This window comes from Eublepharis macularius, chromosome 9 (assembly GCF_028583425.1).
Source record: "Eublepharis macularius isolate TG4126 chromosome 9, MPM_Emac_v1.0, whole genome shotgun sequence".
Taxonomy (NCBI): Eukaryota; Metazoa; Chordata; class Lepidosauria; order Squamata; family Eublepharidae; genus Eublepharis; species Eublepharis macularius.
The window spans coordinates 31,350,015-31,463,299 of record NC_072798.1 but is presented as its reverse complement, the minus strand read 5'-3'; the positions used below and the strand labels follow the sequence as shown (position 1 = coordinate 31,463,299).

Sequence of the window (113,285 nt, the reverse complement as noted above, 5' to 3'; positions counted from 1 at the left end):
AGGTTGGTTATGCCTCTAGCTAGGGGTTAGCCCATAGTACAGGAGAGCAGGCAGTAACTTGATGTGGGAGAGGCAGGCGGAAGTTGTACAAATGCTGGAGGGAAGGACAGCTATCTCCTTGCAGTGGTGTTTTTTTTTTTGCTCAGAACTGTAATTCTCTACCTGTAAACTTAAGTAATCAAGTTGATTTTACCTAATTCTGCCACCTCATTCTTCTGTACATGTACGCCTGCGGTTTCTGCCTGCCTCTCCCACATCATGTTACTGCCTGCTCTCCTGTACTATGGGCTAGCCCCTAGCTAGAGGCATAATCAACCTGAGGCACCAGTTAGGTTATACATGCACTGTAGCTTGCTGTGCCAGTGGTATAGTCTTATACACTGGAGTTGGTCTTGGGGGCTCATTTGCTGAAAAAAGGTGGCCACCACTTCCCTACTTTGTGACTTTCCAGTTTTTTTCCCTTCCACAGACATTCTGTAATCTTACATAGAGTAAGGCTGTGTCTGCATGGGTTTGAGTACTGCTCTGTAATTGCACTATAACAATTATTCACTGAAATTTCCTGTGTAGGTGAGACAATCCTGTTGCTATAGCAAAATGATAGTGCAGTATGAATGATGGGTGGATGCAGCCAAATACCCTTTAGAAGGGCTCAGTCTGTGATTGTTACAGCGCAGCCATTGACAAAGATGTGAGCTATGGTAGCTGATGTTGGTTTTGGGGCAGCTGCCTATAAAAATTCAGCAGGCTCTGTGTAGAATGATTCTCCTAGATACAGCACGATTTGAGTCCAGTGGCACCTTAGAGGCCAACAAGATTTTTCAAGTATGAGATTTTGAGGGTCAGAGCTTCCTGAAGAAGGGAGCTGTGACTCTGGAAAGTTTACACCCAGAAAATCTTGTTGGTCTCTAAGGTGCTCTTGGACTCAAATTCTGATGTTCTCCTGCAGACCAACCCAGCACTCACATAAAACTATCTCCTAGATACAACTTTTACCCAAAATAAACAAGAGTGTGTGACACCTTAAGGATTTTTTTTTAAAAAAAAAGCAATACCGGGACAACCTTTTCCAGACTTGAGTCCTTTTCATGTGACTGAAGACGCCTTTAGTCCAAGAAAGCTTATGCTAAACTGATAATTAAAAAAAAATGCCACAAGACTCCCGTTTATTTTTGGTGATGCAATCTAACCCGACGAGTCCTCTGGACTTTGACCCAGATTCCAAACCAAAAGCACTTGTCTTTTGGACCCATCCCTAGCGCACAAAGAAAAAAGTTCGGTACTTTCAATTGGGAACACACGGCTTTAGGCACACAATCCCTCTTATTGTTCACCGCTTTTGTGAAGGGAGGCCTGGCTGCTCTGAGGGCCACTAATTGTCTGTGGAGCCGCAGCGCCGTGGAATAAAGACGAATACCTTCGGAATAAAGGCCATTTGGCAACCCTAACCCTGACGCCCCCCTCCTTTGTCTCTGCCTTCTAGAGGCGGTGGCTGCCCAGAGAAAGCCCGCCCAATTCTGAAGCGAGGGCGAAAGGGGCGGCTCATGGCAGTAGATCCGCTAGCTTCACACAGCGACTCACCCCCTCCAAACCGAGTCAAGCTGAGCCAAGCCGGGCCTTTTCCCGGTCCAGACACAGAGATGCCCCCACCCCGCACCGAGAAGGGCGGGCTGAGGCGGGGCCTGCTAGCGAGGGTTTCCCTCGTCGCCAAGTACAACGCGGCCTGGCTGACAGAAATATGGAGAGTCGCCTCTACCTCGCGTTGACACCACCACCAGCCGCCACCAAATATAGCCCTGAGAGGAAGGACACATAATGGGCGGCTGAGGTGAAGAACAGCGCCGCCATACACGCTCGCACAGCCTCCTTGTTCGAGGTGGGGGGGGACGCCGCCGCTATTTTCCAGCCCCGACTTGAGGCGCCTCTGCAGGGCTCGGGTTCCCCCTCCCTCACCTGGCTTCTCCCCATTTTTGGTCCTCTGGCGCGTCGCCCGCCTCCCCCCTGCTCCAAATTCCCGCCTCCAATCATCGCCAAATGTGCCTCAGCAGCCGCAGCAGGGGGTAAAGGGAGGAGAAAGTGTGTGCGGGGGGCGCCGCAGTTCCCTCCCTCCTGCCCTGAAAATGGGGCCGGGGCTGGCCGTGCACGCCTGAAGGGAGGGCCCCGGAGGCTCCTCCCGCCCTGCCAGAAGTGCCTCCCCGGCGCACACAGTGTGCGAGCCGGAGATGGATGGGACCGAGCTGGATGGCAGCAGCGCGGAAGCCCCTCAGCAATGCTGCCGGGCGGCGACTGCTGCGGGTGGCGGCGGCAGCGACGGCCCCGAGCTTGGTGAAGCAACAGGCGAGGAAGGTGCATCCGCAGCCATGGAAGAGCCTGCGGGGGAAGCCGCGGGAGGGACAGCCGCCTCTGCCATCACCGCAGCAGCAGCCCAGGAGCTGAAGAAGAAACAGCAGGGCGTCAAGAGGCACCACCACAAGCACAACCTGAAGCATCGCTACGAGTTGCAAGAGACTCTGGGCAAGGGGACCTATGGCAAAGTCAAGAGGGCCATCGAGAGGTTTTCAGGCAGAGTGGTAAGGAAGGACGGACCGGGAGGTGCTGAGCTGACCCTGGTGCTCCTGGGGATGCTCCACACCAGGGAGGTCGCTAGGGACTCTTGTAATTGTTACCGGTATCCTGCTGTAGTGGGTTCGGTCATGGCATGTCCAAACCTCATAGCTTGAATCTGACCCCCTCCCCTCTGGATTCTCTCAAGGCCAAAAGAATATCAGGTTGGCTTGGCTTTCTAATCTGGCTCTAGCTGTCAGATTGTCCATTGCATTTTGATGCTTTTTATCACCCCCCCCCCCATTATCTCTGTCTCTAGGGTTCATTTGGAAAGCTCTGAACTGTATCTGAATTTTCTCAAAGTATCTGACCCCAGAGGTTTGTTTGCAGTCCTTCTGTAAGTCTTAAGTGCTGTGCTGTTAGGGGAATTTTGGTATGGTTTTTAAAATTGGCAGCTCCCCACCACCACCACCTATCAGACCATTTGCTGTTTGTTTAATGTGTGGATATACAAAGTTCACTGGAAGATACCATATTCTCTAGAGAGTTAAACAGAAATGCCCTTCAGGTTAAAGGCTCTTTTAAAGCAGAACAGTTTGTTGCTGATTTTTATGATAGGCACTTTGCTGATGGCTATAAACAAACACGCTGATGCATCTACTCTGCCTCAGTGAGCTTTAGAGTCCACTTGGCTGTGTTTTCTGGCTCACAACCTAAATAGACCAGACCTGACGTTCCAATGTGCTCTAACTCCTATCTGACTTTGTAGCTCTTTTGTCTCAGAACTCTCATGCAGCACAGGCGAGCCCAGGTATTTGTAGGATGAGCGTATATAATCAACGACAGGTATTATTACTTTCTCCACTACACTGAATATCCATTAGCAGGGTTGTGTGCCAGCGTATGTGGACTTGGCATTTGAGTCTACAGATGCTTTTCTGTCAGGCTGTAAGTGTAATTTTTGTTGCTTTATTAACAGCTTGATTCACAGTAGATTTGATTAACAGTAGCTTGATTAACAGTAGATTTGGTTCAGCCATTTGGGGGGGGGGTTCAGTTATTGTATTGTATTGCTCAACAAATATCCTGAGGGAGATATTGAAGTAAAACAAACAAAAGTGCCCTGCCTCTGTATAACGTGCTTATATATTTTGCAGCCTTATTCCACTTAAGCATGTTTATGAGCTGTAGCTTTCCAGCAATGTGATTTGTCACCATAAAAAAAGTCACAAAGCAGTATGGAAAGTGTACTTAAAGGTCCTTTGTGTGCTGACAAGTATTAAGGTTATAGTATTTCATTAAGATGACAGCTATATAGAAAACAGAGATGAATGCACATGCTCACTAAGAGCATGATTTTTTAAAGAACATTGGCTACTGTGTCATGTTACATGCATTTCAACTAGCAAAAGTTCTAGGTTACATTATAGATTAACATTTACAATTCCTTGTGTATGAATGCACATGCTCACTAAGAGCATGATTTTTTAAAGAGCACAGTCTACTGTGTCATGTTACATGCATTTCAACTAGTAAAAGTTCTAGGTTACATTATAGATTAACATTTTACAATTCCGTGTGTATCATTTCCAGATTGTATTGTTGTTTTCCCTTTCAATTGCACTACATCTCTTTTTTTTTTTTAAAAAGAGACTCTTAATCCTCTGTTAGACTTGATTTGAAATAAAGGCCTGAGATATAACTTTTGTAGCTTTATCTTTGCAGCTATAGAGGCAAAACAGAAGGCAGTAGAGTGAAAAATCCATAAATACAGTAGCAGTGGTGCTTGCTATCTGTCTGTTGATTTTCTAGAATTAAAATGCTCAGTTTTCATATATTCCATGGCTCAGGGTGGCCTTTACTGATATTAAATATGGAACATGCTTTTATCTGAAATCACCCTTCTGAAAACACATAATATCTATATATGGTCTGCTGCACTGGATTAGAACTGGTTGCTATGACTCCATTCCAGATGTACTTCTTGGACAGTTTTCTATTTATTTCTTAGCCCTTAAAATGTAGAACTTTAATTTTTCAATTGTCTACTTCATACACAAGAGAAGAAAATTGTGAAAAGGGGCTGGACCAGCAGAGGCACAGGGATCATTTAGCTTTCCCCCTATCCTTTCTTTGCACAGTTTCTGTTTTCCTTAGTCATCAGCATTTATGGCATCATTAAAGTGTTTGAATAGATTGTATTGTGGCCAGCAGAGGGGGTTTTCAGAGCAATGTGACAGGCATCATTCCTATCATGACTTCATAGCAAATTTCAAAGAAAGACTCGCTAAGTATTAGAAATCCCAAGCTTTCACTCTCACCTATGTCATTTGGTTGCTGTCATATTGCTGGGTTAGGTAACCTTTTCCTACACAGCAGCATGTAAATATTTGCAACCATATGGCAACAGCATGCAAACTGTAAACCTTGGAAACATGTCTAGTAACCAGCCCTCTCAAAGTTATCTGCCCTAACCTATATTGCCTTTAACATTCATGTTGACTAGTTGCCAGTTAGTTATGCGGCAGCAGACTGCTGAGCATTGTCTGATTAATCAGAAACAGTTGTGTTAAATGTGAACCTCTGATTTTTTTCTGGTTTATGTGGCTATAATCAAATATACTGTGAAAGTGGTAATCTACAAGACAGAGAGGTTAATAGTGATCTAAAATGGATGTAAATTAGAAGGATTTCCACTAGAGTCAATGGAACCATGGTAATATAAAAGCAATATAAATGAGGGAGAAATGTGGTCCATTTCTCTCTGGGTAACGTTGATATTAATAGCTTCAATCTTTTTAATTGAAGCCAGCTGGAAAATTTGCACTGTCTTATGGGGAAAGAAGATTTTGAGCATAGAGTCATAAATTATGTGCACTGTGCTTCTTTGCTTTCCTTTTCTACTTATATTTACATCTGGGCTGGTTACTAGACAGAGTCACATAAGGTCTTAAAAATTGGTATCTAGGAATTTCATACATTTATCTCTACTCTGTAAAAGCTTAATACTGGTTTCTAGAAATCTGACATTTTCAACCATAGTTTATGTGGTATATGGGGAAACTGTGAGGTGGATTATGAATATACTATACTTAATTTGTTGTTGGCAACAACTTATAATTTAAACTTGTTTACTTAATGATATAGCAACCGTAGACTGAGTTGTATACTGTTTTAAATACAGCAGCACACTCACTGTATATTTGGACAGCCAGCTTTCCATTCACTTGTTCATTAGGACAGTTAGAGGATGACATCTGAAAAACAAGTGTTTACAAGTTTAAGGATAAAGAGTGAACTCAAGAAATCTGACAAGTAGCATACACATTGAACATTCTGTGGAAGTTTTACCCATGATCTTAGATAAAACCAGAAAACCCCCACATATATTCTGTAGTCTGCCTTTAAACTCTGTTTCTCTCAGTATCCATAGCTATTATGCTTTTGATCAGCAGTAGCTAGGTATTTTCATGTGAAGCATATGAGATGTATAAAGAAAGGAAGCTCTGGGTGTATGCATTCTTGGAAACCACAGTATGTTACAGTGTCATAAGATTGTCTGTGGGAATAGGATGAGTTGTGTGTGTTATAACACAAGCAAGAAAGGGTGTGGCTGTATCTGTGTGGTGTCACAATGAATAAAGCAGATCCAATATCAATTTTGAAAAAAAATGTGTAGTACTTCTATTGGAAATGTCTTTTACATGGCCTTTGTTTTTCTTTCTTGTTCTTTGGTGAAGCAATATTAATTATACTAGCATTTATGTATGTTGCCAAGTTCTATCACTCATCTATTCCAAGTGTGTCAAGTGAATTAATCCTCTTTTTCTTTCTTTTTTTGGTTGGGACACGGGAGCTTGTCTTGCTTCTCCTAACAGAGAAGGCTTTTGCCTTTATCTGTTCTGAGAGCCAGTGTCTCTGTACAGTATTTATATCTTCTTCATTTTGGAGCTATATGTGGGCCCAGCTGGATAGCTTCAAGGTCACAAAGGAATACATTTGTTCCTAATTCAAATGTTGTAATCGTGGCCAGTGGTGTCTTCTGTCTGCTACATTTGATTTACCAGTTTGCTCCTTTCTTAGACTGATTATGATGATCCATGCTTTGTAACTCATGGATTGATTACTCTGTGTTGGGCTGCCCCCAAAGACAACTGCAGATTGTCACAGCCCAATTATTGTCAGGGGCTAGCTGATGGGCATGTGTCTTGCCTACTGTAAAACAGCTAAACTAGCTGACCTTTAAAGCCCTTTACAGCATAGGATTTTCATCTCCTATATGTCCCTGTGTGCCGTCTATGGTCCTCAAGCTTCTGTCTTTTGGCTGATCCTCTACTGAAGGTAGCCTGCCAGGCATCAACTAGAGCCCATGCTGGTTCCCCTGTAGCTCCCACTTTGAGGAACAAACTCCACGAGGAGGTTTGTGGACCCTGCAAGGCCATTGTATTTGCCAGGGCTTTTAATGGAGTATAAACTGCAGGTATCTTTTGGGAAGAGTTTTTGTTGTATGTGTTTTAAATTGTGATTTGTAAGCTGCCTTAAGCCCCAAGGAAAAACAGCATGTAAATGTTTCAATAAATATGATTGAAAAAACCATTTAGATAGAAAAAGGCCCAAAAGAAGTAACTTTTTCTAAAACAAATTTCCAGTTGTATAGGAAACACAAACTCTACAACTTTAGTCATATGAAGCAGAACGTGACAGTTGGAAATTGAACAAGCCAACAAATCTTTAGAAAATTTTATATTGGTTTTAAATTGGGATTGATTTAGTTAGTTATAACTTGATTTTCCATTCGGACTGAACCCTTAGACTGTCAGTGTGAAAAAGAGCCACTTTGAAAGTCATCTCCAGACAGCGCTTTATTTTTGATTCTACAGACCTCATAAACAATGTTATATACTGTGGAATACATTCCATACTAGCGAATACATTTCTAAGTTTGCAGTGCTAGTTTTACTTTAGAATAAGAATGTAGTAAATGTAGAATGTATCTGAATACTGAATGGATTAATTTGTCCATAAATATGCAGATGATAAAGTTGTAAAATGAAATGTGGAAATGTTTTTTACTGCCTTGTAAATATGAGGATGAGAACCAAGTCACGGCTATGAATAGCTTCTTCCAGTCAAGTGTCTGAAACACAGGTTACATCACTACTCAGACAGATGATGGACATAAAGAAGTGAGAATATTTTGCAATAATATGGTCTCAGTCCTAATGCAAAGGGTCCCTCTGGATGGTTTGGGAAGACAGGGAGATTGAGCTAGGGTCGCTGGGCCTGAAGGAAGAAGCTGTTGAAGGGACATGCACTAGGAGACTAGAGTTAAAGCCTTGTATGCCTGTTGACTTTGTTGGACTTAGAAGGGTATAACTTTGTTTAGAATTGCACTGTATGTGCTGCAAGTGGTGGGTTGGTAGAGGTAGGGAAGAAGGTGCACCAGCATAAAAAAATAAAAGGCAGCTTTAGAGTGAAGGGCAGCAATAACAGGTTTCAACAGAGCTGAAACCGAAGGGTCTGGGAGGCATAATTACAGGTCAGAGTGATTTTTAGGTCTGTATGTGGGTGGAGGGTGTGAACTACAGCTAAGGCTAAGCAATTCTCAGTATATGTGTTGAGCAGTGGTATGCTGAACATTTTACTTGACACATAGGGCTGGCCGCTTACCCAGGCTACTAAGGTGAGCCCTTGAGGTGCTGGCAGTGCCATTGGGGTTAGTGGCATGGGAGAAGACAATGGGCTTCACTTATGATTGTCATATGTGCACGGCCATATGGGCACAGCCACCAGCCTGACCTGTGGTGCTGGCAGTGGCACTGAGACTTGATTTCCATTCAGTGTGTCTGGCTGAGTACAGCCATCATCTCCCTCACCTCTTTTTTTGGCAGAACACGAACATCTTCACAGGTAGTCAATGTAGTTTCTTTTGCTCATGAGCCAACAAAGTTGCCCAGTTTGCTATGGATCTTTGCACTGAACATTTGCTGAGTATGGTGTGTTTGCATAGGGGCGGGGATTGAGTGTTCTGAATTTGTGTGTAGAAGGTACAGGACTGAGTCTGGCATCTGGCTTTTTGGACTTCAGTTTGTGGCTTATAGTGTTAGGAATTTTGGCCGAAATGTAGCAACCTGAAAAATTCACAGATCTAGACCATTGTTTGCCAAGTTACTCTCAACCAAAATATTATTGCCTTGTAATGTGTTTTTACTAATAACTTCAAAACATCATTTGAGAAAAATCGTAACAGAAGGGATATATAACGTTAAAGTACTTTTGTATTGAGCCATATGTGGGTTTTTTATATCATTAAATTCATGATTAGGATATTATGTATGACATATGGAGGAAATGGTAACTGAAAGTATATATAAGATATGTTTGGGTATCATACATGCTGGATAATGGTATTTGGAACATGTAATTCATATTAAAGATTGTTTATTCTTCACAGGATTCCAGTCACAGATTCTTTATAATGATACATTATATATACCAAATGCCACTCTTAAACATTCTTTTTAACAGATGTTTACTTTGTGTGTCCATTTGGTGTGACAATTAAAATGAATGTTTGGCCTATTGCTCAATATTTGTGGAAAGAACTTCAAAAGTGAGATAAGTGTATCTGTATAACATGACCAATTCATTTAAGCCACAAGTGTATCCAAGTTTTCATTTGTGTTCTGCTATTGTTTCCTGAACTAAGTCTGTGCAGTCAGGCATAGGATTCTCATTTGTCTTGCCCACATGAAAGACTTTGAGCATCTGTAAGTTATGACTTGTGAAGTATCTGGTTTTAAACAGCACATATTTATCACCATGCCTGCACAGACAACACTGTACTTTTATAAATTCGAAGATCCCAGACACTGAACACTAGGGGGCTGGGTGAGATATTCCAAAGAACTATAGTGGTTGCCCGTGCTGATCAAATATCTTGGACTCATGCCAGAAATTCCAGATGTTTAATACATATAGAGACCCTCCAATAACCTTTAGCTGCAGTCTAAAATGGGGGGAAATGCCTCTATGTAGCCAGTTAACTCTGAAGTTATTTGATGTTCAAATTGCAATCAAGAATATATTTTTAAAGTATCCAGCATGTATACAAGGGAAGTAATCCTTAAACAAGTTAATTAAATAAATTAATGCATATTATTAATAATATATGATATCTCATATATGTCCAAAGGATGAACACTTGCTACTTGCTGTGAAGTCTGGAATGATAGTAGGTTTTAAAATGTTCACTGGTTGGCTTGAATGCAGGCCCTAAATCTGGAACAAGTTTGATTATTCAGATCTTGTTTCTATACAAGTGGAGGATACAAATAAAATATGTTTGTGATTGTTACTTTTTCTTTTGCTTGAATAAATAGTAGCTATGGGAAAAGTGTTTGATAGGATTGGAATGTTGTGGGATCAGGGTATACTGCCAACAGAAGATAGCTTTCAAAATACAAGCAGTTTATTCCATAGATTTGTGGCTGTGAATGCAAGTATGGCCACATAACTGATACATCAGATAAAATAATATTATTAGAAAGACCAGATTTTCAGCTTATTCTTTTACCATTTCATCCATTAGAACCAGGGATCACTCTTCCAGTTTAGGCTACTCATACTCATGATTATGAAGCAGGAACTTGTCTTTGGAGAGGAAGTTTTAATAGCTGGAAATTTAGCACTGACTAGAATCAGATGGTATAGTGTTAAGATTTGGAAAATGAGCATTGATGGCAAGCTTTGCTTTCTGCTTTTGGAGTCTTAATGTCTATAACTTGGCAACTGTATGTGGCTCATATTTGAATTGTCCCAAATGTAGGGCTTTTCAGATTTCAGATTAAAATTGTGCAGAGTTGCTTTGGCACAATGCCTTCCATGATCTGAACGCTGATCAAGTTGGATGGGGTGCCTCTGAATCCCACTTGAGAACTGGGGATATGGACAAGGACTTTTATTTTTTTATTTAGTGATGGAGGATAGGATCTGTGAATAGCAGCCGCTGACAACAGGTTTGGTAAATGAGACTTCTTCACTCCCCTAAAGGTAATAATATCCATTTGGGATCTTTTAGGAACTATTGTTGTGCCAATAATATATGACATTAGGCCCATCTTAAAAAGAAGTGTATGCATACATTTGTCTGATTTGGGGATGTGTTGTACCAGATTTTTTTAAAAAATAAGGAATATTGTCTTCCTCAGAATGTGGTACTGAACAAACTGGAGGTATTCTGTGTTGTGAAAGCAAAGTGTAGGATCCAAGCATGGCTTTGGAGGCCTTTATTGTACTCATACAGCAGCCGCTGGGGACCAGCCCCTCTGTGGTTAGCTGGACAGCCTGTACTTGAGTGATGTTTGTGTGCAGAGTTAGGTGCTTGGGTTTACCTATGCATTCAGTCAGGCTGTGGTACATGCAGAAAGCTCCTTAATGGCTTGCACTACAGAAGCTGCAGTGGCAGGCCAGTATTGGACTTCCATCGCTGACAACTTAATGTGAAGTTAGTAGATAGTAACTCAGGTGTGATGCTGCACAGAGGGAAAGTGTTTCGTCTAGTTCTGGTGTACAGATGCTAGATAAATGGGAAAATTTATACATTTTTCAAAATGAGGAATATTAGGATGACACACAATGTTGGTGTAAAAAGAACCTTCTAAAGGCCTTTTCATTAGTTGTACATCAATGGAAGAAGAAGGAACCAGTGACTTTCCTTCCTTCTTTCCATGCTTTCTTTGTAACATGATGAAATTTGGAAGTCTCACTTTCCAATAGCAGCTTGGGAAAGGAAAGGTGTGAGTTTTCTTTATTTTCCTTTCTACTATATAAGTATGAGCCCACTTGTGATGTGCTAGAGAGTTGAGCTAGTGGTGTTTGTATGTCTTGAGGTGAGGGGAAAAATCAGTATGAGTGCCTGGCCAAGCAATGGAAGAACAAAGACAGTTTTTTTATTTCAAATGTACTCCCTTTTGAATACAAGTTTACTGCCTTTTGCACGAAAGGTACCAAATTGAAAAGAAAAAATTGTGTGTGGCTGTGGTGAGAAAGGCAAACTCCATGCTTGGGATTATCAGGAAAAGAGTTGAAAATAGAAAGGCCAATATTGTAATTCCCTGTGTAGATCTATGATGTGGCCTCGTTTGGAGTATTACGTACATAGAGTTTTATAAATTATGTGGGTAGAAAAAATGGATAGAGATATATTTTTCTGTATCTCTCAAAATATTGGCATTTGGAAGCACTCAGATTGATGGGCATAGATTCAGGACAGACCAAAGGAAATATTTGTTTACTCAGTGAGTAAATTTAGTTACTGTATACTGCGATGCTAACTCTGGGTTCTCCTCCATCTAGTATAGTATGCAGTTGTTGGTGCATTGAATCCTGGGGAGGCTGCTACCTTAGCAGTGGTACTGGTGTCAAGAACCTTGTTCCCCGTTGGGCAGCACCTTGCCAGTAAGTTATAATTGAGGTAAAAATACTGGAGGGGGGGGAGTTACATTCATTGTGAAGATAATTCTTTTAAGAACTCATTATTAGTGAGATACCCCGCCTCCCCACATGGCTCCTTTTAATTTCACAATGGGTTTTAATCATATTTTGCAAAAGAATAGAATGCCTAAATTAGCAAATAATTTAGTGTTAGAATTGATTCCACTTTTACTGTCTTTTGAACTGAAAATGTATCTGTATTGGCTTAGCAATTCTGTCTTGTGGTTTGCTGTTCTGAGTGGAAATTTGGCGAAAGTGGGAGAATACTGAAGAATAAACCCTGTGTGATAGCTGTCTTCTGCCTCCTGGGACATTCAGTTCTTGCATATCTGGGTGAAATATTACAGCCAATAAAAATGTCATTTAAAACACTGTATTACTACCTTAACACAGACGTATTTAAGATACTCACAAGGGGGTACAGTTTACTGCAACATGGTAAAATTATTTGGTGGTTCTAGTAGGGAAAAGTTATATAGCACAGCTTTGGGTTTGGCTTTTCACTGATGCCCAGGGAAAATAAGGTATTTGAGCAGGGATAGGCAACATACTTACAAAGTATATGTGTCTCCTCATGCTCTGGAATTTTTTGTGCATTTCACATGCTGTTGTCAGAGTTCTAGCATTTATTTTTTTAAAGTATTTTTAATCTATATGGGTGCAGAGAAAGAGATTTAAAAATGTGTTAAAACGTCTGTATAAATTGTTTTTCATCTCATGATCTTGTGACCTTACATAGCAAAGCAGAAAAAATTCAGTTTTTACAACAGGCATAGGGTACTCCTTGGGCAGCTGTTTTCCTAAAGATCTACAGGGTCACATACCCTCTCAAGGGAAGTAGTTCTTGTAGTGAGGCCAGTGGGAGAGTTAGAAGCCAGCACAAAAAGATTTGGGTGCTTTCAGCAGGTACCCCATCTCTCTCTCTCTCTCTCTCTCTCTCTCTCTCTCTCTCTCTCTCTCTCTCTCTCGACTTTTCAACTTAAATTTCACATATTGAGGATAGGAATTTCTATGCAGTGTTATGATAAGAGTGAATTCCATTAGTTCCTGCCATAGTGGGGTATTTACAATGTATGTACAAATTATATGTGCATTTTGGTAATTGTACATCATTAGAATATGATAATTCTGCTTCAATTCCTATGCCGTTTGTATGGCAATTAGAACTGAACTAGTGTTCTTTAATATGATTTTCAGAATTACTTTTAAGTTTGCTCACATAAAGTGTATGGCATGATCAATATATCTGTGAAGCAAAGAATTTCAGAGGAGGGTTTACACCTGAGTGCCATGATGTTATTCCAGTTCTTTTTCTTAAATAACCTTATATCATATAACTGCCCTTTAATTCTTCAAAAATGTTTTAATTCAACATATAGTGTAAGTTCATGTAAAATTATATTGTCTTGCATTCATTCCTTGCTGCCTCATCTCTCTTGGTCCTTTCTTCACCTTCTTTTATCACCTTCTTCACTGTCAACATTTAAATGATAAGTTCCTTGGGGGCAAGAACTGTGTTTTGTTGCTGACAAAACTCTCCAAAGCATCATGCACAGTATTCCTAATAATAATAATAATAATAATAATAATAATAATAATAATAATAATAATAATAAATAGGACCTCAGAGACATAAATTAATGCTGCTTTATAACTTGAAGTATTGCTGACAAGGAAATAAAATATTGAGGAATTAAATGAGATAGCTAGAGTAACTCTAGAAGCAGAAACCAGATCTACCATGACCTAACTTCTTTCACAAGGCTAGCCTACCATTTTGCTTTCATGTTTAGAACTTCATGCATTCAAGATTAACTTTTCCCAAAATTGCCAATAGTGAATTGGTCATTGACTCTTTATATTATAATAGAGTAAATATACTTTATTTCTGGATCCTAAGCAGAGTCTTTATGATACAGGAATATTATGTAGCTGAGTCAGCCATGGATATTCCTATCTGTGTGTTCAACTAACATCTTGGTGCAAGAGACTACCAGCTCCTTATCTGATTAAACCACTGATCCCTGTAGATTGTTGCTATCAGAGGTTGTTGTTTACCCTGCCAGCATTGCTGGATCAGTCCAGCCCAACGCTCTGTTGATTGACGTTCTTGTGCCTACTGTTGGATATAGTGCTTTCTAGTCTTCCTTCTCAGCTTGTAATTAGTTCTTCATTAGTTCTTCATTGTTCTTTGATCTCTAGCTGCTGCTTGTTCTTTTGGATCAGCCACCTGACTACTGTAGACCTTGTTTTTGGTTCCCTGTGAGGCTGATATGCATTCCTTTTCCTTGTTTTTGTTTAGTGTATCTTAGCCTTTGCTGCTAGCTTTCTTTCTGTGGCTAACCATTTCACTGAACCCTCTGGTTTGTGAACTGCTCAGTGGGATTTTGATCTGGCCAAGATTTCAGGTAACCTCATTTGATTGAGCTGGGAGCTATAAAACATGACATTTCTCTGCCTTGAGAACAGCCCCATTCACTAGTGTGAGGCTCCTACCTCACCAGTGCCCCCAATCCATCCATTTACTATCCTGCCAGCTTCCCAAGAAAGGTGTTCTCAGATGAGCAGGGTTGCATCACCTTGTCCTTCTCCTGCCCAGGAAGTGACAGCTCACTGCAGCTGCCTCTCCCTTTGATTCCTCCTTGGCCTTCACAGGAAACTGCTTTTAAAGGATTCTCCCTTCCCCATCTCCTTGGGTTTTCCTCCCAATCCTTACCCAGCCTCCCTCTGTGGTCCTTCTCAATCTCTGCAGTCTCCAGCCCCTCCCACTCCATCTCAGCCCAGGGTGGGCATTTGCTCAGCTCTCTGCACAGCCCGCCCCTGCTGCTTCTAAAGCTTCTCCAGTAGCTCCCTTGGCAGCCTGGGGCCTGTGCTTGCCCTGCTGAGGCTGCCAACAACCTCCTGTGGGCCTGGCTGAGGTTGAGCTGCCTGGGCGACTGCAGGAGAAAGATGAGTCAGATGGGTGGCTGAGGGCTGTTGCCCAGGGTTGTGCATGGGTGTCGGCAGCTGATGTCTGGATGGGGAAGGTGACCTGGGGCTCTTTGGAGGTGCCTGCAACTGTAGTGCTGACAGAAGAGGCGCTGCAGGGCCTGGGGACGGTGCCTGCTGCTGCTGCAGGGCTGGTGAGGGGGCAGAAAAGAGGATGGCATTGCCGGACAGCAATGAGGAGGGTACAGCTTGCATATGTGGAAGCTACATTTATGTATACCTGAGCAAACATAGGATTTAGGAATTGTTTAGAATCCAGATGCTAAATTAATACTAATTTTATTCTTCTTGTGTTCTTTCATGGGGCCTAGAAATGAAACCTGCTTAGGTGAACTATGTTTTGTTTAAAAGAAAGCTCATAGTCCTGTGATTTCAGCATTTCAGATGAGCATGCCCACACATTCCTGAAGAGTAGCACGTTGGCTAGAAAAATGAGCAGCTTACCATTTCAGTGACGGTTGTTTTATCCTTTAATTGTTACATGTCATTTTCATTTTCATCCAGTTCTTCTTCTGCATAGTATTTAGTACATTATCAGACAAGTCATAACACGTTGACCTTATTTGTAGCCCTATTTTGAATATAATCTCAGAAATTTTTATTTCTCTCAGTATTAACAAACAGTGTATACTTTCAAATCATCTTAAGAAAAATGAAAGTTGCGAGGGGGAACCAGTCTTCTATATACAGAGAAATATAGCAATTCATAGAGTGAACAAGCAGGGGGCCCATGAGACTTGCAGTGAATGGAGAATTCCATCCCCCTCCCCACTTGCCTGCTGGGGCAGCCACTTGCTGGCCAGCATGCCTGCTTGCAGCAGCTCAGCTGCTCCGCCCTCTGCCTACCTGTCTGGCTCATTTGTGTGTGTCTGGAGGCGGGGTGAGTAGCAATGGCTCCTGCTGCTCCTCCCCTTCCTGCCCATCTAGAGAGGAGAGGTGATGGTGGTGGAGCTGGTGTCGGTAGCCTCAGCAACAAGCAGTAGCCGTTCCTGATTCTCGTCTGCCTTCAGTAGAGGAGAGGTGGCAGTGGCAAGACTGGTGTTGGAAGGGGGGCAGTGGCAGCATCTACTCCTTTCTCCCCACCTACTTGCAGAGGAGAGATGGCAGTGTGCTCTGCAGTAGCTCTCCCCTTGCTCACCATAGGTTTACACTGTCTTTACAAGTACTGACAATGTTCCTCTGTTTTGGGGAGAAGGATTCCTCCCCTTCATTTAAAAAACTTTTTAAGTGTTTTTCTGTACACCTGGGAGGTTGGTTCCCCAAATTTGTAGAAAAATATCTTCTCTACTTACATCGCCCTGATCTGCAGATTTAAGGATCCATAGCTGGGACCATGTTGTAAATGATACGAATCTGGGAGATTTGAGTTAAAATATATTTATAAGTTCGTTAGGACAGGTAAATCTTACGTTTCATTTCCCCAGCTGTAATTTATTTTATAGAGTTTTGGGGAGGAGAAATAAGATTAACGTAACTCATTCTAGCTTTTTTTTTTTGCCACCATAGACGTTATGGTTTTATCTGTCTTGAGCATCCTTGGGAGAAGAAGACAGGAAATTATCTTCTTGCTAGTGCCTTTTGAGTCAAATTCTGTTTTTAGTTGTACTGAGCCCATTGCTTCAGAATCGGGCCCTTTGTTTCAATGGAAAGTATTTTTAAAACAGAAAAAAGGCTTAATGACACACTTGAAAGCAGTCTGTGTTATTGTCTGTCGAGCAAAGCTGGTGCTTTATGAACTGGCTGATCATAAAGGCAGCATAAATCATGCAAAGCATTCTCATTTGCTCTCTTTTTGCAGATGGGGTTCATAGAGTAGAAACACAGTCAGATGTCTGCTCCAGCCTCCAGGATATTTTAGCTGAAGTGTATGAGTCCATTAAACAAATGTAATGGCTTTTTGGAAAGACTTGCTATGCATTTGAAACCAAATGTTTTACACAGAGAACATCTGGGAAGTATGGGTGTTTGTCTGTGTATACAGTACATTGGAAAATAGCTTTATTGAGCCCAGCTGGGTGGCTGCTTGGGATGTGGTTGTAGGATATGACAGTTCAGTTGTTATAAGGGATAATTCATTTGAAGTATTGCCATCAAATGAATGTTTGGCACAGGAGTCGGCATCTTTGTTTCATTGTGCTCAAAAATTCTTCTCATTATCATTCCAATAAAACTTGCTATGACATTTTATATCCTGTTATATAAGCTAATTCAAACACTGGCGTGCTCTTAAACTAGTATGCACGTTAAAGAACATGCTTTAGAGAGCAGTCTGTAGTTAAAAAATAAAGGAGTGCTAAGATTAATCTATCACAGTCAAAAGATATATAAAGTGTTTTTACAAGTGAGTCTTGTATTCAAAGTTATCGGTCCTGTGAATTCTAGTTAGAGGAATGTAGATGGTAATACATGAAAATAGATGCTTTACTATGGTTTACAGAAGTTATACTATGCTGTAGCTCCATTAAATGTAATGGAATTGTTGTCATTTTAACTGACTTAAAGAAACATCCTGAGCAGAATTAGACTATAGAAGTCAGTGGTCTTAAATGGGTGTAATTGTGTTTAGGATGATAGTGTTAGGGACTTACCGTTGCTATGAAACTGAACTGGTAATTTATATGGAGGGAAAGTCTTTTGCTAGAATGCTGATTTGAGCATTGTATCGTTTTTGTCATTTAACCCAAATTTCTGATTAAAATGTGCACGGGAATGGGTGGGGGAGGGAAGAAGGAGGGGATTAATCCAAAGAAAGAGCATAACCACATCTTTCAGGATAATTTAAATAAAAACAAAGATTTTAAAGAGAGTGGTTTAGGCAGTCTATGGCTCATTCCCATGCAGAGAACAGTTCAAATTGCACAATTCTACTTTTAAATAGTTCTACACAGTATGACATGATTTGTGGTATTTGCTGAAATGAAATTCTGGCTGGAGTAGCCAGAGCAAGGAGTTGTTCTTCAGTCAGGAGAAGGTGGTACATCCAAGTCTGTGTTAAGGTCATTGGCAGGGTAAAGTGGGAAGCCTGAGTTGTTCTGCCTAACTTTGGAAAGAACTGGCAAAGAGACCTTAAGCATTTGAATATTGAATCCTCTGGGTTCAGTTGATCTTAGCCATGATGATATATTCAGCAGTAGGCAGGTGAGTGTTGTCTCTGCATCTCCCTGTCTTACACTTATAAGGTGGTTCTTATACTGTACTTTTGGTAAACAGAAAGCATTGGCAGTAATGCATATGTTTTCTAGACGATGCGTAAAGGTGGGTAACCTTTGTCCAGGAAAAGCTATAGCCCAGTTGCTGGGCCGGGACCAGCTGCACAGTGGGGAACCTGCAAGCATTTGTGAGGGGCATCTCATTTCCCCTATATCACCTTCTCCACACTATTTCCTCTTTCTCTTCTCCTGGCAGCCACCATATGCTCACTTTCCCCTGCTTGCTTCTCTCCTTCCTGCCCATCAACCAACCTAACTTTTATCTGCCACTCCATCTTCAACTTTATTTATTATTTATTTAGTTCCTTTATTCCCCACATTTCTCTATTGTGGGGACCCAAAACAGCTTATGGCAGTGTTATGTCTTCTCCATTTTATCCTCACAACAACCCAGTGAATAGATGCAGATGGGAAGTGGAAAACCTTGGAAAAGGGCCCCTACTCCAGCTCACCTTGGCCCTACCACTACAAAGGAGAGAGGGAGAAAGGAAAAAGCAATCTGCCTGCTCCTGCCCTGTCCTCCCAAAGTGGGGAGGAAGGGAGGGAGGAAGTAAGAGATAGGCAGCCTGCTTAACCAGTTAGTTAGATGCTGCTTTCCTTTCCTCACACACTGCTCAGGTGGGCTGGGTGCTGCCTCCCTCACCTCACATGGGACAGTCTTCCCTAAAAGGCCAAAACAGGCTAGAAAAAGGTCTTGCCACCTCCTGCCCACCTTTTACTGACAGAAACAGTTCCTGGAAGGCTGGCAAAACTGTTGTTTGCCCAGCAATGGCCACTGAGGGCATCCGTTTCATAAAGCTACAGGCACTCCTTTTATCATTTGGGCTTTCCTTTTAACCGGTTTGGTGTAGTGGTTAAGAGCGTGGGACTCTAATCTGGAGACCCGGGTTTGATTCCCCACTCCTCTACTTGAAGCCAGCTGGGTGACCTTGGGCTAGTCACGGCTCTCTGGAGCTCTCTCAGCCCCACCCACTTCAGAGGGTGTTTTGTTGTGGGGATAATAATGACATACTTTGTAAACCGCTCTGAGTGGGCATTAAGTTATCCTGAAGGGCGGTATATAAATCGAATGTTGTTATTATTATTATTAACACCCCAGTGTACTTTTTTAAAGATTTCAGGTCTTGTCTGTTCACGGCTCCAGTCTCCAGATTTAAGTATCAGATTTTGCTGGGTTGAGAATTAGATATTTTGATGTCAGCCATTGTTTTATGTTTTAAAAAACTTACTTGGATGGAAAGAAAGTACACTTTGTAGACTCATAGTTTGATGTTGTATTTGGCTGTAGTGGATGTGGAAGCCAAAAATAAAATCTGCTTGGCAATTTCACTAGAAGTTATATTTAACTGGAGCATTTGTCCCTTCGGTGAATCTGGCTTTCAGTATTGGGCACTGATTTCTAAAAAGTCAGAATTATTGCTTCATAGTTTAAGTGAAACAGTTTTCATTTTTATTTCAGTTGTGAACTTTTTGAGAAGTACTCCACCGCCCTTTTGAATGGAATGCCTTTATCCAGATGTGAATTTGCTTTGAAATATGCAGTTTGTTAGACAGGATATCATTTTACTCATAACAACTTGGAAAAAATGTAGTTTTTCAGAAAATATTTCTCTCTTCTTTTAAATTTATTTAAAGACCTTCCCAAACTCAACTTTTAATGCCTGAAGTTGCTTTCTTCCAAAGATGGCATGACAGAGTTGAATTTTTGAATGTTCTGATACAGACATCTGGTAACAGCCATAGGTTCTGTTTAAACTATTATATGTATTCAAATTATTACAGTGTCTTCTTTCTTTAATGATTACAGTCTTCAGAAATACTCTTGCAGCCTACAACTTCCAACATACTTGCACTGAATTCCTGCTCCTACCAGCTTGGCACCAAACAAAACACATACAGCTTAGAGACATTTTAGAAATTTCAGCAATCTGTCTCCCCTCCCTCCACTACCACCATCATCACTGTTAGTAGGAAGGGGAAAAAGCTCGACATTTTATCACTGAAATATGGCTCCCTATAATTCATATAAATATAGAGTTGGCAGGACCCCAAAAGTATAACCCTTCCCTTCCTGTCAGATAGAACCATCCACTCCCCTTCCCTTCAGATCAGTCCATTGAATCACTGCTGTGTAGCAGACAGTAGTTGCATTGCAAAGCAGTTAACATCTCACCTGCTCATCCCTGCTGTCTCTTCCCAGAGTAGCTAATATTCCTTCTTGCTGTTCTACAGGTGGCTTTAAACAAAGTGAAGCAAACTACATATGATGATTAGGGAGTCTCCCATGCTCCTGGGAGTCTTGTGAGGATTTCAGAATCACTATCAGGTATTGTGTGGCTTGCTGTGCTGTGTTTAAGGACACTAGGGAATTAGAATGTGAGGATTGTTAGCTCCCCCAACTTTTTGGTGGGGAATGGAATGTTGAAGATAAGGGCTGCTTCCACACACGTTGGATAATGCACTTTCAATGCTCTTTAGTGATCATTTGGAACTGGATTTTCGTGTGTGAAACACAAAATCCACTTCTAAAGGATAACTAAAGTGCATTGAAAATGCATTATTCAACATGTGTGGAAACGGCCAAGGTGAGGCACCAGCAAGTGGTGGCAAGGCAAGCGCGGCAGCCAAGACTGCAACCCTCATATTCACTGCCTGAGGCTACTGCTTCACCTTATTATAGAAATGGCCCGGCTGACCATTGTCACTTGGGGAGGAATTTCTGACCAGTCTGACCCAAAGAATGAGCAAAATCTACATGATCAAAGTATATCCAAAGGCATCAGGAACTGGACAGTAACTTTGGAAGCTGCCATACTGAACCAGGCTGTTGGTCTATCAAGGTCTATTCAGACTGTCCAGGATCTCAGCTGGAAGTCTTTTGCCTCACCTACTATCTCGTGCTTTTAATTGGAAATGTCAGAGATTTAATCTGGGATCTTCTACATGTCAGACAGAGGATCCACCACTAAGTCAAACTTGCAGAAAGTTTATAGGCTCTATTGCTAAACCATAGCCCCTCCCCTGGTTTAATATCCCTTCAACCATCCTTTTTTCCACAGGACGTAACATGAATTAAATGCTATTTTTTGAGGGGGGAAAGAAACTAATTTGCACATAAGGCAAAATCTTTGATTAATGCTTAGTCAATATCACTTTTTTATTGTGACCAGAATTTCAGTGATGTCAACTAAGAAGTCACAAAACCAGTGCTAATATGTCTAATAGCGCTAGTGCCATCCTCAGCACTGTTGCATCCTTTAAAGTTTAAACCCATCAACTTCAGTAGATTTAGAAGGGTGTAATTTTGGATTGCACTGTTCCTTTTGTTATACATATTTCAATCTTTTGTAGGTCTTCTTAGATGTGTTTTGGGTGTAGTCCATTCATCAGGGGTAACTACTGTTGTTGAAGGCTATGCAAGTAAATTTGCACATGTTTATAGGAATTCTTTGCTGCTGTTTTAGTTCCCTCTCCTAATTCTTCCCTGCAAATATTTTTACCAGTTGGGGGGATATGGCATGGAAGGTGAACATTTGCTGGCAAAGTTAGTGGGGTAAAGCACCTTTTTCTCTGGCATACCAATTCTTCTCTACAAACACAACCTTCCAGCTCCACCTTCCCATAATCTCTACAAATACTAGGTCAAGATCATGTTTGCTGAAATAATGAATTGTTCCTCTCTTTGCCCTCTTTCTCTTCCCTTTGCATTTGTAAAATAATTGGAAGTAAATAAAAAGTTCAGCTTCTACAACTCATTTGGTGTAACAAACGGAACTACTGTTCAGAATTCCAGCACAAAAGGACCCTCTACCACCAAAGCAGACTGCTATTAAATAGAGGAGCAAACTGTCAATGTAATACTAAGATGATTTTTGTAAAAATTTCAAGTGAAATATGTTCGTTCGACAGCTGTGCTGACTTGTATCTCGGATTTATCTAAAGGGTAGATTTAATACAGGAAAGAGAAATAGAAAGTTTCTTACATAGCATATTATATATGTGGCTCCTGCTTGACATCACTTGGAGGACCACCTCTAATAATCCTAATCCAGACACATGAATCTTCTTCTCTTCCAGATCACAAGACTGGCAAGAAATGTCTGAGTCTCCCTCCCTCCCTCACACACACACGCAATCTGGCTTTCTCTGTTAAAAAAAAAAAGTGAGTCAGTGGGAATTGTCTGAATCTCTTGCAAAAAAGACAAAAGTTAAATCCAAGCACAGAGAGAAATCTCTGCAGGGTAGATTCAAGACTAAGAAAGCCCACCACTTCACAGTCAGTGAGAAAATGATTCCTTTAACCAGCCACTCTGGGAAAAGATTTGAGACCTTCTTCCAGTTCTGAAAGATCCATTTTCTTTTCTTCAGGTAATTGGGGATCTACATCCTTTTTGTTTCAGAGGATGAGGAAGGAGCGGATGATGAAGTCTGTGTTCACCAAACTCCATTCCCCATTCTCTCTTGAATAAAAGATATTTGCTCATAGATCAAAACAGATCTGTGAATCTTGTAATAGACTGTTCTGAAAGAACTTTAACTGGAACCATTACTTTTCCTCATTTTATAACCATATTGTACTTGATACTCACCACCTTGCTCAGTGTACAGAGAGGATTGGGACACTAGATTCCTAGTGAGTTGTAGGAAAAAAGATTGTCACAGATACCCACCGCCAGTTTCTAGGAATTGTCATGACTGTGTATTACTGAGGATGTTGATGGCAGGGATCTTCAGTGTCCTCGTCTTCAGCAACACCAGTGTCTGGTTCTGGAGAAATGATATAAAAAAACCAAAAGAGCCCCTCACCTGATGACCTGGGATATAAAGCCCATTTTTCCAAGTGAGGATTTGAAACTCTTTAGTGAACGTATGCTACACATGGCCACATCTCTGGATATTGAAGTAACTCGTTCAGCACCATTTGCGTCAGATCCTGTTTTTTGTGTTTGTCAGTCTGAGATGACTGGATCCAGAGCCCTTTCTGTCATGTGTGTCATGCTGGATGTACCAGGTATGGTGTGTAAAATGCCATCAAGTTGCAGCTGGCTTATGGTAACTTCATAGGTTTTTAGGCAAGACAAAAAAGAGGTGGTTTGCTGTTGCCTGCCTCTGTGTGTTCCGCCCATACCCTTAACTTAAAAAAATGTATTAAGCCAGACAAGAGGAGTGTCTGTTCCTTTTTTAGCAAGCCTCAGCTAATTTCATCATAGTCAGAACTCTCCAAGGAAAGCCTAGAGACTCTACTAATTCAGTCTTTTTTGAAAGAGAATACAGGAAGTTAGTTATGCTGGAAAAGAAAGTTGTCTTTAGTTCTATCTTTTAAGACAGTAGAATAGGCCATATTTGGGTTAATACCAGTTGTTCCTGTGGGAATGATATCATTTACTTGTGTCTGATTCTTGACTGAGGTGGGGGAGAATAGTAAAAATCTTACAGACTAAAGTCATGTAATTATCTAAGCAACAAATTTGCACCAAAAAGCAGGTAGCTGATTGCACTGTTTTGAACAGAGCCAAAGCAGTATCTTTTGAGACTTCATGCTTGGTTTAGGTCTATTGTATTGCCCAATGAGACTAAATTCAGTACAGAGGACCTTCCCTTTCATGGTCCTGAACTTTTCACATCTCTTACATCTAGGTTGTTGAGAGAAAAAGCACCTAGCCTCTCAAAGAAAGAAAAAACTCAAAGTCTCAAAGTTCAATATCTTGCCCCATATTTTAAACCTAATTATAGGCAATATTACAACTCTAGTTCAAATCAGGGTTGAAGAAAGTTCCAGATGTCAGAAGCCAAATATAGTCTCCTAAATCAACTCTGGCATCTCTCAAACAGTGGTTCTGACAACTGATTCCAGAACAGCAAATATTTCATGAATTTTTTTCCTGTGGCTGCTGTACTTCCATTTTTTTTTCATTGTAGAAATGGTGTGGGGAGTCCTTGGAGGGGAGAATGGGGGAAAGACTTTTCCCCCTTCAAATTGTTCTGTGCCTTCTCATCTCTACTCAAGGAAAAATATCATGAATTAAGCATATCACAATATCAAAGTGCTACATTTGTTGGCTTGGGTCATTCAGGTGTGAATGAAGCGTTCTCTGATCCAACGCTGAGTCATGATAGAAGCTAGAAAACATTTCTCTTGCAGATACATAGCCAAATAAAATAGACTTTGTAAGAACACTTTTGTTATTTTTAGTCCATCTTTCCCACTGAAAGTCAAAGCAGATTACACATTTTAAGCCAATACAGTCAAATGGTTGGAGCATCAATAAGCAATTAGGATTGCAGAAATCTGAAACAAAGCATAACATGTCTGTGTTAAATGATGCAGAAATTACATATTAGGATAATATATATAGTATTAGGTAGTACACTTGATAGTCCACACAGTCTCTTCAGTAAAGCCTCTCTCTTAACCATTCTATTATAGTATAGTCATATTACATGTGTAAAAAATGCCCTCCTGAATAATTCTTCTAGCAAAAGCGTATGGCATGGAAGGGAACAAATGATGAAGCCCCTCCTGCTGCTGTGCTACACGCAGGTGCTGATTTGGTCCCCTTCACACTGTTTTTCAGGTGAGTCCCAGGTCTCACATTAAACGCAAGTTGGGTTGGGGTTTTCCCCCAACATTTAACATATCATCTGATCAGATCCTAATCTCTTAAAATGGTTATTCAGTTTGCATCCCTGGTAAAGGCTCCTGTTCCCCAGTGGAGTTCGGCTCTTTGGCTCTCAAAGTTAATTTTAAAACCACTGGAACTGTTAAGTTCCCCATTCTTTATAGTTTTTGACATGAAAAGCTTTTGCTAGTTATTCTTTCAGCTCTCAGTTAGACATGAGTTGCAGGTTCTCAGTTCACATTTGCATGGTGTGTGATTTGGATTGTGATTGTGGTGCATGTAGAACATGGGCTTTAGCCTGCCTACAATATTGTCCCAAACCGACACAGTCCCAGGAGTGCTATTGGCCCATTGGGAAAACCCACTTGTATACCAGGGAACACATGGGTTTCATGAACAGGCCACTTAATGCTCCACAGACTGTTTCAGCCCAGGAAAAAGGTTTCTCTGTGTGTAGGTGGGTGGGGGTGAAGCCCCTGCTCTATGCACTCCATTGTTCCAATCCAAATCATGCACTATGCATAATTCACATCTAATTGTTACACAGGGTGTAGGTCCAAGATCCAACCAGTGTAACCTGAGAGCTGAGAGTTGCCGTAGCATAGTGGCTAAGTGATTGTGTTGTGAATCAGCACTCTGCTGGTTCAAATCCTGCTGCCATGCGCTCAGTAGGTGACCTTGAGTAAGCCACGTGTCTCAGCCACAGTTATTTTGTGGAGATGGTAATAATACTGATTTTCTTCACTGCTCTGAGTGGGGCACTAATCTGTCTAGAAGAGCAGTACATCAGCACAGTTACTATTAATAATGTATAATTTGGTCTGTCACAATGACAATCCACCATCTACATCTGGTAAGCTGGTTAATCTCCTATGTGGGACTGCACAGACACCATGAAGATTAAAATAATGTTGCACTTACCTTTAACTCTTGTTAATTGAGAGATCATCTGTACAGTCATATATCCCTGTTGGTGGCCTGCACATGTGCAGTTCCCCTGTGTGAATGCATAGAAAACCGCCTAATGAACATCCGTTACAGGTAAGTGCAGCTTTGTTTTTGTAGACTAGCAACTGAAAAGGTTATCCATTCCTATCTTAAAAGTGTTGTTTGGATACTTTAGAATCATATTTTGGTTTGGGGCAGAGTCCTTTAGGCATAGTTAGATCTTGGAATTAATTGAAGGATGGAATGGAGTTCTTTCTAAATACTAACGTATAACTGATCCCTCCAGGAATTTTTTGCTACTTTCTACAGTAGGGTTTGGCATGCACCAAACAATGAGGGGATGTAATTCGGACAGTAGGTCAGTGCTCAGGAAATACACAGATCCTGTTACCACATAAGGGTGAGGGCAGAGAATAGGAAGGGTGTTGCTAATGTACCTCCCATCCTTTGACTTATGTAATTGCTGCATAAATCCTCTAATTTGCTTACTCGGTACCTGGTTTGGTTACACAGACTGGTATATGAGTCCTGTATATACAATAGTGAGGATGAAAATCTTCCTCTTATTCAATCACTAATTCCTCTTCTATTGCTGAGTCACCACTGTTGATAGGGTAATATTACTTAGAGTCATAGAAATTGGCAACGAGCAGCAGAAATACATAAACATAAAATCATCCTAGTTCCCTGCAAGCACAGTGTATCAGCTTATACAAAGCTTGGACTTGATATCTATCATCTATATCCAGTGTCTGAGAGGAGGACATTTTTCTAAAGGCAGCAATACAGTAGCAGTAAGTCAGCTTCAGTTTTAGGAAATATAATCTTTTTATATAATGTTCTGGAGAGTCAAACATTGAAGCAGAATGTTGTAGTTTCAATGGATTCTGTGCAAAGACTTCATTTAAAAAAAAGATCTACACCTATTTCAAAAGAAAAATGGAAGGCCCCTGAATAATAGTCCATATATATTTATTTTTCTGTGCCTGATGATGTAACCACTGGCCTTAGACAACAGAAAATTCATCTTTGGAAATGTCAAACAAGAGCAAATAAGTAAATGTTTTAAAAAATAGGAAAGCAAATCTAAAGGACAGGAGCCTGTGGTTCAAATTAGCAGAATCTTGTCATGTACAAATTGCCCCACAGATTGCTTAGTGTGAAACATTTAAACAACTTCCCTACATTATTCCTTAATACAATGGGTTTGGGTCACTTATAAATAATTAATCAGGCTTCTACTGCATGATTCTCTCTGAGGCAACATTACCATGGATATGATCTGGCTTTGAGGATCTGAGCAGTAAATATTTTCAGACAATGATGCTGATCCTGCTTTAATTCTCTTCACTTACCTTTACAGCAAAGGGAAGTTCTCAGAACCATCTCAGCATTTTAAGTCCATGCACAACTTACGAGTTCTGCAAAATTTCTGCAGTCTGTACCCTAATGTACAGTTTATTGAACGTCTCAGCTGTTAATTGTATTGAATTACACTGTGTCTCAGTGAGAAAGGAGGACTGTAAATAACTTAAATAAATAATAATAATAATAAATACCAGCTGGGCACTGGTAATATTTTTAAATGTAGTCTTAATGAAAAATCTGAGGGTTATAAACAAAAACATATAAATATTAATAGCTCTGTACAATGAAGATGCTGCTATCAAGATATTCTGTTTATAAATCTTTTTAATGCCTCATTCTAATGTATTTTCCAATGACAGTAGTATATTTTTTTTCTCTGTCAAGGAGGTACATCCTTCCTCTTACATTATTTTTTTCTTCCATATTAAATTATGTGGCAAAAATAGATTGGAATTTCTTGTAGACGACAACCGGTATTTTAACTTATATCAAATTGTTCTGCTTAGAATAGACAAATTTTCAAACAATAATTAAATAATTTCTGAGGTGGTTTGGATATCTACTTTGAATGTCAACCAGACACCTTCACAAACTTCTTAAACAATTTCTACTATTCTGCATTGCTGGATAAGTAATGGATACACAATTAAATCATTTCAAACTGAAGTTTTAAAAAGCATCACCCATTCTCTAATTCCTTACTAATTCCCACTTTTTACCTGACCATCTGTGCAGTCCAGGAATTAGAACTTTCTGGGTCTTTGCCCGTCACTGAGCAATAAAACTTTCAGTTTGGTGATTCTATTCTGATTAATGTTTGAGTTTCCAGAAGAAGGAATTTCTTGTGATCTGTAGTGGTGGCTATGAAAAAAGAAAAACACTAACAGTATTTTGAGCTTCCTGCAGGAGCTGGCTGGGGTTTCTCAACACATCTTGATATGTGCTGTCTTGAGCAGTTGATATGCATGGCTTAACAAACACAGTATCTAGTCAAACTTTGGTGCACTTTGACCCTTTGAGCAAGTGATGGTGAACAGAATAAATTAATTATTTTATAAGAAAGGAATCTGCTTGATGAGCAAATGCATTCATTAAAAAATTACCCCAATTAAGATAATAGCTATTTGAGGTTTACACTGTACAGGTCCATTTTGCAGAGGCTCTTGCATTAGTTTCACAATTGGAATGTCAACAAATGAAGGTTACAGAACTGGTGTTAAACGTCTAAATATAACTCTGAAAATATGATTTATCTTTCATTTGAACATGTTTGTGTTTAAATTCATAAACAGAACTCTGTTAGTGGTATTTATAGTGCTTACAAGAAAGTCCCTTAATGTTTTGATGTTGGGATGGAATGCATTTGGATCTTTTATTATATGACACTGATACTTAGCATTCATTTAGCACTTTCATGGGTTCAGAGTGCTTCACTGTGTCAGCAGTCCCTGTAGGGTAGGTCAGTGATTATTTCAGAGTTGAAATATCAACAAAGGACTGAGAGATTCACCTTCCTAAGCCCATTGATTTAAGGCTATGTTTCAGAATCGTACTGTCAGTTATTATGTTATGCTAGTCATTTTACATTTGTTTTGGTTCTTCAGACATGGGAGACCCATAACAATGTGTTGTTTTATTGCCACATCCAATGAGACAGTTTGGACTTCATGGTACTACATTATTTATTTTTTAAAAATTATATGCCACATCTCCAGAGAACCAACTCAAGACAGCTTACAAGCAAAGCTTGATAAAATTGAATTGAGGTCTCTCTTGGCCCAAATGGGGTTGCACTCCACCTAGGGAAGCAGGTTCGTAGCCTGAGAGTGCGGATGTGGATGCTTCTGTTGGATAAGTAGGTGGCAGCGGTGTCCAGGAGCACATTCCACCAGCTGCAGCTGCTGAACCAGCTGTGGCTTTTTCTGGGTAAAAAGATCTTACCACTTGGGTGCATGCCCTGGTATTATCTAGATTAGATTACTGTAAGGCAGTGGCCTCCAAAAGTATCCAAGAATAACAGTTGGCACAGAATGTTACAGTGTGAATGTTGTCTGGAGTGGGTCATAGGGGCCATATCATTACAGTTGCATTACATCTACACTGACTTCCAGATTGTTTCCAGGCCCAATTTTAGATGGTGGCTTTGACATTTAAAGCCCTATATGGCTTGGGACCAGCATACCATTAGGATTGCTTGCTCTCATGTGAATGTACAAAATATATATCCAACCAATATAGTCATCTTTAGGAGTCCTGTGATGGGGACCTCTGTCATCTGAGGCTAGACAGTTGGCAAGTCAAGAAAGAGCTTCTTGGTTGTGGCACCAAAAATTGGTCTCCCCTAACCGGGGAGATTAACCTCTCCTCATCTATCACTATCTTCTGCCAGCAGATAAAGACTTGTTTGTTTGTTTAGGAGATTTCTGTGCTTCCTTTTCAGAGAACTGCTTATGATGGCTTGCAATTAAAATTATTTTTTGTTTCGTTTGTCATTCCCTTATTGACCTTCCTTGCTGTTTGTTTTAATCACTGTTTTGTGTATTATTCTTAACATTGTTTTTAATGTATTTTTAACTGTTTGCTACCTGGAGGATCTCACTGAGCAGAAAAGTGAGATACAAAATAAAAATCAAATAATAAAATGCATAAAAATAATTAAATACTAACATATTATAAGTCCAGCCAGAGCATAAAAACAATGTTAAAAAGTCATAGTCCAATTATCAGGCTAACAATTTTAAAACAATTTTAAAAGATGAACCACTTAATTCAAAGCCTAGGAAAAAATAAATGTTTTGCCTTGGTGCCCAAAAGAGAGTAGGAGAGGAGTCAGGCAAGCTTTAAGGGGAAGGTCTTCCATAGGCAAAGTGCTACTACTGAAAAATCCCTGTGCTTGGTTACCACCCGCTTCACCTTTGCAGAGAACACACAGAGCAGGGTGAGGACTATTGTATTCTTTTTATCTCATTTGGTTAAGTTGCTAATGATAATTAGATGGCAATGGGTTAAATCATCTTACTGATATTCCTCTGTCAGAAGCAGATATTTCCCTGCCTTCCCTTAATTCCTTTAGCCCACTGTAGCCCATAAAAGGCATTGTGGGGTTTCAGAGACCTTCACAGGCATAAGAGTCAGGAGAATGTAGTGAAGAGGATAATAAGGCGAGATCTCTTTTCTTCCCTTTTTCAGCTGTTGAACATCTCTAGGGGCCAACCCAGTGATCTTCAAGTACCTAGAACATAGCCTGAATTTCTAGAGTGAATGTTTCTAGAGTGACTAAGGATAGTTGGGCTGCAATTCATTGTATAATGATGCATGCCTAACTTTTGTTGAAATTATGGGACAGCACCATGTAGCTGTGCACTGCCTTGCTTTGGACCTGTTGAAAGGAGGTCTTAGTTCATAGAACGGGGATCATAGGCAATATAAATTATTTTTAAAAGACATTGGAAGGAACATTTGTAGTTAACATTTATATGAATCTATAATTTCAAGTATTCAGAGTTGAGATTTTTGTGCAATACATAGCTTATGAAAGTTTTAGAGCTAATACTCCTGTTTGTTAAGTTGGGTCATCATGATTCAGGCAGACTGTGCCTTCCTAGGATGGTATGATACACCCCACTGACCCTAAATGTTGAAGAATTTGCTCCCTTATGTGTTTGACAATAAAGTCTTTTAAGAATTCTTTCTGAGAGCCAAATGCAGGGCTGTTTTATACTAAAGGCATGTTTTATCAATGTCGATGCTTATTTTTTCCCCCCAGGAATGCATGTGCGGGTCCAAAAGCCACCCACATCCTTCTTTCATGCAGAGCATATATGCACTTGCAGCTTCTCCTAATGAACAAAGTGAGATAGAAAGAAAAATCAAGCCTTGTCTGCCAGCTGAAGCTGCCTTCCACCCCTTTGGAACTGCTTACGCATTTGTTCCTCTTGATTGAAATTCTTTCTTGCCATGATTAAAATTGCATCCATCTTCATTAATAACAAGACTGTTATGAAGTAAATGGTTGATCCTTTAAGCCAAAGCTTTGCTGTAAGAAGCAAAAAGGAATAGCTTAGCTTTGGGGCTTTTCCTCTTAACAACACCCTCATGTTACACGAATACAGTACTAGCATAGTGATATCAGTTCCTCATGTAATAGAAGGGCTTGTACTCTGTTGTACAGAAATATAGCCTTCCTGTGCTGGGAATAAAAGTACATCTCTTCAGAAAGGATAGCTGTGCTAATGTTTACCACTCCTAATTTGATGAAAAAATATCTATTTTCAATATTTATGCTGCTTTGTAAGCAAATGTTTAAAATCAATACGTAAAACCCCAGTAAAATCAGTAAAATGATAACAACAAAGCATATCAAACTGGGAGCCAGAAGCAAATAAATCTTCTGTTCAGCAATTAAAGACCTCACTTTCAAAACAGGAATGTTTTTTGAGTTGGTGTAGGGTATTGAAGTAACCACTAACAAGGCTCTGTTCTCACTAGTTGCTAACCAAGCATCCGCAAAGGATCATATCCTGAATTGGATCTTATTAGTAGATATTAAAGTGTGGGAAGGTTCATATAGAAGAAGGCAAATGCTAAGGCATGCTGGACCCAGACTGTTTAGGGATCAAAAAGGTTAAAACTTGTTTTTTAAACTGGGCTCTGAAATAAAGTGATCGATAATGGAACTGTTGCAATTCAAATATAGTATCTTCACTTCTGCTTGCCCATCAAAATGTAAACTGCAGCATTTTGGACTGATAGAACTTTCTGGACAAAATTCAAGGGCAGTCCCATGAAGAGCATATAAATCACCAAATACATGAATGACAATGGCAAATTATTTGTATTCCAGCTGGTGTATGAGCTTAAGTTAATAAAAAGAATGCAGGGCTACAGCAAAAAAGTTAATATCGATTTTGTTATTATTATATGTTATTATTGATGTTTTATAGTTTGTGTTTGCATTTTTTGAAAAATCTAATTAAAAAAGAAGATTAAAAGGTTGCCTGTGAATTTGGGGTTTTTTTGGGTCATTCAGGACCTACTTATATGGTATGTTTTTTCCTGGGTCCTCTTGATAGGTTGTGTGTTGCTTGCTGGTGCTGGAATCTCAGTTCCCAGGTGTGCAGTGGCCCAAGGAGAATTGGCTTTGGCTTTCTACCCTGTGATGTTTTCCTGACCTAAAATGGTCCCGAGGGATACTTTGCCTCACTGGAGGTTCCACAAGACTGATGGGGCACACCTAGGTTTCCCCAGTGGGACCATTCCATGACATGAAAAGAACCCCACTATTTTTGCGGGGGAAGGAAGTGGAGATGACTGAATCCCATCTCCTCTCACATGAAACCAGGCCTATGTGTGTCTGGAAACGGAACTGCTAGCATAGAACTCTGGGTATCTGTCTGATTGTACAGACCCAGGGAGGGCCTTGACAAAATTGTAATGTGTAGTTAGATCCCCTGTTTCTTCTTGGGTGGTTGCTTCATCACATTGCATCGTTTCATCTCTGTGGCTGTCTGTATGCTTGTCTTTTGACAAGCAAGTTTGTCTGTTGTTTCCTCTGTTCCCACCATGGCTTTTGAGAAGATGTCTACTTACATAATTGAGGAAGAATGCAGGAAGGATATGGTTACTCAGTGATTCATAAATTTGCAAAGGACATGAAAAGTGCAAGGTTCAAAGAACTATTCTGGCTAATGCGAATTTGTTTTGAAATCATAACTAGAGTAGTAGTCTTATTCATTATGGGGTATTTGCTGTTAGAACAAGCACTTGTTCAGCCCCCAAGTTTGATAGAAATGGATGATGAGTCAGTTGGTCATTGCTAATTTATTATTATTGATTACAAGCAAGGGGGCCATGAAGAATTAAATGGGGATATAAACTACTTGGAAATCCCCTATCCTGCAACCCACATTTTTCTTCCAGGATACTAAGTTTTAAAGAACTGACCGGACCAGTTCATCAGATATTGATGAATTGTTTGTGGGACCTTATGGGGAGCTGAGAGACAATATACATTTCTGTCATGATGACAGCAGAAAGTAGTAATTAGATACTACTACTCTGATTGGGATTGAGATAATAGAATTCAGTATTGTCCTCATTGTTCTTTATCTATGTGAAGCAATTGGAAGAGACTATAAAATTTTGGAGTGCTGTCATCATTGTTTTTCTTTTACAATCAGCATAAGAAGTTTCACAATTGAATTGGTGCTTCCCAGTCATGGTTTTGTAGATGAAAATTGCAGAGGTGAAGCCCATGTTAGTCTGTTGTAGCAAAATAAAACAGATGTCCAGCAGCACCTTAAAGGCTAATAACATTTATTAATATGTGCTTTCATGAGTCAGAGTTCATTTATTCAGATACACAAAGAGGAAGTTATTTGGGGAATTTTCCTCCCTCCAAAGAATTTTCAAAATGTTTTCCGTATATTTTGTGGATAGAAGACAGACAAGTTCATAATGACATGCAGGGATTTTTTTCTGGGAAAAGATGTGATGGAACTCAGTGGGTTGCCCCAGGAGAAAATGGTCAAATGGTCACATGGCTGGTGGCCCCGCCCCCTGATCTCCAGCCAGAGGGGAGTTTAGATTGCCTTCTGTGCTGCTGGAGACCAGGGGGCGGGGCCACCAGCCATGTGACCATTTTCAAGAGGTTCCGGAACTCCGTTCCACCGCATTCCCCCTGAAAAAAAACCCTGATGACACGGTAGATGATGGATTCATGTGGTGTGGGGAGAAGTAGGCCGTTCGTTTCTCTTTCTCTTACTAACTTTCCTGAAGGCTTTGGGACTAGAATCGTTCTGACCCTAGCAGCTTTACTGGATCATAGGAACCAGACAAGTGTTATCAATTAATTTTGTACTTGTGAGAATCAACTACTGAAACTCACTTTATGTGGGACTGCCTTTGAAATCAGTTTTGAAGCCATATTGCCTGCAGACTGCAGTAGCCTACCTAATGGGGCCAATGAGATGGGTGAATATTCAAGCTGTCCTCTTCAGACTGCTCCAGCTCCATTCCACTTCTTATGCCTTGGATTTGTAATTTTTGGAGGGGCAGAATCCCTAAGTTTGTTTGAATGAAATTTGACTTGTTGACTTTATTGCACTCTGGAGACCCATTTGGGTGACCATTCATGTACTTGATACTTTCAGAACCATTCTTACAAGTTTTTAAAACATTACATAGGTGTCTGAGGCCTAAGTGTGGGGAAAGCACCACTCCAACCTCTTTCCTTTCATCTAGTACAGCAGAAGTTATTTAATATCTGCAAATAAACAAAATAAGTTGTTAGTGTATCTTTCTTACTGTGTTTGGTTAGATTTTAAACACACCACCCATTTTGATATGAACTATAGTTACAGCTTTGTTTGGCAGTAAGGGTTTTGGAGAATTAGCACACATAAGAATCTTTAAACAAATAGGAAGATTTAATGGGGAAAACAACGATTTCATCTGTTTTTAGCTGTTTTAATTCTTCTGAAACAAATTTTTCTGACAGCTTTGACCATTTCTATAACTTACACTAGTCTTTCCAATTTTCAGTTGTGTAGATAAATTATTTATTTGTTAACTTCATTTATGCCCCACTTTTCTCCCCAATGAGGACCCAAAGCAGCTTGCATCATTCCCCTCTCCTCCATTTTGCCTTCACCACAATCCTGTAAGGAGCTGCTGTAGCATAATGGTTAAGTGTCTGGGTTGTGAATCAGCACTCTGCCAGTTCAGCTCCCACTACTGCCATGAAATCTACAGGTGGCCTTGGGTAAGCTGCTCCTCTGAGTCCCGGCTCCCTAGTTGTATTTGGAGATAATAACACTGACTCTGTTCACCGCTCTGAGTGTGTTGTTAAGGTAAGCTAGATTGAGAGAGTGTGACTAGCCCAAAGTCACCCAGCAATCTTCCATACCAGAGTGGGGGTTCCAACCTGGGTCTCTTATATCCTAGTCCGACACTCTAACCACTACACCAGACTGGATCTTTTACTTGACTAGAAATAATTTTAAAATGTCTCTTTTTGGGCCAAATTAGATGAAATTTGAAACTGCTGTGAGGGCTCACAGCAGTGTAGCAGGCTGAGCCCCCCCCCCCGACTTTTAAAGTGCCAAAACAGTCATTTGTGTGTGGCTGTTTTGGCACTTGAAAAGGAAGTTGGGGGGACAGGAGTGCCTCAGCCCACCATGCTGTGGACCTAATCAGGATTGGGCACTCATGGTATTTTAAAATCTTTTTAAAAATGGCAGCAGTGCCCACAGGTCAGAACTTTGGATGCCATCATGTCTAGTTTGGCCCTTCCACTTTCTTTATCACATTAACATTCACAGATAATGCATCGCATACCACAATCCACTCCTAATACATCTTACTTTAGGATGATGGTGGATTTAGGTCAACAGTTAACTTGTTCCCATCATGTAGCAACACTTTAATTTCATTAGGAGCATGAGTAGACCTATTCTGAGTTTTAAAAAATTCATTTTGTATAAATAAAAGGCAATACAAATAAAGATCTCAAAACTAGTACTACTAGCTGCTGAAACATTGACTGTATTTGTCAGCTCAGTAAAAAGGAAAGGCCTGTGGGTATGTATTTCAAAGCTTTGTTTTGTTCATTCCATGTTTTGCCAACATCTAACATCTGTATTTATTTTCTGAATTCTTCTAATGGATTACTTTCATCTGTTTTGTTCCAAGAGTAATGATCAATTTCCTGAATTTATAGGTTGCAATAAAATCCATCCGTAAGGACAAAATTAAGGATGAACAAGATATGGTTCACATCAGACGGGAGATTGAGATCATGTCATCTCTCAGCCATCCTCATATCATCACTATATATGAAGGTTAGTGACTGGTATTCTTTTCATCATCTGTACCATTTACTCATTCAATTCTAAATCTGTCCTATACTTTTACATCAGGGGCTTTATAAAACTTAATTTCCACCTACTTGTAAGGAATGGTTCTTATTGGAAATACCATTAAAGGTGTTTGAATGCTAATAATGATGTAGTAAAAGTCTTTCCCAAGCTATTTCCAGCCCACTGGATTGATGTGATTAAGATATTCCTATTCTTATAAACTATAGAACTTGCAGGAATAAAATCAAGTGCTCAAAGCACTTTGTTACCTGAAGATGTAATATGAAATGATAAAGAACAAAAGAATTACATGGTTGGGGCAGCTCAAGCTAAGGGCAGCTTTTTTGCAATTTTTACCTCCAGTATTCCCCATCTGTAGTTTCATTTCTCTACTGCTGTATTTCTGCTTTGTCAGTTTAGTCAGCAAGATGATTAGTTGGGAAGAAGAAGGTGTAACAGGTGGTTGCCATGGAAACCCTCTATCAGAACACTGGTGCTGCTGATACCAACTTTCCTATCGAGCCTTAACCAAGAAATTGTGCTGCCAGGCTTCACTACTGCTATACAGACTGTTTCAACAGTAGAACATGTGTCAAAACCTACGTACTCACGGGCCATGAGATAGCAGGGTGGTCTCCGTTCAGGTGGTCCATAGTTTTATCACGAAGCCAATTGTGGGAAGCTGAGTCCAAGTCTGGAGTTTTTGGTCCCAGCGAATAAGTTTAGGGGAATTTTTCATCCATAGTTGAAGGGGAAGTAGGTGTTCAGTTAAGGCAGTGATAGAGGCAAGCCTCACAGCTGTCAAAGTGCCGTCATCAATCCCTGTGCAACTATGCATAGGGCCCAGATTCTTTTCTAGCAATTACTCCTCTGGAGGATAGATCCATTCCAAGTGTGCAGTTGTTGCTGTCTTATACTCCCCCCACCTTTGCCCCAGTTGTGTAGAGAGACCCAGTGGGGTTTCCTCTTGGCTTAGTTTGCTCTGAGTAAAATTGGAATGTTTCCAGAGCCGTTGCTGGTGGCAGTCTAGGGATGAAGAATCTCTGTAGAAGCAGTGGAAAAGAAGGAAGGCCCTTAGGTGAGGATTGTTTCCATGGAAGTTCCTCAGCCTGCGGTTGTCCTAGATCGGGCTCAGAGTATGGCTTAAAAGCAACTCTTGCAGCGTGACGGTGGATCTTTTACATCCAGGGTGGGTGGTCTGGGCATGCTGTGGGTATAGTATAGGGATTAGAGTGGTAAGACATCTGTTGCAGCTTTCCTTCTTCACAGCCGTGTGAGAACAAATGGGGGGAAAGGATAACCACATTCAGCACCTGAGCTTTTTGTAGAAAAGGCAGGACAAAAAGATGCTGGATGAGGAGCCTTCTCAAGCAGTCACTGGTTTTGTAGTCACTTCTAGCAAAAGAAGCTGCCAGAAGTTGTCCAGCATCAGCCATCCATTCTATTCGGTGAGCACTTATATTTCAGGTCTTTGTAATATTTATTTATTTACTTATTTACTTTGTTCATACCCTGCCTTTCTCTCCAATGGATACTCAAGCCACCTTCTTCCTTCCATTTTATCCTAACAACAACCCTATGAGGTAGGTTAGGTTGATGGTCTATAACTGGTCCAAAGTCACCCAGCAAGCTTCCATGGCAGAGTGGGGATTTGAACCTGGGTCTCCCAGATTCTAATCCATCACTCCTAACTACTTCAAAACTCTGGCTGTTGTAGTGTTGTTCATTTCAGACAGAAGAGACAAATTCTTTGAAAAACATTTCTGTCCATGGGGATTCTCTAGCTTAGTTTATGTCTGCCTCCATAGCCAAGTACAACGATTACAATACATGGTATTGCAATGACATATTTTTGAGTGCATCTTTGCAGCTCAACTTGTCATGATTCCAGTTTAATTGGTAGCATTTAAATATATTTGCATACTTACAAAAACTCAAAGTAGCTGTTATTTTGAAGGCAATGAAAGAACAGCATGCTTTTTCTGGTTATCAGGAAATGCCATTCTGGATAGTTACTTTTATTCTAAAATGTGAACTATCTGTTAACTTTAAAACAAATTAGAATTGAAAGTCATCTTTAAGCTTCTCTTTAGTCAAGTGTTGCATATGTTGGAAGAAGTTGGCATCTCTGTGAGGCCTTGCTCGAGCTATACCCTTCTATCTGATTACCACTGATTAATCAGGAACATACTTTAATCCACAATTAAAACTTTAGTTGATTAACCTACCAATTAAATAAGTTAAAATGTGTAGCCTTAATGGAAACCCGATTCTGAGAGCTGATATGACTGATTAAAACAAGAACTGCTTAGAATCATATTACAGCATCACATATTGAGTTATTCAAAAGCATGTTCCTTTAGTTGAAAGGAGATGAATATCTGACTTTTTTATTGAATAAACTCTTAACAGTATCTGGAAACAGAGAAAGAGGAGGGGTGCTGTGTCAGCATGTGGGTTGCAAATGGAGCAAATGTTCCCAGTACGGGCAGATATTTAAAAAAAATGTCTGCAGCAAACCTGCATTTTGGCTATTAAAGAAAAGAACAAACTTTTCTCTAAACAGCTAGCTTTTAGACAGAATTAGTCATTCCCATTAATTTCAACCCACTTTGATGTCCCTAACCGAAGTTAAAAAACAGGCAAAAATAGAATGGAAGACATTTTTTCTAACTACTGCTGATACCTCTGAGGCAGAATGTGTGGCTCTCTTTATTACCATCATGAGAGCACCCTTCTTACTAGCACCTTAAGTTTATTATTTTCAAAACATAATTAACATTCCTCAACAAACTCTTTTAATCACAATCTAGAACAGCAATCTCTCTAGGAAATCTATTGGTCAGGATTTCAAAAGTAATGAGAGGGACCAGTATCCAGGATAAGTCAGAGTATAATTGGTGAATGAATAGATTATTTGTTTGCAGCATGGCTGCTTTCTAAGCACTTCATTTTAATCTGCCTTGAGATCCTGTTTGTTATTCTTATCATTAGTTATTATCTAGATGTTTATACCCCACTTCTCTTGCCAGCGAAGACCCAAAATAGCTTATACCACTATTCTCCTCTCCTTTCATCCTCACAACAACCCTGTGAGGTAGGTTAGGTTGACTGGCCTAAAGTCACAGTGACCATTCATGGCAGCGTGGTGTTTGATCCTGGCTCTCTCAGATTTTAGTCCAACCACTACACTGTGCTGTCGATTCATCAGTCAACAGTTGTAGATTTGGAGGCAGTTGCCATTTTCTGTCATTTATTTCACATAAATATTTTTGGTCTAAATGTTTCTTTCTTTTTGAAACAAACGGATTACATTTTAAAAATACAAAACAACGTTAGTCTACTTTGTTCACTCACCCTGAAAAGTCAAACAATGAGAATTCATGCTAGCGGTAGCTTCATGACAGTCATTGGGAAGAGCAGGGAGAAGAGAGAAATGAGAGGCAGAATTGCTGTCATTTTCTGGCAGGGATAATTGTGCCTTTAACAGCTGCCTTTAAGATAAGAAGCTCTTCAGTCATGCCAGAAAAATTATATTTGTTGACTTTAAACTACAAAAACTCAGAGAGAAGCTGATAATCCAAAGGAAGATATCTCCTTCCTGCCCATCAAGAGGGAGGGAAGAGTGGACCTAGACTTGTATTTGCAGACACAGGACTATTCCAGACTTGCTGAGTTTTAAAACTATGTAATTCTGGGATTGCTTTTGGGAAGGTGTCCTTCCACCCTTCTCCTTCCTAAATCTAGTCCGGATTTGCAGAAAGAATGTTTCTAAAAGGTATTGGCTGTCCTCACTTCAAACTTAGGGTTGGTGGAAGAAGAAATGCATCTTTGAACTCTGTTCGCAGTGTGTTTGTTTTGATATGCTATGCGTATGACAAAGAAATAGAATGTTGGCAATTCCCATTACAGACTTGGCTTCTAGGCATTTTTGTCTTGAAAAAAACTTTTTTGGCTATGGTAATTATAGGAAAATTTAAAAATACAAAATGATAGATTTTGGATCCAGCTGGTTGGCCGTAACCGACAACTGAATCATACTCTGGCCTCAGGTGAGTTGCACTAGTAGTGTTATCACTATTTTTTTTCTAGTGGAGAAGAGATGAAAAGAGGAGGGGGAGGACAGAAACAAAAAATGGAAGAATATAGAATAAAACTGAATATATATTATTAAAATCACTAAAAATGGGTGTCATGTTGAAGGTGTATCCTACATCTGAAAAACTGTCAACTGTTGGTTAATAGATGCTCTTCTAGTGTGAGAATGATTCTTTTGTTGAAAGGTCTTTTTTTTCCTTTAGAATTTCAAGTACGTGCTTTTAAAAAACAGGATCCATGTTTTGATATCCTTTTGACCTTGTTTGGTTAAAGGTGATTAACCTTTGCATTTGTCAAATCAGTGTCAACACAAACCACCCGTTTTCAATGGTAGCCTTATCTACATGTATGTAAGCAGCCTTTTTGAACAGAACAGAATTCTTTGTGTAACTTAATCAAAATGAATTTATCTCCACATTATCTGTAAAAGGCAGACCCCCAGTTTGGAGTCTGAAGAAATTTCATCATTTTCACAGGGCTGGCAGTCTTTTGAGTGTACCTGGAAGGGAAATGCTTTCAAGTAATTTTGAAGGACTGAGTAGATTAAACTGACTTTTCCAGAAGTGTTCTGATTTCAAGGCATAAATTTTAACTTAAAAAGCAATATCTAAGGTTTTTACTCTGCCCTCCAAGCCTCAACAGTTAGATCTTTTGAGTGGAAGTATAATCTATGAGCATACTAACTTCAGAAAAATGCCCCATCAAGTGGTACTTTACATGATTTTAAAGCCTACAGAAAATAAGAGTCCTGCAAACTTGTGCATAGATCTATTAGTAAAGTTATATGTATTAAGTATATGTAAGACATGCACTATCTGAAGAATAATTCACTACCAGCATGTTGTTATTCCATGGAATGAATATAGGTTCTGTATAAAAAGGAAAGGGGTGTTATAAGAACCGGTGCTGCAGTCTGATGTGTTGTATTGGATGAATAAATATTCTTGTTCATAGGAACCTGTTCCAGGGTTCATTGAAACATTTTACTTGTTTATTGATGACAGTAATCATCTTTGTGATATTGTACATCTGGAAGAGGCAAAACAAGTGTTGTCCAACCTTCCCCAAAAATCTGCCAAGTTTTTGCATCTAAAGTCTTGTACTTTGGGCATAAATGAGAATACAAGATTGTAAACAGTTTTAGGGAGAGACCATATTTGGAAGAGAATTTTGCTAAAATCACTGGGACTTTGAGATAATCCTGTTTAGGACTATAATATAAATCATTTAACTCTGCTAAAACAAACTGGAATCTAGTCTACATAAATGGAATGTAAATGGTGTGTGCATATGAAGACACGCACACAATATACCAAGCACGATAATACATATGATAATGACACATTAAACTTACTGCCCAGGGTTGCCATTCTGCATTAAAAAACCCTTACATTGTTATGCCTAATGTCTGTAACTTCAGCAGGTATTTTTGCAATGACATATTTGTGTCCCTGTAAAAGTAAACCAATCCTGGATATGGAGCGGCTTTCAGATTGGTTTCAGTATATTCAGTGCAGAGTGCCGCTGCTTGCTTTTGTTACTTTAGCAGCAGCATCTATGTACAATTATCTAATCAACTTTTTATTTCAACTGTTAACCTTTAATACATTATTTCAATTGTTTTTATTAGATAACACCACTAATAACCAAGTGGCCCCAATCTGTGGATTTTTAAAACCAGAGATTGGAGCCATGAATGGACAAGAAGACAGATCTGCCTACACACCTGAAAAATCTGAAATCTAACACACACACACACACACACACAAAAATTGGGGAGTTTAAAAAAACCCCAAAATGATAAAAGGCGTGCCTATTGCTTTAACCAGACAACCATGACAATTTAGCCAGTATTCCAGCTTGGTTTCTGTCAGTAAAAGGCAGGGGGAAGGGGGAAGTGCCTTTTTGAGGACTGTGTTGGCCTTTGAGGGAAGCAACCACCAGGTGACCTCATATGGCATGATTTGCATGAGGGGTTGCTGTTGAACAGTAGCAAGCAGCCAGGCCTGGATGAGTCATGCAAATCATGCCATATGAGGTCGCCTGGTAGTTGCTTCTAGGCCTTGTCATATACTACTCTGAAACTCTAACCACTGCACCAACAACCCAGATTCGAATCGCCACATTGCTGTGGGAGCTCACTGGATGACTTTGATTGAATCATGAACTCTTGGTTTAAACTATCTTACAGGGTTGTTGTGAGGATAATATGGAGAGAAAGATAGTGATGTAAGCTGCTTTGGGTCCCTGTTGTGGAAAAAAACAGTACATAAATCAAGTAAATAATATAGATGAAGAAGGGGGGCAGATAAAAAATAAGCTGTTTGGTGAGTTTGAAAAAGAGAAAGAAGGAAAGTTGAAGATGGGGGCAGGAAGGAGAAAAGGAAGCAGGAAAAGGAGGAGAGGCTATGGGGAACAGGGAAGGGAAAGAGGGCATGGTGGGGGAGGGGAAAATAAGATTTCCCCCATAAGACCTTGCAGGTCCCTCACTTGTAATACAGATTTTCCAACAGACTAGTTTTTTTTTTTTGAAAAAATTTTTATTGGGTTAGGATCAAATGTTTACACATTACAGTCAATTTTCCCATTTCCCAATTTCTAACCCCGTCCCTTTCCCCCCCTTTTTGTTGACTTCCAACAGTTTTCCAACCCTTTGTCCCTTTTCCCTTACTCTTTATATATTCCTCTATCTAACAAATGTATATTCTCCCTTTATTCTAAGCAATACTTCTTTAACTATTTTTAATGCTCTGTACCCTAACTATGAGTCCCTTTTTCCATAATGGATAAACAATTTATCCCATTTTTCATTATTCCATTTTCAAATATTTCTATATATCATAAACTATGTAAACCATACATTCATATAAATCAGCCAGTTTAACTTATACTCTATATGTTATTCATTCTATCTTCTTCTTTCTATTTTAGTTATATTTGTTTACATTAATATTTCTATTCCCCTTCAATCATGAATCTATATATGATATCTATTCAATTTGACTCATATACACCTTCAGATAAACATATTCGGTTTGGTACATTGTACAGAATCAGAAAGAAAATATTATTAGTTAATCAATCCTTATAGTTAACCCTTATGGTTAATTGTTTTCTATCAATATTCTATTTATTATTCTATATATATCAATCTCATATCATAGCTGCTTAGAAATTCTCTTTTACCTCTTTTCCCCCCCGGTAAAGTCACCCCCCTCTACATTTTATTGTACTTCAATAGTTCTCAAACTGCCACAGTTCTCCTCCCACCTCCCATTTCTTCTCCAAATATTGTTTCAGCTTCTCCCAATCTGTGTTAAACTGTCCTGGGTCCAGGTTTCTCAATTTTCTTGTCATCTTGTCCATTTCTGCCACATACAGCAATTTGTAGATCCAATCTTCAATAGTTGGCACTTCTTGTAGTTTCCATTTTTGCGCATACAAAAGTCTAGCTGCTGCCGTCATGTAAAATATCAACGTCCTATGATGGGCTGGAATTCCCTCCATTCCCAAGTTTAGTAGCAGGAGTTCTGGGTTCTTATTAATTTGAAATTGTAAAATCTCACTCATTTCTCTTATTATTTCCCCCCAGTACTGCCTAGCTACCTCACACGTCCACCACATATGATAGAGGGAGCCCTCGTGTTTCCTGCATTTCCAGCATTTATTAGAAGTGTTCAAGTTCCCTAGCGCAATCTTCTTTGGTGTCATGTACCAACGATAAATCATTTTGTAAATGTTCTCTTTAATGCTGGTGCATGTCGTTGTCTTCATTGTAGTCTTCCATAGGTATTCCCATGCCTCCATTGTTATTTCTTTGTTGAAATTTATGGCCCATTTCACCATTTGTACTTTAACTATTTCATCCTCAGTATACCATTTCAACAGTACTTGGTATACCTTGGATATTCTTTTCTTGTCCTCTTTAAGAAGGGTCTGCTCTAGTTCCGAATTTTCTGTTCGTATACCTCCCTTTACAGAGTCCGAGTTATATAAATCTCTAATCTGTCTATACTGGAACCAATCATAATAAGGTGATAGTTCCTCCTGAGTCTTTATTCTGAGTTTAGATTCTTCAGTTCTAGTTATTTCTTTGTAGGTTAAGCATTGTTGCTCATTATCCACAGCTCTCGGATCTATCACCTCATATGGAACTACCCACAAAGGGGTTCCTTCTTGTAAATAGATTTTATACTTCTTCCAGATTATATATAAACTTCTCCGTATATAGTGATGCAGGAACATCGAGTTCGCCTTTACTTTATCATGCCATAGGTATGCGTGCCATCCAAATATTTTTTTATATCCCTCTAGGGCTAGTAGTTTCTTATTCTTTAGCGTCATCCACTCTTTCAACCACACCAAGCAAATTGCGTCATGGTAAAGTCTTAGATTGGGCAGTTGCATTCCGCCTCTTTCTTTTGCATCTTGTAAAACTTTCATTTTCACTCGAGGCTTCTTGCCTGCCCATACAAAGTCTGATATTTTCCTCTGCCATTTTTCAAATTGCTTAGAGTCACTGATGATTGGTATTGTCTGTAGCAAAAACATTACTCTTGGTAACACATTCATCTTAACTGCTGCAATCCTTCCCAACCATGACAAATTTAGTCTATTCCATTTAATCAAATCTCTCTCTATCTGAGTCCATAGTTTTTCATAGTTGTTTTTAAATAAGTCTATATTCTTAGCAGTCAGTTCGATTCCCAAATATTTCACCTTACTTGTTACTTCACAATCCGTTATTTCCGTTAACAATTGTTGTTTCTGCTTAGTCATGTTTTTACATAGTATCTTTGACTTCTTTTTATTAATATAAAAACCTGCCAAGTCTCCAAACTCCTTAATCTTATCTATCACTTTTGGCATGTTCTCCAATGGGTCCTCTACAATTAACATTATGTCATCTGCAAATGCTCTGACCTTATATGAATAGTCCTTTATTTTAATTCCTCGAATTTCTTCATCTTGTCGTATTTGTATCATCAGGATCTCCAATACCAAAATGAACAGCAGTGGAGACAACGGGCAACCTTGTTCCTTTACTTATAATCAATTTCTTAGTCGCTTCATCATTCACCACAATTGCTGCAGTCTGGTCTCTGTAAATTTCCTTAATTGCTCTAATGAATCTTTCTCCCAATTGTAGCTTTTCCATAGTGGCAAACATAAAGTCCCAGTTTAAATTATCAAACGCCTTTTCAGCATCAACAAAGAAGAAACCAACCTCTTTATCACAACGCTTATCATAATACTCAATAGCATTAATCACTGTCCTTAAATTGTCTCTGATTTGTCTGTCTGGCAAAAAGCCTGCTTGTTCCTCCTCAATGACTTCCGAAAGCCACCCCTTCAGTCTCTCCGCCAGTATCTTCGCAAAGATTTTATAATCGTTGTTAAGTAATGATATGGGTCTATAATTTTTCACATTAGTCAAGTCTTGGCCCTCTTTGGGGATCAATGATATATTCGCTTCACTCCAGGTATCCGGAATCCTTTGATCCCTTAAAACTCCATTGATCACCTCTTTTAGGAATGGTGTCAGTTCATTGGCCATTGTCTTATAAAATTTAGCCGTAAGTCCATCTGGCCCTGGCGCCTTTCCTAGATTTGCAGATTGTATTGCCTTGCTTAGTTCCTCATCCGTTACTTCACTGTTCAGTTTATTTCTCCAAGCTTCCGAAATTACTGGAAGTTTCATTTTCTCCAAATATAACGCTATTGACTCTTTATTTACCTCTTTCTTATTATACAACTTAGCGTAGAATTTGTAAAAGGCTCTACTAATGGTAGTCTGTTCCAGATACGTTTTATTGTCTTCGCAAATTTTATTTATTATTTTCTTTTCCCTTCTCTTCTTCAGTTGCCACGCCAAATACTTCCCAGGTTTATTTGCACCTTCAAACGCTTTCTGATTCAATCTTTTAAGATTCCACTCCAATTCTTTATTATTCATTGCTGTTAACTGTTCTTGAAGTATTTTAATTTCCTGATATAATTTCTTTTTCCCTGGTCTCTTTTTTAACTGTATTTCTTTGGCTTTTATTGTCTCCTCGATCTCTTGTCTTTTCTCCTCTTTCTTTTTTCTTGCTCTACCATTTAAGTCCATTAGTATGCCCCTTATAACCGCCTTATAAGCGTCCCAAACTTTGCCAGTTGGTACTTCTTTATTTACGTTGTATTGTATGAAGAACTTTGTCTCTCTTCTCAACATCTCCATATTCTCTCCTTCCTGTAGCAAGTCCTCATTTATTCTCCATGCTTTCCTTTTTCTCCTTTTCCCTAATTTCCACATAATTGGATTGTGATCTGAGCCTACCATCGGCATTATTTCTACCTCCTTAGTCCATAATGCTAAGTCTTTTGAGGCCCAGATCATATCAATTCTTGATAGTGTACAGTGCCTTGCAGAATAAAAAGTAAATTGTCTACTTTTAGGATGTTCTCTTCTCCATACATCTTCTAGAGTCTCCTGTTGTATCAACTCAAAAAAGAGCTTTGGTAATAGTCCTCTTTTCTTTTGTGCCGTTGTTGTCTTTTTATCTAATTCCAAATTTGTCACTCCATTGAAGTCTCCAGCAAGAATTATCTGGTCGTATGAAAGATCCTCTAATTGCTTCCTCAAATCCTCAAAGAAGCTTTCCTTTGCACCGTTAGGTGCATAAACTCCGACTACCAACACTCTCTTTAAACCCCAGGTACATTCCACTGCTATAAATCTGGCTTCCACATCTTTCATTACAAATTTTGGCTGTAGCTCCTCTTTTATGTACAACACCACTCCTCTTTTTTTCTTGTTGGAGGCCGCTACAAATTCCTTGCCCAATTTTCCCAATTTTAAATATTTTACATCCTGCTTTCGAATATGGGTCTCTTGCAAACAAACTATATCACATTTTTGTTTTAATAGCCAGTGGAAAATATTTTTTCTCTTATTCGGTGAATTTAGTCCATTTACATTCCAAGATAAAACTTTACACTCCGTACTCATAATCTTGTTGGTAAGTCTTTTTCATTGTCCCTTATAAATCGCTCCATCTCTCGCTCAGATCTAATGCGCTTTTTGGCCCCTCCAAATTCAAAGGACACACCTTCTGGAAGCTCCCATCTATACCTGATTTTCATGTCCTTCAACATCTGGATTAGCACTTTATATTTTTTCCGATCTAGTAACACTGATCTAGGTAATTCCTTCATTATGATAATTGTCTTGCCATCAATCTCCAATGGATCTTGAAACTGTTTAGTCACAATCTTCTCTTTCATATTTCGTGTCGTAAACTGCACAATCACATCTCTTGGTAATTTCCTCTGGGTTGCAATTCTCGAGTTTACGCGATATGCCACATCAAGGATAGCCACAACTTCCTCCTCCTCCTTCCCCAGGTATTCAGCTAACACCTCAGTCATCTGTTCTTGCGCTGTCTTTCCTTCCACTTCCGGCAAACCGCGAAATCTCAGCTGCTTCTCCATGTGTCTACTTTCCGCAACCGCCATTCTTCCCCTCATCAGTCTCATCTCTGTTTGTTGCGTGTCTGCTAAATTCTCCATCGCGCCTTCTACTGCTTTAACTCTCTGCTGCGTTCCTTGTAATTCATTTTGTATTGTTTCCATACCTTTCTTCACATCTGACAGCTCCGATTTTACTGTCTGTTTAACCTCTTTAATCAACTCCAATTTCGTGTCCTTAAGTTCTTTAATCACTTCTAAAAGTTTTTTGTCCAGGTTTTCTATTGCCGATTGCCACTCTTTTTTCGACATCGTGGGGCTTGCTTTGGCTCGCTCCCACGAGTCCGCTCTCTTCCTTAACTCCGTGGCGTAAAATATAATGTCTTTTTATTTCAAATGTCCCGGTCTTCTTGCAAGAATTAAATTTTAAAGAGTCCAAAATGTCGGGCGTCTTTTCTCTATGGTTTCTCTATGATTTTGTAATCCAAGATGGCCTACTTCCTTTTCCGCTGAGGCCGCGACCCTTCCCCTTTCAAAGATGGCGATTCCCTTCTTCCTGCCCTCCAGCAAGGGCCGCTTCTCTCCAACAACTCTATTGTTATTACGCACTTCCTGTCTCCCAACTTCCCACAGTAGGTCTCGCGATGGTATCTTTTTCTCACAGCTCCATAACCGCAAGTATTCAAAACAATAGTCCAATTCCTTTAACAACTTCTTTAAACTTAGTCTCTTTTCAAATACAACTCTTGCCGAGTCTTCCCCTCTTTATCATTAGCCTGTTGCAGTTTGAAAATCTACTTTTATTCCTCTCTGCTTTTATCAATCTGTCCCGTATCAGAAGATAGTGATCTTTACCTTCTCATTCACTTTTCTCGGGTTGTAATCGCTGTTTCGATTTTGACTTCTCCTCTCCGTTTCTTCCCCCAATCGAAGCTTGGGTATGTAGGTCTTATGCCAGCCGAATTGGCCCCAGAACTGCCGCAGAGATTGTAGCCGACCTGTCGCAGGGTGGGACCTCAAGGATCGGGAGGGGACCCGTTGTGCAGGGCCCCCCCCTCGTCCGAGATCTAACACACCCTAGGGTCTTGAGCGTTCTTTGCCTGCTCTCCGCCTGAGAGCAGTCGGCCGCGGGCTATTTTTCCCCCGCCGGCCGCTTAAAACGGCAGTCCGGTCAGCTCCGCGAATGGAGCTGCGTCAGACCTCCATGAATCCCAAACCGGAAGTCCAGATTTTCCAACAGACTAGTGATTACAAATGAAAGAAGTGTGAAGTAAACTAACCTCCAGAGTCTGGCACTCTGTGGTCCTTGACTTCCTTGCATTCAAAATAATACCTAAATAAGGTTGGTTTTGCTGGGATTCTCTGGTTCTGTTAGGCTTTGTTAGTTCTTTTGGGAGGCTTTGGGTTGGTGGTTGCTCTTGTGCTTTCTTTATCCTGGAGAAAGAATGGGATCCCCCCCCCAGAGATGGGGGACCTTCTTCAGGGGCCTGTAGAATTGGACCCCTTGACTCAGTCTTCTTAAAACTTGAAGAGTCGTCAGAGAACAGGCAGCCCTCAGTCCACTGCAATTTTGGTGTAGTTTGCATGAAAAACAACCCCTCCAGCCGTACCCTCAGAAAAATTCCTCCATAGGCAATAATGTAACCAAATCCCCCCCCCAAAAAAAACCCGGATCCGAATACAACACTAGTATTTTTGGTCCTGAATATGTCTATATTTATTGGATTTCTGAGACCCAATTCTGAAAAATACCAATATTTAAATTTGCACAACTCTACTTTGAACATGAGTAAAATGCATCACCGAATTTTCCCAAGAGAAGTTCATGCTACCCTGTATACTATATTGAGTTAAGGCCATATCAGGGGACTGAACTGTGTGGGATGTTGGGGATCTGTTATTATACACCTTGACCATGTAATTTTGATGCAAAAAGCTTCCATGCATTTGGGGAGGAGGGTGAAGATGGATTGAGGCTGCAGTGCCGGGGAAGGGGGCGGGGTTAACTCTTACCCTCATACAGTTTTCCCAATGAAACGTGGCTCATCTGGGCTGCTTTAAGCTGCAGTAAGGAAAAAAGCAGTGTCTACACTCAAATGCTTTATTGGATGATAATGTGGTTAGACAAGGAAGTTTGTAGATTTGCTGTACCTATTAATGCACAAACATTGGGTCATTAAATTAAATTTAATAAAGTCATTAAAAGTTAAAACATCAGTGCAGCAATTTAAAGCAAAGGCCCAGTCAAGTTTTACATATGGTTCTGAGTTGAATGAAAATGTTACTCTGTCCGGTGTTCTTAAAATTAAAGGCAAAACTCGCTTACTGTTCATATTTTGCTGGCCTTTAATAAAAGAGCACTTTGTATCATTGCAAAGGTACTTCTGTCTGCTGCTGTAAGTAGGGTAATAAAAATACCACTTTATGGAAAGACACCAGATGGAAGGAATGTCAACACACTGGAACTAATTTAGGAGATTGCTCCGATATACAGGAAAGGCACGAGGAGAATTCAGATGGTTCCAATGTGAAGAGATTGGTTGCCTCTCTTAAAACAACAAACTAAAATTCTTATCCCAGGGTTGCGTGTAAATGGAAAGCCATCAGCCCTCAAGGTGGAAGTCCATTGCTGCCATAATTTCAGGTCCCATTTACAATTCCAGAGATATGAAATTAAAAAGAAATGAAGATTTATTTTTTGTTCTATCTGAGATATATACAACTAAACAGTTTATTAAAAGTATAACCAAAGTAGTATTGACTATTGAGTCTTTTTGTTTGCTTACTTTCATTTGAGTTGCATTTCTATCAGTGGAGTCCATAAACCATTACTGGGTTTTGGGGTGTGGGGGATAACTCGATAGTCTGTTTTCAGCAAGCCCTATAGGATTTTATCCTTTTTGATAAGTAATTACGTTTTTAAAAGGAAAATTATGCCTCACTGGATGCAATGCAGTGGCATTCCAGAGCTCTGAGCAGGCAGATACGGAGAGAAGTCCCTGTACTAGCAAGGTTTACAGCTCTGAATAGAAGCTGAGCTCATCATTTCAAGCCTGCTAAATATAGTTAAGTAGGCAGATTACATTTAGAAGTTATGATAGTAGAACAGACGGTGATGAAGAATAATGGTCTGACAAAGATGATGTTACAAAATGTGCTTCAGTTGAGATACAGCTTTGATAATGAGAATGGAGGTTCTCTTCCAGTTTTACTTTTTCTTTATTCTTTAATAAAGTCCCAAGCCAAAAGTTGCTGTTTCAATTACCTGTTTGTAAACAAAGAATACAACGTGTACACACACACACACCAGACTAAACAAACACATTGTTCTTAGAATTAAGGTGGAAAGAATAGATCTATTGGTTGTTTGAATATAAACACTTCCTTCTACTTGGACGAAGATTTACTTGCCTTTTGGAAAGGCTCTTTATACCACTGCATTGCGTGTCTTCCTTCACATCTTGAGCCTTTACTACGGTGTTGTCCCTCTCAGCTTCTGAGGAGTGGAATTTAATGTAGGCTGCTGGGATTAAATAATATGTAAACACTGGTATTTATACACATTATGGAGACCAGTTTTTTATACATTTATACACATTCTGGAGACCAGTTTCTTGCGATCACAGTAAAATGAACAGTAAAATGTATTCATTTATTTGAGGTGCTTGTAGTACAGTTTTTTGGCTGAAAGGACCCACGAAGCAATTAATGAAGACAAATAATAATTTTAATACTAAACTAAAACCAATAAAAGCCAACATAAAAATTGAATCCAATTAACCAGCAATTTAATCAGTCCAGAAAAAAAATCTCTACATGTAGAAACCCAGCAGTCAAAGGAAGAAGCAACGAACAGTTAAACGTGTTATCCAAAATCCCTTCAGAAAAAAGTATACTTTTAACCAAAATGCTGAAAGCCAAGACAATTAAAGCATAAATAGCTTCTCTAGGTAAGGAGCTCTAAGCCATCACTGAAAAAATGCTTTGGATGGTAGAAAAGTATGTAGGGTCCCTGATCTGAGTGCACGCATGGATAGGTTTATACAGGAACATTTATTCAACTTGCACTTTTTAAAATTCCATGATACTTTAAAGAATATTCAGTTCTTGCCAGGTATTTGGCTAACAATTAAAAGGATTGAAATTGGATAACAGTGCAATTCTACGAACTCTTTCTTGGAAGTAAGCCCACTAAATAGACCTGAGTGGGATCTGGGAAGACTTGTTTAGGATGTGTTTTTATGCAAGTGGTTTTTAAATTGTGAGTCTTTCAGGCTGTACATGAATACTGGGTTCATGATGGAATGTAGAGGTATGTAATAACTGCAGTATTTAACTTCCCTTCGTTTGTACTGATAACCCTTTACGTATTCTAGTGATTTGTGTTGATGCTTCTCAACTTTATGACATTGTGTCCCTCTTTTAAATATTATAGATATTCTGGACTTTCACCCTTGCTAAACTGTACATTGCGTCTCATCCTAGCTCCTCCAGAAGGCATTGTATTTACTATTTTCTACTATTTGTAACAAATAATACAACATCTAGATGAATTCATGCAGTAATGCATATCTAGAAAGCCTGTTTTCACATAGATAATATATTTACATAGCAACATGTAGGTACTGAAAATTGAGACTATAGAAAGTATCTTGTTTTAGTGTCATGTGATAGTGTCTTGCACTATGCAAGTGCCCAAGGAAGTCAGGAAATCTCTCATATGTCTGTTGTTCCACAGAATATGCAAAACAGAAATGTTCAAGGGGGCATTTTTATAAAAGGGCTAGAATTGCAGTGTAATGGAACTGTCCAGTAGGGTGCTTTTATGAGGGAACAGAATTTTAGTCTATTGCAGTGTTTATTGTATGTATTAATTTGCTTTTACTGCGCTGTCTTCTGCCTTTATAATCCATTGTCTGCATTGTGTGTGGTATGCCTTGCCTTAGATAGTTTTTGGTTTCTGTTGTTTCCTAATTTTTATAATCCTATTGCATCATTGCTGGATGTCTTACGCTGTTTAAATTTTTTTAAAAATGTAATCCATCTTGAGCCTCAGTGAGAAAGGTGGGCTATAAATGAAATGAACGAAAACATGAAATAAAGAATTACTGTGATCTTAGAGACGCAGTGGACGAAAATGTTACAGACCCTGCTTATGGTAGAAATTCTCAAGGAGATTTACATGGAGCTCCTGGGGAGAGCATAGCTCAGTGATGAAGCGCTTGCTATGTATGTATGAAGCTCCTCCTCACCACCTGAAAGATCTCCGGTAGCAGGGCCAAGAAAGATACCTATTTTTAACTAATTATTTAGTTCACTGCAGTAAAATAAAGACTGCCTTACTAATTTTGTCAGTAACGAGTGAGGTCATTTTAATAGTATGACAATTCTTTCCTAGAGAAAATTAGGCTATCAGATTGAGGCTGTTACTCTGTAATCCATCCAGAGACAGCACATGTCATTTCCAGAGTTCATTGTTAATTAGGATGCAATCACTGGAACAAATCAGTGCTTTATTAGCAGCTAGACAATCAACTAGTCAGCAGCCTATGTTTATATGGCTGCTTCCCCCTTCCACACAAACACACACACAGTTTTGCTGAATGGTTTAATAGGACAGAAAAAACTGCAGTGCTCTGCCATGTACAGTTTAGTTTACAGTATAGTTTAGTACATATGCGAACCTGAGAACAAAGTTGTGTCTCAGTGCTGAGACTTGTAGATTTGTTTATATAATTCTTAGAATGCCCATTGGTTGAGTTCTGTTATAGCTGTCTGAAGGCATTGGACCAATTATGCTAAGACAGGGCTTGACAGACATCAGGTGCCACCCCGTTTTGATCCCTTCCCTAGTGTTTCCATCAGTCATTCATTGTCAGTGCCTCTTGGTGATTCTTAGAGGTACAAAGCTTATTTACATGAGGAATAGAGGTTATTTTCTTTTGGTGTGATGACAGCTAGGGTTAATATCCACCTTATAGTTACAAAGATCCCACATATAGTTATAAATATTCATTGGATGTTCCCATGTTCTCTATACAAAGATAGCTTTACTTGTTCTCTGGTTTTGTAAAGGAGTAAAAATGAAGTTTAAAAAAAATTAAAAGCCTTACATTTCAAACATGTAGTAGGATGAATGTCAATTACAAAGCACATTATTTGAATTTTTGGGGTTTCTTTCCCCATCTGGAAAACCATTAGCAGGCAAGGCAGTGTGATGTCGTGGTTAGAGTGTTTGACTGGGATCTTGGGAGGCCCAACTTCAAATCCACTGTCTGCTATGGAAGCTTGCTGGGTGACTCGGGCCAGTCACACTCTCAGCCTAAATTTATCTCGCAGGACTGTTGTGAGGATGAAATGGACGTGAGGCGAATGATGTAAACCGTTTATGGTGGGATATAAATTAAGTAAATAAATAAATATAAGGCATGCCTGGGATATATGAAATGTATGCCTGTGCTTGTGATACGCGGGGTTTTTCATGTTGTGGCTGTATATCCAAAGACAAATGTTCAGTTTCTAGTTGGCTTGTGTTAAAGACTCATTTGACTAGAGCAGCCCCTTTCAAGTATATTGGGCATACACCTGAGTGTGGAGTAACACAGTATTTCAGTAATATTTCAGCCAATGTAAATCACTTACCTTCTTGCCTAGGTGAGTAGCAGTCATAACCAGTAATTACTCAGGCAATTTGCCTTTCCCTCCCACAGTCTTTCCCTTTCCCTTACTTGCTCTCTCTCTCTGTGAAACATAATGAAAGGCTTGCCTGCTTGCCTTTTGTGGGGCAGTGGACTATACCTGGCATAGAACAGAGAAAGAAGTACGGTGCAGCAGGTGAGAATCAAGAGGCGCACAGAAAAGAAGAGCAGAGCAGTGTTCCATGTCTTTTCTTGCACATGTTTTCCCCCAAAGGTTTGTTCTCTATGTGTGTTTAATTCTAAACTTCATCACTTTAACTGCAGGATTTTTTATTTGCAGTTTTTGAAAATAAAGATAAAATTGTGATCATCATGGAATATGCAAGCAAAGGGGAATTGTATGATTATATCAGTGAGAGGCGAAGGCTGAATGAGCGGGAGACAAGGCACTTCTTCCGGCAAATTGTTTCTGCTGTGCATTACTGCCACAAGGTGAGCTAAGAACTTCCAGATTGTGAACAGAAAAGCAAAACTATTCCATGGCAGCTAAAGGAGAGCTTCAATAAAAACGTGATAAGAGCTTGTAGAAATTATATGAAGAAACCTTCATATGTACACATATCACATTGAAGCATATATTTGTTCTTACATAGTGCTCCCATATATCACAAAAAGTGAATTACATTTCAGGGCTCATTATATTCTCATGTTGCTCAAATATTAATGTTGGGGAACACCATTCATGCTTGCGAATGGGCAGTATAAGAAGTGCACATATGAAGCCTCCTCCCACAAACTTCATTTTGAAAAATGGAATTCTAACAATTCAGTCCTAAGGAGAGTTAAGCCCTTCTAAATCTGTTGAAATCAATGAGCTTAGAAAGGTATAACTCTGCTTGGGGTAGCACTGTAAAACACTCTGTGCCATGAAAAGCATTACACAAAGTGACTGAAGAAGTATCTCTTCCTTTTTAAAGTGCCATCCTAAGCAAGTGTACTTAGAATCCTACTCATGTCTCTTCAATAGTGCTTATTCCCAGGCAAGTGTTCTTTGGATTGCACTGTTAAAATATGAAAATGTACTTGAAATGATTTTGTCATACTGTATAAAAGTATAACAATAGGTCATGTTCTGTATATAGTAGAACTGTGGGGTGTCTGGATTTAATTATTTTTAATAGCAGTTTTCCCCTTTAAAATTATTCTGATAAGTTAAGAGAGAGCTTCACAACATGGACAATCTACAGTGGATTTCTGCATAACTTTACTTCTAACTGGATTTAAAAAACCACATTGTGACGTAAGCTTAGATTGTTAGATCCTCTGTACTTACCTTTGAAAGGCAGGGAAGTATTTTTTGGGATATAACTCATCATCCCTAAAAGTTCAAGCATTGGAAGAAGTAGACCTTTAGTAAAGACTATCATTATCGACAGATATTGTTTTTTGGTGCCCGGGAAGAACAGATTACTTTCACAAAGTGAGGGAAGGATCAGAGTTGGAATTAAGTTCTGAAAAGAGTCCCCCTGCTGTTTTACAGGCTTTGTGGGAGGACAGATTCCAGTCATTCTTCTCTTAACCACACAGCCAATGACTAATACATCTCCTGTCACTAGTTCCTAGGCTGCAAGTGTTATGACTGAAGTGTAAATGCAAAGACCACCCTGCCGGTTCACTTCTTTAATCCATCCAATATTAAGCTCCTCCACAAATTCTCCTTTCTGTCCATCCTGAGCGCTTTGCTTTCCTGTTTCAGAATGGCGTTGTCCATAGGGACCTAAAACTGGAAAATATTCTTCTGGATGACAATTGTAATATTAAGGTAAAGATCTTTTTCTGTTGTTTGTGTATTATCTGAACACGTTTTTGCAGAGCTACTGCTATTCAGCATCTGTTGAAGTAGATGTGGAGATTATTCTTTCTAATTAGTCTTAAGCACTAAATTGAGTTCTGTCTCATTTGGAGACTCTTTCCCCTCTTCAGAGAAGCAATAGCCATTTTAACAGTAGAAACAGTAGAATCTCCACACAAGACAATTTATTTTACAGATGGTATTTTCTGCTGGCTGCTGAGGACAAAACGTTCTTGGACTACAAGGTCCAAGTGCCTCCTCTAGTGCACTCTGAACATCCTTTTGATCACATCTGAAAAATAAGCAAACAGAATTTCAAAATAAACTCAAGCAAAGCACATGTCCTTCATTAGGAAATGGCCTTAGAACTTCAGACACAATGATAGCTTTTAGATTGGCTTTTGGTGATGTCATAGCTATTTCAAAAATCTTAAGTGAAAGCATGGGAATGACCTTTTCATTCTTCTGTTTTGCCAAAAAAAAAATGGCCATGATACAAGATATGTGATTTTGTTCTGGGAAATCAGCACTATTTCCAGGTTCAAACTTCTGCTTTTAAAAAAATGGTACATACATAATTATCTGATGGAGGTTTTCTTCCCTTGGCACTGGATTTGAAAAGCTTAAGCTTATATCCAGCATATGACCTCTGTGTTTCTGAATCACCTGAAGTATTCTCTGCTATTCATGACATGTTGCATGTTCTGGCTAAATCATAATCTGGGCCACTTACAGATAATATCTCAATCCTGAGTTTTTCCTCTTTCATCATATCGCTCTCAGGTTGTGGTAATTTTGCTGCAGTGCCATTCATATGTTACGTTTTGTTCGTGGCAATGTTATTATTGATAGGCCTTATGTGGAATATTTCTGTGTTGGTAAAACACTTCTTACATCTCAATCCTAAACATGTTACCAAGAAGCTAATCCAACTGGGTACAATATGATTTGCTTTCAGTAAGCATGCTTAACACTGAAGTATTCAGCTGAAGTCTGAAGGAAAGTAAACACGGGTTGTACTATTCACACGTTATTCATACTTTCCCAACTTCTGAGTGTTACTGCATATGGCAAAAATAATTTGCATAATAATAGTAAAGAGTCCAGTAGCACCTTTAAGACTAACCAACTTTATTGTAGCATAAGCTTTCAAGAACCACAGTTCTCTTTGTCAGATATGACATGATGCATCTGAGGAAGAGAACTGTGGTTCTCAGAAGCTTACGCTACAATAACGTTGGTTAGTCTTAAAGGAGCTACTGGACTCTTTACTACTTTGTGACTACAGACTAACATGGCTAACTCCTCTGGTTGCATAATAATATTCCTGATACATGCACGTGCAAGCACCTATATACTTTACTGATGAACTTACAAGCAGTTAGAAGAACTGGAAAATGAAGATGGTTTCCACTGTATTCCTTTCACATTTATATTTCTCTTTAGATTTTCTCAAATGAAGCTTTATTTTTACATCTTGCTGCTTAGGCATGTGCACAGTGCTGAATATCAAACTAACTTCCACTATCAGTCTTGATAATATAAGGCTTAGAGTTTGTTTTTGTGGTTTCTTTATTAATTACAGAGACTACTCCCCTCCCTGATGTTTCACTAAACAATATTTGTTGGCAAGGAAACACATCTGGGATTGTAAACTATTGGTGTGAAGTTGAGCAAATCTGGAAGACCTCATTTCTGAAAACAGTTGGAAATATGTATTTCAAGGAAATTAGCTGTGCACTGTTTTAAACATTAATTGAGCTGTTTAATTGTAGTAAGAGATCTAGCCTCATTAATGTTCTGTATAGTATGTTTTATCCAGTGCATGAAATTCACTATACATAGTACTTTATAAAAATTCCCAATGGCACAAGCCATTGTTAATTTCAAATTTGCAAGGCATTAAGGACCTACCTAGCTTTACCTTTCGCTGTTATTTTTTGTGGCCTTTGTCCTTCAAGAAAGTAATTGCAGAAGTATGATTCTTACACTCTCTGGAGCTAATGTTTACTATGTCCATGCTACAGTTCTAACGGCGCCTCTGAGGGAAGCCAACATCACTGAACTGGGCATTAACGTCCTATTTTGTCTCTAGTCTTCTGTCATACTGGAAATGCCAGTTCATACCCAGAGGAAACCATACATTGCCAGGCACTGGAATATAAGTATCTGTGAGGGTACTACTAAATTGAGATGAAATAATGAAGTATGATAGGGGTAAAAAATGGCATTGCAAGGAAATCTACCCCCTCTAATATTTCTAACACAGATCACGGTCTCCTGTGGTTGCTATTTACCAAAGGGGAAAAAATGCTCTGGAGTTCTGATCACAGCAGGTCTTCCTGTGCTTCCTCTCCGATGTTACTGGTATGTTGTAGCATTTAAATATACAGAGGAAGGCAATGGACATTTTAAAGATGGCATACCAAATTTTGAAGTTCATGTATAAAGGTTAGGTTCAGAATTCCAATTTTGCCCTTCTCTTTAACAGGACACAAGGTACATTGCTAATTTTAGATCTTTAATTTGAAATGTTGATGCTTGCTAGCATTTCAGGTTGAAAACAAGTCAATGTAAGATCATTACTAGGAAAAGGCATTGATGCTGTATTTTATTACTGTATTTTTTATTAACCCCAAAAGCAATATTGATTTTAAGTAGAACAATCTCTAAGGTTACATAAAGCAGGTACAATTCTCTTCTTCGAGTAACTCACCTTCACAGATAAGTTAAAATGACTGCTGGCAGTGCTTTCAGAAGTCTTTCTTCCTATCCTTGTTAATTGGAGGAATGATGGAACGTTGACTTGAAGCATTGTGCATGTCCTGGCTCCACTCTACAAACTGTATCTTACTTTGTTTCCCTAATAGTGCCCCTCCAGTCCTTAATAGCATTTTGAAAGTGTCATTTTACTTATGTACACAATGAGCAGCTAAAAAAGTAGCAAGCCTAAGGCAAAGGACTAACATGTTTCCTAAATCAGTTAATTGACTGAGTTATTAAAAAAACTGAAGAAGGGACAGAAAATGAATATTCAGTAACAAACAGCAGAAGGTTGGAAAAAGGAAACGGGATAAACAGAACTACCTATGAAGGAAATCGGCGGGGTGTGTTGAGAAGTATAGTTCTGTTTTAGAACTGTATATCACACATGCAAATCTGAGATTTTATGAGCAGTGTTCTGTCTTTTCAGAAATTTGTGTTTGATAGAGGCCCTTATAAAATTGACCAATTTCTCAGCTGTTGTAAACTAAGAGAGAAGAGTCAATTTACATTAAATTCAAATAGATTAAGTACAAACTTTATACTTAGAAAGTAATTTTCATCACATTCATTGTAAGTAACGGAAGCAGTCATTTCCTTGAAAGTATGGGTAATAAAAAAGTCTGGATTTTCAGCAGCCACTCTCTGTTTTTGAACCGTTTTTGAATGAATGCTTTTGGCTCCATTTAAGTACTAAGATCATGAAGGAATCTTGGCTACTATTAATTTATTTCCATAATAGGGGGAGAGGAAAATGACAGCACTGATGGGAAAAGCTGATAAACATCAGTCTGTGATTATGGGAGTTGGCCATGATAGAAATACCTTTTCCTGAGTGGTAGAAATGAAAACATGAATGCAGTCTGCACAGAGCTAATTTTTTGGTCTAAAATGATACATACTTATATTTATATATATATGATAAAGATTGTCCTCAACAGGCATGCCATACTATATTGGAACCAACACTAACAATTCCTTCAATTTAAGTGAATTCCATGGACCAGCCTGCATGCTCTAATACTGAAGCAATTCAGTTTGGATTGACAGGGCACTGTTCTTTAGCTTAAGACTTACTTCCTCCAGGCTAGTTAGAGTGGCTTGATAAGAAAGTGGAATTTATTTAAGGTAATTAAGTGCAACCTGAGCCCTGAGAATACATTTGCAGACTGCATTTGTATACCAGCTGCTTCCAGTGAGGTTCTCAGCATACAGTGAAGATTTTACAGGAGACATCTGCTCCTAAAGAATTACAAGAACACAGGTTGAAAATACTGAGTTTGTTTCAATATGTATATTGTAAATATACTGCCAAGGACATGAAATCACAGTCCACAGTACCAGGGCTGATTCCATGTTTTGTGGGGCCCTGAACAGAGAGTGCTCAAACCTCCCTCCCCATTTCCACTACTACTCTTACCTTCTTGCCCTCCCACCCTTATGCCCCCGTCTGCCTGTGCCTCCTTCCTTTGCCCACTCCCAAGTTCTCCCACTACCTGCAGTCTCAGCTGCCCACACTGCCTGCATGCCCTTTCTCTGAGGGTGCTGGGTGGTGTGTGAAGCTAAGTGTGCCCCTGCCATGGCCACTAGGAAGGCTGATGCTTTGTGCATCACCCGCATGCACTTCTCCAGCAGCACTAGGCAGCATATGCAGCTGAGAGCAGAGGCAGCAAAGCACTCTCAAGCAGGCAGTGGAAGGGTGTGAGTGCAGGCATCAGAGGAGATGCGTGAATAGGGAGTCAGCAGCAGTGGGCCCCACCGGAAGCCATGAACCCTTGTGGCTGCCCCACCTTCCCATGTGTTGACACTGGCCCTGCACAGTACTGCTTTAAGGAATAGTGACATGCAGTGAACATGCATCAGCCAGCACAGTGAAGAGAAGTGGCTGAATGGCATATAATGCATGTTTAAGAGTGACAAAAGTTAAAATGCCTGTTGCATTACTATCTCACTCTTGTCTTGTGCATGATAGAGTCCAAGACAATGACAAATGAACAAATAGCAAGACTGAAAAGGGCCCCATGCATCATCTTAATCAGCTCTCTTCCTTAAAGCATGATCTTCCATTCATTAAATTACATCTGTGTCACACCCCCATAATTAATTACACTGTTTTGATTACAACATGCCAGAGATAAATGGCAGGTAGCTGCCAGAGATGCAGGGAATCTTTTAATAAAACAATACAGGTGACTCCAGCAAATGAGTTGATCAAGCAAAGGAGGCAAAATTCTCACTAGAAACTCTGACTTGGTGAAGAATGTCTTTCTGAAAACAAATACAGGGATTAGACTCTGATAGTGGAACAAAAGCTACATCCCCCCCCCCCCCCCCGCCATATCTTGAGATGTGGCAATCACAGTCCAGGGAAAATGGTGAAAGGGCAGGCCTTGTCAAACAAGAGACACTTTCTAATCCCCAAAGATTAGAACCTTGCAACCTAATATAGGAAAGCTCTTCTCACTTCAGAGCAGTATATGCTGTCTCCTATACTACCTGGCTTAAGCAATATTTATTAAGATGCCAAGGCTCCCAGTTGATTCTTAATATGTATGTTACCTTCTTACATTTCTCATTACAGATTGCAGATTTTGGACTATCAAATCTTTATCAAAAAGATAAATTTCTTCAGACTTTCTGTGGAAGTCCACTGTATGCTTCTCCCGAAATTGTCAATGGAAGACCTTATCGAGGCCCAGAGGTAAGCAAAATGAGAAGCACTGCAAGAAGTGGTATAACATTTTTGAGGTCTAATGGTTTGCCTTCAGTGAAAATGACCATAGTTTTGTGTTGTTAACTAGAATAAATATTTCATCTCTGCAGAGGGAAATCCTTAAAAGGCCTTCTGTTGCTGTCATTGGTTTTGCAAACCGTTGTCTGGATTTTGCACAGGATACCTATGTGTGCAAGCCTTGTTAAACATAGCTGGATGTTTTGGTTCTCTTGTGGTTTCATAGATTTTAGGAGCCCATTTTTCTAGCCCTGATGTTTCTTGTCTCTGTGTTTTAGGTTGACAGCTGGGCCCTTGGTGTATTGCTTTACACTCTGGTGTATGGAACGATGCCCTTTGATGGCTTTGATCACAAAAATCTAATCAGGCAGATCAGTAGTGGAGAATATCGTGAGCCAACACAACCCTCAGGTATGAAAATGATCTCACACAGTGAATGAAAGTCATAGGGGGTTGTAATGGTTCGTTTTATCTTTGTTTTATGGAAGACCTAGGTAGATGAAACAGGACAATCGATGATTGAAATCACACAGTTCTTGACATATTATTATTATTATATTCTGAAACAGCATGATTGCAGCATACACTGCTTGATACTTTCAATCCGAGGCCTTGGTTCCTACTAGTGGCCCAGGGCCTCCATAGCAGCAAAACCTCGTACCTGAATCAGTGAAAGCAGAAGATATATTGCAAATCTTTAGCATCACTGGCCAGACAGAACCACAAATGGAACAAGCAGGGAAGACGTTTTTAAATCACGGTTCCTAATACAAAATGCTATTTAAGAATCAGTATAGTTATAGATAACATGTCTGACCAATCACAACACAATGTACCATTATATATAGCATGCTAAGGTATTCTGTGTCTTCTGATCATTTGTCTTTTGATCATTCGGGCTTGAAGCTGTTGGTATGCCCAGCTGGTAGCAATGACGAAGGAGTGCTTTTCGCCAGCTGTGCCTGATAAGAGGCCTGTAATCATTTTTCTCAGACTCATCATTCGAGCCTGTATAAGTTCAAATGAAATGTGCTCTGACTCAAGGTATACTTGATGATTGTTTGGAAATTATAGCTATTGCCAGACACATACTGAGCCATGGTATATTCTGGTATCTGTACTGCTTCCTCTTGGATAATAGTTACAGTTAATCTTAAACAGCTTGGGCCAAGCATAGCATAGAGGTCTGCTCCATCTTTATGCACCAGTATGACCGATGTGACCACTACATTCAGTGGAAATTAAGACTCTCTCTGTATTACAGAGCTAGTGTAGTGTAGTGTTTAGAGTGTTGGACTAGGACCTGGGACACCCAGGTTTGAATCCCCGCTCTGGAAGCTCATTTGGTGATCTCGGGCCAGTCACACACTCTCAGCCTAACCTATCTCATAGGGTTGATGTGAGGATAAAGTGGGGAGAAAGGTGGGGAATAAATGACTAAAATAAATGATAAATAAAATAAATCTTTATCCCACCTTTCCTCCAAGGAGATCAGAGCAGTATACAAAATTCCCCCCTCCTCCATTTTACCCTCTCACTTACCCTGAAAGGTCAAGTAGCCTGCAAGAGAGTGGCAGGCCTAAAATCATGCAATAGACACTTGAACTCAAGTCTGCACTGTCCTAATTCTACACTAGCTACTGCATTGCTCTGGATCTACAGGGGTGCACAGAAAGATGAATGCTGCTTCTCAGCTATTCACAGCAGCTTACAACACTCTTCTCCTCTCCTCCATTTTCAAAACAAATCTGTGAGGTAAGCAGAAGAGAAATTGGGGAAGATCCTGCTACCCAGCTGTGTAGCAGCAGCTGAATAACATCTTGCTTTCTCCTCTGCTTTTCACAAGTCTGTATAGTGTGGGTGCATGCCCAGAGGTGCGAGCCCTTACCTGTGAGCAGAAGGGCAAGAGCCAAAGGGCTTTGTCCTTCAGCTGTGGCCTGAGGGCATTAGCCTAACTTGAGGAAGATCCGCCAGCAGAGGGAGAGAAATAAGGGAAGACCTGCTTTACATTTTGAAGCTTCCCTTCCCTTCTCATGTTTGTTTGTCTGTCTTTAATTGTATTTTTCTTGTATCATAGCATATAGTAAGGAGAGAGAAATGGAATATAAAATAATGAATAAAAGTTTTGGCTGAGCACGTGTGACTGGCTCAAGGTTACAGCAAGCTTCAGTGGCAGAGTGAGGATTTGAACCTTGGGTCCATAGTAACAGTGAAATCCATTCCAATGTCTAAACAAGTTGCCCACTTTTCTGAAATGCAAGGAGGATGCCATAGGGAACAGTGCTAATGCCAAGCAGCTACATGTAGCTCCCAAGCCACTGAGTGGATATCACTGCGCTAATCACTGTATTGTGCTGACAGTACATAAATATTGTAAATACATTTTAAAAAACTTTTGAAAGAAAAACTCTAGTGCAGTGGTGTTGGTAAAAGGCTATAATAAGATCTGTAAGGGTTTTTTATATTTTTAAAAATATTACCTGCACCAAGCCTTTGGGACACAGGAGGCTAGAAATCAAATAAGTATGGAAAACTACCTAATATTAACATGATAGGTCAAGATATCCTATTCCTTTGTATTTTATACATCTGACAGGGCAGGCTCTGGCTCATGAAATATTATCTTATGCCACGGTAAATAATTAAATATGTTAGTTTATGGTACCACAATTTGCTTTATTGTTTTAGCTGCAACAGACTTTCCTTCTGGGTTTTATTAGATTCACTTTCACAATCTAAATCTTTAACATGGGAATAGAAAATGCATCTGAATTCCTGCTCCATTTGGAGAAATGAGGGTGGGTCTCTCAGCGTTAGACATCAGCCGGACCATTGATCATCCAAAGGAAATTTTCCACTTGCCTGGAGATAACAAAAGGAAAATGGGGAAAGTCCCTTGCCTGCCTGTCTATATAACAGGAAGCATTTCTATCAAAGGAAAAATCATCTTCCTCATAGTGAACTTGGGCTTGCTGCAAATCCACTATTCTAATCGTAGCTCTGATTGAGGTGGTAAATCTGTGCTTAGGCGATACAACTTAAGACTGAAGCTAAAGGCTACCAAGGAGTCCTGTGAGCCCCTTTTACGTTTGAAATAGTCCATCCCAGACACATTCTGACCTGGATAGCCCAGGCGAGCCTGATCTTGTTAGATCTCAGAAGCTAAGCAGGGTCCACCTTGGATAGTAATAAGATGGAAGACCTTCAGGGAAGACCAGGATTGCCATGTAGAGGCAGGTAATGGCAAACCACCTTTCTTAGTCTCTCACTTTGAAAACCCCAGCAGAGGTCACCATAAGTTGGCTACAACTTGATGGCGTTTTCCATCACCACCACAGCCCAGACACAGGTTTAATACTTCAGTGATACTAAGGGCATAGTGATTGAATGTCCGGTGTATAATATAAGACCATTTCTCATCTGGAAGGGAACTCAGAGGCATTTGTACATATGCTTTGGATGTATGCACTTCATAAAGATAGATGGCTGATGAATAACTATGGCTCTAGGCTTCTCCTGCATCACTTTGCTGCACTTGTTTCCTTTGTCATAATAATTGTTAGGAGCTGTGGTCCATAGAATTGAAATCACTGCTTTGTCAGATTTTTGGATTTAGTCACAAAATGAAAAAAGTCTAAAAATGGAATTGGTGTTCTTTTTGTCTGTAGATGCTCGTGGCCTGATCAGATGGATGTTGATGGTGAATCCTGAGCGCAGAGCAACCATTGAAGACATAGCCAACCACTGGTGGGTTAACTGGGGCTACAAGAGCAGTGTTTGTGATTGCGATGCCTTGCAAGACTCTGAGTCTCCTCTGCTGTCTAGGTTTATAGATTGGCATCATCGTTCTAGTGGCCTCCAGCCAGAGACGGATACCAAATTGAAGTGCCTTTCCAAACCAAAAGGATCTGAAGTCATGTTAGAGAGACAGAGGTCCCTGAAAAAATCAAAGAAGGAAAACGACATTGCACAGTCTATCCAGGAAGGAGGAGGAGACAGTGCATGCAAACTTAACTCCAAGAGGCCAAAAGGCATCTTGAAGAAAAGGAGCAACAGTGAACATCGATCTCACAGTGCAGGGTTCATAGAAGGAGTGGTTAGTCCAGTGTTACCCTCCACTTTTAAAATGGAGCAGGAATTGTGTAGGACAAGCATGTCTATTAAGAGTGTTGTAGAGGGGGAGGTAACGGGTAAATACTGCACTAAGCAGTCTTCCTTAATGCCAAAAAAAGGAATCCTCAAGAAGACACAGCAGAGAGAATCTGGTTATTACTCGTCTCCAGAGCGGAGTGAATCTTCAGAACTTTTGGACCATAATGAAGAGGCAGGAAACAGTGACACATCCCCAAGTGTCATCGAGACATTAAGGATAGAATCTTTCAGCCATTCTTACAGGCGCAAGGGTATTTTGAAACACAGCAGCAAGTATTCCACCAGTAGCACAGATTCAGCTTTGGTGAGCCCTGACACACCAATGCTAGAAGCCATGGAAGAAACAGTCCTCCCTGGAGATGGATTATCTCGAAGTTATAGCCGCCCTTCTAGTGTAATTAGTGATGACAGCATCCTGTCCAATGACTCTTTTGATTTGGTGGATCTGCAAGAGAACAGGCTGAGAATAAGAAGCTGTGTGTCTGCTGAAAATGTCCTACAGATGCAGGATTTCCAAGGACTCCAGAACCGCTCACGGCCACAATATCTGAAACGTTACCGGAATCGGGCTGCTGATAGCAGTTTTTCCCTCCTTATGGACATGGATGATGTCACTCAGGTCTACAAGAAAGCTCTGGAGATCTGTAACAAACTGAACTAGCGGAGTGAAGATAGCAGGGCTTGGAAGGAAGGGTCTTGGGTACCTTTATGATGGAGTTGGCCTAGTTAACAATTTGCTGACAGTCCATTTTCTGGCATTGTTAAAGCAACATTGAAAAAAGGGGCTGAGCAGAAATGCTTCAGTTATGTTATGAAAAAAAATTCATCTCATGTTCTTTATGCAACCTTTAGCTCATGCAATCAAAATACTACCTAATGTCCAAAGAAATTACCATAATGTACAGAAGAAAAACTCTGGAATCTAGCAGACAGAAAAAGATCATGATCCAGTGGCTGTAAGCTGAAGCTAGACAAAGGGTAAACTGGAAAAAGGGTGCATGTATTTATGCCAGAGAAAGTAACTAACCACTGGAAAAACTATAATGTTAACAGCAGTGTAAATCAGCTGTTTAGCACAAGAAATAATTTGCAGGTGGCTATGTAAATGTCCAGATGTTTAAACTAATGACATTTTCTGATTTCCACCCAAACAGTGCCCTGATCCAGAATAATGGGCTGCGTGCTGCGCGCACCCATACAGGTACCTTAGTCAGCTAATGATTGGCACTGCTTTTTATCAGGTGATAGTGCCACCTTGTGAAAAGTGTTTAATACTTGAGTGGGGAAGTGCTTTGTATTTATAGAATTTAGGCAAAGAAGAGATTGTAGCATGTAGTAAAAGAATGAAGAACTGAGAGAGAGAAAGAAGCTATCTTTTTTCCTGAACAAAAAGATGAAAGCTGGGGCTCTGGAAATCTGCATAGCCAGAAAGCCACAAAATACGGCCTCTAATTTAACAAAGCAATAGCTTCATCAGATTTTTTTTTTTCATTTTTAAAACAACAAAATCCTGGCCTCCTTGGTTGCAAAGAAAAACCTGAAAAAAAAGTTGGCAGCTTTTATTCAAAATAGACGTTACCTTAAAATCAGTCGAACTTCACCATGCAGTTAAGCACTTGTGTTGCACTGGTTTTATAGGAACTCAAGCATGCCTAATATTCTCTGACTGCATCTTATGTCTTCTTTCACTTATATTTTCTCTATCTTTTCTAGTCCCAGCTAGACACTGAGTCAGGTCTAACGTTTAGGATGAGACTCATGTGGAAACCTTAATCCCTACGAACTCCAGATTTACAGAAATAAATGAAAGGGAAAATCTACATCAATCAAGGGTTAAATTTCACAGATCCCAACTCAAAACATCTCATTAGAAGGAAATGTTTATAATACAGAAAGAGATTCAGAGCAAAGAAGAGCCAGGCAAGTCACAGAGTTTTCAGAGGTGCAACAGGATAAACGGGTGGAGGCAGGGGTGGACATAATTTCTGCCTGCTTCCACACCACTTGCTGCCATGGAAGCAACTGAAGCCTAGCCCCTGTGGCAACACTGCAGGGACTTGGCTTGGGCCCAGCTGGTAGCACTGTTCACTTGTGTGCCGCTGATGTCCCGGAGTGAGTACAGCCCTTGCGAAGCTTTGGCATCCTCCTTGTTGTGCTGCCCCAAGCCGTCCAGCTCTTAGAGAGGAGCTAAAATCAATACAGGTGAGAATACAAGTGAGGCTAATTCCATTAAACACTTTCAGATCTGAGGAAGAGATCTGCCAACCCCTCCCTAAGACAGGGAAAGAAATCTGAAGGAGGGGGAAAAAAATCTTTAAAAAAACCCTAATTGTTCCATCTGTGTAAATTGTGTAAAACATAACGATCAATCAAACGTATTGTATCAGTCAAACTTACCTTATTATAAGGTATATCATACATTTGCTAACACTTATGCAAAACGATACAGTAAATTTTTAGTTTTGTTAAGGAATTTGAGTTTTGTGGCTGCAGATTCTGAGGGTTCTTTGCACAGAATTCCAGACTCCTAGAAAGTATTGAAGTGAACATTTGGAAGGAACACAGTATGGTTAAAGAGTTGGTAACAGGAGAATAGACTTGATGAGGGATTTAGTGTGAGAATGTATATGTATTGTGGATGATATTGTATGGCCAATGGGTTCAAAGAGGAGACGACATAGACGTGTATGCCTCATGGACCTAGTTTAAAATCAAAGGCTTCAGCTCCCATAAAGGTACCACTTGGGTCTACTGGATTATGTGAATGTAAGCCTCTTTTAAAATAGGCACTATTTGGTTGACAGGCCTGGGCAATAATCACTTAGCCCACTTTTGGTCACAGTTATCACAGCAAGCAGTCCTTCATATTAACAGTTGGGTTATTAAAAGTAACAACATACGTTGTCTGCAGCATTACATTTTAAGACAACGTTCAAACACAACTACAAGTAATAGGCCAAAGTTCTGTTCTTGTGTTTAACCAGTGCCAACTTCCTGACTTCAGCTGGCAACAGAATTTTGCCCGTTCTAAATATGGGCTTCAGAAGCCTCCGAGAATTAGTGCCAAAGTTGAGATTCCAAAGTAGACATGAAGATATCTAAGCTAAAACAGTTTTGTCTATTTCCAAATTGCCTATTTTTTGTAGCATTGTCACTTCTCAATCTGACAGGAAAACTAATCAGGATAAAGTTACTACTAGTTTACCCAAATGGCTCTTCTGATTTTTCAGGATGTTTGTATTTCTCTATGAGGAACTGGACCAAATTAATTATCCACTCTTGTCAAGATTACATTGATTCCCCCCATAAATATACAAATGCACATGCAGACACGATGCCAAAGGACTGAAAGATCCCTCCTCTACCTTGCTCTTTGGTGAAGAAAGGTTCTTTCTCTTTTTTATACTGTTTGATGATTGTGGTATTCAAGGCCACCCATCCTTTCAGGACTTGGAACTCCCCTTCTAATCTCATGTATTAAATTAATTTAGAGTACTAGAGAGGCCTTAAGATCTGCAGTGTCATTTTTGGGTAAACGTAGTATTAACTTAAAGCCTTGCTCCTTGGCAGCTATGACAGGACCTGTCTCAGTTGTCCTAATGGAGCTTAATTTCAATGGAACTGTACTGACTTACACCACCTGGTCATTCAGCACACTTAAATATTTAATTAATGTATGTAGCAAAGAAAAGGGAACTTGCAACTTGCAACTGCTGCTGTCAGAATTGCCCTGAATTCTGAGCTCTGCCTAGGCTGTTGCCCAGGCCTGCCATCTTGTGTACAAATGTGAATGATTGATTGATTGCTGCCAAACTGGAAAAATGTTCTGTAGGGACTTACTGGTATGTTATCATTCCTAGAAGAAGAAGAAGACTTGACTGCACATTGTTGTTATTATTAGCGTTGTGTATTTTTTTAATTTAATTTGGGATTTTTTTTTTGTAATTCAAAGTTGACTTTTTTATTTGAATTTGTCTTTTTTAATTTATTGGTCTGAAAGCCATTTCAAAGGTATAATAATATATTTTGGTGTAATTTAATTGGTGCAGCATTATCTTACAGCTCTGGCCAAAACATTATCATTTTAAAAATAACTTTTTTTTCCTTTTTGTTTTGTTCATTGGCTGGTTTGATCTCTATGAGGCATGCAGGGGGGAAAAGCTGGATAATCACCCAAAGTGTTTGTATTTTTAATCTGTTTTTTTATTAAATAAAAAGTTAATGTAAATGTGAATGACTTTGATTTTCTCCCTCGACACTTTTGAGAAGTGTTTATTGACCATTTTTAGCAGGATTGCAACACCTTCCTCAAGCAAATGTGGCACAGAGAAGAGTCACCACCACTTTTGTCTCATGTATGTATTGGGACATGATGTGAGTGGGCGTTGAAACGTGTTTTATGAGCAGTTCTGCACAGTGAAAGAATCAAGTTTTTCATCTTTATTACCAGAATAGATCACATAATAGCTTACTGTGATGTTCTTTTTCTCAGTTGAGGAACAGCAGGTGTGCTGCAGGGGAAAAAAAGTGGAGTCTCTCAGATACAGATACCTCTACTTCATTTGTAATCAAGGATATCCTACTCTGAAATAGGGGAGAGGAAATGATACTTTCTTAAAAAAAACACAACTAAATGTTAATGATTGTGTAATCCAGATCATAATTAGATATGTAGTGATGGCAACCATCTGCTGTGATCAGATGTGGAATGATTTAAGCGTAGCTTTTAGATTGCAAATAGGTTGCCTGGGAGAAGACAAATTTACACATGGACCAGCATTTCATTTTCATTCATTACTATTTAACAGTTCAGTCCCTAGGTTCTGGAAGCCAGTTTTTTTGGTGTTTGTTGATAACTATTTAATATGAGGAATTTCATCAACAATTTGTTTTCTGTTCTACTCCCTATACAGAAAAGAACGTTTGCTGGTTAGCAAACAACTTTTTAAAAAAAAGATTGAAATTCTAAATATAAAACACGCTAATTTAAAAAAAGTCCCCACTTTAAAGTCTTGCCACAAAATTTAAATCCAGATAGAAGAAGCTGTATTGCTTGTGGGAAAAGATGGACTGCAGCAAGGTGGACTCAGTTACTATAAATACTTTTCTACATACTTGCAACATTATAGTATTATGTTCCTATTGATTGATCTTGTTTATTTAGAAGTAAATCCTGCTTAATTTGGGGGGAGTTACTCCCATTTAAGTTCACATAAAATTGCACTCATAAAGTTCATGATAGCACACTAAGAAAGCAGTATGTAAGGCTCCTATGAATTACCTATTTTTAATTTAATTTTTTTTCTTGAATGCCAACATTTCATATATTGAGGGTGGCAGATTAACAGTTCTGACAAGGATGGGATATCAGGCACAAATGATTTGCTTATTCATACCAAATGCTTTCTCAAAATGTTCAAAGTCATATTCAAAGAGTTGCCTGTTTTTAATCCTTACAATATTCCTATCGAGTCAGTTGATGAGTGAAAGTCATGTACTCAAGGTTACCAATGAGATTTATGACTGAGTAGCCATTTGAATGACTGCTTGAATGACGATAAGTGAAAGTCATGTACCCAAGGTTACCAATGAGATGAGTAGCCATTTAAATGACTGCTTTCCCCACATGCAAATCCAACACTTTGTTTACTGCATTAGCTCCATTAGCTTAGTCCTCACCATGTTCCAGAAGTTATATCCTATTGATGATTTCAGTGGGAATTGTTTTCCAAATTATAATTTGTAGCCATAGCAATTCCAAATATACTTGTTGTCCAAATTATATTTGTAGCCTTCATAGCCTAAAATATGACTTAAAAAACAAATCTTAAGGTTGCCAAATACTTGTGTGAAGCAGGTTTCAATAATGCAGTATCCTACATTGTAATTTTTTTTTTTTTTTGGTCATGGAAACTCAGAAAGGGTTTTGGCATGGAACTCCAATACCCATTTTTGGCCTTTGTTTTTTTTTTAAAAAAAACAGGCAAGGAAACTTGTAATTGTATCAGGCCAAATAGTTTATGTCACACTTTGACTTTTGAAATAGGCAGCCCATACCTGGTATAACTGTATTTTCTCTTTTCAGACATATGAAATTTATGTGTGGCTGTGACTGCAGAAAATTATAGACATGTAAATTCAAGAATGCACTTGGTATATTTTATATTTTGTGGAATGGGACACTGCTATTTAACACAGCAGGGACCCTGAGCTTCCATAAACCATTAGCTATGCCTGGGAGGGGACAGTGCTTATTAACTCAGCAGGGAGAATGGGGTTTCTCTTGACTGCCTGTCTAAATGTTGACAGAGAGGTAATCAAGGATTTGGAGACCTTGCTCTTTTTCATGCAAAAATGGAATCGCCCTACCACACACAAATCCTTTGGGTAATTGTGAGGAGACAGAATTCAGTTAAATTCTCATAGTATAACAGTTACATTAAACCCAGCACAAAGAAATGGGGGGCTGATCTTCTCAAAATACACTCAGGAAACTTGAACTCGGAGAAATACTCATACTTGGGATAAACTAGAAGGGGAATGGGAAAAGTGTCAAGGATGAAAGCAGCACCCAGACCACACATCTGAGATGAGGAAAACCTCTGGATATTTTCAGAAGTGATGCCTTCAATGGCTTTTGGCATATGTTACCGGTTAATGTTGTACAGGCAATAGAAGGGAGAATCTAACATTTGGTCCAATCTTGCTTTTATTTGTTCTTTAAAGGAGATTGAAGGTCCATAAGGAAGATAAAGTTGTAGAGTATTATTTATGTCTTCTGTCATGAAGACACAATATAGTTTCTCAGCTGCAAATAAAGGTTTGGGTCTAAACTTTTGTATGCTGCCTTGAATTTTATGATGGAAAAAGGTGGGATATAAATATATTGGACATTGAACAATGGATTTAATATGTAAAATCAGAGTCTCGATAATTTTACAGCCATAATGTCCATTCAAACACAGAAATGTACATACGTAGAAATTTTGAAGCCATTGGAAAAATCTAGTTTCTTCCAGAAGAAAAAAAAACTTTGGGAAAAACATGCAATTGCCTCTTTCTTGGGTATTTTATTGGGGAGGGGATCAGTAAATGTCTGCTTTGCATCTCCAGTAAAAAAGATCACATCTAACTTGGGAATCTGGAGAGCCACTGCCGGTGAGACATTATTGATCTGGATAGACCAAATATAAATGTTGTCATTTTATTCAAGCAAAATTCAATATGTACCCAGTATTAGGGACTGAGAGAGAGCTGTAAGCTTCTTCTAAGCTAGGCTGCCTAAGCATTTTGGTGTTCTGAAGGAAAAGATAAAATTTCAAAAAGGAAAACAAAATATTTGTTGTAAACAACGTTCATACTGTATTAAGAGATAGACACTGGATATTGAATTAAACTTGACAATATTGAAAACATTGGCAAAAGTGTATTATGCACACTATATGCCTTATTAACTGCGAACAAAATTAGTAACATGTTTTAAAAAACCCTTGGAAATACATCTATAATATATATAAGAATTATTAACAAATGCTGTAAATGGTTTTACATTTAAAAAGCATTTTGAGTGAGTTCTGTATAATGCAGAAAGTATTTAGCAAACCTTATTTATTGAAGTGATGTTGTACTCTGCCCACTCCCACCCCTTCATTGTGGCCAGATGACGTATCATCAGCTCTCTTGTGCATCTATTCTTAGTAGACCAATGAGAGGCGGGGGGGGGGGCGGGGAGTTCTCCCAGAATTACAGTTGATCTTCATGCAGAGAAGTTAGCCGTGTTAGTCTGTGGTAGCAAAATCAAAAAGAGTCCAGTAGCACCTTTAAGACTAACCAATTTTATTTTAGCATAAGCTTTCGAGAATCAAGTTCTCTTCGTCAGATCAGGCATCTGACGAAGAGAACTTGATTCTCGAAAGCTTATGCTAAAATAAAATTGGTTAGTCTTAAAGGTGCTACTGGACTCTTTTTGAGTTGATCTTCAGACTACAGAGACCAGTTCCCCTAGAAGAAATGGAGGCTTTGGAGGAGGGTGCAGTCTATAGCAGCACATCTCTACTGTGCTCCCTTCCCTCCAAATGCACTGTCCCGAGTCACTAGCCCCAAATCAATTCTCAAAGCTGCTTGGAAGGCTCCAATAATTTCAGTGAAATGTGTGGAATTGAAGTGTTTGGGCGATCAGGATGCTTAGTCGGTTTTTCTGCAATTACAAAAAAAAAAAAAGGCAATTAGGTCATCCATCGCAAAGGTCACTACGTGTCTTGACCTTTCAACACAGAAGTACCTACAGCTGCATAGACATTCATATGGAATAGAAAGCTTTTGTGCAGACCCAGTGAAGCAGGAATAAACCATTGTTTAAAGGTCGTCTTGGTTTGCTTTGGTACTTGAGTAGGGTGAATTGCAAAAAATAACCAATGTTTAGAGATATTATTACAAACCTTCCCTTCAAAGGGAGGCATAATTTATTCTGGAAAAAGGTTTCTTTATTGGGAGGAAAGCCCTTACCATGTGTGAAACATTGCTTTCAAAAGTGGTTTACCAGGGCAGCAGCATATAAAGAGCATCTTGGTACCTCATATATTTATATACACATGTGCCCTTCTGTTTAGGAACAGTATCTCAAAACCTGATGCTGATAGGAATGGCAGCCCCTCCTCACCCATTCTGTATTTTTTAAAAGCTCTGTATTCCCACAGCCACATCAGTGACCCGTTGCTTAGGTTCCTGACCTCTTCCTCTTCCTCCCATGCCTTTTGGTGAAGGCAAGTCCCTCAGGAGCAGTTCGTGTTCAGCCATTCATGCCCAGTAATGGAGCCTCTTGACTTCTAAACTATACCTCTACTCAGGGCTTTTTTTCTGGGAAAAGAGGTGGTGGAACTCAGATGGTTGCCCTCGGAGAAAATGGTCACATGGCTGGTGGCCCCGCCCCCTGATCTCCAGACAGAGGGGAGTTTAGATTGCCCTCCGCGCCACTCGGCGGCACGGAGGGCAATCTAAACTCCCCTCTGGAGATCAGGGGGCGGGGCCACCAGCCATGTGACCATTTTCAAGAGGTTCCAGAACTCCGTTCCCCTGCGTTCCTGCTGAAAAAAAGCCCTGCCTGTACTACTGCTATGGCTATTCCTTGCCCTTCCTTGCTTTCCTCATCAGACCCACCCATCATATTTTACTCCCATGCAATCTCTGAAAAAGCAAGAAAGCAGGGCCAGGCTGACCGTATAGGCAAACTAAGTTTAGGGCACCAAGTTTTTAGGCAAACAGATTAGACAGAAGCGAATCTCTATGTTTATTGCTATATATTAATTTTGAATGCCAAGTAATTTTTCTTTATATTGAATGTGGCAGGAGGGGCACAAAAGTTAATAATTCACTTAGGACACTAACATCCACTGATCAGCCCTGCAAGAATGACAAGTACTTCTCTCTGCAATTGGATAAAATAATTTAATCCAAAATATCCATTTTCAACTACTTTTTGCATTGCCAGAAACAATGTATTTGTAGCTCTACTTGCTCAAATACAAAGGAGAAAGAACCTGCAACATTTCAATGTATTAAAAGCAAAAAGCAAATTTCTTCCCCTTAAAAGATTGTTTAAAGACTATTGAGGCATATTTACAAAGTTAACAACTAGAATCTCTTGGGAATGCCTCTTTAAAATCCTTGCTAAATCAAATGGTTTGTGCAAAAGTCATCTTGCAAAAGTCTTGCTCATTTCAGTATGGCTTGTGCCAAAGATGTTCCTGTTGAAATATGCTCAATAATCTTAGGAATTATGTGAGCATTCCCCCCCCCCCAATTACTTGGAGACTGCTGCTTCTCAAAGCAAGCGGCCTAATCTTACACCCGCTCCTCTAAGCAACACGGATAATCCATTCAAGGCATAGTTTAAACTTTAAGTATAACTTAAACTGGACAATACCCTGCTTTGAATTTGATTTCAAGTCCAAGAAAAGCAAAGTCGAAAAAGACAAGGCTAAAATTATTCATTTAAAAGAATTTTATTATCACTCATACATTCCACTGAGCTTCGTTGTCATGAATGCATCCATCACCATGTCCCACAAAATCAGCAGTTTTGCAGAAGTCCTTTTTTCATTTTAATGACTTTACAAAACTCTATTTTTGCTCCTCTCATTATACCATGATACATGTGGGGAAATCCTATATAAACTGCCTTTATGGAAGTAAGGCGGCATATACAATCTTCAATTACAGCCATCTCTTCTTGGCAAAGTGGTTCCGAGAGGCAAGATCTATTTATTTTATTTAAAACATTTCTATGCCACCTTTCCACCCACTTCAGGGGCCCAAGGTGACAAAATGACCATTAGGAGAAGCACTGCCCTCACTAATTCAGCTACATTTGCCCTCAATCACATTGTTACCTAATTGGCTAGCATCACTCCAGGGGAAAAAATGGCACTGTAGCAGTCTAGATAAACAGTGGCTGTAAACAACTCTTTTAAAAGAGCAAAAACAACATGGATTTTCAGGAACCATTTCACTCTCTTGCAAACATGTTCACTCTGAAAATGCTTGCAGGCAATTTTGTTTAACACTTGTCTTTGGCATCTAACAGTTCTTAGCTTATTCTTCAGAGGGTGATGTTTGCAAATGACAAATAAACATTCAAGTGCAACAGAGCAACACAGAAGTAATGAACGTGCCCAAAACATCCAGTCATCCAGGGCATTACTCTTCCAGGGGTTGTAACAGCTGCCCAAATCCCCACATTCCCTATTAGATACTGTGAAGGAAAACAACAACAACCACAACCATTGTGTTCTGGAGAGCAGTGAGTGCAACAGCCAGAGTAGAAGCCATTATGAAATTAAGTCCTATTTGTCCCATGAGTTTTTCTTGTGGCATCCAAAGGATAGATTTACCAAAAAGAATATGATTTAAGTTCCTCATGCCAAAGAAATAAAAAGAGGGAACATGGGTAGGGAATGGATTAGGGTTCAAGAGAGCAAATTTGATCAGTGGGAATGATTAAAAGAACTACCAATGTTTTTGCTCAATAAAGTGGCAGCGCTGAGATGGATATGATGACTTCCATGAAATCCGAACAGCAAGATTCAAGACCAGTAGCACCTTAACGACCAACAAGATTTCCAGGATACATGGGCCATGAAAACAGCCAGTCTCCACTCATCTGACAAAGGGACTTTTATAGCCAGAAAATCTTTTTGGTCTTTAAGGTGCTACTTGACTTGAATCTTGTTGTTCTACTGCGGAGTGGACCAACATGGCTACTCACTTGAAAGTATGATACCTGAAGAATGTGAAATGCATGCAGGGATTGTGAAGATGGAAATGTTAATAGGAAAAAATGTACAATAGCTATCACTGTAGAAGAAGTCAAAAACAACCATCTGAAATCTATAGCAAGAGGGCTCCCCCCAAAAGTCAGTAAGAAGGGGATCCAATTCCAGTGAGTGTCCAAAACATTATTTCAAAGTCTGTACTCTTTACAAGTGTCATGTATGAATGCTTTAAGGCAATTAAGAATCATTATAGGGAATAGCTCAGTAATTTTTTTAAAAAATGGGGGAAATCTCCTCTCTGAACCAGGTTTTGGAGCTGTGTTCAGATTCAGTTCAGCTTCCTGGTTATAAAAATGGCTGCAGAAGAGCTAGTAGGCCCAGATAACTCAAGACGGTGAGCCAAGCTACATAATCATATATCTAATTCTGATGTGGACTGTAGAGGGAAGATTAATAGAGCAGCAAAATGGAGCTAGGGACAGATGGAAGGAGTTCTCTACTAACTTCAAGTTCCAAGTTTGCAGAAAAATCTGAAATCTTTAAAAAATACACCAGGGAGATTATAAGTCCCCAAGTAATTGTAGCTTTAAGAAAAGCTACAATTTGCCATTTTGGAAGTTGCTAGTCAACCACAAGAACATTGCTAAGCCTTCCAAACCTTGGTTTCTGTAAAGCAAGGCCATTGGGATGGAGAGGGTTGGACTTGGAAGCCGAAACATCCATTGAAAGGGTCCCATCCTCTTCCTCTGTCATGTCTCATGAATGATGGAGGAGGACTTGCTAGGGATAGGACCAGCACTGATCACTGGAGAGTCACCACCACCCACACCACTCAGCCTGGCCTTGAGGTGACAGCCACATACAACCAGGTTTAAAAGTCACAGCCTGTGCCTAGACGGCTGGCATGGGAGGGCAGGGGAGAGATGGTGTGAAACTGGGAAGACTTACTGGCAGCAGAGGCCCTTTCTGGTAACATTGTCATGTCACCAGCAACATGCTAATGCCACTTTCCATACGTCCAGGCTAGTCCACAGTCACCCTCTGAGCTTCACAGCTGAGAAGAGATTTGAACCCAGTCCTTCCTAGCCACAGGGCAACATGATATATATGAGACTTCACTTGCTCTTGGTTTGTGTTTGGGCAGCACAGAACAAAAAAGAAATAAAAAGAAACCTGGGTTTCCTTGGACTTTTATTCCTATTCTGAGGTTCAGAATTCCTTTGATGCATTGACTGGGCCTAGTCTAGTAGCACATGTGTGAGTGGTACAAGGATAACAGGCGTAATCATGTAACACACAGTACAACGTTTCAGTATTGCAAGGTTGTGCTGTTTTTATCTTTTGGATGACAACCAGAGCAAGCTGGCTCGAATCACATACCAGACCAATTTTGCTCTCCAAGCAAGAGACTTAGGAATGCATCAAAGGAAACAGGGGGTTTCTCTGCTAGTTTCCTCTGAGCAACAGTGATTTACTGTAAATCTGAGGCTGCAAGAATGGCATTTGGGGGGGGGGAATTGTCTGGAGAACATGTGTCAGCTCCAGTCCAACAGAGAGGAAACGCTGGAAGTATACAAGCCAATGTAATAATTTAGGAGCATGGCTTTTGAGTGCAAAATTTGCTTCCGTCTAATGTTGTACTTGAGAGGGGATTTTTTAAGGCTCAGGAAGCTTTCCGCCTTACAAAGAACACAACGTCCCTTTTAAAGGAAACGAGACTAAGGGCTTGTCCAGACGGCAGCTTCCGCACTTGGGAGCACACTGTGCTTAATTACTAGATGAAAAAAGAGATGTTAAAGCTCATGCCTGTCTGGAAAAGGCGACTCGGGTCCAACAGCACCCCCAACCTACTGCTTTAGGAGGAGTACAGCCCCATCCTAAACAGGAGACACACCCATTTCTGGGTCAGACCTTCCCACATTACTACAAGACAGCTTGAAACTAGTAGTGCTGTCATAAAACATTCTGCAGTAAAGCATACTACTGAAAAATGCAGTAGGATTCAATAGTACCGTCGTGAACTCCTGCGTTAAGATCTGGAAGAGATATATCAGAGATAGGCAGACATTTTCCCCTCCCTGAACACCATTACATTCAGCCTTGGAAAAGTGGATCCCTTCGTCCTTCCTAGTAAAGTGTGTTATGCATGGAAGACGAACTAGATTTCCAGGCTATGAGCTTACAAGAATCAAAGCTCCCTTGGTCAGGCACTACTGGACCCAAATCTTGTTCTTCTATGTTCGACATGTGGGTCATCTGGATGGCAGAAAATGATAACAGATGGCACAATCTACTGTCCAACTCCTGTTTAAATTAATGAGAACACGGCAGCTGAGAGGAATTGAGAGCTGCCTGTGGCATGATCTTGGGTCCCCAAGTTTGGACCAGGACAGAGGCTGTCAGAAAAGATCTGAAGCTTCTGTCCTCATTCTGCTTATGGAGGTGGAACTCTTCTTAGCCTGAAAATGGAGTGCCACACCAAAAAGTGGGAAAGAGAGGGATTTTCAGAATGTTCCAGAATGTGCAATACTATAAATATTAAGACACTCTCCACCAAAATAGTTTAGGTTAGGTAGTGTCAGGTCCAGTATATATCTTGACTATACTGACTCCATTTTCTAATGCTTTTAGTGTTTAAGTATTTTCTCCTCAGGTGCACCAGTTCCCAGGCAGCATTCCCACCAGAGGAGACTGTTTTGTCTAACACCGTTCCACCAGGCATTGGCCTTGAAGGAGAGCAGCTTCCCAGGACTGAAAGATGTTGTTTTGAGAACTGTGGGGGGAGGCTGTTCCAGATGGGTATTGTTACTCTGTATCCTATGCTTGCTCTTCATTGGTAACAATGATCATGTACCATCCTGAGTCTCCTATTCAGGACAGTGGACTATAATGGACCTTTTCTGCAATAAATCTTCCTTTGCCAGACATTGGACTTATTCTTGCTTCTAAAGGGAATTTTGCAGAGAGTACCTTATCTAGCCACAGTCTGACATTTTGTTACCAATCATGTCTGAGTCGGGCCCAGCGGAATCCAAGGTTGTCCCGGACAGGGATCCTTTGTTTGATCCGTATGCGTCTCCCGACAATCAACCGGTGCAAACCCAAGACTCCCAGGAGCTGGGAGCAACCGGGAACGGAACCGGAGCCTCCACTTCTACCCTGCCTCTCATCGACTTCAGTACTCGGAACGAGACCGAAAGCAACCTCGGGGCAAGGCCGAAAGCAACCGCTCTCCCCTTGATCTCGGTACCCACCCCGTCGGAGTGGGGAGCCAGACCCCGAGAAACCAGAGAGCGCCGGGCAGGTGGACTCCATCCACGATTCTCGATGGACGGGCGCCGAAGCCTAGAAACCGTCCCGGAACTAGATAGCAGCCAACCATGGCGATATTGGAACAGGACGTTTGAGCAGATGGAGGGGGACACGTCTCGCCGCGGCGCCCTGAGTTGGGATTATTCCGAACTTGCTCCGTGGAAAGAGCCAACGGAAGTCCCTGAACAAAGTTGGGAGCAGATACAAGGTCGCACCTATGCGGTAGATACCAGCATCTCGGCCGTGACGGGTATGGCCAAGGGAATTCTAGCCGCGAGGTCGCGAATAGTCCAAGGGGACCCTCCTCCGTGGGGCCCTTTCTCCCCGGTGAGTGCAGCGAATGAAGGTTCCCTGAGCGAACAACCAGGGCCAAGTCGAATGCAACAACTAGAAGCTAAGCTGATGGATATGGAAGAAAGTTTAGCTCACGCCATTCATTTAATTTCCTCAATGGGGGCAGGAGAAAGACTGTCTCCTGAAGAGATGGCGATACAGATAGCTACCCTTCAAAGTGTTATCTCCTATCCGATGGAGGAAGCTCAGCAGCGGTCGTCACCTACCGGCGAGGGGGGCACCTATCCTGGCGAATCGGGAGAACAATCCAAGGAACTTCCCACACAGCGGGAAACTCCACCGAGAAGGGATCACCCGGTTGTGCCACCCGGCGAGACTCCCATCGAACCTCCTATCACGGGAGGGGATGTGCCGCCAGACGAGACCCCCGTTGAGAGGCCTACGGAAGGGGAGGAAAAGCCAAGTGATACACCGGTGATACCCCCCCATACTTCCCCTATAACGGTCCGGCCGGACCAAGCGGGAGCACCCGCGGCTCCATCCGGGGAGGGAGCCCCTGGTCAACCCCGCGAAACTGTTCCCGTCGGGCAACCTCCGGGAGATGGTCTACCAGCGCCAAAAGGCCAGCCGATACTTCCCAGAACAACAACGCCTGGAGGGGCAAGCCCGCGCGGCCTTCCACCCATTCGGCCTTCGCCGCTGCGGCCCCTTCCGCTTCGACCACAACTAACCCCGCCGCTGCAGCCGATACGCTTGCCACTGGAACAGCCCGTAAGACCACCTCCGAACCAACCGATGGGGCCTACACCACTACGACCCCACCAACCCACCCCTCCGCGGCCGATCATTACTCAACCGCAATCACCTCAACCGCTACGGCCAGCACCTCCGGCATTGCCACCAGCCAGACCGAGATTGCAGCCGCCTGCCCGACCCAGACTGCCGCCACCAGCCCAGCCGAGAGCACCACCGCCAGCCCAGCCGAGGCCGCCACCCCCGGCTCAACCGGTGATGCCGCCGCCAGCGCAACCAGCACCGCCAGCACAACCGGGTCCCCCCATACCTCAAGTGCCATTGATGCTTCCGGCGGACTTCTACCCAGCACCGGCTCCGAGGCAAGACCTCCCAATGGGTTGGGTGAAACTGGACGCCACTTTTGATGGGGACCCCTCCAAACTGGGCTTTTTTCTAGTGCAAGTCGTGCAATTCTTCAACCGGTGGGGACACCTCTTCGGCAGCGAGGCCAGCCAAATTGAACATCTCGGCTCCCGCTTACAAGGGAAAGCAGCGGACTGGTACGTAGGACTATATAATATCGGGGCCCCAGAACTCGATACTCTCCAGGGGTTGGTAGATGCTATTAGAGCACAATACGAAGACCCCTTAGAGGAAACCAGGGCCCGAACAGAACTGCAGGCCATTAAGCAGGGCAGCATGTCAGCGAGAGACTATATCACAAAATTCCGACAACTGGCTGCCAAGTGCCCCAGGTGTGAGGAGTCCACAAAAATTATTCTGTTCAAACAAGGACTTAATCCGAGACTTTTGGACAGAGCCCTCATGCAAGATAATCCCCCTACGCTGTTAGGTTGGATTCAACTTGTTTGCGAAGTGGAGAATCGCATCTTAGAAGTCCGTTTGGTTGAGCAACAACAACAAACGGGACAAAGAAGACCATTGACCTTACAAAAGGGAGCTCGGGGAGCTGGCTACGCCACCCGTGGAGCGAGAGATGCTAGATGGCAACAAGGGCTGTGTTTGCAATGCGGACAGGCTGGTCACTTTGCAGCACAATGCCCCTACCGGCCTGTGCAAAGACCTCCGCTTCAATTACGGCGTCCAACCCTTGCTCCGTTCCCTACGCTCCAACGCCCGACTCCAGCTCCACGAGCAAACAGAGGCCGCGGCGCTTCCCAAAGGCCGGCCTCAGAAAGAGGGCTGGAAGCGGAAGAAGTTATGGAATACGATCCCGCTTCCCCATCTGCAGAAGTCAACCCAGAAAGTCCCCAGTCGGGAAACGAGATGGATCTGTCGTAAAAGGGCCCAAACGACAGATCCGCCCCAAGCCCGTCCCTGCACGGAACCGGCCACCTGGGTCCATTTTATTCATGCCAGTGACTCTAATCAACCCAGAGAGAAAAATGCACATTCGGGTGCAAGCTCTTATTGACTCGGGTTGCTCAAGAGATATCATAGCCCCAGCTCTAGTCAATGGACTGGTCTTACCAACTCGGGATTTACAAAATCCAGTAATTTTTGAACAAATGGATGGTACCAACATGAATCCGGTCACGACTGAAACCATCCCGGTGATCACAGGCATGGGACAACATTGGGAAAAGAGGTCCTTTGTCATCAGCTCTACTGCCAAGTACCCGCTAATTCTAGGCAGCAAATGGCTATGTGATCACAATCCCTACATAGACTGGGCTCAAGGATGTATTACCTTCAATCATGCCAACTGTAAAATTCACCGTTGGAATCAAAACTGGGGCGAAGACCCAACTTGCAAAGAAAAGGCCCTCCTCACCCAAGAAGAAGTCAACCAAATACCCGAACCGTACTGGCCTTTTCTAAATGCTTTCTCGGAGGAGGAAGCTGACACTCTACCCCCGCACCGACGAACGGACTGTGCGGTGGAAATTTTACCCGGAGCCTCATTGCCTAAAGGACGACTCTATCCCATGAGTCTCCATGAACGTGAAGAACTCCGGAAATTCATCGACACCAACCTCCAACGAGGGTTCATCCGCCCGGCCTCTAGCTCCCACGCCGCTCCAGTTCTCTTCGTGAAAAAGAAGGATGGGGGACTCAGACTGTGCACGGATTTCCGAGGACTAAATGCAGTGTCCACCAACAACGCCTATCCTATACCGCTCATCCGAGACCTTCTCAACGTCGTGGCCCAAGGTAAGATCTTTACGAAATTAGATCTAAAAGATGCCTACTTCCACGTTCGTATAAAGGCAGGGGATGAGTGGAAAACCGTGTTTAATACGCCCCTCGGACAATATGAATACTTAGTTATGCCTTTTGGATTGACGGGAGCCCCGTCTGTATTCATGTCCATGATAAACGAAGTTTTACATGAATTTCTGTACAAAGGGGTGGTGGTGTACCTTGATGATGTTTTAATTTATTCTGACACCGAGGAAGAACATGTTCAAATGGTACAAAAGGTCCTGGCCACCTTGATGAAGAATAAACTGCCCATCAAATTGTCCAAATGTGAATTCCATAAAACCGAACTCACTTACCTTGGGTATTGTATCTCACAAGAGGGGTTGAAAATGGATCCAGCCAAAATACAGGCGATCCAGGATTGGCAAACACCCACCACCCGCAAAGAACTGCAATCCTTCCTGGGTTTTGCCAACTTCTATAGAGACTTCATAGCAAATTTCGCCCAAATCACACTCCCCTTAACAGAATTGCTGAAAACCAAAGACAAAGGGGACCAAGCCAGAAAACCCTCTGCTAAACTACAATGGACCCCCGATTGCCAAACGGCCTTCGAATGCCTTAAAAAGCAATTTGTAACGGAAACCATCCTCTCCCACCCCAACGAACAGTCCCCCTTCATAGTACAGGTCGACGCCAGCGATACGGCGATAGGGGGGGTTTTGCTGCAGAAGGGGGAGGATGGGAAATTGCGGCCTTGTGCATTCTTGTCTAGAAAGTTCTCAGAGGCAGAAAGGAATTGGAATGTGTGGGAGAAGGAGGCCTTTGCAGTGAAAGCAGCTCTCACAAACTGGAGGCACTGGTTGGAGGGGGCGAGATACCCTTTTGAGGTCTGGACAGATCATAAAAATTTGGAGGCCCTCCGAAGCCCACGCAGACTGAATGCTAAGCAATTGCGGTGGGCGGAATTCTTTTCCAAGTTCAACTTCACCCTCAATTATCTCCCGGGCAAAACTAACTTTTTGGCGGACGCCCTGTCGCGCATGCCCCAACATAAGAGCAAACGGGCGGAGACTGTCGACACGGTCTTCTCGCCTAAGCAACTTGGGGGCGTGGTGACTACTCGCAGCCGTGCTAAGCAGCCCCTCCCGGCCGACCAAGAATGGAAATCGAAACTTAAAACTGAAGTGGAGAAGGAGGGGGACAAAGCTCCGCGAAACAAACTAACCCAGTCCCCACAGGGGGATTGGCTCGCGGGGAGCAAGTATTATGTCCCGGACAGCCTTAAGCTGGAAGTCTTGCAACGCTGTCATGATGCTCCCACTGCTGGACATTATGGGTACCTGAAAACTTTACACCTAGTTCAAAGACAATTCTGGTGGCCGGGCATGCGCAAAGACATTTCCCAATACGTTAGTTCCTGCCCTATTTGCCTCAGCGCAAAAACCAGGAAAGGGAAACCTCCGGGTCTCCTGCAACCATTGGAAACGCCGGATAGACCCTGGGAAGTAATCTCCATGGACTTTATCACTGATCTACCTCTTTCAAAAGGACATAATTGTATTTTAGTTGTGGTAGATCTGTTCTCCAAACAAGCCCATTTTATCCCCTGTACTGCTATACCCTCCGCTCGAAAACTAGCGGATCTGTTTCTAAAACACATCGTAAAATTACATTCTTTTCCGTCCAAGGTGATTTCGGATCGCGGCGGACAGTTCGTTGCCAACTTCTGGCGGGAGCTTTTGAAAATGTTGAATATTGAACAAGGTATCAGTTCAAGCCACCACCCACAAACCGACGGGCAATCCGAAAAAACAAACCAAATATTAGAACAGTTCCTTCGTTGCTACATCAATTTTCAACAAGATAACTGGGTGGACCTTCTCCCTCTAGCCGAATTCTCCTATAACAACAGTGTACACGCTTCAACGGGAGAAGCCCCCTTCAAAATTGTATACGGGACTCACTTCAATCCCTTCCCATTGGACGCACCCCCTCTCCATTCCTCTAATTTGCCGGATGTATCCTCATGGTGGGGGGAGGCGGTGCAGCAATGGACTACCATTAAGAAACACCTTGAAAAAGCCAAACTGGATTACAAAAAGTACGCAGATCGCCATCGTGTGGCCGAATGGGAATTACAACCAGGAGACCATGTGTATATTTCCACAAAGAACCTAAAGCTAGCTCAGACAAGCCGCAAACTCGCTCTGAAATTCTTAGGACCTTTTCCTGTGCGCAAGGTAATAAATAAAGTGACTGTTGCTGTAACATTGCCCAAGAACCTTCGCCATGTGCATGATACGTTCCATGTCAGCCTTTTGAAGAAAGCTCCCACAGACAACAAATGGCATATCAAAGCTCCACCCATTCCAACTTTAATTGACGACCAAATACACTATGAGGTACAACAAATTCTGGACTCTAAAATCAAGAGGAATCAGCTTTTTTACCTCATTAGGTGGAAGGACTTTGATTCTGGTTATGATGAATGGGTGAACTCTGCACATGTTCATGCTCCTAGATTAACCAAAGCTTTTCATACCCGCTACCCATATAAGCCAGGGGGGGATCTATTTTAAGGGGGGCAGAAATGTCAGGTCCAGTATATATCTTGACTATACTGACTCCATTTTCTAATGCTTTTAGTGTTTAAGTATTTTCTCCTCAGGTGCACCAGTTCCCAGGCAGCATTCCCACCAGAGGAGACTGTTTTGTCTAACACCGTTCCACCAGGCATTGGCCTTGAAGGAGAGCAGCTTCCCAGGACTGAAAGATGTTGTTTTGAGAACTGTGGGGGGAGGCTGTTCCAGATGGGTATTGTTACTCTGTATCCTATGCTTGCTCTTCATTGGTAACAATGATCATGTACCATCCTGAGTCTCCTATTCAGGACAGTGGACTATAATGGACCTTTTCTGCAATAAATCTTCCTTTGCCAGACATTGGACTTATTCTTGCTTCTAAAGGGAATTTTGCAGAGAGTACCTTATCTAGCCACAGTCTGACAGGTAGCTCTATTGGTCTGCAGTAGAACAGCAGGATTTGAGTCCAGTGGCACCTTAGAGACCCACAAGATTTTCACAGCGTAAGCTTTCAAGAGTCAGAGCTCCCTTCTTCAGATACTGCGTGAATCTTGTTGGTCTTTAAGGTGCCACTGGACTCAAATCCCACAGTTCTTCACTAAAATATGTTCCTCCTATAGTCTTCTCTGTATCGTCTACTCTTCACAGAAATAGGTGGTGGCATCTCAGATTTTATTTCTTCAGGATATTTTATGTATTTAGATCTTTTACAATGTGCCTTTCTCCCCAATGGGGACTCAAGGGGGCTTATGTCATTCTCCTGTCCTCTGTTTTTTCCTCACAACTCTGTGAGAGTGTGGGACTGGTCCAAAGTCACTCGATGGCAAAGTAGGGATTTGAACCTGGGTTTTCCAGATCCTAGTCTGACACTAATCACTAGCCACACTGGCTAGCAGCATAAGAATGGATTTGTTAGACCATATCTCAAGAATTTTGATTTATGTCTTCAGGTACACTTTTACATCTACAAGGGCTTTCTTGAAATCTGAAGAGCATGTTTCTTCTTTTTCTTTAAAAAAAAAAGTAAAATGGATACATTCCCTGGTCTTTTACACCCACAAGCAGTTTAAGGAAAGTATTTGCATGATGTTTGCTTGCTGAGTGAATGGATTTTTCTCTTTTTTAAAATCACAAAATGACTGACAGGCAGCTTCTAGTTATTACCAGGAACTGGACAGTAGGGGAGAGGGCAGAGAATAGCTACAAAATGCTTCAAGGGATTTATTTCTTGGCAATTCTAAGTAGGAACATAGTTAAGTTTTGTATTTTGCCACTCTCCTATCACTTTACATGACGGTTGGGTGTGCCTGCTCAGAAAAGCAACTGAAAGACATCCATTATTGTTGTCTTCTATTGTCAGAGAAATAAACAGAAGCATACCTTTCCCCAAAGAAGCTTAAAAAAATATCCATACTGCTATCATCATGGAACAATGACAAGCATGTGTGGTATATATAAACACTCTTTCTTTGATGTGCAGGCCTTGGCTCAGAAGAAGCAACAAGAACTGGCTCAGGTTCCAGATGGTCTTCTTTTGGGCAACAGATGTCAGGTTCCTCACCTTGTGCAGTTCAATACCCTTCCTAGTATCCCCCAACTAGAGGTGGGCACGATCCAAAAAAAATTACTGATCAAGCTGATTGTGGATCGGCGACGGTGACAATCCCGAACTAGCGATCCACACCGATTATCTCCCATTTCCGATCCGTGGATCGGGGATCGGGGAGGCCAAAGTGGAGGGGCGCCGTGTCCTGGAACCAGAGGAGATAGATCCCTATCCACTAAAGCCAAGCACAATTGTACTCTCAGTCTCTGTCTCTCTGGCAAAGGCTAGCAAGTGGCAAGCAACAGCTCTGTCCCACTCCACTGCTAGCAGAATGTGAAACCCAGCCTGGGAGCACATGTCTATTTATAAGCATGAGTCCCATTCTGCAACGCAGGAGGGCTGTGTTTGGCCGTCAGAGCTGCCTCTCAGGGTTTGCAGGGATGAGATTGGAGTGCCCATGGCTACACCCCCTTCCCCCTCCCTCCCCTAGGTGTCTTCTCCCAACTGATGAGTGCTTTGCTGCTCCGTGGTTGGAAGGAAGCCCTGCTGATCAAGGAAAGCTGGGCTTCCATTCAGGTTTCCAGGGCGAAAGAAGGAGGGCAAACACAGCTCAGGCATTCCCCTGGCTCCGTTGCCAGGGGAATAGATTGCTGGCGCCTGTATGTCTGGCTTCCCTATCTGAGCACGATCGGCCCAATCAAGCACCCCCCCCCCCGAACGCTGGATCGGTCGCCATGGACGGCACCGATCTGCCGGGTCCCGATCGCGCGATCGCCATTATCGTGGGTATTTTTCGATCATAATGCCAATCGTGCCCATCTCTACCTCCAACTCATGCAAGGTTGATTTTTCAGCACTTGGAGGAAAATGTTCTGTCCGTTTAATAGAGTCTTAATGTACAGAAATGAACACGTAATGCTTTTCATTATTTACCACCTATTAAGCTTCTGTTACAGGGACAGGTCTTTCTTTTCCTCCTGTTGGCAACCAAGTGGGGCCTGCATTTTACCATACAGGGCCTGGGCTTGCCTGTTCTTGGAAGACAGAAATCTGACAAGGGGAAGGGGCCACTATGGGGAGGGTCTTGCCCAAGGCCCAGCTATGGGGCTCACCTCACCTACTATGTACTTGGTGCAAAGCCAAGGAAGGAGCGAAAGGAAGGGTGCAGGCCAGGTGAAGCCAGTAACAAGAACGAAAGCTTTTTAACCCCTCCCCCCGGAGTGCTTTCCATCTGCAGTTCTCTCAGATTCAGATTGACTTGGATAGGATCACTTTGTGTGAGAGTAGAGGGGCCTATTCCAGTCTCAGTCAAAGCAATCCAAGCTATTTCATGAAGGAAACAAATAATAAAGAAACATTTAAAAACCAGCAATTCTCCTGTTCCCTTTATTTTTTTTTTAAAAAAATCTGAGAATCAGCCAGAAGGGAACCAGTTGTGCCAGTGGAAAACTGGTGAGTTGGCAGCCCTGCCTGTCATGGCAGCTTCAGTTTGGTATTGTGTTGTAAGACTAGCACAATCATAGCTGCTTCTGTGTTTAAACTATAAAACTATTTATTGACCAGAAAAAGCCACCCCGATCCAGGAAAGTGTTTTGGAATATGTACGGAAAACAAACACTTTTCAATGTCCAGTTTGATGAGGAGCCCAGAATGACTCCGGCGTTCCTTCAGGCTGTTGTAGCAATCTGCTGAAACTGAAAACAGTCTGCCTCTGCTGGCTTACTTTTGCAAACTACTGCAAACGTATCACAAAGCAACTACTTCCCCTGTGCTTAACTCTTATTCTCCCCCCCACTCCCCTGCCATGGAAGTATTTGGATGCAGAGCGGAAAATACTCTGGGCATGCATCACACTCTTTGCCACAACTGTCCCTACCGCTTTCCTGCTGACAAAGGTACCTGACAGGGGGGGGGGGGACTGATTAAAAAGTACTTTATTTTGGTCGTCTCTGGCTTTCTCAACAGGATGAGGGAGGAAGCTGTGTGACTTCACTCTCTAATACTCCTGCTTTGGTTATTTTGACAACCAATTCAGAACATATTCAGACCACAGAGTAGCTCTTGCACTGCCACCTGGGAACTGTATTTTTATCCAGTGAGTCCTGAGCAAGCATCAAAAGGACGACTGCTGCTGATTGACCAATGCTGTCAACTGCACAGATGCAAAAGCAGCACATACACTCAAATACAGTTGATTTTAAAGATAGATGGCCCGTTCAAGATGACTAGGGGAACAAGTCGCCCAACCAAATTATGAAAATGCCTCAATTGTGGCTACCCACTGAGTCCTAGACTTACCAGGTTGCAAGGGTTGCCAGCCTCCAGGTAGGGCCTGGAGATCTAGAATTACAACTGATATTCAGATAAGAGAGGTCAGTTCTCCTGGAGAAAATGGTTGCTTTGGAGGGTGGGCTTTATGGCATTATACCCTACTGAGTGCCTTCCCCTCCCCAAATCCTGCCCAGAGTCCATTTTCCGAACCTCCAGGAATTTCCCCAGCATTTGCAACCCTATGGTTTGCTTGCTCTGGCAGGCAAACTCTTGCCTCTATTCCTCCATCTCCTGCCCTTGCTCAATAGAAATGGGGCGGATCATCATTTTCCTAGTTTTTGCCCTTATTGACACTCCCAGCTGGCAACCCCCTTGAGCCACTATGCTAAAGACCCCTCCTGCACAAACGCAAAACTGCCTAAATACTGCTCATTTTGAAATGTGCCCAAATTATCATGGCACTCAAAGGTAATGTATGTGTTTTGCATGTGCATATAGCTTCAGAACATGCATAGCAACCGGTGGATTTTCCAGGATCCCATTTTGTTCATACCAAAACTGTACATGCGTTGCCCTGGTTCAGATGAGACGGTGTCCATGTGTATCAAGATGGTACCTATTCTTTTTTTTTTTTTTAGAAAATTTTTTTATTGGGTTAGGATCATATATTTACACATCACAGTCAATTTTCCCATTTCCCAATTTCTAACCCCCTCCCTTTCCCCCCCTTTTTTGTTGACTTCCAACAGTTTTCCAACCCTTTGTCCCTTTTCCCTTACTCTTTATATATTCCTCTATCTAATCAAATGTATATTCTCCTTTTATTCTAAGCAATACTTCTTTAACTATTTTTAATGCTCTGTACCCATAATGGATAAACAATTTATCCCATAATTCCGTTTTCAAATATTTCTGTATAACGTAAACTATGTAAACTATATAAGCCATACAATCATATAAATCAACCATCTTAACTTATACTCTATATATTATTCATTCTATATAAACATATTCCGTTTGATATATTATACAAAATCAGAAAGAAAATATTATTAGTTAGTCAATCCTTATAGTTAACCCTTATGATTAATTATATTCTATCAATATTCTATTTATTATTCTATATATATCAATCTAATAACATAGCTGCTTAGAAGTTCATTTTTACCTCTTCTCCCCCCCGGTAAAGTCACCCCCCTCTGCACTTTATTATACTTCAATAGTTCTCAAACTGCCACAGTTCTCCTCCCACCTCCCATTTCTTCTCCAAATATTGTTTCAGCTTCTCCCAATCTGTGTTAAACTGTCCTGGGTCCAGATTTCTCAGTTTTCTTGTCATTTTATCCATTTCTGCCATATACAGCAATTTGTAAATCCAATCTTCAATAGTTGGCACTTCTTGTACTTTCCATTTTTGCGCATACAAAAGTCTAGCTGCAGCCGTCATGTAAAATATCAACGTCCTATGATGGGCTGGAATTCCCTCCAATCCCAGGTTTAGTAGCAGGAGTTCTGGGTTCTTATTTACTTGAAATTGTAAAATCTCACTCATTTCTCTTATTATTTCCCCCCAGTACTGCCTAGCTACCTCACACGTCCACCACATATGATAGAGGGAGCCCTCGTGCTTCCTGCATTTCCAGCATTTATTAGAAGTATTCAAATTCCCTAGCGCAATCTTCTTTGGTGTCATGTACCAACGATAAATCATTTTATAAATGTTCTCTTTAATGCTGGTGCATGTCGTTATCTTCATTGTAGTCTTCCACAAGTATTCCCATGCCTCCATTGTTATTTCTTTATTGAAGTTTATGGCCCATTTCACCATTTGTACTTTAACTATTTCATCCTCAGTATACCATTTCAACAGTACTTGGTATACCTTGGATATTCTTTTCTTGTCCTCTTTAAAAAGGGTCTGCTCTAGTTCTGAATTGTCTGTTCGTATACCTCCCTTTACAGAGTCCGAGTTATATAAATCTTTCATCTGTCTGTACTGGAACCAATCGTAGTAAGGTGATAGTTCCTCCTGAGTCTTTATTCTGAGTTTAGATGCTTCAATTCTAGTTATTTCTTTGTAAGTTAAACATTGTTGCTCATTATCAACAGCTCTCGGGTCTATCACCTCATATGGAACTACCCACAAGGGGGTTCCTTCTTGTAAATAGATTCTGTACTTCTTCCAGATTATATATAAACTTCTCCGTATATAATGATGCAGGAACATCGAGTTCGCCTTTACTTTATCATGCCATAGGTATGCGTGCCATCCAAAAGTTTTTTTATATCCCTCTAGAGCTAGTAGTTTCTTATTCTTTAACGTCATCCACTCTTTCAACCATACTAGGCAAATTGCGTCATGGTAAAGTCTTAGATTGGGCAGTTGCATTCCGCCTCTTTCTTTTGCATCTTGTAAAACTTTCATTTTCACTCGAGGCTTCTTGCCTGCCCATACAAAGTCTGATATTTTCCTCTGCCATTTTTCGAATTGCTTAGAGTCTCTGATGATTGGTATTGTCTGTAGCAAAAACATTACTCTTGGTAACACATTCATCTTCACTGCTGCAATCCTTCCCAACCATGACAAATTCAGTCTGTTCCATTTGATCAGATCTCTCTCTATCTGAGTCCATAGTTTTTCATAGTTGTTTTTAAATAAGTCTATATTCTTAGCAGTCAGTTCGATTCCCAAATATTTCACCTTACTTGTTACTTCACAATCCGTTATTTCCATTAGCGATTGTTGTTTTTGCTTAGTCATGTTTTTGCATAATACCTTTGATTTCTTTTTATTGATATAAAAACCTGCCAGATCCCCAAACTCCTTAATCTTCTCTATCACTTTTGGCATGTTCTCCATTGGGTCTTCTACAATTAGCATTATGTCATCCGCAAATGCTCTGACCTTATAAGAATAATCCTTTATTTTTATTCCACGGATTTCTTCATCTTGTCGTATTTGTATCATCAGGATCTCCAATACCAAAATGAACAATAGCGGAGACAGCGGGCAACCTTGTCTTGTTCCTTTACTTATAGCTAATTTCTTAGTCGCTTCATCATTCACCACAATTGCTGCATTCTGGTCTCTGTAAATTTCCTTAATTGCTCTAATGAATCTTTCTCCCATTTGTAGCTTTTCCATAGTGGCAAACATAAAGTCCCAGTTTAAATTATCAAACGCCTTTTCAGCATCAACAAAGAAGAAACCAACCTCCTTATCACAACGCTTATCATAGTATTCAATAGCATTTATCACTGTCCTCAAGTTGTCTCTGATTTGTCTATCTGGCAAAAAGCCTGCTTGTTCCTCCTCAATAACTTCCGAAAGCCACCCCTTCAGTCTCTCCGCCAGTATCTTCGCAAAGATTTTATAGTCATTATTAAGTAACGATATAGGTCTATAATTTTTCACGTTTGTGAAGTCTTGGCCTTCTTTAGGGATCAGTGATATATTCGCTTCATTCCAGGTACCTGGAATCCGTTGATCCTTTAAAACTCCGTTAATCACCTCTTTTAGGAATGGTGCCAGTTCATTGGCCATTGTCTTGTAAAATTTAGCCGTAAGTCCATCTGGCCCTGGCGCCTTTCCCAAATTTACAGATTGTATTGCCTTACTTATTTCCTCATCCGTTACTTCATTATTCAGTCTATTTCTCCAAGCTTCCGAAATTACTGGGAGTTTCATTTTCTCCAAATATGTCGCTATTGATTCTTTATTCACCTCTTTCTTATTGTATAACTTAGCGTAAAATTTATAAAAGGCTCTACTAATGGTAGTTTGTTCCAGATACGTTTTATTGTCCTCACATATTTTGTTTATTATTTTCTTTTCCCTTCTCTTTTTTAGTTGCCATGCCAAATACTTTCCAGGTTTATTTGCTCCTTCAAACACTTTCTGATTCAGTCTTTTAAGGTTCCACTCCAATTCTTTATTATTCATTGCTGTCAGCTGTTCTTGAAGTATTTTAATTTCCTGGTATAATTTCTTTTTCCCTGGTCTCTTTTTTAACTGTATTTCTTTGGCTTTTATTTTCTCCTCAATCTCTTGTCTCTTCTCCTCTTTCTTTTTTCTCACTCTGCCATTTAAGTCCATTAGTATGCCCCTTATTACCGCCTTGTAGGCATCCCAAACTTTGTCAGTTGGTACTTCTTTATTCACGTTATATTGTATGAAGAACTTTGTCTCTCTTCTCAACATCTCCACGTTCTCTCCTTCCTGTAACAAGTCCTCATTTATTCTCCATGCTTTCCTTTTTCTCCTCCTCCCTAATTTCCACATGATTGGATTATGATCTGAGCCTACCATCGGCATTATTTCTACCTCTTTAGTCCATAACGCTAAGTCTTTTGAGGCCCAGATCATATCAATTCTCGATAGTGTACAGTGTCTTGAAGAGTAAAAAGTAAATTGTCTACTTTTAGGATTTTCTCTTCTCCATACATCTTCTAAGGTCTCCTGTTGTATCAGCTCAAAAAAAAGCTTTGGTAACAATCCTCTTTTCTTTTGTACAGTTGATGTCTTTTTATCTAGTTCCAAGTTCGTCACTCCATTGAAGTCTCCAGCAAGAATTATCTGGTCATATGAAAGATCCTCTAATTGCTTCCTCAAATCCTCAAAGAAGCTCTCTTTTGCACCGTTAGGTGCATAAATTCCGACTACCAATACTTTTTTTAAGTTCCATGTACATTCCACTGCTATAAATCTGGCTTCCACGTCTTTTATTACAAATTTTGGCTGTAGCTCCTCTTTTATATACAACACCACTCCTCTTTTTTCTTATTAGAGGCCGCTACAAATTCATTGCCCAGTTTCCCCATTTTTAAATATTTTGCATCCTGCTTTCGAATATGGGTTTCTTGCAAGCAAACAATATCGCATTTTTGTTTTAATAGCCAGTGGAAAATACTTTTTCTCTTGTTTGGTGAATTTAGTCCATTTACATTCCAAGATAAAACTTTACACTCCATACTCATGATCTTGTTGGTAAGTCCTTTTCATTGTCCCTTATAAATCGCTCCATCTCTCGCTCAGATCTGATACGCTTTTTGGCCCCTCCAAACTCAAAGGACACACCTTCTGGTAACTCCCATCTGTACCTGATTTTCATGTCCTTCAAGATCTGAATTAGCACTTTATATTTTTTCCGATCTAATAACACTGACCTGGGTAATTCCTTCATTATGATAATCGTCTTGCCATCAATCTCCATTGGATCTTGAAACTGTTTTGTCACAATCTTCTCTTTCATATTTCGTGTCGTAAACTGCACAATCACGTCTCTTGGTAGTTTCCTCTGGGTTGCAATTCTCGAATTCACATGGTATGCCACATCTAGGATAGCCACAACTTCCTCCTCCTCCTTCCCCAGGTATCCAGCTAACACCTCAGTCATCTGTTCTTGCACTGACTTTCCTTCCACTTCTGGCAATCCACGAAACCGTAGCTGCTTCTCCATGTGTTTAGTTTCTGCAACCGACATTCTTCCCCTCATCAGTCTCATCTCTGTTTGTTGCATGTCTGCTAAGTTCTCCATCGCGTCTTCTACTGTTTTAACTCTCTGCTGCGTTCCTTGTAGTTCACTTTGTATTGTTTCCATACGTTTTTTCACTTCTGACAGCTCCGATTTTACTGTCTGTTTGACCTCTTTAACCTCTTTAATCAGCTCCAATTTCGTGTCCTTAAGTTCTTTAATCACATCTAAAAGTTTTTTGTCCAGGTTTTCTATTGCCGATTGCCACTCTTTTTTTGACATCGTGGGGCTTGCTTTGGCTCGCTCCCACGAGTCCGCTCTCTTCCTTAACTCCGTGGCGTAAAATTTAAATATCTTTTTATTTCAAATGTCCCGGTCTTTGCAAAAATTAATTTTTAAAGAGTCCAAAATGTCGGGCGTCTTTTCTCTATGGTTCCTCTATGATTTTGTAATCCAAGATGGCTTACTTCCTTTTCCGCTGAAGCCGCGACCCTTCCCCTTTCAAAGATGGCGATTCCCTTCTTCCTGCCCTCCGGCAAGGGCCGCTTCTCTCCAGCAACTCTATTGTTGTTACGTACTTCCTGTCTCCCGACTTCCCACAGTAGGTCTCGCGATGGTATCTTTTTCTCACAGCTCCATAACCGCAAGTATTCAAAACAATAGTCCAATTTCTTTAATAACTTCTTTAAACTTAGTCTCTTTTCAAGTACAACTCTTGCCGAGTCTTCCCCTCCTTATTATTAACCTGTTGCAGTTTGAAAATCTACTTTTCTTCCTCTCTGCTTTTATCAATCTGTCCCGTATCAGAAGATAGTGATCTTTACCTTCTCCTTCACTTTTCTCGGGCTGTAATCGCTGTTTCGATTATAACTTCTCCTCTCCACTTCTTTCCCCAATCGAAGCTTGGGTATGTAGGTCTTATGCCAGCCGAATTGGCCCCAGAACTGCCGCAGAGATCGTAGCCGACCTGTCACAGGGTGGGACCTCAAGGATCGGGAGGGGACCCGTTGCGCAGAGCCCCCCCTCGTCCGAGATCTAGCACACCCTAGGGTCTTGAGCGTTCTTTGCCTGCTCTCCGCCTGAGAGCAGTCGGCCGCGGGCTAAATTTCCCCCGCCGGCCGCTTAAAACGGCAGTCCGGTCAGCTCCATGAATGGAGCTGCTTCAGACCTCCATGAATCCCAAACCGGAAGTCTCCAAGATGGTACCTATTCTTGATATGTATGGTTGCCAGGCTTCTCCTGATACATGTGGACGTATCATCTGAAAAGGGCTGCTGTCTTTCTCTTTCTGTCCTCAGGACAGGGTATTGGAGAGGGGGAAATTAATATAAGTATCAACCATATCTTTTCAAAATTCATGGAGAAAATTGTGATAATCCTGCCTTGGTGATCAGGTAGAAGAAGTCTGAGACCTTTTTTAAAAAAAATTATCCGCTATCACCATGATCTGCCCCGTTAGGCTTTCCTTCTAAGCCCCCTGGCAAACCTAGGTTCGGTTTAACTTCTATCTGCTTTGAGTCTGCAGGCCATTCCCATGTTCTTCTGACAGCTCTAGTATGGATAATGGAAGTCCAAGTAATGGTTGTCTTTTTCTTTTTTTTACCCTATGTTGCAAAGCTGGAATTTGCCTTTTTCTGCAAAATGGCTGAACCACCTGGGTTTCTTTTGTGCCAGGAATTCAACTTTCCACAGGGTGGGAGGCACCCTTCAATTGCCTGGAAATGAAATGTTAATTATTATTAGTATGGCAGCTCTTTAGTGGTCCTTGTAACAGGATCGACTGAGCCCTGGACCTGGGCTGGCACATGAGCTTGTAAGGAACAACACTATTATTGGTTGACATGTCTGGTTATTTTATAGACCTAGTTAACAAGAAGTCAGGAGGTGGGAGAATTCCTGTATCATGCAAAGCATTTTTCCGCCTGTCATTTGGAGCCTCGCCACTGTTTAAATGTAAGTCGATTTGCTGCCCTGCCATCTGCAGTTTGATTATTTGACTATTCCCTGGCTTACAGTCAAACCACAGCAGAACACCCTTGCCCGTGATTTACAACCCAGGCTGTGATTATAATGGTTTTATTTTAGTTGGATCTCTGTTTACAGGCTCACTTGTCTTGGTGCACCGTGTTAGAATAACAATAGGAGAATTATTAGGTCTTATTAGCGGCAACGAGCATTGCGCACAGTACTTAAGTCACTGGGCAAGGCTGCTTAAGCACTCTAGCAGGCTAGTTGCATCTGCTTTCTATTGGAAGAGTGAGGTGTGGGAGGATGCAGTCAAAATGAGGGCTATTAATTCTGTTCTAAGTAAATAGAGAAGACATGTGTTTCCTGGATTAGCAACTTGAAAACAATTGCTATGGGGAGGGAACGGGCTAGTTGTTTCCCTCATCAAGGTTATGTAAGGTACCCAGCTCCACTCTCCCCTGAAGGAAGTCAGCTCCTTGGGAAACATGCTGTAAGCTTTGCAAAATTATGGAGGGGAGGGGTGGATGATAAAAATAGGAGGCAAAATGTGGGTGCTGTTTATTTATTTATTTTACATGACTCCTATGACTCCTTTCTGCCCCATCGGGGCAGCAGACAATCTTCTCCAGTTTACCATGTCTAAGTGGGAAAAGGAAACTGCAACTTGAAGAGGGCACCATTGACTGGGGGAATATGCTGGTGCAATGAATAGGAGTTGCATAAGCACATGTCTGTCCGTATTAATAGGACTTGTACAGGAGCCTTGTGGTAGGATTATAGTTAGGGTCTTCTCTTAACTAAGTTCAGAGTAGACCAAGACTGATGGCTTATTCTCCTTTGTGCACATTTATTGGTGTTTATGTCCCAGATGTCTGCTGGCACAGGTCCAGTATAAATTTCTGGCACATTGCTTGGCCGTTTGAATGAACCTCACATATGAAACATGCAACTCACAGAGCAATCCTATGCAGCGTCACTCTAGTCTACGTCCATGGATTTCAGTGGGCCTCGAGTGGAGTAACTCTGCTCAGGATTTCATTGCACATTATGATGTGAAGGCTACACTGGGGCAGATGGTCAAAGGATAGACAGATCCTTTGTAGAACCATGTTGTTGGGGCTCCACTCAGGACTCAGTGCTGAGCTATACGTGCAGAAAAAAACCACACAAACATTTGTTGATTTCATTTATATTCCACTTTTCTTCCATGGAATTCAAGGAGTTGGATCCCACAATAGGGCACGGGAAAGTGCTGATGGCCATGGGTCTTGCCAGCACCCCACCACCACAGCCATTTAGGACCCTGGAAAGCTTACTCTTGGGTCATGGGACTTAGGTTGCCAATGATAGCACTAGGGGTGGACTCTGTGGTATCACATCCCCACGAAGCTCCTTCCCATCTCCAAACTCTGCCCTCTCCATAAGCCACCTGAAAATTGCCTAGAAGTTTCCAAGCCAGAGCTGAAAACCCTACATGGCACCCATGTGGGCTGGGAGGCTGCAGTGGCTGGAATTGCTTCTTCCTGACGCTTCCATTCTTGCAAGAGTCAGGCAATAGCAAAATTGCCCTCTTCTGACACAGCCTCCCATTCCATGTGGCTATTATACCATGCAGGTTTGACAGTCCAGGAATTACCTTTCTCAGGGTCAGAAACAGCTGCTGCGGAGAGCGGAAAGTGGAGATTGGAGATCATTGCATTGGCTCCATTGCTCTGTACATAGTTCCTTTCTGCCCCTAGGGTTGCCATCCTCCAGGTCTTTCTAGTACAGGTATTTAATCCTTCGTGTGACTGGAGGCCCTTGGCTCTTAGCCAGCAGCTTGCAGCCTGGGGTCTGGGAGTTGTACTGCCTTTGTTCTTTGTTTGTATAAATTATATTTCTTTGTTTCTTTGTAAACCATTTTGTGTCCACAGGGAGGAGAAAAGCAGGACAGAAATACTTAAGAAACTATTTCAGACATCCTGCCCCACCTGAGGCTTTGCCCTCTAAAGCAATTTTCTAATTTCCTAGCCAGCATCTTCTCAGGCAAGTTAAATATGTATATTGTTGCTGCTTAGCAACTTTGTAATGTCAAGAGCAGGAAAGTCTAGTATATTCTGGAGACAGCCCAATCAAGATTTCCCTGCTGTAAAGCTGGTTTAGAATTGCCCCTGGCTGTTAGGGTTGCCGGCTCCTGATTGGCCAATTTCTGGAGATTTGGGGGGTGGAGCCTGGGAAGGGTGGGGTTTGGGGAGAGGAGGGCCCTCAACTGGGTATAATGCCACAAAGTCCACCTTTGAAGGCAGCCCTTTTCTCCGGGGGAACTGATCTCTGTTGCCTGGAGGTTAGTTGTAATTCTGGGAGATCTCCAGCCACCAACTGGAGGATGGCAACTCTACTGGCTGTTCAATACCATATCATTTGATGCAGACCCTACCCCACTAACCTAATGGGGTGCTGGTACAATGTATATACTGTTTGTCATATGGTGCATAGAGACTAGGTAACATTTGATTTCAAAAATAGTAATTCTTCATTATTAAGGGTGTGGACAAGGCAGGCAGGGACACTGAGGGCAGTACTAGAAGGTCAAAATTCTGAGGTCCCTGAGAGAAATGAATGGCTTTCATATTATTTTTGGATTGGCCTGGTGGTGTGGAAAGAGGCTCTCAGAGGGAGTTATTGTCTGTGACCCATGGTGACTCTAGTCTTGGCAGCAGAGGTGGGCACAGACCCAGAAAAGACCACAAGCCAACAGTCCGTAGTCTGTTGAGTTTCACGGATCAGATGGACCACAAACTTCCACAAACTGTGGACAGTTTGTGGGTCCAGGGCCTGGAGCAAGGGGGGCGGGTAAAGTGCTCCTAGCACTGTTTGCAAGCAGCACTGGGAGCACTTTAACCCCCCCCCCCTGCTCCAGGGACTGGCAGGGACTTCCCCACCAGTCAGCTGGAGCAAGGGGTTTAAAGCGCTCCTGGCGCCAAGAGCGCTTCAAACTTTAACCCCCCGCTTACTCCAGCTGACTGGTGGGTGTCCACATGACTCACTGGTTTGCGAACAACGAACCGGGCTGGTCTGTGTGAAATTTAGATCCATTTTACGGTCCATGCCCACCTCTACTTGGCAGCTTTGAGAGCAGGTGGATGTGATGGATAATTTCAAATTCTGCCCTCCAGGAGCTTCAGCCAATCACTTTCAAACATAGAATAGAGTGCTGAAAAGGAAAAAAAGGAAGAATTCGGCCAACTGCTGGCCAACTGACAGAAATGAGAGTTGTTGGATTTTAGTGGGGAAAGATTCAGAACTGCAGGTTAGGTAGCAGGTTCATTAGGGACTTTAGATATTTTGAAGATATGTGGAGTTTGGGCACATCTCTGTAGACTGGAGATCAGTTGTTACTCCAGAAGATCTCCAGGCCCACATGGAGATTGGCAAGTCTACTTCATAAGCAAAGAGACTGGCTAGGCTTAAGCATTTCTTCTGGGGCAGAAATTCTACCCCTCACAGAGCAAGACCTCCAACCCAGATAGACAGAATTCCCACCTCCCCTGTGTGGCCATTTGAGTTTCCCCCAGTTGTCATCGTCATTATCATCATTGTCATCTTCATCTTCATCATCATCGTCTTCTTCTTCTAAGAGTTTTATACACTTAAAAAACAAACATAAAAATACTACAAACTAACAAACAAAAACAAAAACAACTAATCAACATACAAAAACATACATACATAATACAGAAAAAACAAGAAAAAACAATAAAAAACAAAAGGCTTCCGATATTCTCCAAAACAAATATTCATATCATGTCAAATCTACACTTTCCCTAGGTAATATTAAAAGATCTCTTTTTTCTTATATCAAAATCCCTTAATCCATCAATCTACAAACCATCAAATCATTGTTACCTATTTCATACAAATAGTCTATGAAGGGTTTCCATTTATCAACAAACAAATTTATTGAGTTTTTTCTGATCAGTGAAGTAAGCTTTACCATCTTAGCCAGTTCCACCATCTTTGTCAGCTATTCCTCCATAGTAGGTAGAGTCAAATTTTTCCAATTTTGAGCATATAGTGATCTCGCTGCTGTAATCAGCCCCCAGTCTTCTTCCATTGGAGTTCAAGATGGGAGCAGAATTCTTTTAGACACTGACATTGCTGCAGATAGAATAAAGGTTTGAAAACAGTTAATAAGGCCCTTTCCACAACTGGAAATAGAATTGCCAACCTCCAGGTGGTGGCTAGAGGTCTTCCAGAATTACAGCAGATATCCAGGCCTCAGAGATCAGTTCCCCTGGAGAAAATGGCTGCTTTGGAGACTGAACAATATGGCATTATACTCACCTGGGGTCCCTCCCTTCCCCAAACCCACCCTCTCCAGGCTCCACCCCCCAAATCTCCAGGAATCTCCCAACCTGGAACTGGCAACCCTAACTGGAAAGATTCCTCAGCTAGTGTATGTAGTATACATGTACTCTGAGCATGGCAAGAAACTCTGATGGGCAAGAGTACCTGACTCAACATGGAGGGAGAAGAGCAGGCAAGCAGGCAGCTAGCAGGCTAAAGAGAGATCCTACCTGGGGTTGTAACATGAGTGGACCTCAAGGCAGTAAACAAAGCAATGGAGAGCTGGAGCTCAGACTGCCCCATGGTAGAGAGATCCAGGTAGTGGTGGTGGTGGAACTTCTATAGTGGAAGGGACCAATTCATGTCTTCTCCCAGATCCTTGTAAACCAGCTGCTAAAACAGCTTATAATTTGAGCATCCTTTTCTGCTTTCACTTGATCTTTCAGGGATCTTGCTGCAGTCCACCAGGAGCACAAACCCTAGAATGAAACAATTGAGAGCAGAAGAGCACCAGAAAATCGAGAACACTTCCTTGTTTCTCCACTTTTCTCTCTTGTTCACTAAGCACCTGAGCATTACTAAGCAGCACAAGCATAAGCCCTGTAACTCTTTCTCTCTGGGGGAGAAATGAATCACAGATTGCGAAGGAGGACTATGCAGCGAAGGGAACCTACTTCCTACCACCCTGCTCCCTTCTTCAACTGTTCCTAGATTTTGAGCATTGTGGTCTGGACTCCAAACATAGCTCTTCAATTGCTGCACTGTGTGGGTGAAAAACAGACAGGTGGCAACCCCAGTTATGTCTGAGCATTTCTTAGCTCAGAAATCAAAAGTGAAAATAAGCCACATTCACAATATTCTTAAAATCTCATTATTTTCTATAGCTTTTCGGGCCCAAAATGTGGGTTATTGAGGCCGTGCAATAAACAAGGTATTTATGACATGCAAATAACACACATTAACTGCAACTTTGCAATCATCTTCTGTTTCAGTGTGGCTTTTGAAACAAACCAGCTTGCCTTTCCCACAGGGTATGACATTTCATAATATTTCAATGATATAAAACATGCGTTTGCTTCATTCATCCCAAGTCTGATCTTTGCTTTTTATATAACGTTAATGGATACTGTATGTATAGTGCAAAGGACTCTTCATTCCTAACCTTCGAGGGTAGGTTTAAATTTGGGATTAGGGACTTGTCCAAGGCCACCCAGTGAGCTTCAAACCTCCACTTTTTCAGTCATGGTTTGAATATGGCTGTCTTCCTGCCACCCCAAGGACCCTAGCTATTGCCCCACACTATCTCATTCATTTAAAGTCTTTTGATTTTATTAGCCGTAAATACATTAATTCTGTGTGGTCGGGGTAGTGGTCGAGAAGACCACCCCTTATTTTCTTGCACCTGTTCTCAAATCCAGAGGAAGAATCCCCCTCACCCTGAAGATATAGTTGAGGAGTGGGTGGGTTATTAAATTTACCCTCCCTGATGCACCATCTAAGCAGCTGATTTGAGATGTGGGTGGTTTTGTTTCGTAGCAACGATAGACACATAGCAGGGTAAAGAAGGGAAAGTGGCTCAGAGGTGTGCCTCTTAGAAACAGGGACTGCTGTTCTGCTTACTTATGAGAAAGCCCTAACTACCCCCTTGCAGAGTAAGGATGGAAATATAAAGGGATTAGTGTTGTAATAAACCAAAATTGTTTAGGAGGACATTTTTATAAGGGAAATGGGGCTCTAGTTCTAATACCTGTGAACATTTTAGGCAATTTTATGGTATTGTTTTGTATGTAATCCACTTTTATTGTGTTGCCACTATACTGTTATAATTGCATTTTAAAAAATATTTGTAATCCACTTTGAGTCTCAGCACAAAATGTGGACTATGAATGAAGTAAATATATAAATGAAACAACAGGCTCACAACTTATGGGTGCCTTTAGCTATGGTTCTGGTGTGGGATGCCCTGACGTTGTCCATGATGCAAAGCGCTTTCAGTTAACTTTGGGCAGCCTCTAAGGTTACCAGGTGTCCAGTTTTCATTCAGACAGTCTGGTATTTTTGAGGACTATCTGGGGGAAACGTTCTCCAAATACCAGACACCTGGCACCACTTTCTCCTCCTCCCCTCTGATTCCAGGCAGCTTGCCTGCCCAGCCCTGCCCGCCCAGCCTCCTGAGCATCACCACCGGCCCAGGGAAGCAGCTGAGGAAGTGGCCAGCCAGCCCGGATGCCCAACCTCCTGTGCAGCACTGGCATGAGTGGCAGGCCTGCCCATCTGACCTCCTGCAGCTGTGTGGAGCAGCCCAGGAGTAGCTGGCCGTCCTGGGTGCTCAGCCTCCTGTGGCTGGACAGCACTGCCCAGATGTGACCATCCAGACCAGGCGCCTGGAAGTAGGACTGGCACGATGACTACATTTCGGGTAATGACATCATTGCAGCGGGGTGGGAGCACATGCATGTGAATATAAGAAAAAATGTAAGTGCCGCCCCTCCCCAGCGTCCAGTATTATTCCAGACCCTGTCTGGCAACCCTAGTAGCCTCCTTATACCAAGTCAGACCACTGGTCCATCCCGCTTACCATTATCTATTTTGATAAGCAGTGGCTCTCTAGGATCTCAGGCAGATGCTTTCCTTTGACCTACTTCGTCACTTGTAGCGTGGCCCTCTGTCTTATCTGTAAAGGGTGCTGTGTGCAGCTGCATCTGAAGGCTATTTAGAAGCTACAGAGATAATGTGGCCACAAGGACAGGTCAGATTGAATCTTCCCTAGAACTGCTTTGCTAGTTACCCATTTGCTTCCAGGAACAATTGAAAGGGCTGGTTCCCATCTGCAAAGCTCTAAATGTTCTGAAACTGCAGTGTCTTACCTGCTTACGTATGAACCTCTCCCATTGTTATTTCTTAAGAAACCCTGCTGTATATTCTGTGATACCTTGAGCAGTGAGATGGTTGGCTGGCAGAGAACCCATTCTCCTGCCATGGAGTGAGGCAAGTGAAAAAGCTTCTGCATTTTTTTAGACCTTTAATAATAGCATCCATTGCTTTTCTTTGTTTGAATGTACGGCTGCTTTTGTTGGGTTTTATGGCTTTTTTTAGTTCTAAGGAGAGCTATATTGACTACAATGGACTTAGAAAGGTGCTCAGCCCTGCTCAGGATGGTGCTGTAACCTTCACGTATGATATTGTATTGCTTAAAACAACTTGCAAGTTGCCTTTAGAGCCTGTAGGTTGTTCAGTAGGCGATGTATGTTTTAAATAATCAGAGGAAGAACAGCAAGTGGACCAGGTGCCCCTTTTCATATATGGATTCCACTCAGCTGAGAAATCTCCCCCCAAGGGATATTTATCTTCAGTTTTAATTGTCATTTGTATGTGGTTTTGATTCCAGTGAGCTGCTTTGGAAGCCTCTCTCTCAGAAGCCCTGGGTGGAAGACCTCTCCTTGCCTACAGATAGCCCCCCAACCTTAAACGACTTGAATCGGTTAGCAGAGTCACCAGCACAGGTACCAGACCCTGCAACAGACCCAGATGTCAGCTCTGCCCTCATATCTACCCAGGAAATACAATTACAGGACCCAATGGCGCAACTACACTACCTCTGGCTCTTACAGCTGCTCATCCTCCAACGTGATATATGCCCTCATGTGCCAACAATGTCCATCTGCTCTGTACATTGGACAAAACAGCCAACCTCTGCGCAAAAGAATAAATGGACACAAATCTGACATTAAAAATGGCAACATCCAGAAACCAGTGGGAGAACACTTCAATCTATCAGGACATTCCATCATAAAGGTCACTGTAGTTCAACAGAAACCTTTCAAAACCAGAATCCAACGGGAAGCTGGTGAACTGGAATTCATATGTAAATTTGACTCAGTCAGGCTTGGATTGAATAGGGACTATGAATGGTTATCTCATTATCAGAAGTAACTGATTTAATTATCAGAAGCAAACTGATCCCATTATCAGAAGCTACTATCCTCTCCATCTATATATCTGACCAGTTTCTTCTTACCCTCCATGCATCTGACGAAGAGAACTGTAATTCCAGAAAGCTTATGCTACAGTAAAGTTGGTTAGTCTTAAAGGTGCTACCGGACTATTTTCTATTTTGTCTTTGCTAAGAGGCTGGATTCAGCAGCACTTTTTAGTATGGCAAGCCAGGAGGACCAAAATACTGTAAGTATGCAACTGCCTTATTTTTCCTTTGGTCATTTTATATGGATAATTTTTCAGGAATTTTCTTTTGCAAAATATTAAACTCATGTTGTGGCATGTGACTGTATTTGCTATTTCAACTGTATTATTGTATGCTAGTATTGAGAAAATAACGACAAACAGTAAATGTACCCTCTGAGGCTTGCCTAATATGGATTAGCATGTTTATTTCTACTATATGCAAAATTCTAATAAAGTATTTCTTATCTTGATGCTGTTCACGATAGCCTGTGTTTAGCATATATAATGTTTTTGCTGCTGCAAATCCAGCGAGTGCAAGACTACCATCTGTGTTCTGGAAGGCATGATTTCCTCACATGCTCCCCTTTCCTGCAGCTTTTCCCATTCCCAACCATACTAAAGATCACTTCTGGCGTTGCAGAGGAATAGCCATGAGAATCAGTGGGCTGTAGTGAGGAGATTTAAGGGGATGAAATCAACTCTTTCCCTCAATAGAGCTGCACTTGTGGAAGGGGGAGGAGGAGCAATTTTACCTCCTTGTCCTTCTAACTCCACCCGCCCCCCCCCCAAACATATGCAGCTGTTCCTCCATTTGGTCCCATAGCTCCTGGAAATGATCTTTCCAGTACTCAGAAGGGGCTATAAAAACAGAGAGAAATGTGGGGAAATGAGGCATTCTATGCAGGGAGTAGTAGAATCCTGCCCATCATAAATATCCTTTCCATTTTTTTTTTGTCACAGCACAAAATGACATTGAAATCAACCAAGGCCTCTACATATGTTCAAAGTGTGCCTCATTCACATCATGGTTCCAGAATGCAGAGATGCTTGTCTATAAATCATTTGGCCCAGATAAAAACTCATAGGCAGGAACTGTTTTGAATTCCTTAGTGGGTTCTAAAAAGGGACTTGACTATGACGTCATCTGCATATAAAGAAACTACCCACACACAAACACAAACTAACCAACTATATATTTCCCTCTATGTAGCTTAATTCCAACGAAGAAAACCATCTCTTTTCTTTGAACAGCAAAGTCCCTAAAGTTGTCTGAATAGAGTCCCAGTTGGTATTTCCTGAAGTCACTTTGTAATCTTTGCTTAATATCTCTTACACTTCAGACTATTAACCTTGATTTACAGTATTGCAAATGCTGTCGTGCTGTTTTGTTTCTGTAGCACTGAGATGGGCTGAGCTGTACACTCGAGCCAGATAGTTCCAATGAAGAGGAGCAGATGTTTAACTATCTTCATTTCACCTCCTTGGAGGACTATAAGGAATGTCTGGTTACACCTACAGTTTCCAGTGAGGTTACGGAGTCGTCTAAGTGGGAGTTCTTTCTACAGCAGTATATAGGATGCAGCCAGCGAAATATTATCTTAGCGGTAAGCTGCTATGCAGTTGTGTTTCAAGTCTGTTGTCACCAGTAGCAATCACTTGTTAGTTGTAACTTCTATGGTAACTTATTTATTCTTGGATCAAGCATACATAACGTTTGCATAAACAAAAAAGTTTATATTTCTTGATAGGGTTACTAATAGCAACATATTCAGTCGCAATTCCAAAAGCAGGGCTCTCCACAACAGGAAGAAGATGCAAGGCTGAGAGAGCTGCATTTATTGAACATCTCATTGTCATGTTGGTATCAGTGTCAAAAACTCAAGGCCTATGACAGAGCTTGCCCACACAGCCTAGGCACGTGCAGAGGTGCTATGCCCAGAGCCAAGCCCCTTTCCCCAAGCCAGGCACACACAGTGTGCCCCAAGCCATCCCACTTGAGCTGGGCACACACAGACCTGGGCAGGAGAGGAGGTGCTGCCATGCAGTGAGCTGAGTGGGTGAGAGGCCGAAGGGGGCAGAGCCCAAAATTGCTTGCTCTCCCTCCTTCCTCCATTGGGGCAAGGCAGGCAGGCTGGGCAAGCAGGCTCCTGTGGCAGCATCGGGGCTGAGTCACTGCTTGGGATCGCCACATGCTGACCTTAGCACCTCTGCCCCTCTGGCACCCTAGGCAATCACCTAGGGCTGTCTAGTGGGTGAGCTGCCCCTGGTACTGGCATACATCTCTCTCTCTGGTTTGCACTTGAATTACTGGCAACTCTCCATTCACCTCTATTATTTCTCTTTTCGTATAGCAACTTTAAGAAGTCCTTAAGTCCCATAAGAAACCTTGCTTGCCATTCCATTCACCTACTGCTTATTCTTAGCCACTAGCTGTTAAATATTCTAGCATCTCACCTGCCCCTCTCACCTTAACTTAAAGATTTCATTTTCTTTCTAAAAGAGCCTTATTTGGGTCCATATGGAGCTACATTCGACTCTAGAGATGTAGGTTGCAGACCCCTGCTGTAAAAGAATCCAGAGCAAAGAGGAAGAAGAGACCAGTTTCTGTGCTGGAAAATGTCTGGAGGACTCTGCCACAAGAAACATTTTCATTTGGGCTGGGCTCAGTTGTGTTCTGTAGCTTACTCAGCATAATGGCTGAGACAGCCCCATGCAAAACTTAATGGGATAAATAAGGAAGATTAATCAGCTTCCTTAATATCCCTGAGAAGACATAGCCCAGAGCAATCTGTCAAGCTGAGAAATATCTGGGAAAGGGTGGTTTCCCTCAAAGTTGGGGCTAATGAAAATATGTGGCCTTCAAAGGAGGCACTCGGTTGTTATTGAAGAAAGAATGCAACCCACAACATGCTTTGTGGTTTGTCTGTTGTGGCTTGGCATATCTGCTGTGGCCTAGTCCCCCTTAGCCAGTCAAACGCTACACCTGCTGAGCAGGAAATAAATAAGTGAATGGGTGATGGAGGGTCCAACAGGCTTCATATTCTCCTCACTTTTTCATGCTCCCCCTTAAATTTCTTTAAAAATTCCTTCCTGTGCTCAGAAAGTGCCTTCCATATCATTGCCGTTGCAAACCATCCAGCTATCTCTAATCAGATAATATGGGCTCCAACATAAACACACTCTTGTACATGCATGCTCCTTTGAAGTGTAGAGGTATGCGTATCTCTGATGAGGGCCATATCATGAAACTTTCCAGCCAGTTATTTTTAAAATTGCTGAAGTCGACATAACTCTTCTGGAGCCAGATGAAGTTGCAGGTAGGCCTGTTAATTCAAAGGAAAACTCTAAGAACAATATTATTAAGACCAACCAAAATATCACAAAAGATATAGTGTTGCATAGTGGTTAGAGTGTCAGACTAGGAAGACCCAGGTTCAAATCTCCACTCTACCATGAAGCTCAGTGGCTCACTCTGGTGCAGTCATGCTCTAAGACTGGAAGAAGAGGGGGACAGACCTCTATAAACACAAACACAGACACACTCACAAAATGAGCACATGAGTACTAGAGGTTTCAAATAGGTGTATTATGCAAAGCTAAAGTAAGAAATGCTTTAACCCATATAATGAACAAGTGCTGGAACATAAGCTCATATAATACTGCAATATATCACATATGAACATTAGATCTATGGGGCATCCAATGAGTAAAATGCACTTTAATGGCCATACAATTTGTAATCATTGACAAAATATAAAATACAAAGCATTAAAATATGATTGATTGATTGATTGATTGATTGATTGATTGATTGATTGATTGATTGATTGATTGATTGATTGATTGCACTTCTAGATCGCCCTCCCTGTCAGACGGGCTCAGGACAGTGTGACAACACACAATTTGCAACATACAGTCTAAAAACAGTAAAACATTATAAATAAACATTAAAACACTATTCCATACAATAAAAAATTCTCAGTTGGTGGCTATAGATATTAAAATACAGCATTTTAGGCACAGGGCGTGGCTCTTACATCATGCCCTGCATCACACTTATGAGCTCCTGCATGGGTGGTGGACGGTCTTCAGTGGTATGGCCGGCGAGAGGACAGCCTAGCCGCAACCAAATGCCTGGCGGAACATCTCTGTCTTGCAGGCCCGGCGGAAAGATAACAAATTCACATTAATAACCATACAGAATACAAGTGACTATGTTCAGGAATGTACCAGACAACTTAATATTGAGACAGAATACAAGCGGGTGTCCATCAACCCGACTTCACACATCCAACGGATCATCAAGATTGTTTTGGATGAGGGGTTGGTGGAAAATGAGATAGACAAAAAGACCAGAGATGCCCTGATTAACCCCAGCCCCAGAATACCTGTCTTTTATACATTACCTAAAATCCACAAGTCAGGACACCCTCCCCCCGGACGTCCTATAATTTCCGGCTCTAATTCAGTCCTGGAACCTCTATCGCGTTATCTGGATTTTTTCCTGCAACCCCTAGTTATAAATACGCCTGCCTACTTAAAAGACACTATGTCTTTAATTTCTTTAGTGGAGTCAATAGATATTCCTTCAACGGTATACCTGATGTCTCTGGATGTGAGGTCTTTATATACCTCCATCCCTCACGATGAGGCGAGACATGCAGTACAGGATGCCCTTCTTTCTCGCGATGTCCAAAAACCGTCTACTCATTTTCTTCTCAATATATTAGACATCATAGTGGAGAAGAATTATTTCCGATTTAATGACGAATTCTATTTCCAGTTGAAAGGGGTAGCCATGGGGTGCGCGGCTGCCCCGAGTATCACGAATATATTTATGTCTTCCTTGGAGAATCAATGGGTATTTAATGAAAACTCAAACCCCTTTAAAGAGCATATTCTCCTTTACAGGCGATACATAGATGACGTCATAGTCTTGTTAAATGAAGAGGAGTGCGCTGAGGAACTGGGTAATTGGTTCAATACTTGGCACCCAGCGATCCAGTTTACCTGGACCGGAAGTACTAATAGCATAGACTATTTAGATGTCACCATCTATCGAGAGACGGGTAATAAGCTTGCGGTGCGCCCCTTTAAGAAAAGCACGGACCGATGCGCCTATTTACACTATCAGTCCTTTCACCCAAAAAGCTTACGGGACAACATCCCCGTGGGCCAATTCTTGAGGATTAAACGGAATTCCACCAACCCATATTTTTATAAAATTGGGCGCAGGGAGTTGGGGGAGAACTTTGCCACAAGAGGCTACCCGAGCCATGTTATTGAACAAGCTAGGACACGCTCTGATGTAACTGACAGGGAGACTTTGTTGACTCCTAGACAGAGGAGACTGGATGATAAAATTAAGTGGGGACTGGAATATACCCCCCTAGCCCCTAGGATCACCTCCATTATAAGGCAGCATTGGCACCTCATAGCTGACGTCCGTGGGTGTGAATCGGGACTGGCAGTTGGTTATAGATGGACCAAATCAATTAGAGACCTTCTAATTAGGTCTGAATTCTCCAGCACTCCCCCACGCTCTAATATACCCAAGGGCCATTTCGCATGTGGCACATGCAATGTATGTAGTCACATGGTGGGGCTTGATCAGATTTTGACAACCCGCACCTTTGCACGACGTGATTTTACAAACTGTAAGTCAGTAAATGTGGTGTATATCATCCAATGCCAGTGTCCCTTGTTATATATAGGCAGTACCATTCGCCCACTCTGAACAAGAATCCAAGAGCATATATCTAGGATCAAGAACAGGGTAATAGAAGCATCTTTGGTTGGCCATTTCCATCAGTGTAAACACTCACATCATGACTTTAAAGTCTCTGTCATTGAACATCTAGACCGTCCATACGCTTCGGATATAGGTAAAACACTCATGCAGTTGGAATCCAAATGGATTTTCCAACTTAACACTCTTTCACCGCATGGATTAAACTTAGAGATTGTCTACTCTTGTTTCCTATGAGAATTGTGATTCATTGTAAGTAGTGGAGTTTCCCCGGACCTTCCTCCAGCTGTAATTGGTTTAGATAGAACATTGATTGATTCGGCCCCAAATGAGAGATATATACACAGTCATTACCTAATCAATTATCTGTCCGTTAGCCCCACCTCTTCATAAGCCATAGGAGAGCATAACTGGAGATTGTAACACATTGTAAGTGAACATGTATTTGATTTTTAAATGTATCTTTATATGTAATATTATGTATGTATTTGCTGATTGCATTTTATATTTACAGTGTGTCCAGTCCGAATTCTTTCATGCCCAGGATGAAGTGAGTTTTTACTCACGAAACGGGTTAATGGTACTTGCCTGCACATCCCCGTCGGCGTTTTTTGAATAATTTAAATTATTGGACTGTGAATGATACAACACCTCTCTATGACTCTCCACCTTCGGCTTTCCATCAAAATAAGACACTTGGCACTTTAAATGAATGTAATGAACTGTACGGACGACAAAGACTTTTCAATGATAGGTGTACTGAATATGACCATATTGTGTATTTTTGTATTGTGAATTTATTAACTGTACAATTGCACTACTGCACTTTTGCACTTTCATATGATATACAGAATATACAACTATTGTGAATTGGTTCCCTGGTGTTGTTGTTTTTTCCCTGCATTTGACGTTCCAGGGTTGCCCGTATTTTTCCTCCTAAAATATGGAAACCGGCATATGAAGCTTTTCACATCATGGAGGTAAATAACATCCCATTACCCTTTTATTAAAAGGACAAAACCTTTTTCTCCAAGAGACTTGGCAACTCTGCTTTAGAATAGTAAGTTTTCTTATTTTAGTAGGAGGTATAAAGAGGGTGGGAGGGGGTGGGTGGGGCTGGGGTGTGTATGAAGCCAGTAATGTCACTAACATTATTATGTCACTTCCAGGTACAAACTGGAAGTGACATTGAGTAGCTCTAAGAATTGCTAGAGTTTCCAATGATTCCTAGAGCTACCCATTGTCACTTCCGGGTTGCACTGAGAAGTCACGTATCATGTGCAGAGGCCAGTGACTCTTTTTCTTTATTTTTCTCCCACCACCTGTTGGAGCAGTAGCAGGCAACGGAGATATTTGGTGGAAGATTGCTTGATGTAAGTGGACATATAGTAAGCCTAGATATAGAACCTAGGTCCCAGGAATGAAAATCAAGTCACTTAAAAGCACCAGTACTAGGTATAGAACCAAAACAAGATACAGTCTAGACAAATGGAATGAGTGCACTGAATTTATGCACGAGAGATATGTTTTTGACTATGTGCAAGTTCATTGCTCCGGTGGAGGACTTTCTGGCCCCTGAAGAAATGAATATTGTATGAAACAAGCAGATTATTTGTTGCTGGCCACTTGTAGGGCAAGTTTTTGGAGACCCTTGGGAGCTTACCATATTTTTCACAACCTACCTGTAAGAGAAGAAAAGAGAAAGCAGCTTTACACTAAAGCAATTTTGGAACAATTAATTTTGAACTTTTCTGCCTCTCTCTCTCCTGAGACTCGTGGAAGGAGGGCAATGCAGGGGAGCCCCTCAGGAGCTTCGATTTGTTATTCCACCTGAAAGAGAAGAAAAAAGAAAGCACCTTTATACAAGAAAGGACAGTTTCTTTCCATTCTTTCATTGGAGGATTCATTTTTTC

The 113,285-nt window shown here is 41.1% G+C and overlaps 1 protein-coding gene and 1 long non-coding RNA gene across 3 annotated transcripts; both read left to right on the top strand.

Moving 5' to 3' along the window:
- Nucleotides 1–2,109: 2,109 nt before the first annotated feature.
- Nucleotides 2,110–69,941, top strand: NUAK1 (NUAK family kinase 1). 2 transcript variants are annotated; one of them, XM_054988639.1, is made up of 7 exons: nucleotides 2,110–2,570; nucleotides 35,892–36,012; nucleotides 54,556–54,707; nucleotides 55,972–56,037; nucleotides 61,412–61,531; nucleotides 61,840–61,972; nucleotides 65,230–69,941. In XM_054988639.1, the coding sequence occupies exons 1-7, from the start codon at nucleotides 2,223–2,225 to the stop codon at nucleotides 66,372–66,374; spliced, it is 2,085 nt and encodes a 694-aa protein (XP_054844614.1). In that variant the 5' UTR covers nucleotides 2,110–2,222; the 3' UTR covers nucleotides 66,375–69,941. The 2 variants fall into 2 exon arrangements, with proteins under 2 accessions (XP_054844614.1, XP_054844615.1); XM_054988640.1 differs by lacking the exon at nucleotides 2,110–2,570 and adding an exon at nucleotides 20,480–20,562.
- A 35,158-nt stretch (nucleotides 69,942–105,099) lies between these two features.
- Nucleotides 105,100–112,136, top strand: LOC129336287 (uncharacterized). The gene is made up of 3 exons (XR_008597656.1): nucleotides 105,100–105,842; nucleotides 107,021–107,227; nucleotides 111,887–112,136. It is a non-coding gene; the product is annotated as an uncharacterized LOC129336287 (long non-coding RNA).
- Nucleotides 112,137–113,285: the final 1,149 nt, after the last annotated feature.

Excerpts from the sequence above, each read along its gene's own strand:
- NUAK1 (XM_054988639.1), top strand. The coding sequence starts at position 2,223 with ATGGATGGGACCGAGCTGGATGGCAGCAGCGCGGAAGCCCCTCAGCAA. Across the intron at positions 54,708-55,971 it reads CTGTGCATTACTGCCACAAG|AATGGCGTTGTCCATAGGGA; the intron begins GTGAGCTAAGAA and ends TTCCTGTTTCAG. Across the intron at positions 56,038-61,411 it reads ATGACAATTGTAATATTAAG|ATTGCAGATTTTGGACTATC; the intron begins GTAAAGATCTTT and ends TTCTCATTACAG.